The following is a 144,179-nucleotide window of genomic DNA, read 5'->3' as shown; positions in this document are numbered from 1 at the left end:
GAGCCGCTCTTATTTGTACTTTTTTTATGTCATCCGTCAGTCCCACCTGATGTGGATCCCACACCACACAGCAATACTCCAGAATAGGGTGGACAAGCGTGGTGTAAGCAGTCTCTTTAGTAAACCTGTTGCATCTTCTAAGTGTTCTGCCAATGAATCGCTGTCTACCCACAATATTATCTATGTGATCGTTCCAATTTAGGTTATTTATAATTGTAATCCCCAAGTATTTGGTTGAAATGACAGCCCTCAGATTTGTGTGACTTATCGCTTAATCTAAATTTAGTGGATTTCTTTTAGTAGCCATGTGCGTAACTCCACACTTTTCTTTATTCAGGGTCAATTGCCACTTTTCTCACCACACAGATATCTTATCTAAAACATTTTGCAATTCGCTTTGGTCATCTGATGACTTTACAAGCTGGAAAATGACAGCATCATCTGCAAACAATCTGAGACAGCTACTAAGATTTGTCATGTCCAGAGAGGGAGTTAGATCGACACTATTCTCGAAGAGTGGGAGGTGCAGGCAGCTTCTGCAGCTCCAACCTCTTGAAGGAGTAAGCTATTGCTAAAGAGAACGATACATAACTCAGTAAGGAGTGGTTACTTATTCAGGGCAGAATTCATAAAATTCCTATAGCTTGACAACTGAAAAGCAGTACTGGCAATGCCTTGCAATAATTTTATCAGTTGAACCCTTTTATCTGGAATCGATCTCCCTGAATGCTACGGAGCTGAGGCTTGCGATTCGTACAAAGTTCCCACGTCTGTCGTAGAACGACACTGAGCTTGTGTCGTTATACTCAGCAGATCTCGACTGACTACAGGGTCCTCCTGAGCCCCTATTTATAAAGCTTTCGTGTGTCACAGAAAGCTTCTAGAACATATTATATCTACTGCAGAGAGGCTGATCACTTGGTGTATTTCCATCATCATGCGATGTTTGAAAGATACTTGGATCCCTGTTTTGAGTCTGACCACAGCAGTCATTTAGTCACGTAACGTCATCTGTCTCATGGCGCCACTTCATCAGCGCTGGTCAGCATCACCTACAAATACTGTTGCAATGCTTCCTGGAGCGTGAGCCTAGCTGCTTTTCCAGCTGAATAAGTCATAATACATTTAATCTATAATCGCCGCTGATTGAGATTCGCAACACCTCCCTCCCCCAGGGGAAATTTTATTAGCTCTGTTCTGAGAGGCTACAAAATTTCTGAAACATCTGTTTCAGTGCCAGTGGAACATTTCTCTTTTGTTTATTAGCTTTATACATTCTCAGAATATCTTTCCATCAAAATACATGGCGTTCATTAACATTGATTGGACACATGAAAATTCACTCACACATAATTTTACAACATTTAATATTGAATTCTCTTTTCCATTCATCACTTTCCTTTATACGTAATACAGCAATTACCATTTCTTTTTAAATACATATCAACTAAATTTTTCTTTTTACACATTTTTCTTAATACTCTTTCAGTGGACATTTCCTTACACAATACCTTTTATTACTACAATTTACAAGTTTATCTATCATTTATCTGTGCATATTCTTGGCGATCCAACCATGGGGGTGGTTGCTCTTGATGCTATGGACATGTTTGGTGATTTATTTTCCTCTCTCCATGCTCTGCTAACAGGAGTGGTTGAGAAACTTACAGCGTTTAGTTCATCTTCTGCCTCATAGGTTCGGAGGCCTGTGTGTGTGTTTTACCTCACTATTTCCCTTTTTGGCTCCTGCTTACAACATTGTTTGTTACACAGATTTTCGCACAACAACCTCTACTTATTTCACACATGCTTTGTCCACATTTTCGACAACATTTGCAATATACAACAAATAGAAATAATTAATAGTATTGTTACAGACCACGTGTATCCCCACATGGAATATGTACTCATTGACCAGCCTCAGAAGGTGGTCCACTGTTGATATTATATTTCGTTTTGCAGGTCACGTATCTTACGTCCTGCTGCTTTTAATTCATCTAAATGTGGTACTATATGCTCCAGTAGTAACATCACTAGTATTTCTGACACCTTCTGCTTCTCATCTTCCAGTGTACAACAATCAATATCTATACTTAAGGGTGGGACTATATCTTTTACAGTATTATTGGTAAGAATTATCCTCTCTGATTGTAACATTATTGGAGCACCATATCCTTTGCATTCACTCTTAAAACTCAATTTTCCTGTTTCTCTTATTATGAGATCGGAGGGTGGCAAGTCATTAGATAGTATAGTCGATCCTTCCTCTTTTGGGACTATGAATAACCATTTGTTTCCCCATATCTGCGTCCAGATACTTTCGTTCAATATAATATATTTCAGTTTGCAATCTTTCAGTATTGCACTAACTGAAGCATTCCGGCTTCATACCTCTCATGGTCATACGTCGAAATTAATACAAAACTATGTTTACATTTTTGGTGCTTCATAGTTATTGTTTCACACACAAGTTTGTCTCCTGCCATTTGTGTGTATTGCCTCTTTCCATAATCAATTATGAGAAACTCTTTCTCTGGGGTGATATATGTAAATTACCTCAGATTACTATTGTAGTCTGCATGTAAAGACCATATTTTATTTAAAGAGTACTCATTCTATCCACTGATGGTACATTTAATACATTACTTAATGTACTGCTGGCTAAAAATACAACTAAGTCTATTACAAGTAATAGCTGATACCCATAGTCTTCAGTGAGTTCAATCAGAAACTTTTTATCTCTCAATTCATTCTTAATTATCCCCAAATACTTTACCACTGGAATAGGATTTATTAAGTGCAGCTCCAATAATTTTTTGCGTGCATTTACAACTGCCAATATGAACAGATCATATTCTGTTTCTAACTCATTAAATATCATCGTTAGCTGAACTAACTGTTCTGTGACTGCTACTAAGATCAATGTTAGCGGTATTTTCTTATCCGTACTATTTTCGAACTCCTCTATATGTTTGCTCAATTTATGTATTCCATTTTCTATAATTTCCTCATTTTTTAGTTACCGCAATTATATTCTGATTGAACCCCACTGATGATATCCTTACGATTGTTACTTGTTCCTTTGACAGCCTTAACAATTCTCGCTGCTTTTCTTCCAGAACATCTATCTTTACTTCAAAAAATTACGCATCTTCCTCGTATAATGTACTGAATAACACTTTACTTGTTTCCCCTATAAAATTCAAAATGCCTCATTTCGCACGTCCTTGCTGGTATCGGGCTAGTTGATTTATTAACGTCCTCGCTTCCATTATTTTCCCGCTATGCCAGCTGATGGTTTGGTTCGCATTCTCATATTCTACGGTACTTATTTCTCTTATGCAATTTGCCACTGCCCTCGTGGATACCTGATTTGTGCTTTCAAACTTGCCATGCCTGCAAATTAAAATAACTTGCTATTCGCCGCGTTGTGCTGTGTAGCTGTACAATTCCTTGATTATCGTTATATGTACCAGGTGCTGACTGGATTCTCTGCACCTGCACCTCCTGTGGAAGTATCTTGTTTTCTGTTACACTGGCCACTGAGAAGCTTCTAATTATTATTACTCTCCAATCTTTGCTGCCATCATGTGTAATTAAAAGAACTCTTTTAGTCTATTTGGATGCACTATTACGTACTTCTGTCCTTTTATCCTTATTACTACATTTGGCCCCTTTACATCTACAACAGTGAATGATCCTCTCAATTGACTATCTAGTTTCCTCGAAAGCCCTCTTCTTACACTTTCGGATTCTGTGTCTGTCATATTGTTATTTACTTTGTTCTTTGCGTTTCTGCGTCTTAGCCCTAGCCTCTTGATGTAATATCTGCATCCTTTGCCTTCTTTCCGTCACATAATCATTGTAATTATATATTACGTCCTCTGGCTTCTTCTGTAATATTCCCAGAATATTGCGCTTTCTCGCAAAAAATAATTCAAAAGGCGTATAACATGTTGTACTGTGTGGCATCGTGTTGAATTCGAAAGTTGCAAACGGTATCTAACTATCCCAATCGGTCTGATCCTTTGCTATAAAATTTCTTAACATTTCCGTTAGTGTATGTAGTGTGCACTCCAGAGCCCCATTCATTTGTGGATGGAAGCTGGTTGTCTGTATTTTCTCAATCTTTAATAATTTGTACACCCGCTTCATAGTCTCTCTTACAAATTTACTTCCCATACCGCTTAGCAGTGATGTTGGTATTACGAATTTCAGATTAGACTTTCTACTAGTTTTCTTGCAACTGTATGCGCATCTTGCCCTTCTATTGGTTCTGCTATAACAAATTTAGTCAGAGAATCTTGGAACATCAGGATGTATCTGTTTCCTGCATTCGATAGCGTCATAGGACGTACTATGTCAACGGCACAATTCCTAAAAATAAACTCTGGCGTTGGCTTTATCTTCAATGGCTGTTTTGTCTTCGTCTGTGTTATCTTATTCTTTTGGCAACTCTCGCAAGAACGTATAAATTTTTCGATATTTGTCTTCATTCCAGGCCAACTGCAGTACTGCTTTACTCGCTCATATGTCCTCCCCATTTCTTTATGTCCCCCTATCGGTGACTCGTGCATCTGCTTTAAAATATCCATTTTCTCTTCCTGACTCAATGCAATCTCTGAGTCCATCCGTGGCGCCGCTTCTTGCTCTGCCTCTTCTATGCCTTTTTGTTCCTCTTGCACCTCCCTGGTCGCAGTTTCTGTTTCTTCCGGTGCTTCGTCTTCCGTCTTCAGCACTGCCTCTGTTTTTCCTTCTTGCATACTCGTAATCCGTGATAATGTGTCTTTCAGTACACTATTTGATAGTCGTATTCTTCTACCTTCAACAGAAACTTCATTAATCTCGATCATGGATCTGATATACTTCCTAATTACACAAGTGTCTTGTGGTCGGTCACGATTTTAAACTTCACACCAAATACATATGGCCTAAAATATTTCACAGCCCATACAACGGCGAGTAATTCTCGTTCCACCGTACTATAATCTTGTTCCACGTTATTTAATGTTCATGATATGAATTCTATGGCTAAATCCTTTCCCATTTGTCCCTGGCTTAGATAAACTCTGACCACGTGATTGCTGGTGTCCTTGGTTACTATAAATTCTTTTTCAAAATCCGGGTATTGCAATATCGGTGGACTAATCAGTTTTTCCTTCAACTTCTGGAATGCCTCTTCTTGGCTCTATCCCCACTCATACGGAATTCACTTCTTCAATAAATCACGTAGGGGTTTGGCCATTTTGCTAAAATTCCTTATAAAGCGCCTGTATTATCCAATGAGCCCCAGATATGATTTCAATTGCTTTATTGTCTTTGGCGGTGGGTACTTTTTGATGGCCTCTATCTTTGCAGGATCTGGCTGTAGTCCTGATGCAGTTAGGACATGGCCCAGAAAAGTTACCTCTTTTCTTAGAAACTCATATTTATCTACTTGTAATTTCGAGTTTCCTTGTCTTAGCCGTTAGAATACTTTTTCCAGGTGTGCATTATGTTCCTCTAACGTTGCACCCACTTTCACAATATCATCGAGGTAAATAAAAACCCTGTTGCCTTGTACTCCATTGAGTACCGTATTCATTAGTCTTTGGAATGTCGACGGCGCGGTTTTTAGTCCCATGATCATTTTATTGTACTTATAATGTCCTGTGGGAGTGCTAAAAACTGTTTTCTCTCGGTCCTTTTCGTCTATCAACACTTGATAATACCCTTTCGCTAAATCTAGCATGGAAAAATACTTCGTTTTTCCCAGGATGTCCAATATCTCATCGATCCTGGGAAGGGGATAAACTATGTTTAATGAAATGTCGTTTAACTTCCTATAATCCGGTACTATTCGCCATTTTGCCGACCAATGGCATTTAGTTTGTTTGGCAATATCAATATGAGGAAATTCCATGGGCTAGTACTATGGGATATTATGCCATCAGCTAACATCCCTTGTACTTCTTTTGTTGCGATTCTTGCTACGCCTGGGGTATTCTATACGGCCTTTGATCTATTATCACTCCTTTTGCTTATGGTATTAACGGTATACTATGTTTCACTACTGTAGTATGAGTCAATACATTTCCAAGTAAATGAAATATAACATTATATGTGGCACATATCCTCTCGAAAGCCTGAACTTCCTAACTATTTAAATGTTTTGTTCGCCTGTTTTCTCTTTACATGAAGAGCCTTGACGTATTTACGCTCTTCATTCTTGTGGATACTTGTCTAATTTTATAACTACTTGGTGGTGGAGATTCTTCTTCTAACACGTCTGGCATGTCTAATTGTACCTTTTCTTCACGAGTATTTAATATACTAGTAATACAAGTCCCTCCTTGGACTGTTACTATTGCCTCGGAGGTAATCACGTCCCTGTTTCGGAATTATCACTTCTGTGCTGTTCACTTTCGATACTAATACGAATCTTTCCTCCCTGGAACCGATCGTAATTTTGCGCGATGCTAGCCCCTGCTGGCTATATTAATCATACTTAAAATCTTTTACTGGTTGCCCTGCTAGCTACATTTCACTGATTGACCCTTACTGGCCTTAAGTAGCAGTTTCTCTCTTGTGAACCTATGTTCATCTGGCTTCTCGGTACTTTCTTCATTTTAATTATCTGACCTTCAACTGATTTCCTGGGATGAGCTATTTCCCTTCTCAGTTTTTCTATCTGCTTTTTGGCAGCTTCTAATTCACTCTCCACGAAATACACTTTAGCTTTTAAATAACGGTTTTCCTTCCTTATTTAATCGTTTTCTCTTCTTTCCTCTTCATATTTCTTAATTTCCGTATTTACACTCACTTTCAACGCATGGCACTCTCTCTTTATCTGTGAGATTCCCTCTATGTCTCTCCATATGTGTCTATCCGGTCCTCGTGGCCTTCGCCTTGCATACCTTGCTTATCCGCTAACGGTGACGCTCCCGTTCGTCCGTGTTTGGTAACTGCAGCGTAACTGGCCCGTTCTCTGTTTACTACTCGAGATGGCTTCGATAACAGTGCGTCTTCTGTGGCTTCCTTCAACACTAACCATTAAACTCAAAACTTAAAGCTTCTACGTACATAAGCTAACGCTACTCTGTGCTTTTCTAGTAAACCCCTTCTTAGTAACCCTTCGAATGGCAAATACATTTGTGCCCTTACAACTTGGAATTCGTGGTAATATCCTTTACCCCTTTTCGTCTGCAGCTGTATTCTAACCTGTCCTTCAGTTCTAATTTCCTCATTTGCAATACTCCTTATTGTCACTGCCTTTCTGGTGTCTACTATTTTCTGCTTTAAAACCTGAGCTTTAATTATAGTTACGTGTGCTCCGCTGTCCACTAACAGCCCTACCTTGCTCTCTATTGTAAGTAATCATTTTTACTAATGCAGTCTGCTGTACGTACTATTCCTGTCACCACAACGTAATGGAACTGCTGCATTACGTTTGTGGTCCGTTTCCCGGCTTCTCTAGTTGATCCTCTCTAGTTGATGTATGTTGGTCCAACGACTCTCACTACATTCACTAGCATAGTGTCCTGTGCGACGGCATGTGAAAGACGTAACAGGTTTTGCTCTATTGCAAGGAGGGAATGTCCTACTAGGTTACACTTTACACACCTTATTGGCAGAGGACATTCTCCGTGAGCACCATTTCCTCACAGCTCGTCAACATCTATTTCCTTTATGGGTAGCTTAGTTCTCATGAGTTCGGATTGAGCCCCCTTGTTCTGGCTGAACTTATTTGTACTCTGCTTTTCCTTTCTCTCGCTAAATGCCCTATTTTCCCGCAGTTATGGCGCCCCATCTTATTAATTTGCTTTGGATATCATACCTGCCGATATTTTTCTTTTTCAGAGGGGATTGCACTCTCTTCCGTCGATGCTAAATCAATTGCTTCTGACAAAGTGATTCTCTCTCCCTGTGCTCTCACTATCGTCTTTATATTTTCGCTAAATAGTCCCTGTATAAATACAGCTCTCCCTAATTCTCCTATCAATGCGCACCTGCCTGGAATTTCGTCTGCCATCATTGCCTTCCTCATGGCTTCTCTGAAATGAAACTGCAGAGAATCTACTCGGGCTCCCCATTGCACCACACTTTCATCCCTCGTTTTCTGGCTATTAAAGATTTTGCACGTATAGACATCTAATGTCACAATGTTTGCATAATTCTCCGTGAGAATCTCCCTCACTTCTGACCATGTTTCAGTGTAATCTCTAACGATAATTTTACTGCGGGCAGAACCCGTTATTTGACCTATAACATATTTAAGAAACAATCTTTTATACTTTGGTTCTACTAGTTCGTAATCATTATTGCAATTATCCATAAATTCAGAGTGTTGCTCCTATATCGTTAATATAGATCAGGAACAACAGAGGGCCTGTAACACACCCTTGGGGAACGCTGGATATTACTTCTGTTTCACTCGATGACTTTCCATCTATTACTACGAACTGTGATCTTTCTGACAGGAAATCACGAATCCAGTAGCACAAATAAGGCGATATTCCATAGGCATGCAGTTTGGTTAGAAGACACTTGTGAGAAGTGGTGTCGCAAGCCTTCTGGAAATTTAAAAATATGGAATCAATCTGGCATCCCCTGTCGATAGCACTCATTACTTCATGAGTATACAGGCAATTGTGTTTTGCAAGAACGATATTTTCTGAATCCATGCTGACTGTGTGTCAATAAATCGTTTTCTTCGAGATTTTAATACAGTATACGTTCCAAAACCCTATTGCAAATCGACGTTAGTGCTATGAGCTTGTAATTCAGCGGATTACTCCTACTTCCCTTTTTGGGTACTGGTGTGACTTGAGCAATTTTCCAGTCTTTAGGTATAGATCTTTCTGTCAGCGAGTGGTTTTATATAATTGCTGAATATGGAGCTACTGAATCAACACGCATCCTCTGAGAGGAACCTGACTGGTATACAATCTGGACCCTTGCCTTTATTAAGTGATTTAAGCTGCTTTGCGACATTGATGATTCTATGTTTCTCATCTTGGCAGTTTTTATTGATTGGAATTCAGGAATATTCACTTTGTGTTCTTTGGTGAAGGAGTTTCAGAAACCGTGTTTAGTAACTCTGCTTTACGGCCATTGTCATCAGTGACTTCACCGTTGTTATCGCGCAGGGAAGGTATTGATTGCGTCTTACCACTGGTGTGATTTATGTATGACCAGAATCTCTTTGAGTTTTTTGCCATATTATGCGACAGAGTTTCGTTGTGTAAATTATTAAAAGCATCTCGCATTGAAGTTCACACTATATTTCGAACTTCTGTCAAACTTTCCCAGTCTTGGGGATTTTGCGTTCTTTTGAATTAGGAGTGTATTTATGCTGCTTCGGCAGCAGCGATATGACCTGTTTTGTGTACCATGGGGGATCAGTACCATCACTTATTAATTTATATGGTATAGATCTCTCAATTGCTGTTGAAACTATATCTTTGAAATCATTCCACAACTATCCCATGCTTACACGATCAGATCGGAAGGAGTGGAGACTGTCTCTTAAAACGGCGTTCAGAGCATTTTTATCCGATTTTTTAAACAGATATACTCGTATTTTGCTTTTCTTTTTGATAGTTGTACATGTTACAGCATTCAGCCTAGCAGCAACTGTCTTGTGTTCACTAATCGCTGTATCATCACGATACTCACTATTTGTCCAGGATTATTTGTTGCTAAGAGGTCAAGTATCCTTTTGCAAGCATTTACGCTTCGAGTAGGCTCATCAACTAATTGTTTAAAATAATTTTCTGAGAAAGCATTCAGCGCAATTTCGGATGACGCTTTATGCCTACCACCAGCATTAAATGTATAATGTTTCCAGCATATCGAGGGTAGATTGAAGTTACCACCGACTATAACTGTATGAGTAGAGTATCTGTTTGAAACGAGACTTAGTGTCCTTTGAACTATTTAGCAGCTATATCTTCTGAGTTGGGGTCTCGGTAAAATGATCCAATTAATAGTTTTGTCCGATTGTCAAGTGTAACCTTTACCCATACTATTTCGTAGGAACTATCTACTTCAATTTCACTACAAGGTAAACTACTTCTGACAGCAATAAATACTCCCCAACAACTGTATTTAATCTATCTTTTCTGAACACTTTTAGATCGTTTGAAAAATTGCTGCTGAACTTATTTCTGCCTTTAGCTAGCTTCCTCTATCTATAGCCGGCCGGTGTGGCCGTGCGGTTAAAGGCGCTTCAGTCTGGAACCGCGTGACCGCTACGGTCGCAGGTTCGAATCCTGCCTCGGGCATGGATGTGTGTGACGTCCTTCGGTTAGTTAGGTTTAATTAGTTCTAAGTTCTAGCCGACTGATGACCTCAGAAGTTGAGTCGCATAGTGCTCAGAGCCATTTGGACCATTTGAACCTCTATCTATAACTATTTCAGCTTCAGTGCTTTCTATTAGGGCTTGGAGCTCCGGTTCTTTTCCGTCACAGCTACGACCATTTACAACTACAATACCGATCGTTTCTACAACTACCTTACTGTGTTTTACCCGTCCCCTTCTCGACAGACGCCCTTTCTATGGTTCCCTGAGACCTTCTAACCTAAAAAACCGCCCAGACTCTTCCACACAGCCCCCGCTATCCGCGTAGCCGCTTCCTGTATGTAGTGGACTTTTGACGCATTAAGCGGAAACTGGAAACCCAACACCCGATGGTGCAAGTCAAGGAATCTGCAGTCTACACAGTCACGGAACCGCCTGAGCCTCTGATTCAGGCCCTGAACTCGGCTCTGCGCCAACGGACCACAGTTGGTTCTGTCAACGATGCTGCAAATGGTGAGCTCCACCTCAATCCCGCAAGCAAGACTGGCAGTCTTTACCATTTCCACTAGCTGCCCGAAACCAGGGAGAATCTCCTCTGCTCCAAAGAGACACACGTTATTGGTACCGATATTAGCCATGAACTGACATAAGCTTCTTAATAGCCAAAGCTAAATTCATAAGGATGTTCTTTACAACGAATGCACGTTAAATTACTGGGAACTGAATCACTAGAAAACGTGTGGCCTAGACATTTCTGACCATTGACACTAACATTTGCTAAAGAAATTATAAATGTAGAAACATGTCTAACAAAACTGGAATACTATGCAGAGTTTTTTCAACACACACACACACACACACACACACACACACACACACACACACACTCTGTGTTGATTTTTTTCATCTGTGCTGCTACTGAAAAACCTACCACATATTGTGCATTCAGATATCTAGCCAGACTTATGGAAGAACATTCAATAAAAAAAACAACTTGCCATAGAAAGTCTGCAATGTGCCAAGAAAGCACAGTATAATAATAAAATAAGAACTAGGAAGACGCAGATGTACGAAATCCAGTACTGTAACATGAGTGAAGCATTGTGAATGTAGATTGAGTTGTGGTATTAGATGACAACAGCATCTTCATCGTCATCGTCGTCTCCTCCCCCTCCACCGTGCATCAGTGTCAATACTTTCTTCCCAAAAAACCTTGACATTGCTATAGTGTTCCATGCCATTCACACTCTGTGTGAATGCCATCTTGAAATACAATGTGAAATGCTTTTGCTCTTCTGTTCTCTCATGTGTGAGTCGACCTTTATGGCAGTGTGTCTAATGACCATGTAGTGTTTGAGTTATGTGGGACGTTTCTTCAATTTTTACTGTTCCTGACATCACACTTGATTATTTGCAACTTATCATTCTACGTTTTTCAACCTCATTCGATATTACTGTGATCCCCTGAGACACCCTGTAACAACAACAACTGTACATATAATAATTTTTCTTCTGATTTTCGATGAATTAATGTAAGCAATGTTTTGATTTCATTTCTTTTTCTTTTCGTGTCATTATGTTAAAGAAAATGTAAGCAACTTTCGATGTGAATACTAATATTTATGTCAAATTTCAAGAAATGCTATAACAGAATTGAAGTGTAACACATGTTGAATCTATTGTAACATGTTTAAAATTGTAATTGTGCGCCTGGTCCATACGTAGGCAATGTATTAGGATATGTGGAGTGTAAAACCTTTGGTGAATACCCTATCTGTAGGGGAGTGGTAAAGGGTGGATGGCAGGCGAGCGCAGGAAAAAGGACTGAAAAGGAAAGGGTAAATGCCAAAAACCAAAGTGGACAGTATATGAGCCATAATATAAAGGACTGCCAAACACCAATGAGGACAGATAAATAATCAATGGAGAATTGTAAGTGTGATACAGGTGGTGTGGTAAAATGAGGTGAAAAGGACTGCTCAAATCTGAATAATAGGCAGAAAATATGTGCAGTAAATTTTCTGAATATTATTGTGTGTGTTTGTTTTGTTTAGTAAGTAAGGAAATGGACTGCCATTCAATGCAAGCAGCAATAAATTGTCTTATAGTGTATACAGATATTTGCATTTGCTTTTGTAGTTAAATGTTTATGTTCCAGATTTTGAAATTATTTCTTTGAAAATGTTAGTGAAGATGAGTAATTTGCTATTTTAATAATGTTGTGATGGGAAGTTGGACTGTGCAAAGGCACTTAAGTAAATAACAAGTAAATGTTCTTGATATGTTAAAAAGTATAGACCTATATAATGTGAGTGAAAAGAAAGTATGTGGTATAAATTTTTTTTTGGACATTCACATAAAGATTCAGAACCACTGTATAAATGTAAAATTTAGTGCTCCGATTAAATTTATACTTAGTAAAATTTACTGGAAACAGGGGCATGTGTAACAACAACTGTACATATAATAATTTTTCTTCTGATTTTCGATGAATTAATGTAAGCAATGTTTTGATTTCATTTCTTCTTCTTTTCGTGTCATTATGTTAAAGAAAATGTAAGCAACTTTCGATGTGAATATTAATATTTATGTCAAATTTCAAGAAATGCTATAACAGAATTGAAGTGTAACACGTGTTGAATCCATTGTAACATGTTTAAAATTGTAATTGTGCGCCTGGTCCATACGTAGGCAATGTATTAGGATATGTGGAATGTAAAACCTTTGGTGAATACCCTATCTGTAGAGGAGCAGTAAAGGGTGGATGGCAGGCGAGCGGGGGAAAATGCACACGGGCGCGGCACGGCATAACGGGCTCAGCAATACAGTCGGAGTTGGGCATCGGTCTGAGGAACACGTTCCGGATTGAGGAGGCTATCCTGGAAAAAGTGGTTTCATTGAGCCTCGGATGTGCCGTTTCCGACGACTACACAGCATGGCTATCTTCTATAGGCACTGAATAGAAAAGGATTGCGACGCTAAGAAGAAGCAAAGTGCCGATAAACCAAGAGCCATAGCTGTGATTGTATGTGTGCTATGCGCCTCGCCATCTCGCCGCCCGCCAACCGCCGCATCGACACGAACAGGTTGAATCTTTAGAATTGTATTCGTGTGGACCAGTGTTAATTTTATTCCTGACTGTTCAGTAACAACTTAACTTTTACCAGAATTGTCCTATCAATTAATTATCCTTATCACTAACCTAGACAGGGTCCTTTCCACACGTTGTGCAGTCCGAGTGCCCCGAAATGAAGATTTAAAGTTTATGTTAATAAGAATTTTCTGCAGACCTTTTTATGCTAGAATGAATTTTAAGGAGCTTTATTGTTAATGAAAACATAAGCAAAGAAAAAAAGGTCTGACAAAGTTGGAAGTTAATTTTGGAACTGGTTTAGTAATGAAGCTTAATTGAGACAAGAATAATGGTAGTTAAATGAGGAAGTAATAAGACAAAAAGAGTAGTAACTCATATTTTGTAAATCTTTAGTGATTAATGTTTCCAATAGTTAATAGTTGCAACACAGTGATCACAACAGTTTCAGGGCCCCCCCCTGCACTCTTTTCTTTTCTATTCATTTAAATTCTGAAGTATACTTAACTGATTTGAGCTGCAAAGTTAAAGTCAATATAAAACCTAAATTTATCAGTGTTTTACCCTTATTAAAATTGACATTGTTTGTGTGTTTCGAAAGTGCTATTTCTAGGGTAACCTATGACCGATTTCAGTCAGATCAATAGACAAAACGCAGTTTGTAGTAATCATTATAGTGTAATGCTGTGTATTTATAGCTTGTCTAAATTAGTACAGAAAGGGAAAATATTAGTTCAGTAGATTTTTCTGGTTCTAAAATTTTCCATATAATGCAGTATTACTACGTGTTGTTATGCTTGTACGTACATCCACTTGTACAAGGAAAAAACTCACTTAATGCCTAATTAGGCTGGCGACCGTATTATTAACAATTGGTAGCATCTGCTGTGTATGTTTCTTGCCCGTCCTAATGTGTAGTTGCACTTTAGTCTTGCTTGATGTATCATTGTTGTTACTGAGTGGGTGTAAGTCTGATTTTGCCTCCATTCAGGTACACCCGGTCAACATATTTACTAAATCCTTTCTTATAAGATGAAGCCCGTCAACTTATCATAGTACAGGCTTTAAAGAGTTAACGTACACCCGAGCGTAGACGTTACAACCCGCAGAACAGGACAGATAGTTTAACTTGTGGAAAGCGACCAAAATGAGTGGCTGTCAGTTGCAATCGAACATACTACTTCACTCATTTTACAAACATTACAAGAGCAAAGGAAACATTAAAAACAGATCAAGCCAAACATTAATTTTAGAACTTAATTCCCGGCTAAAGCGCCATTCAGTCTCACTCCTCAAGGTCAAAACAACTTTAATTTAAAACTGGCTGAAGGCTATCCACTTAAGACTCAAAAACAAGAATTTGAATTTTAAAAGGCAGAAGGTCTCATCTTAAAACATTTCTCTAAATTAGACTGAAGGCCCGAACAATCTCATGCCTTAAGGGCAAAACAACTTTAATTTAAAATCGACTAGAAGCCATACATAAACAAACAACAAGGTTCAAATGGCTCTGACCACTATGGAACTTAACTGCTGTGGTCATCAGTCCCCTAGAACTTAAAACTACTTAAACCTAACTAACCTAAGGACATCACACACATCCATGCCCGAGGCAAGATTCGAACCTGCGACCTTATCGGTCACGCGGTTCCAGACTGTAACGCCTAGAACCGCACGACCACTCCGGCCGGCCAAACAACAAGGACAAATAAGAAAAGACAGCACATCAAACAGCCCTCAGAAGTTTCCAAAGTTTTGCCTGTAACTCAAACACTAATGCTCGCTTACGTGAGACACAATGTGAACAGTTAGGACTGGCTGGTAGATTAAGTAAAGACTCAACTTTCGTGCCCGCGATCGGTGAACCACGGACTGTATCAATGGGAACAGCCCCTCACACTCTGACTGCATGTGGACTCCGCCAGCTGGCCTGGCGAGACATGCACCACAGAGACTTCCTCGCTGTCCCACGGCAACCAACCAACTGCCAGCATCGCACAGCCAGAAAGTATAAGCACGAGGCCAAAGATACTACAAGGTTGCGAATATCGATACACGCTGCTGCTGCCACTCGCGGAGAGAGAGGATAACAGCATGATCATGATAACTGCAGGAGACTAATCTCAAAATAGCAACCAAGGTTTAATGTAAGGCATAAGGCGAACCAGCCATGGCTCAGTTACATTGAGGCTAAATGCATTTGACAGTAAGTGGGCAAATTCTAAACTAGTATTGCGCACCTGATAATCAGCAGCATGACTGAGTTGAAAATATATAATTTACGCACTGTTTCTTGTCACTCTTACAGCGAGTATTGTGTATTGGGAGGAATGGGATGTGCACTGAAAGTTTTACGTTGATACATATTTTGACGATATTTTAATGCTATCTTACAAATTTATGTTGTCATAAGAATGTTATGACGATGATGACACTGATGAGAATAATAAAAGTTTCTAAAATCTTGACGAATTATGTTACAGACGTTGAGTATAATGAATTTAATGATCATGAGATAAAAGAATATCTTGCACTGGTATCTTACACAAGCCAGTGAAGCCTAACTTCAAATTATTTAATGAAAATTGCTTCATAAATTTTTGTTCGTATTTATGTGCAATTACTCACACTCACTCACACACACACACACACACACACACATCCACACACACTAGAGGTTCTCTCTTTTGTGCTGGTCTTGAAAATCTAACTCATATTGTTCTTGCAAATATCTAGATAGCTGGAAGAAGCAGAAGATGTGCTCTGTTGGTGCTGCACATTTTTGTATATTTCGGCTGATTAACACATGCTGCAGTGTTCTTCTTCAGCATCCAAGGGAAGAAGTTGGCACAGAAACAGCTAGCTTAAAAACTCGTGCAGTTAGCACGTTTATTTATATATAAAAGTCGACTTCGGAATTTTCCTTTGTGTGAGACTGAAAGCCGAGTTGAAATTCTAGATTCGCATACTTTACTGATCACGTCAGTTCCGCATAATGTTTTATTGATTGTATCAATATCCGTTTGTATTGTGGTCTATTGTGAAATTCGAATATTCTAGAGTGTCACAATCAATGCATACTGTTATTGTTAATTGTAGGCTTTAACTCAATTTTGCTCTCATAAATTTTTTTAGAACAGTAGGCCTATCCTTTTGAAAACAATCCTTTTCTAATTGCACTATATAATTAATTGAGAAATACGTTACTTCTGAGAAATTTCAGTCGCTTACAAAACTATATTTTCGCAAGTGTTTTTGGATAACTTATTTCGTAGAAAATCAGTGTTTGTCATTCACTGTTACTGCCAAAGAGTAGATCACCCGTAATTTCTCGGTGTATCGACGCAAATAAACATGCATTATTCAGAATTTTCAGAAGCTGCTTGTCCTGTGCATAATCTAACTTGTTGTCAATCAAAGTTTGTGATTTAGGTACTGTTGCAGACATATAGTTTTTCATTAAAGAACGTACATACTACCCACATTTATCATAAATTAACTCCATTTTAAAGTTTCCTAGTAGCTATAACTAACCCTAAAAATTTTACTCTCTTGTCTTAATAGAAATATCGTTCTCTATGTTTGCTTCAGTTCTTATGGGAATTAGTAGCTTTTTAGCTCAATGGATATAAAAGATAATCAGCAGGGTTAATTTGAAATTATCCGATCACTGTCCTGCAATACATTGCGCCAGCCAAAATTCAGCCCCACAGTGAATGCTATTCTCAGTCATGGGATGAGCTGGTTGACTTTTGTAGGCAGCTGGAAATCGCCTTGACAACTGTCAAAGGACTGTCTGACGCTGCATATAAGTGTGATGAGTTCCCGAGAGTCATATACCTGTGGTTCCAGTATCAATGGTGACTCAAGAACTGTCCCCTTCTGTGGACCCTGTCTCCTCTGCAGAGAGTACAGAATCTCTCATTACTCGTGCACTTGACTGTGAGTGGCGTTTCAGTAGTAGATCCAGGCATCCTCCACAGTGTCAACAGGGACCATTGAGGACTCAGGGTGTTGTACTGATACCCTAAATATCAATTTCGAGGTGCTATCTTTCACTGAAATTGAAACTGAAACTAAGCCAGTGGGACTCACTACACCTGTCTTCGGGAAACCTTTTTTGTCCAGTGTCAGTAGGAAGTGAATGCAAAAAGGTAGAGGTGTTTGACCTGTTGGCAGTTCAATTGTACAGGGAATGGTGGTACCCCTTAGGGAAATGGCGGCAAGGGACAGGAAAGAGGATGAGGCGCACCCAGTGTGTATATCTGGAGGCCTCATTCAACATCTTGAAGAGGCTATTCCAACAGCCATTGAGGGAATGAGATGAAAACAACTGCAGATTGTTGCACATGTTGGAATAAATGAAGCCTGTTGTCTGGGCTCTGCGGTCATACTGGGATCATTTCAGAAACTGATAGAGACAGCTTAGAAGACCAGCCTTGTGCGCAGAGTTTCAGCAGAGCTCACAATTTGCAGCATCATCTCCAGAACTGATTGTAGATCATTGGTTCTGCACTGAGTAGAAGCACTGAACCAGAGACTTCAAATGTTCTGTGACAAGCTAGATTGCTACTTCCTGGAGTTATGCCATTGTGTGGAGAACTGTAGGGTGCCTCTAGATGGGTCAGGTGTGCACTACACATCAGAGGCTGCTATCCAGGTAGCTGACTGTATGTGGGAGCAAACAAAAGTTTTTTTGACTAGGCGACCTTCCATGCAATCCTGTGAACAAGAGTTGCAGTAAATCCAGAAGTAGTATCTGTGTAAGATCGAAACAAATGCCTCTCACAGGTGAGAGTATGAAAATCCTAGTGGTTAACTGCTCAAGCATTCGCAACAAAGTGCCAGAAATCGAAGCACTCCTGAAAAGCAATGAAGCCTCCATAATACAGAAAGCCATTTGAAACCTGAAATTGATAGCAATAAGGTTTTAGGGGAAAGTTTAAGTGTACATCGTAAGGACAGGCTAATGGGAAATGTAAGCAATGTTTTTGTCACAGTACTCAAAAACTGAAATCCACTGAGATAGAAACTCAAGCTGGGTGAGAGACTGATTGGGCAAGACTCAGTATCAGAAATTGAAGCTGGATGAGAGACTGACTGGGCAAGATTCAGTATCAGTGGTTGACATGAAAAGGTAATTGGATCCTCAACTGCCTACCAAACTCATCTGCTGATGTAACCGGAAACTTCAGAGAAAACCTCAGTTCACTTCTATGTAAGTTACCCAGTCATAATGTAATCATTGATGGAGACTTCAGTCATTCAAGAATCTATTGGGAAATTATAGTTTTGTTAGTGGTGGGCATGATAAGTCATCCTGTGAAACAGTACTAAATTTCTTCTCTGGAAACTACCTAGAACAGATAGTTCAGAACCCCACTCATGATGGAAATATATTGTATCTAATGGGAACAAACAGACCTGACATCTTTGAGGATGTCTACATCCAAACTGGTATCAGTGATCATGATGAGATTGTGGCAACAATGATTACCACAGTACAAAGGACAACTAAAACAAACAAAAAGATATGTGTATTCAGTAAACTAGATAAAAAATCGGTAGTGTCATATCTCCATGGGGAACTTGAAACTTCCAGCACAAGGCGTGAGCATGTAGGGGAACTATACCTCAAGTTAACGGAATGGTTAACCATACAGTGGACAGATATGTACGCAGTACAACAGTTCGTAATGGGAGGGATCATCAGTGGTATACAGTCACTGTAACAAAACTTCTAAAGAAACGGAAACTAGTGCATAACAGGTGTATAACAAGGAACAGCACTATAGATAAAGAGATGTTGAATGAAACACATTTCCTTATCAAGAGGGCAATGTCCTCAGTGATTACCTTTGCAGAATATTGTCAAATGATCTTGTACAAAGCCCAACGAGATTCTGGTTGTAAGTAAAGGCTGTTTGTGGCACCAAAGTTAGTGTCCAGTCCCTAGCGAATGAGACAGGAACTCAAACTGAGAGCAGCAAAGCCAAAGCTGAAATGCTTAACTCCGTTTCCAAATGTTCCTTTTCAAGGAAAAGCTAGGAGAACTGCCCCAATTTAACCCTTGTGCAACTGAAAGATAAGTGAAATAATTTTTAGTGTCAGTGGTGTTGAGAAAGAACTGATTTCGTTAAAATTCGTTAAAATTGCACAAACCTCTAGACCCCAATGCAATCCCTGTCCGATTCTACATTGAAATTTCGGATGAGTTCTCCAAGTATTGCTCACATAGGGATCATGAGAACAGGATTAGAACAGTTACAGCATTCACACAGGTGTTCAAACAATCATTCTTCACACGCTCTATATGTGAATGGAACGTGAAGAAACACTGATAACTGGTATAATAGGTCGCACCCTTTGCCATGCACTTCACAGTGGTTTGCTGATATTGATATAGATGTATATGTAGATGATGAATGATGTTTTTAGTTATTACAAAACGTTCCTGTGAAACAGCGGCAAGTAACTACTAAAAGAGATCGGGCATCGCTTCCAAAACACGTATTTCTTAAGTTGCAATTAAAAAAGAATTTAATGGGAGTAATCCATGCCCTTGTTGGGAGAAATATTATTTTGTATATTTTTCTGGACATGGGAGAAATACATCAACGTCTGCATGATTATTCTGCAAGACAAACTTAAGTGCCTGGCCGACGTTTATTCGAACCACCTTCAGACTATTTCTATAGCATTCTGCCCTCTAACAGTGCGTAGTAAAATATTTCTATATGTTCTCTGATTTCTCTTATTTTTCCGATTACCATTTCCACCTCTGTACGTTGGCGACAATAAAATATTTTCACATTCATGGGAGAATATCAGTGCTTGAAATTTCGTGAAATGATCTCGCTACAAAGAAAAGCGCCTTTATTTTAATGACTGTCATACCTACTCGCTTATCATATACATGACTGTCTCTCCACCATTTCGTGTACTACAAAACGAGCTGCCATTCATTGGTGTTCCTCGACGTCCTCCATCATTCCTACCGGATAAGGGTCCCGTAGTGCACATACACTCTCTAAAAGAGGTCGGAGAAATGTGGTGTAGGCAGTCTGTTTAGCAGATCCGTAGCATCTTCAAAGTCTTCTGCCCATAAAATGTGGTCTTTAGGTTGCCTTTCCTTCAACATTATCTACGTCATCATTCCAATTTAAGTTGTTCGTAATTCTAATTCTTAGGTATTTGGTTGAATTGACAGCTCCTAGATTTGAGTAATGTATCATGTAACCAAAATTTAATGGATTTATTTTCGTTCTCATGAGGAGGACCTCACACTTTTCGTATCATGCAGATATTTTGTCTCAATCATTTTCCATTTGGTTTTGATCTTCTAATGACTTTACTCCGCTATAAATAACAGCATCATGTGCAACGATTAAAAGAGCCACCCAGATTATCCTCTAAATATTTTATGTAGATTAACAACGGTACAGGGCCTAGGGGAAAATCACTTTTGTTTGACTTGATGATTTTCCCTTGATTACGACATACTATGAACTTTCTGACAGAAAATCATGAATCTATTCGCATAGCTGAGGCAACTTTCCTTAGGCACACAGTATGATTACAAGTGTCTTCTGAGAAATGGTATCAAAAATTTTCAGGATATCTAGAAATATGGAATCAATTTGAGATCTGTCGAAAGCATTTGCCTCTTCACCTGAATAAAGAGTTAATTATTTTTCAGTGAAATACATAAATTTTTTCTGTTTCAATTTATTAGTCACTCCTCTACTGCTTTGCTCTGTGTTTGTTGGTAAAAAATTTAATTTCGTCTAAGCTCAATGTGTTTTATAACATTCGAAGCCTAATATGTTTACGCCAATGTATCTGTCAACTATTTTTGAATTCGCTGTAGTGTCGGAAATGTAGTTTGTCTTCTTTCTGGCTATCCGTAATAGTCTCCAGATTTGTTGTATTTCTTTCATCAGATACTCTTTGGGAGTGATAAGGACGTGTCAACTTTGCCTTGCAGTCTATTCCTTTTAGAAATCTGCCGTTTATCTGGGAGCAGTCTCGAAGGATGACAATTCTTCGTCTACATGTACATCTACACCAATGCTGTACCATCCATCTTAGGCGTGTAGCAGTTCTCTGAAACAAGTTTGCTTGTCAGAGGAATATCGATGTTTTCCTGCAGGATATCACATTTTCCGCTTGTTGTTACTTTTATTTATGTGGTATGCAAGGTGGACTCAGTATACCTGAACAGTTATTCTATTTCACAAATACGTACTAATGTCTTAGCACGAACTGCACCAGACACTCTGAGAATCTTTGTGAATGCAGTACTCCATTCCTCTGAAATTAAACTCATTATGTTCTATTCTGAGAGATCTTTTCCCATTCTTGTGTCAAAGTATCTCACATAACAAGTGAAAATAATCACATATTTTCAGCTTTATCGTTCAGTGAGGTTTTTGAATGAACGACTGTTTCCCACCAGTGTTGCCAGTGGTGGCTCATGATCATATGTTCTGTGTGTTCACAAATTCATCGACTCAGATATATAGTGAGAGTATGAAATTAATAGTATCTTCTGTATAATCAACATAATTACACAACTGCAGCCTTTGCCAATAATAAGAACAGTAGTAATAATAATAATAACAATAATATGCAAAACTTGCCTGAAAAAAGAATTGTTTTTGGTTGATTTTGTTATTTTGTACCTAATTAAATACAGTTAAGGACAACAACGAAATAATGTGCAAGTTTGGGTTACCCTCCGTTTCGCATTTTTGTGCAAATGGCAGTCTGCATGCTTTTTAATTTTTTCAGAGAAATGTGCAAGATTCCTATCAAATGCATTAGCTAACGAATTAACTGGCAGGCAGAAAATCAGACATTGTTACATTACACCCACACAACTTACGTTTATTACACACTCCTTTGTTCGCTTATAGTCACGCTTATTTGATTTCATCACTTTCTCAGGCAATGGAGGTGATCTGGGAAGCCCTAATTACTTTGCAGCCAACTTTTTCTACTAATTTTCTTTACTGTTAGAACTTAAAACATATTCGACAGACTTCATGTTGACACTAAACACGAAAGCAGATTCTAGCACACTAAACAACCAACTCCTAACACAAACTACCGTTTATGGAAATGATTATATTCATGTAGTATTGTCTACCAACACTATCAATTGACAACAATAGAAATGAGGCGCTGAGTACCATACAGACCAAAAGCACACTATTATTGATCCCACATTTAACTAAACATCAAAGAAACCAGTGAGAGAGCTTTTCGTGATTGTTCATATTTACAATGTGGGCCTACAGCACAGATAAACCTGACCCACCATAACGTCAACAGCTATCTGAAGCATGAAATCATGCTACAGTGTCACAATTGACAATGATATACTTCATGGTTCTCAGTGCTTCAAACGGAATACTGTATGATAAAATACATTACTTAATATATTATATTTTACTCATAATACTACAAAATATATTTTTCTGTCAGCGTAAGAATAACATCTATTGATATCCGATCCAATTTTACTATATAGTGAGTGAATTGGAGTGTCTGAGGAGTGTGCAACGGTGTAATGGGATTTATGAGAAGCGAATGGCGAAAAGAGTCTGCTGCAGTCTGCTACCACTTGGGGCCACTGAAAAGAACTTTTAGTTGAATAGAAAGGGCTAGCTGTGCATACCATGAACCGTGCACGTTGTTTATCAAATTCGTACGTATCTGGCCCATAAGTCAATTGCGTCACGCCAGTTGTGCATGAGCAAAAGCTCCTTAAATCGCGCACAACTGAAGGTGTGCTCTCGACCGTCAAACAAAGTTTCATACACTTTATAGGAGTAGCAATGTAGTGCAGCGCGGTAGATTTAGCGCCGTATGTTTCAGATTATCACTTCTACATTACTTTTACCAAAATTCAAAGAAACATCACCAAAAACTCCCAAAGGTGTCAAAAGTTAGGGTGTTCGCATGCTCTCGTGCTATTACACAACAGCTACCACTGAATGTTTCTTTGTAAATACCACAACAATGTTACCCTCCCAACGTCTGTGGTCAGAGAAATTCACGTCGACTCTTGCACTGCCCACTTGAGCTTGGGGGCATTATTTTACCTGGAATTCCTTTCAATCTATTCTGTAACACTCCTTAGCACTTCCCCACATCGAAACATTTGTCGTTTTGGTACGTTTCTAATGTGATTTCTATACAGGTAACGAATACTGAAGATAGTGCGCATCGTCTTTTGAGCCTCTTGTTCAGTGTGACTTCACGCAAAAAGTATCTCAGAATGTTGTCTCATTTATGTCACATGCAGTTGCAAATCGTTGTAAAGTTAGTGGTTGTCATATGGCAGACAGGTCTGCAAGTGGAATCGGGTATCAATGTAAGTTATTTTTGTCCTGTGAGAAATCCGATATTTTCTTCTGTTTTAATTATTAGCCTTATGGCTACCTGATTGCACAATGCAGTTGCACCAAGGCCTTGCCTGGAGGCACGCACAGAGCCTGTGACCAGCTCAATAGGCAATGTCACAGCAGGGGTGATGCAGGGAGTCTCGGCAACCACAATGAACGAGTTTTCTTGGAAAAGAAGCCGTAATCAGGGGGGTGATGACATTGCCCTAGCCTTCTGAAAGAAGTTACTACACCATTAAAGCACAGTCAATGGTGTGAAGTTGCTGATATGACAGGCAAGATGGAGCAGTGATGTCACGATTGCTCTGTGGTCAGTCTGCAGATCAGGAGCGCTACCATTTCCAAACCACAGTACATCAGCTTATACACATACCGCCAAATTTCGACAGGTACTATGAGTCCTCAGCAGACACTAGTTAAGAGGGGAGGTCCACGTCAGTCCACTAAATGTTAGAAAGCTGCCACTGTCAGACTCTGCTTCCGCCAAGTGTGGGCCTGCTACCTGTACTGCATCTGAATGCTGCTGACTTCGCACCCACTAGCAAACCACTGACCACTACTTGTCACCTAACCTGGTGTTCTGTGTTCCAGAGCCAAGGCGCACTCGACTGAGCACGTTAACACTGTTGTCGATTATCTTCTCATGTGGGCAAACACAGTAGTTGTTTCCCATTGTCTGTGTTGGTACTCATCATCGCTGTGAATCACCGCCATCCACACTGAGTCTACAGTCTCATTCTGCACATTCTGGCGTACCTCAGTCCAAGCTGTGTAACTGTGCCAAGTCTGTCTGACCTTTGTTGCTGGCTGCCACTCGCTGTCTAAATCGGCATCTGTGCTGCTGTGCTGACCACATCGCTTCACCTGACTCTACATACTGCCCAATATAACAGGCCATTGCTGAGGCAAGCGTGCTGACACTGTCGCAGTCTGTCCTGTGACTTGAGGATGTTGCCCTCCTTCCAGGAGCGTCACGAGTGTTGTAGTTTCTTATGGATTAAATGGAATTTTCAGCTATGCTTTTTCATCACGAAATGCTAAGACAACAATCTGGTATCAACGCACCATGTCATTGCAACATCGCCTACAGTAACGTACTGCAGGTCTCCTGACCATCCATTCTCACGTGATTCATTTTTCTTTCACAGAAGTTCACAATAAAAGTCGTGTAAATCTTTGCTCTTGAAAAACATTTAAACAAGCTACCCCATTATAATTCTTTAAGGTTATTTTTGGAAACAGAAAAACAACACACTATTTCTTTTATAATGTGTGGTAATGAGTAATTACAATTTCGTCTATGTCTGCTGCTCTTGTTGCTGCCATTTGCTTCACATCTTTATTGGGTTAAATTATCTGTTATTTATCTAACTCTGATGCTGCAGCCTGTCCAGATAGCCACACACGTTTATGTACCACATACAAGATTTGGGGAGGCGAACCAACACTAGTTTGAATTAGCCTCATGGAGGACTGATGAACCGGGGTATGATTTTTAGGCGATTTCCCAGAATCTATTATGTAAATATAGGCTGGTTAGTGTTGTCGTACCTCAGATACTCACTACACAAAAATTTAAAAGAAAATGTTCTCCGTTTTTCACTTGAAATTTACTCTAGATGCAGACAGAGAGGATATACAGACTCAATAGTGGGGGAATAGTGGCATCAGGAAGGGCACACAGTCACCCACAGTCACTAACATTACCACAACCCAATAAAAAATGTCAACCCCCATCGTAAAATGGGACAAGGCAAGCAAGAATTAGAGAAAAACATGTAGTTGTGACTATGGGAGATAGAATGTTCATAGTATCTAATACAAGCATTTGTAAGTTTTTCGTGCTTGTTAACAGTTAGGGCTACAGTTGTCTTTTACATAAATGCTCTGCTATCTTTCTCTCAACCTAGTTTCATAGGAATATTAGGTTTTATTGTAATAGGTTTTAAAATGAGCACACTTCATATGCCACCATCACAGTGTAGACACTCTTTTGCTCCAATATGGTAGTCTTATGCTGCCATCATCTGATCTTCTGTAACTTGCTATAAAATTGCCATGCTACATTACATGAAGTCAAAGCATAAAAGGCACTCCGCATGTATAAATTTCATGATAAAAATCTGGTTGATGAAATACATGCAGTTGGTAAAATGCACGCAAATGGTAAAAAAGCACACAGCCAAAATCCTCATATTGTCCATGCAAGTGGTGGTGAATATTATCATATAAAACTGCCTGCACTCTGATCTCAGCTTATGAAGTGCGTTTATTTTCAGCCATACTGGTCGCTCCACAGCGCAGCATGTGTGCCTCACGCAATTTATTTTGACACAGCATATCTCTGTTTTTCGTTTTTGTGGGATAATTTTATGCTGCTGTATACTGGGTGTTAAAAAAGTACTCCACTTTGTTAGATGTGGTAGTATGAATCAAAACAAGACAAAAATGTGCCGTCAATATGGACTTCAAAATGCATACTGTAAGAACTATGAGAACTTGTTCATCTTCTTCACTGTGAAACACATCAGCTCTTATAGTGTAACCTTTATACTACCAAGCGCTAGCAAACATGTTCATTGGTATGCGGTATCATTAATTCCAAACAATTGACTTGTCTGCACTGCTAGACAATATAGCATTCCACCAACGAATGAAGATGGAGCGTCAGCCCAATTTCTGCTGAATGTATGAGAACACCACCTGGACAATGGATTTTATGAGGTGACCCAGTACTTTGGCCAGCTCAATCCCCCAACTGTCATCCCTTGAATTTTTGTTTGTGGGGACACTTGGAATATTTGGTGTATGGACGCGCCATTAACAATGTTCAGACACTACAGAAATACACTCCTGGAAATGGAAAAAAGAACACATTGACACCGGTGTGTCAGACCCACCATACTTGCTCCGGACACTGCGAGAGGGCTGTACAAGCAATGATCACACGCACGGCACAGCGGACACACCAGGAACCGCGGTGTTGGCCGTCGAATGGCGCTAGCTGCGCAGCATTTGTGCACCGCCGCCGTCAGTGTCAGCCAGTTTGCCGTGGCATACGGAGCTCCATCGCAGTCTTTAACACTGGTAGCATGCCGCGACAGCGTGGACGTGAACCGTATGTGCAGTTGACGGACTTTGAGCGAGGGCGTATAGTGGGCATGCGGGAGGCCGGGTGGACGTACCGCCGAATTGCTCAACACGTGGGGCGTGAGGTCTCCACAGTACATCGATGTTGTCGCCAGTGGTCGGCGGAAGGTGCACGTGCCCGTCGACCTGGGACCGGACCGCAGCGACGCACGGATGCACGCCAAGACCGTAGGATCCTACGCAGTGCCGTAGGGGACCGCACAGCCACTTCCCAGCAAATTAGGGACACTGTTGCTCCTGGGGTATCGGCGAGGACCATTCGCAACCGTCTCCATGAAACTGGGCTACGGTCCCGCACACCGTTAGGCCGTCTTCCGCTCACGCCCCAGTGGCGTCGCGACAGGCGTGAATGGAGGGACGAATGGAGACGTGTCGTCTTCAGCGATGAGAGTCACTTCTGCCTTGGTGCCAATGATTGTCGTATGCGTGTTTGGCGCCGTGCAGGTGAGCGCCACAATCAGGACTGCATACGACCGAGTCACACAGGGCCAACACCCGGCATCATGGTGTGGGGAGCGATCTCCTACATTGGCCGTACACCACTGGTGATCGTCGAGGGGACACTGAATAGTGCACGGTACATCCAAACCGTCATCGAACCCATCGTTCTACCATTCCTAGACTGGCAAGGGAACTTGCTGTTCCAACAGGACAATGCACGTCCGCATGTATCCCGTGCCACCCAACGTGCTCTAGAAGGTGTACGTCAACTACGCTGGCCAGCAAGATCTCCGGATCTGTCCCCCATTGAGAATGTTTGGGACTGGATGAAGCGTCGTCTCACGCGGTCTGCACGTCCAGCACGAACGCTGGTCCAACTGAAGCGCCAGGTGGAAATGGCATGGAAATCCGTTCCACAGGACTACATCCAGCATCTCTATGATCGTCTCCATGGGAGAATAGCAGCCTGTATTGCTGCGAAAGGTGGATATACACTGCACTAGTGCCGACATTGTGCATGCTCTGTTGCCTGTGTCTATGCGCCTGTGGTTCTGTCGGTGTGATCATGTGATGTATCTGACCCCAGGAATGTGTCAATAAAGTTTCCCCTTCCTGGGACAATGAATTCACGGTGTTCTTATTTCAATTTCCAGGAGTGTACATCATCAACATCCGCCGACACATCTGTCACACATGAGAGTTTCTCCACAGGATGTGGTTACCCAAGATGGCCTAAGACATAGATAGAAGATTGCGTAATGGACATTATAATGGACACCTCCTTCAGGGATGGCTCACAAATGCTGGCTGTATACATTAGCAGATGCATTGGAAGCTCTACTGTCCCACAATAAGAGAATACAGTCGTCTTATTTGTTGCAATCTACTGATTTGTTTACTACCTTCTATAGGCTGTTCAATTTGTTTGGTAGCTTTTGGGAAAAAAGAGCTTGCAGGAGAAGAGATGTTTCACAGTACGAAAATCAACAAGTACTCTTATCTCTTGCGGTGGGATGTAGTGGGTTTCGGTCAAACAAATCGATTTTTTAAAAAACATTTTCTTGATCTACAGAGTTTAATCTATGTTTTGTGTGAATTTTACCGTGATAGCAACTTCAGAAAGGCATTTAAATTGTTAAACTGATTAACTCTGCACTGGCAGCCACTCCCACCTTTTCCCACATTTGGGAAACTGCTTGCTTCAGCGGAATTTTTATCAGTGTGAAGGCTATATTCTTTCGATATCTTCGGCTGACATCTATACCTCTGCCTGAAAACTTTCTTGCATGTGGTTTATTTACGTTTTGACCATACTAACACATATTAGTAGGTGTGGGTTGAATCCGCAAACCTTTACGTGGAAATAAAGATTTATGCATAATGGGTGGTGGAAAAACAGTGTTTAGGAAACGGAGGTTTCTTGGAGATCGGTTTACCAACAAAAAAGAGGAAGCTACTCGAATTGAAGAACATAAGCTCTCAGCTTCTGGATAATTGTACAAGTTAATGATGTTGATATGGATTCCACTGGATTCAGACTTATTAATTTAGAGCTTCTCTGCCAGGCTGTAAAGTTTTCATGTTCATGTTTCTTGCAAACCCTGATTTATTGAGGAAGTGTCTTCAAGCAAAGACACAATATGCAATGAAAGTCTCAAGAATTTAATTTGGATTAAATGCTCAAAACGAACATTCTGTGGACTTGAAGTACTCAAAATAGGTGTCTATGATGCAGTTTCATGTTACAACAACGGAAATAATGGCAGAACTGAAGTGATGGATAGAGCTGGTGTAGATCCTGGTGTGTTTAAAACAAAATCATTTTACACCATCGATGAGGGCTGGGTCAAGAAAGCTAACAGATCAGTGTCTGACCTGTAAAAAAAGGGACAGGGAGAGTCGAAAAGATAAAAAATCTGGAGGATGTAACAGTATGGACAATTTTAAAACTGAGGTAAGCTTATTACATCTAGAAGTATGATAAGAAAATTTTTGAACCTCATGTCTATGTTTTACATTTCTCACGTTATTAGAAGCATTTTCTCAGAAAGTATATGCGCTAATGCTATGAAATTTTCAAGAACTGCATGCTATTAAATTCAAATTTTTAGATATGTAGATATTTTTAGATATGTAGAAGAAAGTTTATTTTGGATATGTAAAATCAGAAACTCTGTTAATAATACAATTTGTACCACAAATTAATAACTGTAGTTTAGCGGTATTATAGCCTTCTCAGAACACTGAAATAGAATTTGAGTTGAGGTTTTTCATAAAAAAAGACAATACAAAATAAAAAATTCAAATTTCTGGCAAAATATTATTCCTGCATATTTTATTATATTTTTCTGTTAAAACACAGCTCTTTTGGTTTACACATGTAAAATTTTATATTTGTACATTAATAAATATGGCCGTAATGATTTTTTAAATAAATGTTTGCATTTTCCATTATATCCCCCTTAACGTAAAGTAAGTATTTTAGAGCTTATGTCTCCTACACAGTTTTTCTTGTTATGATATATACTACTGCCTCTCAAAATATGGAATACTAGTTTCTAAAACAACGTACACACTTGTTTTTGAATTTGTCCCTTTTACTGTATTTTCTTCTTTCTTTTAATTCTGTTGTGGACTGGGTAGTAAATTTTCAAATTTCTACCATTTTTGAACATATTGTAAGTTTTGCACAGTATCATTCTATTCATAGTAAATGTATTGGCACTTTGCCGACTGTGGTGGTCTAGTGGCTCTAGGTGCTCAGTCCAGAACCACGCGACTATTACAGTCGCCAGTTCGAATCCTGCCTCAGGCATGGATTTGTGTGATGTCCTTAGGTTAGTTAGGTTTAAGTAGTTCTAAGTTCTAGGTGACTGATGACCACAGATGTTAAGTCCCATAGTGCTCAGAGCCATTTTTTTGTATTGGCACTTTCTACTTCTAATTAATTTTGATTCCCACAGTTAAAATTATTATTGCTTACTACATTTATCCTCAGTATCAACACAGCCTTTTTATTTATGTTGTTACTACTACTTCACTATTTCTGAAGACTCCTTCCATTATGACTGTCCAAGTGTTTCAAATATTTTCTTTTCCTGAGTATGTCACTTCAACAGTTCTGCCACATCTGGAATACCCCAACAACTACCCTGGGTCATCTAATGGCCAGCAAACCTTTTATTATGGACAGATATTTTTTTTATTTTGTTACTGTAATATAAACCAAACTCAGATCTGAACACACACTGTTGCCCTGTAATTTTTTGCTCCTAACAATGTCCTTTCTCCTACATCCGTGGGCTATTCGAAAGGGTGAAAAGTTAAGAATGTACAACTCTGTGTGCCAGTCCCAACAAGGATCCATAGATATTAATAATTTTTGTCTTTTCTTTGTCGTTATGGTTCCACTTTCTGTGCTCAATCATAGCTAGGTGCACATGCTGGTACAGGGGGGTTGATTTAGTCCGATATGCTTGTGAGTCTTTCTTTATTTACTTGTGCCAAATCAAACATGGTTTGTGCCATCTACAACAGCCTCAATTGTGTTTTATCTCTGCTACAGAGCAGCTGACCCATCCCTGTTTCTATCGAGACTGGCAACTTCATCTTTCCTGGAGGGCCCAATAGAAACTAGCACTGCAATAACTGCAGACTTCCCTGACTACATTTATGACTCTTAATTGGCCCTCACACAATCACGCAACCATCGACTCTACCTTGCCCACAATCCACATGGTGTTCTGGACTGCAGCAGCTCCTATATTCCCACTAATGATGCTGATACTATTTCATGCTAGGATTTCACTCGTTTTTCTTTTTGTTCAGGTACAACTCTTCTAGCTGCTGCTATCCATCATCCTTTTAGTGTTTGCTGATTTTCATACACAGAGTACTAATATTTTCCACGATATCGTTACTGTCTCTGTTCTTGTCAGAAGGAATATCAAGTTGTGTTTCTATTAAGTAGGTTGTGCATCTTCGTACTTGCAAAATGATGAGAGTTAATGCTATGATTGTGGCATTCAGTCTAGTTAACCACAAAAAGGATGCTGTATTAGGTTCATTTCGTTGCTAGTATCACTGTACCAAAAGCCATCTTGTCATATCTCCTCCACTAACATATGAATAATCTTTTTTTCACTGGACATTAAAACCAAATGATATAGTTTTTTCTTGAAGTTACTATTATTAGATTATTTATTTGTCATGTCAAAAGAACAGAAGTGTCAAAAATATATATACAAATGATATCCAAAATTGGCCACGTCAAGTGCATTTGGTGTAGCTCTCAACAGGTCTTGCATGGTGCAGGTGGTTGGTGATGAGGAACACTGAGGGGAAATGGCTGTTAGTCTGCTCAAAGCCACACTGGCAAAGAACTGAGTCTACAGAGAAACCTTAAGTCTGCAGACTGGTCTTGCGCATTGTGTTTGATCATAATCTACTGAGAGACTCCATATTGACCACTTCTCTGAATATCAATGAGGGAGTTCTTTCTTTGGAGCGATCCATTCTCCCACATACCGACATTTCTCCCCCCATCACAAGTTCCTTGCCACATGTGGATTCTCAATGAGAACCTCAATAGTTGTCAAGAAGCTCTTTCTTGATTTCAGCCAGTGGTTGGGCTTCCTTCGTTGTGGCCTTACTTTTCTCATATTTCGCAGCTACCTAACATCTCGTTTCAGGAGGAGCTATGCCAGTGAGGCAATGGAGTTTGTCCACAGGAATAGGTCTTAAGCAACCCATGATAATCTGGCAAGGCTCATTTAGAGCCTCATCTACGTTCCTGGCATGATTGGACTTGTACCATGCATATTCAGCAGTGGAACAACACAGAAAAACGCGCTTAGCGCACAGTGCATGGTTTAGCACCCCTTGATGTGCCTGTCAATTTTCGCACTGTTATTATTTCTGTTTGGTGTTTAGTCAACACTTTTTATATGTTAGCGTGCAATCCAGTATTACTCTAGGATTTTTGCGAGTAGGTTCATGCTCGAGTACGATGTCTCCCCAGGTTATATTTAACGATCTATTTGCCTGTTTATTCTTCAGGTGGAAAGCGCAGATCTGGGTCTTGGCAGGATTAGGTTTCAAGTAATTCCCATAATAGTAAACAGTGAATTTTTCCAGAGATTTTGATAGCATATCTTCTACAGACTCAGAACAGTAAGCCTGAGTAGTGATAGTGCAGTCATCAGCATAAATAAAGCTTAGGGTCACTTCAGGGATGGGTTGATCGTTGGTATAGATGTTGAATAATAGCAGTGCAAGCACACTGCCTTGTGGCAGCCCATTTTTCTGAGTTCTCCACCTACTTTTCTTTCCCTGAAATCCCACAATAAATAAATAAATCTGTAATTCTGGAGAAGGTTTCTAATATTGCACATGCATGTGAAGTCTTTAGCTATGTCATAAACTTTATTCAGAACGAGCCGATGGTTGATCGTATCATAAGCTGTGGATAGATGGATAAATACAGCACCTGTAATGAGCCATTTCTCATATCCATCTTCGATATGTTGTGTTAAGTTTAATAGTTAAGATGTGTGGCTCTTCCCTTCTCTGAAGCTGCTTGATGTGGTATTAGAAGATGCTCCGCCTTTCTAATCATTCTCTGAAGAATGAGCCTCTCCAGTATTTTGTGGAGGTGACAGAATAAAGAGATTGGTCTATAATTTTTGGGATCTTTCCTATCCTTTCCGTGTTTCGGTATGGCAATTACTGTTGATTTTTCGCCATACTTTAGCGATCTTGCACTCTCGAATACAGTTGCCCATAAATTGCAGTAACCAAAGAATTTTAGCGGAACCAAAATTCTTGATTTGTTCAGCTCTATGTCATCCAGTCCTACTGCTCTTCCCTATTTACATTTATTCAGGACTGAATTCAATTCTTCAAGAGATAAAGATGGAGATAAGATACTATTCTCTTGATCCGTTTGCCTGAATAATTGTTTCCTCTCTATATTTGTGGGTTTAGTTAATCTGCCATTAATCAGGAGTTGGTAAGCAATTTGGTCTGGTTTAATGTTAACATACGTGTTGACCTGAGTGTTGTCATTACTCAGGCGATGTAATAGCCTCCAGGCTATTTGACTACTTTTACTCATGTCACAGTCTGTCATTAATTGTAACCATTCTTCTCTCTTAGCCTCAGATATTAAAGAGAGGACATTCTGTGCAAGGCTCGATGTGGCTTCACTGAAAGGATCTTCTTCCAACTCTCTGTAGTACTCTTTAAGAAGAGTGATCGTTTCATGTGTTATATACCCTTGATATAGTTCATTCTGCATCCCCTTAGAATTGATGCTAAGGCAGAGGCATTAACGATGTTAACAAAATTCTCATATTGATCTATCACAGGACCTATAGTTAAATTTTCTCATCTAAAAATTTTGAAAATTTCAACCAATCAGCTGTTTTGAAGTTGTACCTTCGTCTGAAAGGGAGTTCTTGAGGTCTTACTTGTGGGAGAACTTGACACATAATTGGTCGACGTTGTGTATTCGGTATGGGCTTACAGACGAATTTAGTGCAGGTATTAAAAATACTTTCACTAACGAAAATCAGATACGGATTATGGCCAGCATTCACTGTAGAAGGAATGAGGTAGTCTGCTGTCATGAAGGAGTGAGAGATGGAAAGTTTCAGTCCACATGAGGACAGCCTCACCATTCTGGTCCTCTTGAGTGTACCCCCAAGCAAGGCTGTGACTGTTGAAATCAGATATCACAATAGAATCTTTCTCTGTAATAAAATTTTCAGGTGGGGTGAAGGAAAAATCTGTTGCTAGAGGTATATATGCTGATGTGACTCTACAGTTACTTAACAGTAATAATTTAATTATTGTTATCTGACTGACGAATACTACAGACTTCAAGGTCAGGTCTTATAAGCATGGCGGTTCCATACTGTACATCATGTCAGCAACCAGTTTCATTCCAGGAAGAGAAGGACATCTCTGCCGGGTATCTATGTATTTCTTCAACACAAGATATCACAGTCCTTAGTGTGGCACATGTCTTGCAAGAGTTGTTGCTTGCAGGAAGGTATTCCTTCAATATTCATGTATATTATAGTCAACACTGGCCCAAAAACGACTTCTGGTGTGAAAGGATCAGCTGCCAGGTTATTCTGACATTTCCCAGGGTACACCTGATTGCAATTCATATCTCTGTATTTATCATCAAACATTGCAATCTTCAGGGAGGCTCCTTTCGTGTACCCCATTATTAGATGAGGCCTTAACTCTGGAGAGATCATAATTATTTGTAGTAATGCAAATGCTTAAAAATGTCCCATAGCATGCTTTACGGCAATATTTGTTGAAAATCAACCAACCTGAGTATAATCAAATAGACTTAGCTAATGGAACATCCACAGGGGGATACTGGTGTATCTCAATCTGTTCTTTATGAGACAATGTATGAATTGCATAGATCTATCTCATGTGTCATGCACTGTAACCAAAGATATGAAACTATGTCGATGTGCAACTGCCTAGCTCCAACTTGTACAAATTTATGGGCATAAATGTATGAGTGAGTTACACCTGCAGTCCTATGTGGCACACTAGTTAACTTACCCTTAGTAAACGTAGCCACATTAAACATAAACAATAAAAAATTTAAATAGCAGGAATACGTAATGCAGAATCCAAATATGTAGCATGAATCAGCAAACTATTTTCACAATTTTATATTTTAGTGAAAAGCAGCTTTTCTAGCTTTAAATGAAACCTGTATCATCTTCCAACAAACTCCATTCACTCAAGTAATTTCAAACAAAAAGTACTCCAATTCTCTTTACAACAATATTTAAAATCATACTTTCTTGATTTATGATTCAGTTTGGACTCAAGTTAACACTAACATTAGTCTTTCGACAGATGTCTAACAATACAGGTTTCAAAAAGATCCATTTTGGACAGGAGTGCAAGGCAACAATTATCGTGTCTAAATGATGTTCCTAAGAACTTTTTGGTTATAAAATGCCACCCATATACGCTTGAAGTGCTGTGGTGATAATGTGAGGACATTCATTACAGCCTTTATGGAATTTGCCACATATATTTCAGCGGAAAACATCTAAAAGTGGTCAGGGATATCATATGATGATGGCAACAATAACCAGTTACTAATAATGACATTTGTTTCAGTCTTATTATATAAATACCACATTACAACAATTAATAGCACTTTATTTTGACAAAGTACAATTGTCAATATTTCCCATTGCTTCTGTCACTTGAACTCCTAATTTAATATATCACTGTGGGTTACTTAATTTCTGTTCAGAATCTTTAGAATCATCACAAGCGTATTTTCAGTGATGAGACTACTAAAATAGAAGAGTTTCAAGCCAGAATTTAAGCTTCATGTGAGTATAGTATTGTAAGTTTGTGAATTCAAGGCTCTGTTCTTACCTGAATAATAATAGTAATGATGTTTGTCTCAGCAAGCATTACTGAGAGAACAAAATATTTTTCTGATTTGATTAAAATAGACCAACCACAAAAAGCACAGTACCAACAGGGACTGAAGTAGAAATATGCAACTAAGTAGCTGGACAGAATAGTGTAACAACATTACTATAAGGAGAATGACAATTTAAAATCCATGCAATTTCTTTCCAAGTCACAACCAAAATTTCTAATGAAATGTGTATGAGGATGGGAGCCCACAAACTATAAATAGATAAACATTTCCTAAATATTTAAAAGCCACAGCAGTATTGCAGCCTAGATAGCAGCATACTATTATGTTGCAAGAACCATCATGAGAGATACATTCTCATTACAGTAAAAAGCCACATAGCTGAAAGTGTCGCAAACTTCAGAAATGCCTATCACTTAATAAAAATAGTCTCAAGTTATTGAAAGTATGACAAAACTTAATAAACGAACTACCTCACACCAATAAAAAATTGGTGAGAAGTCGAAAACACCGACCAAAAACAAACATTATGAAATTTGAGACAAAGCATTAGTAAAGATTTCTGAAAAACTCAGATTTACTCAGAGATATTATGGAAAATACACACTATGCAATCATGTTTAAAGCAGATAAAAGACAACCAAAAAAATCAGATTAAAACAAAGTAATTAGAAAGAAAGCACATTTAATAAATTAACTTATTACAATAAAAAATTATGCATTTGGATTAAATTCATATTCTAGTAATCACACTGAGCTCTTTTAACTGTCCTCGTGTTTATACAAACAATTGGAATTATAATCTGACACTACATGATGACAGTTTTGCCACTGATGTTTGTACAGTAGTTACATGATATTTAAAAACAGACAAATAATTGAAAGATTTAATGCATAAAATTAATCTTCATTTAATCAGAATTATGTACAGGGATTTTTAATACAAATATTTTTCACAAGAAATATGGCACTTAAACTGACAATAGTGTATTGGCATAAAATTTAACGAAGCATGAAAATTTGAATTACTACACAATGTACCATAAGATCCTTTTGTGTCAAGATACACGGTTGATCCAAATCATTATACCCACTTCCCTAGGAGGAGTGTATGCTACCCAGTGGCATTCTGGTTATGTCACGTAGTAACGAAACTATATAACCAGCAATGAATGGGTAATCATTCTAGTTACAGTTTGTGTAAAGAACTGGCATAAATAACTTTGCCAAAGATCAGATGGTTTTGCCTGGTGCCTGGGTAAGTGCATCTAAAAAACAGTGAATATGGTTGGCTGCTCAGATGCTTCTATCATTAGCCTCTATAGAACATCGTTGAAAGATGGGATATCCACAAGTTGACAAAAGGTTGTAGGATTACCATGCATTACCTAGAACAAGGAGATCAGAACCTAGCTGCTTTGTAAAGTGGGATTGATGGCAATCTGTGGAGACAGAAGAAAATGCTTGTCAGTTACTATAGTAATACGAATTGGATAATTGAGATTGGACTGCATACCAATAAAGATGTGTCACCTGTTGGGATAGGTGACATTTCTTGTGGACCAGGTTAATGGTTGTGCCCAGATGTGCCATCATCCAGATGAACAGTCGTTCAACACATGCACAACACAACAGGTGCAGAAAGATGGTGGCAATGTCATGCTATGGGGGATATTCATATGAGACGCCAAGAAGCAGCTGCTCATAATTGGAAGCACCATGACAGATGTGAAGAACATGAACATTATTGCAACCTCTGTGTCACTTAATGCTCGATGTATTTCCTGAGAGTGACAACATCTTACAGCAGGATAACTGTTCAAATCACAAGGTCAGAATCACACTGCAATGGTTTGAGCATCATGATAGCTCTCACTGTTGTCTTTCCCACCTCATTAGGTCATTATGAAACGAATTTGGGATGCTATTGCATACTAACTACAAAGCAACAAACTGATAGCCTGCAGTTAATGGGAACTGTGTGAGACGTGTGTAGACATATAGTCCAATTTACTAGTGGAAAACTAACAGCGAACTAATGAGTCCACACCATACAGAAGCACTGTTGTATTGCAGTCTGAAGGTGAATCAAAATGCTACTAGGCAGATGATTACAATTTTTGCCTGATCTCTGCATACTTGCCACCATCAGTTATTTCCTAATGTAGAAGTAGCACAGATAGTTCACATGTGTGCAAATTTTGATCACACAAATAGCATTACTATTAAGGAGGCATACCCCAGTAACATGTTTGCATAATAATGATATTTTTGTATCTTTCTCCATCGTTGAGAAAAATAGCCTGAGTGATGGATGTGTAATAAACACATTTATGCTGTCGACTGGGTACTGCCTACAGCTTCATGAATATTGAAATGGCAGTTTCTTTCAAATAACTAGCAACATACTGGTAAATTCTCTTGAAGAATATGGAGTCCTGATTACTGCATAGGACTTCTACTCAAACGAGAAACAGATATCTTTCAATGCCCCAGTTTCTTGTAGACAGATCGTTATAGCATGGAGCATTTACAACAAAAAATTGCAATTGTGTGCTTCATATATTGTATTTAGTATGCAACTTCTTTGAACATGAAGCTGTGAAAACGGATTTGTCCTTTTTTTGTGACCTTTCTGTAGTACATGCGATCAATATTCATAACACACTTGTGGTCTCCTTTGAACATGTGGAAGTCTACAGACCTCAACAATACTTTGAGTGGTCTCTACGTAATATGTATTATTGCATGCTTCTAAAGATGATAGACTAGAGTAAAAGATTCCCAGCAAATATCACATCTGTGTAGCCTTTTTTCAGTGTGTAGTGATAGCTGTTTCTTGAGGTTACTCGAGTTTTTATACAATTTGCCATAAATACTACATTTGTGTTGTCATTTACCGGTGTGTACTAATGATTTCCTGGAGATTACCAGAGGAAGAAAAATATTTGCCGCAAGTATATTTGTGGGGGCTCATTCCTGCGTGTATTAATTTCTGTGTTTGTAGATGACCCAGTTCTGAAAACGATTTGCCACCAACATTGACTTTGTGTGGTCCCTGCTCAGTGTGTATTAATTCATGTTTCTCGAGACTGCCCCATTGAGGAAACGATTTACCACAAACATTATATTTGTAGGGTCTCTTTCCCATGTGTGTCAACAAATGCCTCTTGACATGGCCCGACTGAGTAAACGATTTTCCACAAACATCGCATTCGTGGGGTCTCTTTCCTGTATGTATTAATTCATGTGTCCTGAGACTGCTCGACTGAGTAAACGATTTTCCACAAACACGGCATTTGTGGGGTCTCTTTCCCGTGTGTATTAATTCATGTGCCTTGAAATTCCCCAAACCAATAAACGATTTGCCACAAACAGTACATTCGTAGGGTCTCTTTCCTGTATGTATTAATTCATGTATCTTGAGACTGCTCGACTGCGTAAACCATTTTCCACAAACACGGCATTTGTGGGGTCTCTTTCCCGTGTGTATTAATTCATGTGCCTTGAAATTCCACAAACCATTAAACGATTTGCCACAAACAGTACATTTGTAGGGTCTCTCTCCTGTATGTATTAATTCATGTGTCTTGAGATTGCCCGACTGAGTAAACGATTTTCCACAAACACTGCATTCATGGGGTCTCTTTCCTGTATGTATTAATTCGTGTGTCTTGAGAGTGCTCCACTGAGTAAACGATTTTCCACAAACACGGCATTTGTGGGGTCTCTTTCCCGTGTGTATTAATTCATGTGCCTTGAGATTCCCCGAACTAATAAACGATTTGCCACAAACAGTACATTTGTAGGGTCTCTCTCCTGTATGTATTAATTCGTGTGTCTTGAGATTGCCCGACTGAGTAAACGATTTTCCACAAACACGGCATTTGTGGGGTCTCTTCCCCGTGTGTATTAATTCGTGTACCTTGATACTGCCCGAACGAGTAAACAATTTACCACAAACATCACATTTGTGATGTCTCTTCGCACTTAGCATAGTGTGGACATTAACATGATCACCTGTACACATGATTCCATAGTCATCACATCTGAGTTTCTCTGCAACTTGTGTCACAGTATGTGTATTGCATATGTCACTGAAGGATTTCCTTAAAGTTTTCCTGGTTTCCTTGGATGAAGATTGCTTCTCAGTCTGTTCCACAATTTCTTCTCTTACACTTTCTAAGGAGATGTTGTTTTCATGGTCATCACTGCATTCAAGTTTCTCACTGTTGGCAGCTGGTAATGCTTGGTCACCCTCACTCATTCTCAAATGTTCTTTCAAGCTGTCATCAGTGGGCAATACCTCACCACATGACTTACACACATATGCAGGTGCCTGCACACCATCAATGTGGATGAAGATATGCATTATGAGTCTGTATTTTGAAGGGAAGCTCTGTAGGCAGAAACTACAGTTAAACTTATGGAATTCCTTTTCCCTGATGCTACAACTTAATCTTGTGCCACATAAGCTGTCTTGTTGTGACGTCTGTAACTTGCTATAGTTATGAGACATACTGAAATCTGTTGACATCTCTGTATCTATCTCCTGATCGTCATCGACTAGTCCTTGATGTAATGCTTCTTGATACGAAACGTTACAGCTGTCACCAGCACTTTGAATGAAACTGAGGAAGGAGAAAAGAGGTGTGAAATTACACAATACAAAAAACAGTATTTCACCATCCACAAAATCAGGGACTTTAAACCGAAAGATAAAAATGTATGGGTGTCACAAATAACTTATCCAGTACATGTAAGTGATTTAAAATTATCATGACATTCTGCCAGAGCAATAGAATTTTTATGAGGCAAATCATCACAGGAAATTCAATAACGACCAGTCTCATTCGGTGCTGACTGGGTTTCCTAATTTTTTAGTAGGTACTGTTATTTAAGAGTCTTGTAATATTTTTAAAATACTGTTCAACAATCTTTTAGACCAAATTATTACTATTATTAGATATAATATCCTCCAGTTTTTGACATAACAGTTTCCACACAAAGATAAAGGAAAAGAAAAGAGAAATCAATGATTTTAAAATTAAAATAAATCACTCTTTCCAAGTGGATTTTTCTTTTTTTGGAGAACACTTTGAGCTTAGAGTATAAATTCTTAAAAGCACTCATGATAAATTTATTTCACAAAGCAATGAAGCATGGCATTTTATTTGATTCCAAATGAATCCCCAACTACCACAAACATCACATTTATTATTGGCTAGGTAGTATGGCCATGAACCAGGTGGACAACACCTGTACAGGAACACATACATAAATTTCCAGACTGATGAACAAATGTGAATGACACACACAAATTATTCCAACATTAGAGTGTGTTGTTAGCAGCACAGCTTATGTGTAGCTCTTTCTAATTGACATATTGTCTGTCAAGGAGGATGCCAATGCAGTTACAGCCTCCCATTCTAAAGTATCTTCACAACTCCTGGTCCCCTGGAGTTCCAAAACATCCTCAACTGAATCACACACCCCTATCAATGGTGACATCAACACAAATCATGTACAGTCCATCCTACCATAGTCTTCTGCGAGCAAGTGATGGCAGTAGGTGAATTGTCTACCTGTGTGATATCTGGGTCCAATCATTCCACCTGCAGCTACCCCATTCCATCACAATGGAACTGGACATCTTTGAGCTTCCCAATGAGGTTATTTGAGTGTGGATATGGCTGTGGGTGTGTAGGAGCATGCAATTACTTGCATGCTATTATTCTATCCTGATTGCTGCTTTTGACTGTTTTGCTTTTTGATGGATATGTGGTTTCAAGTAACCAATGACAGTGAAACATTACAGTTTGCTTTCATCAAAAACTGAAGTTTTGCTGCAGTAGATGGCTATGCAAAGAAACATATTAAGAAATATTTCTGTCTTGAGTTGGCTCATAGAGGTTAGCCTTAAAAGCTCTGAACAAAATAATCATGATCTCAGTTGTGCTGCAGATTGTTAATCTCTTGTTTTCTTGGATATACTGCAACTCATACAATTGTGGTAAGGTTAGGGCATGAGTTTAAATTCAAGGCTACAAAAGGCTGTCTAAAATCATCAGACGATAAGTTAATGTAGAATATTATATCCCACTGACTACAGTACTGTATGTTGAATTTAAAAAGAACATGCCTTTTGGGTATGCCCTATGTAGGTATATTTCTTCTACAGTTGCTTCCACATCTGCCAGATGATAAGAGTAGATGCCTGGTGTGCCCATAATCAAAGTGGCTGAAAACACCTCCCACTTTCAAAGCTTACAGGTGGCATAGATGGCAGGCACTGACTTTCCCCAAACACTCCTTTGTACACATATACAAGGGCACAGCCACAATTACACACATTTCCAACATATTATCAGATTAGGGAAAGGCAGTGTATTCCAGCCATTCACATTCTCAGGGTGGAGCAATATCCTTCAAATGTACACTGGATGTGAGTGCGTAGTTGCTTGGATTCTACAGACCAGGTATGCCACATTCTGATCGAATCTTTCTTGTCATTTGGCTTACAGTTGGTGAGGGCCGCTTTACAGTAATTATTGTGCAATGTATCATATTCCCCTGGGTTCAGTAGAACAGGCAAGATTGCTTTCTCACATAAAGCTGAAATTTTCCTACTAGTTCAGCTGTTATGTAGCACTGCTTGAAAATAAAAAGTCATATCTAAGTTTCTTGTGGCATTACATCCACCCTCTCTGAGCTATCTCCTTTTCTCCCCTCTGGTTTTTGGATTTGTTCCTGACTGATACAGCAGTTTTATGGGCTATCACAACAATAATAAATCCTCCTCGACATTACTCATATTTTTTTTGAGCCAGCTGACAAAAGAAATGATGTAGACAGCTGTTCTGGGCTAAATATTCACTGTAGATGAACAACACTGGAACTATCACCAAGCTTTGCAAGAGGTGAATACTGTAGGTTGACACTTACTTCCACAACAGGACAAGTGCACCAACAGTGTGGTGAATATACCTTGCAATAATCATAGTCTGGCAAGATGTAAGCAATTTTGAATATCACCAGATGATAAAACAATCCTCTGTTTGCTCTATGTGGTACCCACCTCAGTGACCTTTTGACATGCCTATGTGTGTAGGTTACAACTATGATTAAGCAGGATTAGAGATCAGTTGTGAGAAAATAAATAACTGTGCTGAAGTAAATTCTAACACTTGTATTCAGAAGACATGGCTTATCTCACAACCCACCAGGAGATGCTGGCATTACACCTGCATATTACTGACAATATCTCCTACAAATGAAATGGCTGGCAAAATTTTAGGACAATATTAGCAATGCTTCTTCCAAACAGAATCTTGGCTAATCAAAACAAAATCTATTGTTATCATTGAGTAACTGCCCTAAGAATTCATACAGCTAGTGTCTGATCTCAATCCTCACTTATCCCTCACACAGAGAAAATAATACAGGTTGCCCATCCAGCTGTCCTTACCCCCAGTGGCAACCAGTCAGATACTGTGCCCTGACAGCATGGGAGTATTGAAACATTTACAAAGTGACTCATGTGAAATACAGTGATCTTCTACAAATAAAAAGTTTCATTTACTCCACATGTGCTATCAAAACATGAATGTTCCATTGCAGTATAATAGATATTAAACCAATGATAAGCTTTTGTGTTATTACTACAAGGCATTAGGGAGATGACAATTTGAAGATTTTCACTGTGGAACTTTGTGGTTCCATCACAAAACCATAAATGTTTGCATCACATGTGATTCATGGGATATATGGTATTTGTACCTGATGTTCTAAAAGTGCCAAGTCTCATTATTTGGACAGTTATTATCTTGTATGTTTTTTCTCCAGTATGGTGGTGGTTTAGGTTTCAAGTATTTTCTATCTTATTCTTTTGGGATAGAGTAGAACATCAAGTAACACCCCCATCAGTTGCCACAACCCTAAAGCCATCATCATATGTGTTCTTGATGACATTGCTAGTGAAAGTTCCAACACTGAATATACCAAGATGTCCCATTGGAACAACCTTCCCATAACAAAAGTAAATGACACAGCTAATATCCTAGTCAATTACTGGACAGTCATGGTTGAAGCTGGTAGAATTGTTGCAACACATATGTTCCTGATTCATATGCAGCTTTCTGATATTTCTCATAGAGTTCTTGTCCTTTAAATGACACAATGAAATCCCACAACAAAGCTTGTGATATTTGGGACTTATGGCATCATGTCAAGAGCTGTTAACACTTATGAACTTCAGTTTAATATTATATCTCTTAACTGCATCTTACCATTTTAGTTATTCATAATTTTCCTCAAGAATGTGTTGCCTCATTTCTACCCGCCCTTCTTAATTGCTGTGTAACGTCTGAAAAATAACTTATGATAAACAAAAACTTACTATAGTGTTGTGAGAATATATGATACTTAGTGTAAAATTAAAAAGTCTATCAGCATCTCCACAGCACAATGTCATGATTTCCTAATTTTGTGACTTTTCGGTAATAGCTAAGTTATTTGACATGTTTCAGTTGTGTGGCACCCACTTACCATATGAAACATTTATCTTGCCAAAGTGAAGTGACATGCCTGCCTTAATGAAACTGGGAGACATACAGTATATAAAACTGCAATGGAAGGATATCTAGGGAGAGTCCACACGCTAACATGTGGTTAATGAAGATGGATGGCCGGTCTTTTTAGTAGTAAAGGTACCAGCCACCACCATACCATATGCTAGGGAAATTATTTTGCAATACCTGAGGACATGCTGCTCTGCTGTATAGTTTAATGATAATGACATCCAATTGGGTAAAATATTCCAGTAGCAATATAGCCTCCCAATAATATCTCTGGGAGGGGGCTACTCTGGTGGATATCATCAGGGGAAAGAAACAATATCACTACAAGTGAGAGTGTGGAATGTTAAGTCCCTTGATTGATTAGGTGAGTCAGAGAACATGAAATCAGAAATGGATAAGTTGAAGTTTGATATGGTGGGAATTAGTGTGGTGCATGGGAGGAAGAACAACATTTCTGGTTAGGTGAGTGCAGAGTTATCAACACAAAATGAAATTGGAGTAATGCATGAGTAGAAGTAATTATAAATTATAATACAGAAGTGTAGGTAAACTATTATGAACAGTACTGTTGACTCAGTTCCATAGACAACACAGATAAAAAGGCAAAACTATTCATAATTGTACAGGCACATATAATTACTAGCTCTGTCAATTATGAAGAACTTAAAAGAATATATAAGCTTGTACTTAGGTAAAATTTTGAAGTGGAGGAAGCCTTCAACCATTAGAATTAAAAATAGTGAGTTTCACAAGAAGGAGAAACATAGTGCCCTATCACTACACTCATAAATTCTTGAGTGTAGCAATATGTGAAGATACCAATGGAATCATCACACTGGTTCAGTTGTAGGTACAGCAGTCAGTCTATTGCTGGGATACCACAGAAATCTAATGCTTTCAAAACAACAGTGTGACTCACCTCAGAACATTGCTAAAGGGTGTGTGACACATATCAAATAGGTCTAACCAGGGATATTAATCTTTTACTTCACATTGCTTTGCAAGGAACAGATGTAGATCTAGGCATAGCGGTCACACTCATCTGTGAGCATTTACTAGGTGAAAAATGGTAAATGTTTACCATGGATATACACAGTAAATGCAGAATTGAATTATTTCCAGGTGCAAAGGTGATTTCACAGTGTTATGCATAAAGATGCTGAACATTTACTTTTACAATGGTTCAAGCTATATGTGCACTTCCAATGTATCTTTAAGTGGAACTATAATTCAATCAACAACAAATGAGACTGCAGAAAAAAATTGAGACATTCAAAACAGACATCAGGTGTTTTGCTTGTTGACTGTGTAAGTTCCAAAATAGAAGCCTAATTTCATGCTCAGTGATTGGCAATGAAATGAATAAAGTTGATGAAGGGGCAAGCATTGGTTGCATGAATTTGACAAAGTGAGAGAAAAGTTTGCTATATATTACGCCAGCAATGCAGGCAAAACTAGGATTTCTTTACAACTTCTGCCAAGTCAAACCCACAAAATAACAGTGACATGTGGCATGGTGGGGCCAGCAGTAAACAATGTTTTTAACTTTTGTACTTGTCTGTAATTCATACAACATAGATGAACAACAATCTTGGGTGATCAGTAAAACTGAGAAACTGATATGTCTTAAGAACATGAAATTACTGCTTTACCTTGCATCTACTCTCATTATTGGAAAGCTTGGATTGACAGTTAATGATACAGGGTGTTTAAAAATGACCGGTATATTTGAAATGACAATAAAAACTAAACGGGCAGCGATAGAAATACACCGTTTGTTGCAATATGCTTGGGACAAGAGTACATTTTCAGGCGGACAAACTTTCGAAACTACAGTAGTTACAATTTTCAACAACAGATGGCGCTGTAAGTGATGTGAAAGATATAGAAGACAACGCAGTCTGTGGGTGGGCCATTCTGTACGTCATCTTTCTGCTGTAAGCGTGTGCTGTTCACAACGTGCAAGTGTGCTGTGGACAAGATGGTTTATTCCTTAGAACAGAGGATTTTTCTGGTGTTGGAATTCCACCGCCGAGAACACAGTGTTGCTGCAACTAGACGAAGTTTTCAACGGAGGTTTAATGTAACCAAAGGACCAAAAAGTGATACAATAAAGGATCTGTTTGAAAAATTTCAACGGACTGGGAACGTGACGGATGAACGTGCTGGAAAGGTAGGGCGACCGCGTACGGCAACCACAGAGGGCAATGCGCAGCTTGTGCAGCAGGTGATCCAAAAGCTGCCTCGGGTTTCCATTCGCTGTGTTGCAGCTGCGGTCCAAATGACGCCAACGTCCACGTATCGTCTTATGCGCCAGAGTTTACACCTCTATCCATACAAAGTTCAAACGCGCCAACCCCTCAGCGCCGCTACCATTGCTGCATGAGAGACATTCGCTAACGATATAGTGCACAGCATTGATGACGGCGATATGCATGTGGGCAGCATTTGGTTTACTGACGAAGCTTATTTTTACCTGGACGGCTTCGTCAATAAACAGAACTGGCGCATATGGGGAACCGAAAAGCCCCATGTTGCAGTCCCATCGTCCCTTCATCCTCAAAAAGTACTGGTCTGGGCCGCCATTTCTTCCAAAGGAATCATTGGCCCATTTTTCAGATCCGAAACGATTACTGCATCTCGCTATCTGGACATTCTTCGTGAATTTGTGGCGGTACAAACTGCCTTAGACGACACTGCGAACACCTCGTGGTTTATGCAAGATAGTGCCTGGCCACATCGCACGGCCGACGTCTTTAATTTCCTGAATGAATATTTCGATGATCATGTGATTGCTTTGGGCTATCCGAAACATACAGGAGGTGGCATGGATTGGCCTCCCTATTTGCCAGACACGAACCCCTGTGACTTCTTTCTGTGGGGACACGTGAAAGACCAGGTGTACCGCCAGAATCCAGAAACAATTGAACAGCTGAAGCAGTACATCTCATCTGCATGTGAAGCCATTCCGCCAGACACGTTGTCAAAGGTTTCGGGTAATTTCATTCAGAGACTATGCCATATTATTTCTACGCATGGTGGATATGTGGAAAATATTGTACTATAGAGTTTCCCAGACCGCAGCGCCATGTGTTGTTGACAATTGTAACTACTGTAATTTCGAAAGTTTGTCTGCCTGAAAATGTACTGTTGTCCCAAGCATATTGCAACAAACGGTGTATTTCTATCGCTGTTCCTTCAGTTTGAATTGCCGTTTCAAATATACCGGTCATTTTTGAAACACCCTGTAAATGGTTTTTTTGTTTTAATATTAACTAAAGTAAATGTTCACTTTTTACTACCAAATATTTTAAGTTGCCTCCTGCCTTTGAGTCAAGGCATTACTGCTGCTATGAAGACATTGTATCACAAGCCATTTGTGCTATCCTTATTGCTGAAAACGAGATGGAAGCATTGGATGCAATACAAGCTGGGGATCAGTTCCATCAGTTTCCTCATGACACTTACAGAACTGTTTTAGCAATGCCTGGACACATTATGTTGGCAAGTTAGATGGTGACAACAATATCACGTCACCTGACAATGGAAAATTTTGCAAGACATTTAAAATCCTGAACCTGGTGTACAAACATTTCTGTCTGAGGTGCAAAACGCATCAGAAGAATGTGAGGAGGACAAGACCATTTTGCCTACCCACCATGAAGTGTTAAATGCCTTGGACACTTTAGAAAGTTTTGCTGCAACATCTGAACAGATCATTAGTTTTACAGACGTTCTTACAGCTGGCCATCTAGTTAGGAAGCATTTTTGTTTCTTTCTGTGGCACCACAATGTGTTGAATGTTTGCCATTAGAATATTATCTGCAAGTGCAATTTTTCAGGCATTTTTCTTCCTCTCTGTGACAGTACAATATACTAGATTTAGAACATTATTTGAGTGTATAATTTTTCAGGTTACAGTACAGTATTTAATGTAAGGGCTTTAGAGTCCATTTTTGCTGTTTGTGCTGTTATTGCAAACCAATGTTATAAATGGGACTAATGTATGTTGTAATATCGTAAAGCTCCTTTTTAATCTTCTGCAATAATAGAATAGTGGATATAGTAGTGTTTTCTCTGATAATATGCATAACATTGCTGTAGTCTGTATATACTGTACGTATATAGTGCAAATGGTTAATACATAGAAAAAATAGAACTCCAAAAACAGAACTTTTTAAAAATAACTTCTGGTATTTTGGTCCCTAGGGGTTATTATTTTTCTTTCACATGGAGTAACTAAAACTTTATACTGCTCAAAATATTCTGCAGTGAATAATAGAAAACGTACCTTAAACTATCAGATGCATTTCTTATTGAGGCTGCCACCTGAAACAATACAAAGAATTACTGGTGATTTAAAATTGATGAAACGGCAAATAAATAAAATTGTATTAGCACCCACTAACATCTGATTGTTCCAAACAATAGTTGGAAATATTATTATCAAAGGGACACAACACAACTGTAGCAGTTATTGAAGAAAATTATAAGTAAAAATTAACACTTCATTTCAGCACTTTGCTTTTAGCTTTGTAAATAATTATAAAGACACAGATTTATTTGAAAACAAATTTCCTATTTGATACTTCAAAATTAAAAGCGTGAAACATCATTCACCTGCCATGCACATACAGTAAGGTGAAGTACCAGAGAAAAATGTAAAAAATCGTCCAATTTTTATTGATGAAACAGGTAAAACGAAGAACTGAACTGAAAAAAAGTTCTATCTGAACTGCTATTGAACGCATTTCTTTCACATCTGTAGCATTGAATATTATGCCATACTCTCGAGATAGCTCACTGCATGGAACATCAAAGTCGTTAAATGTCACATCAGTTTCATCCACAGAGGAAATTATGGAGTACAGCATGACATGAAAGTTATATGAATTATTACATTAAGTGCTGTTATTTTATAGGCATATAAATGACAAAGATTCGTGTATTATCATAAATAGGAAATAAACAACATGGTTAACATGAGGACAGTGTCCTCTTCAAATGTTTGAATGTGCTTTCATACATACAATGAATACATATGAAGGATCAATGAGCATGTGGACAACTACAATAGCAGTAAAATAAGTGTTACTCGAGTCTAGCAGAAGACCATTAAGATCAAGGATAATCTAAAGATTCAGTCATCAAACCCAGAGATGATCACCTAATGAGAAACATGTCAGATGAAACAAACTATTTCACATTAACAGCAAAGACTGAGTCATCTCTGAAAGCAAGTTGAATTAAGGTAACAAAATCAGTTTTTTCAAAAATAACAACTGCCCTGAAAATTAGTAATAACAAAGATAAAGGTACTGACAGTCAGATACCTCTAATCTCCTCACACTGATAATTACGGGAGATGTTTCCAGATTGCATTGTCATCATCCCATACATTAACTTATAAGAGATAGTGTCTGATGTGTTGGTAAATGTGCCAACACCTTGTAGATATAGGAGGCCTAAATGCACGCTATCTAACGCAGACGGGCGTGAATTCTGGAACAGGGTAAGTAGTGAATTCTCATAAGAAAAGTATGCAGCTCCTCGAATACTTATCTTTTATTCTTTGATGTGAATTACAACATTCTTGATGAGACATTTCATACGGTAACTATCAAACTATGCAAGGCTAATGGCGCCTTGCTAGGTCGTAGCCATGGACTTAGCTGAAGGCTATTCTAACTGTCTCTCAGCAAATGAGAGAAGGCTTCGTCAGTGTAGTCGCTAGCAAAGTCGTCGTACAACTGGGGCGAGTGCTATATCATATGTCCAGACCTGCCTTGTGGTGGCGCTCGGTCTGCGATCACACAGTGCGACATGCGGGTCCGACATGTACTAAATGGACCGCGGCCGATTTAAGCTACCACCTAGCAAGTGTAGTGTCTGGCGGTGACACCACAGTGTCTAAATTTAAAATTTTCTTCTTACTCCTAGATCCTTCCCGATTTCTTTACATACACAAAATGATCAAAAGTATCCAAACACCCCCAAAAACATAGGTTTTTCATGTTAGGTGCATTGTGCTGCTACCTACTGCCAGGTACTCCATATCAGCAAACTCAGTAGTCATTAGACAGCATGGGAGATCAGAATGGGGCACTCCGCAGAACCCATGCGCTTCGAATTTGGTCAGGTGATAGGGTATCACTTGTGTTGTATGTCTCTATGCCAGATTTCCACATTCCTAAACGTACCTAGGTCCACTGTTTCTGATGTGATAGTGAAATGGAAACGTGAAGGGACACATACAGCACAGAAGCGTACAGGGCTACCTCGTTTGTTGACTAACAGAAACTGCTCACACTTGAAGAGGTTCGTAATGTATAACAAGCAGACATCTATACAGATCATCACACAGGAATTCCAGACTTCATAATTATTCACTGCAGGTATTACGACTGTTAGGTGGGAGGTGCGAAAACCTATACTTCACCGTCGAGCACCTGCTCATAAGCCACACATTACGCCGGTAAATTCCAAATGATGCCTCGCTTGATGTAAGGAGCGAAAACATTGGACAATTGAACAGTGCAAAATCGTTGTGTGGAGTGAAGAATCAAGGTACACAATGTGGTGACCTGATGGGTGTGTGTGTGTGTGTGTATGGCAAATACCTGGTGAACATCATCTGCCAGTGTGTGTAGTGCCAACAGTAAAATTCGGAGGTGGTTCTGGTGTTATGGTGTCATAATGTTTTTCATGGAGGGGGCTTGCATCCCTTGTTTTGCATGGCGCAATCACAGCACAGGCCTACATTGATGTTTTAAGTACCTTCTTGCTTCCCACTGTTTAAGAGCAATTTGGGGATGGCAATTGCAGCTTTCAACATGATCGGACACACGTGTTCATATTGCATGGCCTGTGGTGGAGTGGCTACATGACTATAACAAACCTGTAATGGACTGGCCTGCATAGAGACATGACGTGAATCCTTTAGAATACCTTTGGGATGTTTTGGAATGCTGACTTCATACCAGGCATCACCGACCGACATCGATTCCTCTCCTCAGTGCAAACACCTGTTAAGAATGGGTTGCCATTCCCCAAGAAACATTCCAGCACCTGATGGAACATATGTCTGCAAGAGTGGAAGCTGTCACCAAGGATAAGGGTGGGCCAATACCATATTCAATTCCAGCATTACGGGTGGAGGGCGCCACGAACTTTCAAGCCTTTTTCAGCCAGGTGCCCGGATACTTTTGACCACATAGTGTATGTCCTCTGTGGTCTTCTAAATATTTATATCCATTTCTGTTTTCCATGTGTCGCTGTTTAAGTATGTTTCATGGTCTTTCTAGACTATTTTTCGATTTATTATGTTATCTCGTGAGAGTCCAACTTCTTCTGTACCTATGATCCATTTTGAACTGTTTTTGCTAGTGCTTGCTACCTCAAAGATCTGCCTTGTGAGCCTGTAGTCAGTCATCCTGTGATGTGTCCACAGCATTTTATCCCTTTTTATCTGTAGGTGTCCGTTATTGTTTCTGTCTATCTACAGATCTCTCTAAAGGGCCTCTTTATCCAAATTCGTTCACAGAAAACTGGTACAAATATTTTCCTGAGAATTTTTCTTTCCTGCTTCTCAGTCAGTCATTTTTGTTTGACCATGAATCACAGTATTTTCTACAGTAAAGAGTTATTCCAGCAGTAGTTTTACATTGACTAAAATAGATTTTTTGTTACGACAATTCCACATCAGTTGACAAGCTTTTGAGCAAGAAACTCCTGAAGTTTGACAATAAGGGAGGATCTCACTTTTGAAAGACTGAAGATTTTGAACAGTGTGATCTCAAGATTTCAGCTGCAAAACTTGTGGACAAATGATGGCAGGATGATGGTGAAGACCTAAAATAGCAATGATCAGTCTGCAATGCAGACAGGACGTTTGAAGCTAAAAAAAATTTCAACTCTTGTTGCCTCTAATTTTGTGTGTTTACTTTCATGTCTATTTTGCAAAGAAACACTTTGTTTTACTAATATTATACTTAAAACAGTTTCCCCTCTTATTATTCTCTGTTTGTCTATGATTACTTTTAGTACTAATTTTCTGCTCAATTCTCATACCTCCAAGACCAATACTATCCATTAATTCACTATTACTATTCTATGTTCACAAGGCTCTGATTCAGATGATAAAAATTACAGTCTTATTTCTACTTTAATAATTTATCATCATATTACTGTGGTTACTCATCATAAGCACCAATAGCAAGACAGACTGCTTTCATTCCATTTATCTTGCTTTCGATATTGTTGTGCAGAGACTGTTCTAGCTCTGTTCAGGAACTTTCTCCTCCTGTCTTCAGCTGACCATTCACTGACCAGTGCAAAGCCTGCTGCTGGCCTCGGCCGCAAAACCTCCCTCCTCCTGGAAATATCTCCCACTTTCACGTCAAGGAACCTTGCTCCCCTACCACAATGTACTTTGGTATTCTTTGTTCTCCTAACCTCACCAGCCTAAAGTCGCTACTATCTAGCATCATCATGAGCCTTGTAGCCAAATGCACTGAACATCACACTGCACTCGCAAATGTTCGATCTCTGCCACCTTATCATAACAAAGTGTCACATATTTCAAGGCATGGACATACATCAGATACTTCTATCAGAGATGTGGCTCAAACCAAGTATGTCCACAAGTTCTGTAAATTGAGAAGACTACATCTTTTCAAGATGCAACAGGTGTAACTGACAACTGGGTGGACTAGCGGCATACACATACTCTTGATTTATCACATAATGTGCTACACACATCCAACAATCATGAAGATAAACAAGAGGAATATGTTCATGTAGATTACATCCATTAACAGAAAGTCACCCATGTGTGTGCTCTACAAACGTCCTGAAGTAGCCACGTTTGGCTGCTTTTAAATTGCTCTTTGAACTGACATGTGAGCACATAATGATGCTCCTCCCAAATCTTCCTCTTTTCCCAGAATTCTTAGCTGGTGAGGCTTTTTCAATTTCCTTTCCACGGGACTCACTATATCTGAAAACTATCTTGTACATTTATAAATCCTTTTTATACCTGCCACTATTATTGTTGTCTTTACTACTGTTACCACCACCACCATTTGTGGCAGCAGTTGTAATTCTACTAGTAATGTCATTATTAACTTTATTAGTTCATAGTATTACTTACTCACATTGCCACTTAGGATACTCAAATCATTTTAATACTATTTGTCATATTAAAACTGTTGTTTCTTAGGTAACTATAATGTATGTGTGAAACCCTGGTCCAATGCAGAAGAGAACCTGATGGCCCTCGTCAGACTAGCATAAATAAATAAATGCTGATTGGATTATCTCTCCTGGATATTTAATGTATATATCTTGTGACACTTCCTCATACCAAGTTATAGCGGAGAGATTATCTGCAGGCTTCCTGTCAATTACTGAGTTCCCTCACAGATGATTTGTAGACCAGTTTTCTGTGACATTTTATGAAGTTTCTCCAGGGCAAGTTTGGATTTTCTAGTTTCTTAGAACTGTGAGTATCTATAAGAGCCATACAACTCATGCTGGTTCTCTGCTCTTTTTTAATTTCAATTTGGATTCCCTCATCTCCTTCCCTATGTTTTCATAACTTTTTTCAGAATTATTTTAAATTGGAGGGGATTGTGGATCTCTGGCTGCACACTGTTGTGCATTTCAAATGCTTCTGAAATTTCTCCAATCAATTTAACGTTTGAGGTTGTACCCATTAATGTCTGTTGGATAGCTGCCACTGTTTTCCTGTCAATTTTGAATTCATTTGAAGTACTGAATCAAGATTTTCTTCTATCAAATCATAAGCCTTTCTGACACTTGTCATAAATTGTCACAGTATTTACACATCACCATCTTTGCAAAATTGACTTTGGTTCCCATATCTGTTCTCTACACGATTACCCTTTGCAAAATCGTGCCTTATACTCGACTATTAATGGGCCTACATGTTCATCAAGTTGACTTCACAGGACTTTTTGAAGAATTTTGGACATAACAGGATGCAGTGAAATTCTCTGCAATTATTCAGACTGGTTTTATGTCATTTTATGAAGAGGAACAATTAATGCACATTTCCACTCTTCAGTAATTTTTTCAATTTTACAAATGTTTAACATAATTCTGTCAGTTGCTCAGTATCCATATCTTCATACTTCTGCTATGAGTTTCTGTTTCCGCTGATGACTTGTCATTTTCAAAAGTACTGATTTCCTTCAGTTCCTCAACAGATGATTTTTAATCTGAATTGTTTCGCCTCCAAAATCTAGTTGTTCTTTCAGAGGCACACAGTCAAGAACTGAGTGGAAGTCCTAGACTAAAATTGTTATTTTTATGTTGGTTTCAAGTGACCAGTTTACATTCTTTTATATAGCCTTGAACATTATTTCCTATACTTTCAAGAATTCCTGCCATTTTCTAGGGTTTGTTACTATTTAAAATTTTCAATACTTGTTCCCTCACATCTACTAGACCGTGATCATAGACAATGTTCCACTACCTGTGTTTTCTCCTCTTCTGTGGTTAGCATAATCTCATAATGGTTTTTAGTATGTCTGCAAGTTTCTTACAACTTATGGTATATCAATGAATAATTTGTTGAAAAATTTCTTACTCATAATACGAGTGTTAATAGATTAAAGATGACTGATTTATTCATATGTGTTTCTTTTCCGACAGGTTGAAATCTAATCTTTATATGCAGGAGACGTTGAAATGACTAAAAAATTCCTTTCTTGTTCTTACACTGCGTATTTTTTTATCCTTATTGGCTATAACATCAGAGTCTATCTGAAACACACACAGAGCGGAGTTCAGAAAATTCCATTTTTGTAGCTTCTTCGCAGGTTTAAATTATGTGGTAGTGATTTCGACCTCATTTTCCCAGCTTTATATCACGATTTTTATATATTCTCTTTTGAACTCCTGTTTTCCAAAATTTTTTTGTTGGAACATATGCATGCTTGACAATGTGACATCCCACCAGTCAGAAACTGAAGCAATTCAGTGGCATGCTTTTAGATTTGCTACTGTTAGCTTTCATTAGCACACAAATGTTATGGATATGGTTCAGCAACTCAGACAGGAATCCTTGGAGGGAAGATGATGTTCTTTCTGAGAATCAATGTTGAGAAAATTTATGGAACTGGCATTTGAGGCTCACTGCTGATGTAACTGTTGATCAGCGTGTATTGTAAGGAACCATAATAAAACTTTGTTAGTCTAATTTGCATATTAATATTTGCCTATAATATAATGCATCACACATTGTGTATCCTCCATAACTGTCAGAGACATAATGAGTTTTATTTTTCTATGTATACTGTTTTTTCATCTAATGTCTTTTGTTAATTTTGAAATCACCTGTTTGTGTATACTGAAATAGAAAACGTTTAATAGGATTTAGTGATGGTAATATTCCAGAAGACAGAGTTTAGGTGTGTACCAATAAATAGTGAGTTTTGTCATAACAATGGGAGGAAATCAATTGTGTAAGGTTGCTGTTGGGCAGTATAGGGTCATGGATCATGAACTTGTAAACATAGACTAATACTTTCTTCTGGTACGCTGTGGATTGTAAAGATAGTGGACAAAATGGAACTAAAATTTATGCATTCCAGATTGATTTTCCACACAATAGCATGAAGGCAGCAACTTGGAAATGATGCAGAGGCACATTTACTAATGGAAAATTTTATGAAGCACAATGCCAACAACTAAGTTAATAGTCCAAGGTGTTGATCTACCTCTTATTGTGAACTGATGTAATATGGGAAGATATCAGAGCAGTGACAGTAAAGGAAAACTTCTGCTAAATGAACTGATTTCAATATTGAACACATTCTCCAAAGTGAATACCATATGCAAAAACTACTATGCCTGTGCCCCATAGAAAATTGTTGTTACACCATGCATATACAATGGAATGAAGCCTAACAAACAAATGCTTAATTTGGGAAGAGAAAATGTGATGCAGGAACCAGTAATGCCAGGTTCACTCTCTTTTATACTGGGTGTTACAAAAAGGTACGGCCAAACTTTCAGGAAACATTCCTCACACACAGAGAAAGAAAATATGTTATGTGGACATGTGTCCGGAAACACTTACTTTCCATGTTACAGCTCATTTTATTACTTCTCTTCAAATCACATTAATCATGGAATGGAAACACACAGCAACAGAACATACCAGCGTGACTTCAAACACTCTGTTACAGGAAATGTTCAAAATGTCCTCCGTTAGCGAGGATACATGTATCCACCCTCCCTGATGCGCTGATGTAGCCCTGGAGAATGGCGTATTGTATCACAGCCATCCACAATACGAGCATGAAGAGTATCTACATTTGGTACTGGGATTGCGTAGACAAGAGCTTCTAAATGCCCCCATAAATGAAAGTCAAGAGGGTTGAGGTCAGGAGAGTATGGAGGCCATGGAATTGGTCCACCTCTACCAATCCATCAGTCACCAAATCTGTTGTTGAGAAGCGTACGAACACTTCGACAGAAATGTGTAGGAGCTCCATCGTGCATGAACCACATGTGTCGTACTTGTAAAGGCACATGTTCTAGCAGCACAGGTAGAGTATCCCTTATGAAATCATGATAACGTGCTGCATTGAGCGTAGGTGTAAGAACATGGAGCCCAATCAAGACATCACCAACAATGCCTGCCCAAACGTTCACAGAAAATCTGTGATGATGACGTGATTGCACAATTGCGTGCGGATTCTCGTCAGCCCACACATGTTGATTGTGAAAATTTACAATTTGATCGCGTTGGAATGAAGCCTCATCTGTAAAGAGAACATTTGCACTGGAATGAGGACTGACACATTGTTGGATGAACCATTCGGAGAAGTGTACCCGTGGAGGCCAGTCAGCTGCTGATAGTGCATGCACACGTTGTACATGGTATGGAAACAACTGGTTCTCCCGTAACGACACTAAAATGAGCTCTAACATGGAAATTAAGCGTTTCCGGACACATGTCCACGTAACATCTATTCTTTATTTGTGCGTGAGGAATGTTTCCTGAAAGTTTGGCAGTACCTTTTTGTAACATCCTGTATACCAAATCCACTGTCCCTAGCACTTTTCCTTGAGTGGTATGCTTGCACAATCAACAGGCATCAATGTGCATGAGGGTCATTTACAGACAACAAAAGAAGACGAGAAATTAGGGCTTTTATGGAGGCAACAGACAGTTGCTTTTCCCTCACTCTGCTTGCAAGCAAAAAAGAAAAGGAAATGACTAATAGTGGTGGAACATACCCACCGCCATGTACCATACAGTGTCTTGCATAGTTTGTCTTCGGATTTACGTTTCTCAGTTTAAATGGTTCAAATGGCTCTAAGCACTATGCATACATTTTCAGTTCTCTACCTTATATTCCCAAATGTTTCTTAGGTTTTATTCCTGTGAGAAGTTTATGAATCTAACCATCCACTTTCTCTTATGCAATGTGAACAAAATTAATACAACATTTTATTTTACTGGATTAAGTTTTATGCTTCATACAAGGAGACCTTATCAAAGCTGAAAGTTGTGCCAAGAAGATAATTTATTTGGATCTGCTATGACTTCTATGATGAGGTAATACATGGATTTATCTGCATACGTCCAAGAGTTTTTTTGTGACTGAGAAATCTGTGAGTAATTCAACATATACCACTGAGGTAGCCATACTGTAACTATTTTGAGATCACTGTATCAAGGGTGATCTGTCACATAAAAATAGTAGCACACTTTGTACCTTTGGCAACTTTGAAAATTTTTAGTTCAAACTGACAAATATCAATGATTCACTGACAAGATAAACTATGTCCAATGTATTCTGCAATCCGTTAATCATAAGTTACTAGAAGGAGGAATATTTTTCAAATGATCTACACTCTCATGGTTTAAACTTATACGAACTGTTTAACATCCAGAAGGGTCACAGAAAGTATGGTTAAACATATTGTTACAAATTCCGTTTGGATTCTATCCAGAACAATAAGCAAATAACAGTTGCTAATCCACATCAAGTGGAATATCACAAGAGTACTGTAAAGTTATTAATTGCACTTAGGTCAAGAAAACTCACAATCTGTGCCTGTCCCACAGTAATGCATTTCTTACATCAATTACACAAATACATTTTTATCACTCTACATGCAATAAATCAGAGATGGGAGTGCTTACAGTATTCTCAGTTCCACCCACCTCCAAATTTAGTTCAGGATCCTCCTTGATAAAATGATTTGGCCGAGAGATTACCGAATTATCTTCAAGACACTGAAAGAGAGAAAAAGTCTCAGTTAAAACTACTTGTACCCTTCTGTACTTATGACATGGCTCCCAATTTTTCTTTTTTTTATGAATATAGCTGTTATTCTGCAACATGTATCACCATAATTTCACACTGTGCTATATTGCACTAATTTTACACATAGTCAGTCAGTACATAGCGTACTTCATGGTGCTTACTGACCCTTATCCTTCATTTGGGAACCTCGCACTTTGCCCATAGCAAGAAGAAGAGAGAGTGTGCTTACTCCCTGTGCATTAACGTAGTTGGACAGGAAAGGTGGCGAGCCTGAGAACTACAATGAAATGAATACCCCTAGCTGCATACAGGCATTGATATAAATCAATGGCGACAGTTGAAAATAAGTGCCCCAACTGGGACTCGAACCTGGGATCCCCTGCATACATGGCAGATGCTCTATTCATCTGAGCCACTGAGGACACGGAGGATTGTGCAACTGCAGGGACTGATCTACTTATCTCTGGCACGCCTACCGTGAGACCCACATTCCCAACCTATTGTCCTGCACTATACTCATAGTGCCCCTGCCCATTACGCTCATTACTCGCAGCTTTTTGCCGATTCCCGTAAGAGTTCAGGCACTGTTTGTGCATTCGCATAGAAGAAGACGTTCAAATGGCCAGTGAGCCTTGAAGATGGTATCTGTTGTTCTGTAAATGTCCGAAACAACAGGTACCATCTTCATATACGCAAGAACTACGAGTAGCACTATCACTTGAGACTCAAGTTGACATGTAATCGGATGGCGTTTGTTGCTTCTGCCCCAATTTATTCTGAGAGTTTGTTTAGGACTTGTGAGTGAATGGTTAAGAGTTGAAGGCTGTGGTTATAAACAGGTGCTGAGAGTTGTAGTTACTGGTAATTATAGAAGAAAACGAACAAAACATGTCCACGTTTTTCGATCCAGTGAACTGATATGGCTGAAGAGAAACTAAGGGTAAATATTTTGTAGGTCTCCAAAAACTGAAGTATAATTTCAAAATGGTTGACAGCAATTCCCCAGAAAGACATTCTGACTCAAGAGTTGTTTTGTCTGTTATTTTTGTGAGGAACAACAAATCTCTATCATCAGTAAACAAGTTGAAACCGTAAGCCAAGGGTGGTCTTTTAAAACGAGAGCGGCTGAACGGTTCCTCGTGTATTTCCCAGTTTACTGAAATATCTGTCGAAAATATTACACAAAAGAAAATTGTCCGTCAAGCACTTGCTAAAGGGAATCTGTGGAAAGAAGATAGTAAACAAGCTGCAGTTTCGATGTCTGCCAGTGCTGCTTCTGCTGAGGAAAATATAGGGAGCATATCAGTACTGAACGGAGTAGTAATCACATTAAAACGATGTTGATGTACCAGGAACTGGAAACTGTCCGATAAATTAAGGGTAAATTAAGGACAGAAAATGCCGAAATAAATCTCTTCCAAAAGCAAGTCTTAGATGAAAACCATAAAATGGCTCAGTCAAATGTCCTAGATCATTGTAAACTCAGTGAAAACAGAAAATCATATTTGCCACTATGTTAAAGAAATGCCAATTAAAAAAAAAAAGAATGCATTATGAGATGTGACAATTAATTCATTCTGGATACCGGGTTCTTGAACATTAGCAGCTCAAAGAATATAGACATTGCAGCACGCATTGTTGCAACAACCTTCTGAAACATCTCCAAAATTAAATGATTTCAAATGCTCATGTGAAATTAATAAAGAGGCTGTAGAACAATTAAGAACTATTTTCGGAAAGAACGAATAAAAACAAGATACGCTGATTTTTTATGAAGTAAAGCACAAGGAAATTTACATTTCAGTAACACTTTGCTGAAAATTTGTTTCGTCACTTTATGGGTATATACTTCGGACGATTGTAGTAATAACTTTGCCTATCATTGCTCTAGTGTTCATATCTGTTACTCTGATGTGTAACTGTATTCACCCTATTTTAGTGTACCCGAATCACACTGTCACTCCTAGTGATGTCTAGAATATATTGATTCAAGTAATTATCCAGCTAGATCAAGCCAGAATGACACTTGTTACATGCACTTCTTATGGTACAGTACAGACTGAATGAAGTGGTCCAGCAGTGTCTAGGAATTACTGACATAAAAAATAAAGTTCCTTGCTCAATATCAAATGCAGTTGACATGACCAGAAGAATACGGGAATTTTGGTACGCTATCCACGTCATGAATTGAGTAACAAATGGTTGATGTGATAAAACTGATGTACGTTTTAACAATGGCATCATCAACTTCAATTATCGACAAGATAGTTCTCCAGAATCAACGGGGTTATTTATTAGATAGATGAACAACTTAGTCGACACACTTTTATTCTCTTGGTGATGCTTTGTACAAAACGCAAAGGCTCACAAAAAGTTGATGAAATGGGGAAGCGTTCTAGCCAATATAGTAAAAGCTTTGGTTCTGAAAGAACACACTGGCCACTAAGAGTAACCACCAATAGTACCTTAGAAATACCTAAATACTTTTGGAAAAGAGGTTGCATCTCTCTCCCAACAGCAGCATCATTTCGGTATCTCTAGGTCTCTGAGTTGCAATCGTCACTCATCAGTAAGACTAATTCTGCTTGGACAAGTTACAATTTGCTTGCCAGTAGAGTTCCTGTAAAACTTTCATTGTCTGTTGCAGAAGCTGAACATAAACGCGAATTTTCGTTGACGTCATGCATAAGAGAAATGCAGATGTTTGCAACAAAAGAACCAATACAGAGTTTTGGAGCAGAAAACATATTTGAAAAAAAAAAAAGCTTTGTATTCCATATAATACCGAAGATCCACAATGTAAGTCAGTCTGCTGATTTTGCCATTGTAACACATACTTCTGTGGGTCACAAGCAGACCAACTGACATCTCACACAGAACTACTGAACTAAGGCAGTCAGCACATTTCCTCTTCTACTCACTATCGTTTGCCTGCAGTTACAGTGTTGTTTCCTGCATCCACTGAACGACTTTTCCTTAATATTTAATTAAATCCCCTGTCTATTTCATCCTGTTTGCATTTGTAATGTTAACACATTCTCATGCTCACAGCTCTGGTTTGAATATTTTCTGGCATATGACACTGTTCCAACAATGTCATTTCCAACACTGTTTTTTCTTTCTGTCCAGACATCAGAGTCTCAGAATGGACCAAAGATGATAGAGATTTTCTCTCAGTTGTGTTTACAATACTTAAGAACTCTGTTTATAAACCAACCCTGGGGCTGTAACTAATGTAAGCCTAAATTTTAGTATTGCTGGACACACTACATTAAGTAACAATCATTTTCATAGTTTCAGATTTTTGAATGTACTAATGCTGCCTCATTTAATATCCAGCTGTAAGTTTGTGCCCACACATCAAAACTTCTCTAGGGTTGGAAATCAAATTCCCAGTATGCACTGGGTCACTCTGCACCACTCCTGAGGGAAGAGTCAACACATCTGGCTTCTTAGCGTTTTGGACTACAAATCTCACTGTTATTTCATGTGCCCTATCAAGTTGGGATCCTTGCTATTTCCATTAATCCGTCAAATATTATGTTGAGCATTCATGGTGACAAGTAGAATCTTGTCCCAAATCAGTACGCATTTTAAATGTACAGGGCATCTTCTCTCTCATATTTGTACCTTTGCTCTTGTCCCTGTCCGTCTCTTCACTACACCCACAAACATTTTTGGATTTCAACACTCCCTCACATTGTTGTGTAACCTCTGTGTGACCATTGTCCTGTGATGGAAAAATCTATTAACACTGAAGAAATGTGTTAGTCAAATTCCTTGCACTTCTCCCATTGTCTCGTAATATGGAGGCTCATTGAAAAGTAATGCTGCCGAATTTTTTTATTCTGTTCTCAGTATCAATTTAGGTATTACTTATCATGCATATTACGTGGTCGAATTCCCATTTCACTGACAAGTTGCCACATTACTATTATGCAGCTTCTAATTGTAGTGTGTAACATTGCAGTGTGTAATGGAACTATGTTATTGCATGCAAAAGAGTGTGCTCTAATCAAGTTTGTAGCTGCACAAAATGAGCCTTCAATTGAATCAACAGAAGAACGAAACCAGTGCAATGTTTTCACTATATCAACGTCCGTAATGTCAAAACATTCAGTTGTTCATACTCATAATGAAGCAAACGGAACTCCTAACCTCAGCTCAAAGTGGACAGCTGCATAGGCCAACACTTACAGACATCTTTGAAGAATTAAGTCTTATAGTGATAAAGTTGTGCAAGTAGAGGTGAGGCTGTGGCTCCATCAACGAAGTTGAACAGCCTGCAGCGACAGTATCAATGAATCGATCACTCACTGGGAGAAATGTTTTCATTGCCAATGTGGCTTTGTTGCAACACAAACATGTAGAGATGAAGAATAAAGGTGTAGAATGTTTATAAAGTTTTATTCAAAAATCTGTACGAGTTTTCACATAAATTTGGAGGCATTACTTTTCAACATGCCCTCATAAATGTGATTTAAAGTTCACATTGCTGCCTACTGACTTCCAATTGCTTCTACAGTTAAACTGTGAAAGGCAATTTACATTGTGTGTTGGAGTATTAGTGATACCAATACAACTATCTTTTTCCAGTAACCCACAACAGAGGTGATATTGTAGAAACATCTGACATTTGCAAAAACAGTTTTGTAGTTCAGGTGCTTGTGAATGCAGTGCTTGTATCAACAAGTGTCAGGAAGCATATGTTGGTGCTCAAAACTGTAATTTAGACATCACAGTCATGTTGTCCAATACTGGAATAAATATTATGTCACACTGTCCTTACAAAATACTGTGCAGATGGATGTATAGCATATAGTTCTCAAAAAACACATTACCTACCAGTTCTGAGCTGCCTCCTTTGTACTACATGTGTATACACTATGCACCACACAAAATGCACAGATTAATTACACTCCATTTACAGTACCTATTTGACATACATAACATTAAAATTGGTATTCTTTGTCCACGAGAGGGGAGGACACTTCTGACTAGTTTGATGTGGGGTGTCATGGCTTGGGGTCCTGTGCCGGTCTCATCATCTCATAGCAGCAATGGTATCCAACATCTTCAACTACTTGTTTGGTATATTCCAATGTGCATTACCCTATAGTTTTTGCCCTCTACAACTCTGTATAGTATCACACAAGTAATTCTCTGTTGTCTTAATATACACATCCTATTACACTGTCCCTTCCCATCAGTGTTTTCCATAAGTGCCTTTTTAGTAATTCTATGGAGAACCTCATTCCCAATCACCCAGTCATATCAGTTCAATTATTTTGATCAGTCTTATGTAATAACACATTTCAGATGGTTCAGTTATTTTATTTTCTGTATTCCACCTCCATCTAGCCAGTAATGACTAGCTCTTCTTGTTTTACAAAGCTAGATACTATTACTTAAAAACACAAAGATATACAGTGATCAGACAGAACATTATGATCACCTAACTAATAGACAGTATGTCCACTTTCAGCATGGGTAACAGCAGCAAGGCATTGTGGCCTGGAAGCGATGAGGCCTTTGTAGGTATTTTCAGGGAGTTTTTTTTTTTGGGGGGGGGGGGTGGTGACCAATGAGCTCTGAAGCTATGTTCAATCACATCCCACAACTATTCGATTGGGTTCAGATCTTGCGAGTTGGGGGAGAAGGAGCCAGCACATCAACTGGGACTCACCACTGTGTTCCTCTAACCACTCCATACTACTCCATCACACTCCTGGCCTTGTGGCATGGTGCATTGTCTTGTTGAAAAATGTCAGTGCTGTCACGAAACGTTACTTATGAAGTGGCATATGTGGTCTGTAACTAGTGTATGATAGCCCTTTCCAATCACTATGCCCTACCTGAGTTCCATTGGATCCATGGATGGCCACATGAATGATCCCAGATCATAATGGAGCTGCCACCAGTTTGTCTCTAGCTGTAGTACGAATTTCAAGACAAAGAATTGTTCCCATGGAAGACGATAGATCTGCGCCCTCCCACTGGCATGATGAGGGGGTTCATCAGACCATGTAACACACTGCCACTGTGCCAACGTTCAGTGCCAATGGTCACTTGCTCATTTCAGTTGTTGTTGCTGATGATGTGATGTTAACATTGGCATGTTCCAGAGTCGTAGGCTGCAGAGGTCCATCAGCAGTGTTATGTGCACTGTGTGTTCAGACACCCTTTTCTCTGACCAGCATTAAAGTCTGATGTTAGTTCTACCACAGTTTGCTGCCCATCCTCTTACCAGTCTGCCTAGCTTATGACATCTGACATCTGTCACGAGGGGACGCCACCCAGCTCCACAATATCTGGATGTTGTTTCACCTTGGTTTTGTCGCAGCACTCATCGAACACCTGACAAGTCATACATTTTCCGAAATACTCGTGCTGAGCCTCTGCGCTATCACAATCTGCCCTTAGTCAAACTCAGATCACACACCTTCTCCATTCTAGAGGATGCTCACTGATACTACATGTACCATGCATGTGTGACAGTCATCCTTTGCCAGGTGACGCTGTTACCACATGGATGGGTTTATATTGATACTATTGCAGAGGATGGAAAAAAGCAGTTTTAACGGTATAAAGTTAATTTGTAACTTTAAATGAAATGGGTTAAAATCAAATATTACAGGTTTGTACCACATTTATGTGCAATACAGTAATATTAACATATAAATTATGTACCGGGGTGTGTGGGTATGCGAAGAGCGGGATGTGTTTAGTAGAAGCACAATGGAAAGTAAGTTGCAGGATTGCGTTCATACACTTCACTCCTTAATAAGCCTGCAAAATGGTGAGCAGGAAATTTCCCACTCTCTTAACAGCACTGTTACAAAAATTAAGAGTAGGGTATTTCACAAAATAATATGGACCCTTCCACAGTTTGGTTAATGAATTACTGGGGACCCAGTATGAAGATATGCCCATGGCATGGGCAGGGGAAGGTGGAGGGTGGAGGGTAAGCGTGAAGGTGTTTTGTTTCTTTTCAACAACATGCATTAACACTTCACTAATAATGGTAATACAAGTAACATATGGACAAAATCTGTATGAATGTCTATACTGTTTTACACTGCTAGAGGGAGAAATTTTGTGTGTCATCCAGTACTGTAACTAAAATGTTCTTCCAGGGAAAGCAACTTCCCCCACTACAACTGTAGCTCGATTTTCAGTTTACATACAGTCTATACCTCCCAGCATTCCCTGTCCAGTCCTCTTCTGTAAGTAGACAAAATAACTTCACTCAGCTGGCATTTATACATGGTGATTTTTTCCACCGTGTACAAACTCTAGGGATTGACTGATGAGAGGATGCAGAACAAAGAAGGTCTAATGAATTTATGTCCAGAATGCATAGTTTCCTTGCTAGAGACCATTTATCTAATCATATAGAGACTGCCACCTAGACTCTGCTGTACCAAGCTGCCACAGTTGCAATAAGTACTGAAATGGTTTCCATGTGACTCCATGTATGTGAGTATGTGCTGTAACATGTTCTGTCTCAAACTGTTTGGTCAAGCTGCAAGTAAACGGTGGCAAAGCCAGGATGAATACATTGCTCCAATGTCTCCACATCTGTAATGGGCTCTGCATATACAGTACTTCTGAGATAACCAGAAATCGAATGGGTTGAGATCTGGTGAATGAGCAGGTCATGCTACTGGACTTCCTCCTCCCCCCCCCCCTCTCTTCAAATACAGATACATCTACCAGTGGAGACCACTGAGAGGGTTCCAGACATGAACAGTGAAGTGGGCTGGAGCACCATCATATACAGCCACATAATCCTTTGTTCACTGATCCTGATGATTCACTGTCCCATAGATGACTTATGAAAGCTGACAATACCACTCTGCATAAAGGTGACCTCATCTGTGGATAGGATGGATGACAAATCTTAGAACTGTGCTTGTCTGGTGAAGGGAGTAGAAACGAAACTGCTCCTGATGTGGAAAATCTGTCACTAGCAAGCAAGCCCTGTTGTCTTAAGAGTTAATGGTAGCAACAATTGTCATAGAGACTGTTCCACATGGTCATATGGGCAATACTGTACTGGCAGGCCGACTGTCTGGAACTAACACAGCAGTTGCCTTCCACAGCGTTAATTACATTTTCCTTTAAGTCTGGTGTCTGCATATTTTGGGTACACCATGATTTCCTGCTTCCTGAAACAACCCTGTCTCAGAGAAACAGTGAAACACTGTTGCCAACATTGAATGGTGTGGTTATTATTGGCGGGGATAGGTCTCCTGATACAACCCAGCTAGCCATCGTCATTCGCCTTTCCATAAGGAAACATCACGTTTGCAAGCTCTCAATACGAATATGGAACGATTGTGTACAATGCTGTATCACATCCACTACAAGGTGAGTCAATAAGAGAAGTGAATGGGACACATTACCAATTACTATGTTAGGAGAGGATCCTATGGCAAGATGTATGAGAAACAGTATTACTTTCTAGTAGGAAACCATGATATGGTACATATTAGAACACACACTATGTAGCAATATGTGATTTAACAAATGGTCTCTAGCATGGAAATCGTTCATTTTGGACATAGGATCTTTTCTGTATTGTATCCCCTCATCCATCAATCCCTGTAGTTCGTAAATGGCGGAAAAAAACACTATATGGTGGTGTTATTTTCAGATTATTAAATCAATACTCCCTGCATGTATGTGAGGTAATGTGTAAAATACAAGCCTGAAATAGGGCCAAGAAGTACTTAGTTTGTAGATGAGATAGTGTTGGTGGGAAAGGGACTGGATTGGTAAATGTGTCACCTGGTTGCTGTCTACCATTGAAAGCATGTTGTAAAGCTGTGTAACTATGTTGCTGTCACTTGGTGAAACAACAAATCATCAGAAAGGTACTGCAGGTCTCTCACTATTGATTGTGTTAGTGATGGGATGCATAAATTTTTTATGTTTAGGAGTAAGTGGAACTTAATGCACTTGTGAAATGGGCTGCACTGAGTGGACCTACATAACATACATCCATAGTATATCTTCCAAGATGGGCGTGAGTATGTCTGATGGAATGGGACTGACCACATTGCATCTAGAACAGTAGTCTGCTGTAATGCATTGCTTGTCTTATGGTGAAATATCTTACGTTCTATAACAGGTTACCAATCTTTGTTGTAGAGAAATGCAATTTAAGACGCTGGGTCTCTTCATATGTTGGTAAGCAAAAGCTGAAGACGTGCATTTTGAAATCCCTGATGCCATGAAAAATATTCCAGAAAGGCATAGAAAAGACAAAGAAATTGACATTATCACATATATATTGATGGAGTGTTACAGTTCAGACAGGCTCTTCAGTGTGGGGGACACTCACAGCTCCTCTGTTGAGATTTTTTTTTACATAATACCTCACCAAACAACTTCAACAAGGTACTTCCTTAACAATCCAAAAATAACTCCACTGTACTCAGTGAAGTTATTTTGTCTACTCACACAGGCGAACTGGACAATAAATGCTGGGGAGGTATAGTCTGTCTAAATTGAAAAGCAAGCAGCACTCATGGTGAAGGAATTTTCACCTCCCACAAGAAGGCTACAACCTCCATAAAGAATGACACAATCAGTTTTCCCTCCAACAGCGTAGAACAGTCTGGAAAGATTTTCAGAGACTCTGTCTGTATGTGTTTCTTGTGTTAATGTCATTAGTAACCAATATCAGCTTTCCATTAAGTCTTGATGCATTCTGTGGAAAATAAATGGCCTCCAGGCATGACTGCAGACTGTGGTAGTGAGCTCTTCATTGGCACATTGTGGAAAGTTGTAATAACTTTGTGAGACACCGTTTGGTTGCTTCTTGTGACATAGTGGGGTAGATCGAATGGGGAATCACCACCTTTATCTTCAGTTTGCAGACCTGTGAGGGAAGGAAGAGCATGAACATAATCTGGCAACCTATCTTTCCTTTGCTTCTACTCCCCATACCTCCCCATCACCCTGTTGCACTCCCAGAACATGATTTGTACTGTAATATGGCTATACTACACTTACACATGGTACACACATTTGTTTTTGAACCCCTCCATGTAAAGATAATTTCGTATAGTTAAAGCAATATTTTTAATAATTGGTTTTTCTATTCCCTGAAATGCAGAAGCATAGATGCAAAAGGAATATTTTTAGCAAATTTCATGTAGTTTGATTCTGTGTGGGGAAACATTTTCAGTCGAAACTGCAGTTTTTGAGTTACTCGAAATAAAACGTAAAAAGTGATCTCTAAACATCACTGCCCCATCCCAAGACTCTCATCCTACCACTCTGGAGTTTTAGCATACACTCCCTCTTGACACTAGGCAAAAATTAGTGGCTACACGATATTTTTCCCGTAATCGAACATCTTTGGGCTTCACAGACTGGGCTATAAAAAGAGAGTTCAGTGGTCACTGGACAAATGCACACAGCATTCCTTAACTTATCACCATAATTTACAGAATTCCATACTGTTCTCACAATTTATCGCTCTGTCACCACACCTGTTCAGTCCACGTATTGCATCCTCTATACCTTTTAAAGTTTTCTGTGAAATATTGTCATTACTGGCAATCTATAGCTTACAGCACTGGATATGAATGAGACCATTATTTGATGTTATTTCTTGTAACATTATCACTATTTTTATGGTGTTACACACACGTAATATTTATATTGTTTTCTCTCATTTTTCCTTTTCCAACTTTTATATGGGACTTATCTGCTATTCCTATGAAAACTGACCATCTTTATTACAGATAATAGTGATGCAGATGGTGGTTTCCATTCATTATACCAATGGTGATAATGCATACATGAGAGGCAAACAATTATGAAGAAAGTATCTGGTTGATCTGCAACCAGTGCCCAGTGACTGAAGTTTCTCACTTCCAGGAGATCACCTGAGATTTTTGTAAGAACTGAGAAAGTTTTCCAATATTAAATATTTCTTATGCCATTCCTAACACATCCCATTGTTCTTCCCCTCATTAGCGTGGTGATAAAATATTTTTTCAAATAACCAAGTGTTTCTTCCTCTCACATTGTTTAATGGTCTCACTGTGTTAAAAATCCACACCAGATTCATGTGCATATAAAAAAAAAAAAATCAGCATTTTCCTATCTCATAAGGAATCAAATACATTCATCTGTAGTTCTCTCATGCTCATATTATGCAGTGTTAAGGCAGAAGAGTCAGCTGTACTGGATAGTGATGGCACAATTTAATTATTGTACAAAAGCAAGGATTACGAATTTGTTGCTTGTAGGTCATTTGTAATGCTGTTTATATTTTGTCACCCTATACTGGGAAAAGCTGCATGAATGGTCAGTTACATCATCTGGATAAGAGTTCAAAGTGGTGCAGAGATTGTCAACTTCCTGTAAATGATCAGAAAAGTGACCAAACTGCTGAGATCATCAGTCTGTTCAGAAATGTAAAACTGCACTTATATAGCACACTTTGGTTCACTGGTAAAATGCAACTAGTCCACAAAGGAGATTGCTTATAAAACTGTTGTACAATTCATACTGCAAGCCTGCTCAGGTGTGTGGCACCTGCACCACATATGACTATCACATCTGAGCACCACAAATGTTCACAAGTTTGTTTGACCTATGTGACAGTGTCATGCAGATGCTAAGAAACGAGACACACCGATGTCTTTAAGATAGATGCCAACTATCCTGTGAAAGCCTAGTTACAGAGATTTAAGAACCAGCTGTAAGTGATGAATCTAGAAATGTACTACATCCTATTATGTATCACTTCCCCAGGGAACGTAAAGACAAGACTTGACTAATTACAGCATGCACAGAGTCAAATGGCTCTGAGCACTATGGGACTTAACATCTGAGGTCATCAGTCCCCTAGAACTTAGAACTACTTGAACTTAACTAAGGGCATCACACACATCCATGCCCGAGGCAGGATTCGAACCCACGACCGCAGCGGTCGCGCGGTTCCAGACTGTAGCACCTAGAACCGCTCGGCCACCCAGGCCGGCTGCACAGTCATTTTCATGGCCATTTTCCTGCACTCAGTTTGTGAATGGAATGGAAGCAGCCCTACTTACTGGTACAGTAGGAATTCCTATCTGCCGTATAACTCTCAGCAGATTCCAGAGTATGGATTTTTATGAGGACATGGATGTAAATGCTCTTCACTCATTTTCCATTTTTCCTTCCATTCACCTATAATAATACAACACAAAATCTCCACTGGGTTAGACTCTACACTTCGAGTGCACTGAAAGGATGTTTGCTGTACTTGCAATCGGTAGACTACCCACCCCCCACCCCCCTAACCCCTCTAGACTCAACCTATGCTAGTCCATATCCTCTACCTGTACCCCCTTCCTTGCTCTCACCTCAACACGCACACACACACGCACACAGTTCCTGTCCCTTCAGAGTAGTGGCATGTGAAGAACTGCACTGCTAGTCGTCACTAACCGTTAGGAGATACAGATAAAAGTCTAATTCTGCCCTCTTGAGACTACTTGCGTGTGTATGGATGGACAGAGACTAATCTAGCAGTGCTGAGATTAACAATTCCCTTTGTGTATGCCCTGATTCTTATTTTATCATGATTTCTCCTGATGTAGATGTGTCGAAGCATATTTTGGCATTCGGAGGAAAAAAAAGTCGGTGATTGAAATTTTGAGGAAAGAACTCAATACAAAGAGAAACGCCTTTCTTCTGTTTGCCACTTCATCTCATAACGTACACATTACACTTTCCCCTCTATTTTGCAATAATACAAAACAAGCTGTCCTCCTTTGAACTTTTTCGGTCCCCTCCATTAATCCTATCTACTAAGGATCCCATACTGTTCAGCAGTACTCCAGAAGATATCAGACAAGCATAGTGCAGGTAGTCTACTTGATTTGTTGCACCTTCTACATGGACTGCCGATTAAACACTTCCGTTCACCTTCCCCACAACATTTTTTATGTTAAGTTAAGGTTTTTGTAATTTTAGTCCCTGGGTGTTTTGTGGAATCTACAATCATTAAATCTGTATGATTTATCATGTAAACCAAAATTCAGTGGCGTTCTACAGTTCTGGTGTGGGGGACCTCACACGTTCTATTGTTCAGTTCAACTACCATTTCCCACAGCCTTCATGGCAACAATTAGCACAGAGCTGTTTACAGCCAATTGAATTGAGTGATTACAAATTCCTTGCCAGGTCCTTTTATTCCAAATATGATTGTATACATCACTACCATTAATTTATATATCGAGGAAACAACATAGGATAGAAACAAAGTATTCCATGATCTAGGGTTGTTAGAGAAATCAGTGAACATATTTCGTAACAAGTATGAAGAATTGACATTACATACGTTAGAATCAATAGGTTTTCGGTGGAAATATAATAGTAAAAATAATAAATGTAAGTCCTTGGAGAATCAATATAAAGCAAAGTATGAAACGTTTGCTGAGCTACTGCACTTGTACTTTGGGTCATGAAGTAACAAAACTGCTATGCACTGTTCTGTTCATGCATTGGATTTGGAGGCTACCAGACTGAAGCACAGAAAATTATTTTGTTTGAAGAAATTGACTGATTGAAATGGTATCCTTATCTATTCATTTCAAAATATACTGTTGAGGTATGAACAGTTACTGTATGTATTGAAAACTGACTAGGATTTAGTGTAATCCATACAGGCATGGTTATATTTCATATGAATGAGTTTATAACTGTCACTGAAGTTATGGTAACTATGTTACATATTGTTAAAGCAGAATGCTACGTACCAGTCTACTACAAAATGGCAATATACATGAAAGGGAGAAAATAAAGCAATATTTTGATATGGGAATGAAGAATGTGCCAAGACCGCTATACAACCATACAGACACCAATGAAAGTTAAACACCTCTTTTGGAACGAAGTGTAGCAATGTAATGTAAAGTAATTAGCAATAATGCCGATCAATAATGTTAGTTTAAGCAGTGATAAATAACACGAGATATAAACAAATCACACTGAACAGATTCAGAAGGATGTAGGTTGCAGTAGGTACTGGGAGATGAAGATTGCACAGGATAGAGTAGCATGGAGAGCTGCATCACACCTGCCTCTGCACTGAAGACCACAACAACAACAATAATAAACAAATCCTTTTGTGATCCACAAGGATTGTTAGTATTAAATGCCATCATAGAGTTCTCTAAGTATGAAGAATGTTTATTACATAGGTTTGAATCGACAGGTACTTGTGGGCACTTCATGGTAAAAATAATGAACTGGTACTTACAGTATTATATAAATTGGAGAGGTCTGTCTACATTCATTCACATCTTAATTCTGCAAACCACTGTGATGTGCATGGCAGAGGTAACATCCCACTGGCTTTTTCCCCATTCTATTCACACATGGAGCGCAGGAAGAATGACTGTTTAAATGTGTTCATGAAATCTGTAATAAATATAATTTTGACGCGACACATATGGGAGCTATACACATGGGACCTCAGCACCAGGTGCTTGTAATTAAAGAGCAGCTACTTGCACAGGTTCAGTATGGAATTTGATCATCATACCAAAGCAAAAATTGGTAGCTGCATTAATTGGGGAACTGGATGACACTGGGAAAAGCCAGTTCCGACTTTGGACACCCCAGTGCAAAATTTGACACTGTACAATGTTTGTCTGACACTATGACATACAGGCTGTCATTTGACAATCCATAACATGAGTGAGCAGTGTGGCTATCAAGTGAGACCATGGGCTGTTAGTGAAACAGTTTTCTGTTAAGAGCAGGAATTACAGTGCTGCACTGACACAATAAGGTCTGCGGAGAGGACCAATGTCATTAAATGGTTTAAAGGAGATGACAATGAAATTATAAAACATAAGTGAGCTTGTTGCAGCATATGGAAGAGGGAGGCACCCTATCTGGATGGAGTTGTTGATTGCTATAACTGACCATGTGGCCATGTCCCAGATAGGGCTAGCATTCGTATTGTCATGAGAACTGTTTATTCCACAGTGTGGCGTGGAGTATCTGACTGACACTTTTATTGATCCCTGTATCATAATGTCATTTTTTTTTTGCTTTGCTTTGATTGGGTCAGTTTGGCTAGACCACCAGAGTGCCTATCTTATGTGCTGCTGCAGATAAGGTGAGTACACCATTTGTTTGCAAATTTTATTTACAAGCAACAAACAGCAGCGACTTATTTTCAGTTATCTGCGTGGATGCAGTTTACTTCCTAATTTCTTGCGTGTCTGAATACTTACCAGGCATAGTCTAGCATCCTAATAACTGGGTAGTGTACAGTTTTTCCATCTTCGGTATGAATAGGGACTGACTGCTCTGTTCAGATTTGAGCCTAGTTGGTGACTTAGCGAACAGCTGCAGGTGGTGTTGGCTTCAGCCACACAGCTTCAGGCTGTTGCCAACAGGCATCACTATAGAAGACTAGACATCTACTGTGTCCCACACATCTCCCAATTGGTGAACTACTGTGGCCCTCCTCGGACCTGCCTGCACTGGAGCTGACCCCTCACCTTCAGTCGAGTCATAAGTAGCTCCAACAAAATAATTTCTGAGGTGCTGATCAGAGTTCCACCCCAGATAGTATGACAAACAAGTTCTGGGAGCTATTTGTAGCTGACGAAATTCCTGAGCCAGATGCAGGCATTCCTCTTTTCCAGAACAAGCTTCTCAGTCCACAAGGTCTGGGCATTCACATGGGGGGGGGGGGGTTTACTGGTAGTTGGGAGTTCAAACATTAGGGGATATAGCTGCTGAGGAGGGGAAAGAATCCACTGTGCACATATAAGGAGGAATTTTGGAAAGCATTATCCTAGATGGGGAATTGGTGCTTCCAGATACCATGAAAAACAAAGTGTGCTGCCAAGTGCAGGTAGTGGCTCATGTTGGAACTAAAAAGATGTCTTGCATTGGATTGGAAGAGATTCTCTATGGTTTTGAGTGGCTAGTTGAAGTAGTGAAGACCAAGTCTTGGTTGTGAGATGAAGGCAGAGCTGCTATCTGTAGCATCATATGCATAATCAACTGTGGTCCTTCGGTACAGAGGCCAGTGGATGGCTCGAATCAAGGGTCCACATGGTTCTGCAACCATGTGGACCGAAGATTCCTTGACTTGCACCATAGGGTGGTGGGTTTCTGGGTTCCACTTAAGTCAGGAGTCCACTATACACAGGAAGTGGCATCTGTGTGAAGGGAACTGGGCAGCATTTTTAGGTTCCTGTGGAAGGAACGTGTTCTTACAAGAAGGCTTAAGAAGACAGGATAAAAAAATGAGGGCTCCTATGGAAGCATATAGCCAGTCAATTCTCCATCATTCCAGTTGCAAGTGGGACACAATGTTAATGATCATTGGTGGCCTAAGGTATCATCCATCATGCACTGCATGTCGGCTGAAGAAATATATATTTAGTTGTAGATAAATGTGAAGACTTGGGGGCTCTACCAAATAGTGACTAAAAGCATCATATATTGGCTAGCAGGATTGAAGCTAGGTTGGGTTGTAACCCTCTAAAAACTCACAAACTCACTCTAGGGGTCTGCACCTGGGATTATTCAAAAGGAAATCACTTTTGACATGAGTTAGCATTGACCCACTCAAGAGTCACCACACATGGTGCAACCAGTTAGGTTACTGTTAATAACTTGCCTAATGAATGAAAAACATAATAAATTTAGACAGCATTGTCTATGGAGTGCAGCAACCTGATGCTAACTTTGGTCCAAACAACTGTCAATATCATATTAACATTTGTTTATTGTTATCTGTTTCAGCTTTTGTTAAAACCATCTTCAGACTTAACGCCCCCTATGGCTGGTGCTGGCAACTGATCAGTTCTTCACAATACCATGATCGTGCACAGCACCAGCCATAGGGGTTCAAAAAATTTGAGGATGGCTTTGACATAATCTGAAACTGGTAATAATAAACTAATGTTATGGCAATCTCGACTGCTGTTTTAATCAATGAAAAACATTATCCCATTTACTATATTTTTATTAAAAACGGCCAGTTTTGGTTTGAATGGCAGGTCATATCCAGATCTAGGTTGGTGTATGGAAGAATGACGTGCTACAATACATAAAATTATTTGAGTTCCACTATAATGCTGACGCTTACAATGGTACAGCAAATGACATTAAAACATGAAATTATTTGTACTTGTTTCAGCCAGGTGTAGTTTGTCACTGGTGCTAAAAATGTAACATAAAACAGTGTTACACAAAGTAAAACTACACAAGGTACACATTTGTCAACAACCATAAAATCAGAAGTACTGACAATAGCAACAAGATGATTATACGTAGCTGGAAAGAGGGGTATCTTGATTGCTTGAAGAGCAGCAAATTTATACTTCCAAAAGAAAAGAGTATTAATGAACAGAACATATTTTCCTACACCACTTATTTATATTTATGACAATGTTCTCCAGTAAACATACGATATCCAGTGGCTCACTACTCCCATCAACGTGGATTTTTTTCATGTCTGCCAGCCATGGAAAGATGGTGGTTGGTGCAGACTGGCCTGCATAAACATACAGGTGTGATTTGTCACACTAACTGCTGTGGCATGTGGTACACCTCTGTGGCCATTCTATTTCCCCTCACTATTATCTTGCAACTGTCTCAATACGTACTGTAATTATTTTCTAAAACACAGCTGTTTTTATAACCAGATTCTGTTTCCTACTTAAATCAGATTTACAAGTAATAATCCTTTATTCTATAAATGGTAAGTTCTTCCAGTTGTGTTTTAAGAAATGAAGTATCAGAACAATACACATCTGATGTGCGTTTTAAAAGTACAATTCCTATCTCAGAAAATATATAAACATACACAAAAACATACACTTTACAGTAAGATTGTTTCTCACATGTGTGGTTTCACTTTTATCATGGGAGACACATTGTTTCAAATTTCAGGATCTTATCAATATCATTGCAAGATTTTCATTTTATGCCACAACCATGACACTGAAAGTGAGTTACCTGTTCCAGTATTACATTATTTATAACAATTTTTGATGTGATATATGAATTTTCCCTTGACTACCTTAACACTTGTTTTCTTAATGGAGATTTTCATGTGACATTCAGAAGCCAACAAATCAAGATGATAAACAGCTCTCTGAAGACTCTCTTCATTTTCTTAAATTATTATGAATCATATGGATATGAGCAGGGAACATAGTTCCAGAAATGAAGAAATTAGGAATGAATTTCAAGTTGATTTAATGCACACGAAATGGAAATAGATGGTGGGAACATGTAGATAGAATGCCTGAAAGCAACTTCCTAAACTAATTCTTGATTACAAACCACAAGGTACAAGAAAGAGGTGAAGATAACAGAAGGGATTGCTGGAACATGTTGACGAGCAGAGGTGAAATCACCTAACACATGATGGGAGAAGAACAAAAGGAAGGATTATGTAGTGCATTGTACACAATCAAATTTATTAGATCAACATAATTTCTCTTTACAGATAATAAACTTGAGAATGCGATCGGCTGAGGGCATGTCATCTGCTAAAATGGAAGATGTATCAGGCGACAGCTGTAGATGGGCGCGTAACAGAGTAAAATAGAGGCACTCAAGTGAAAGGTGTCTCACTGTCCACAGTTCAGAGCTATGGGGGCAAAGTGGGGGAGGATCGCCACTTAAAAGATGTCGATGTCAAAAGACAGTGCCCTGTCCGGAGTTTAGTTAAAATTACCTCCTCCTGACAACAAGTTCGGGAGGAAGAGGTCCAAGCACAAGGAAGAGCTGTCACGTCCCTCGATTTATTATTGGGGAGTGTAGACCAATGTGCTTGCCATAAAAGAGCAACACGACGACATAAAACACTCTGTAGGTCGGCGAAGGGAACCATGCGAACAGTAGGCTGAATAAGAGAGACTGCAGCCTTGGTCGCTATATTGGCCGCCTCATTTCCACGGATATGAACGCGTCCTGGGATCCAGAGGAACGCCACAGAAGAACTCGAAATCTCAGCAAAGTGTTGACCCAATGAGTCAAAAATTGCGACGAGGTCCACCAAGGTATCATGCACGACAATGAGCTCAGAGATCAGGGAGAGACTAGGTGCGCCAGACAACCGTCGAATTAAACTTCAAATTTCAGAGGAGGTAGTGAAGGTGTTAAAAGAGCGAGTAAAAAAGTCCCAGCTTGCCTTCTTGCTATCGCGGACGGTATCGCGCACGTAACTGCTTATAGTGGATACACTTGGCCAAAGTAGGATGGTGGCGGAAAACGCTAAGAGCGCGTCGCCGCTCACGTATTGCGTCACGGCATGCGTCGTTCCACCACGGAAGTAGGGGGCCTGAGGGCAAATCGGAGGTGCAAGGTATTGAATGATATGTGGCTGTAAGAATAACTTCTGTAATATGAGTGACCTGTTGGTTGACGCTGGGAAAGTGAAGGTCATCGGATGTTGCTAGAGACGAAGAAAGTGTCCAATCGGCTTGGGCAAACTTCCAGCGTCTCGGGCACATAGATGGCAGTTGTGGCTGCAGTTTAAGGACACATGGAAAATGGTCACTCGAGTGTGTATCAGCAAGAGCGAACCATTCCAAGCGCAGAGCTAGCTGAACAGTACCGCCCAAAAGGTCCAAATGAGAGAGATTTGTCGTGGAGGCCGACAAAAACGTAGGATCCCCAGTGTTGAGGCAAACTAGATCCGCTTGGTGGAAGACATCAATCAATAGGGAGCCTTGCTGACAAAGACGCGGAGATCCCCGAATCGGGTGGTGGGTATTGAAGTCCCCAACCCGCAAATAGGGGGGTGGGGGGGGGGGAGCGGGAGCTGACCAAGGATATGAAGATCACCTCTTGCCATCGGTGTGGACGATGGAATGTATCAGTACAAAGAGAGAGGATGTATCCCGAAAGGGAAAGACGGACAGCAACAGCTTGGAAGGAACTGTTTAAGGGGATTGGGTGATAATGGACAGTATAATAGAGAAGAACCGTGGTTCCTCCATGTGCTGGAGTGCCATCAACAGAGGGGAGATGAAACTGGACTGACTGGAAATGAGGGGAAAGAAGTTATCATGGGAATGCAGCTTCGTTTCCTGAAGACAGAAGTGACCGGTGAGTAGGATCGTAAGAGGATCGACAATTCATCCCAATTGGCTCTAAATCACGGTGGCTCTCAACGACTGCTGAGGGTCGGCGGCCGACAGCGTGGAACGGCATTCAGCCAAAGGCAGAAGATCCTAATCCATAGGTTGTTTGGGAGCAGCTCCTGCCACCAGCTATCGGCCAGTTGATCGGCCGCCAGCAGTGCGCTTTGGCGACACGGAAGATGGCCGAGGGCGGTTACCGCCAGGTGGCGCTGTAGATGAGACACGCCGTGGCAGAGGAGGAGAGGAACTGGGTTTCTTATGAGCCTTCTTGGAAACAGGACGTTGAGATGAGGGAGGAATCGACGGTTGTGAAGTCAGGTACATAAAAAATCTTCACGAGTAGGCTCCTTTTTGAATGTCGGATGTCTGATTTTGGGGCTCGCGATTCAGCAGAGGATCAAGGGCGAGTCGTAGAGTGAGCAGGTGATAGTGGGGAGGTCGAATGGACGACCTTTGCGCTGGCCGATCTGACGATCGTGGCACTAAAGGTGAGATCACAAGTCTGCACCTACATCTACATGATTACTCTGCAATTCACATTTAAGTGCTTGGCAGAGGGTTCATCGAACCACAATTATACTATCTCTCTACCATTCCACTCCTGAAAAGCGCGCGGGGAAAACGAACACCTAAACCTTTCTGATCGAGCTCTGATTTCTCTTCTTTTATTTTGATGATCATTCCTACCTATGTAGGTTGGGCTCAACAAAATATTTTCGCATTCAGAAGAGAAAGTTGGTGACTGAAATTTCGTAAAAAGATCTCACAGCGACGAAAAACGTCTTTGCTTTAATGACTTCCATCCCAACTCGCTTATCATATCTGCCACACACTCTCCCTTATTGCGTGATAATACAAAACAAGCTGCCCATTTCTGCACCCTTTCGATGTCCTCTGTCAATCCCACCTGGTAAGGATCCCACACTGTGCAGCAATATTCTATTCTATTGTATTCTATTCTGGGGAACACCTGATATCACTTCAGTTTTACTCGATGCTTTGCGGTCTATTACTACGAACTGCGACCTTCCTGACAGGAAATCACGAATCCAGTCGCACAACTGAGACGATACCCCATAGGCCCGCAGCTTAATTAGAAGTCGCTTGTGAGGAACGGTGTCAAAAGCTTTCCAGAAATCTGGAAGTACGGAATCAACTTGAGATCCCCTGACGATAGTGGCCTTTACTTCGTGCGAATAAAGAGCTAGTTGCGTTGCACAAGAACAATGATTTCTGAAACCATGCTGATTATGTATCAACAGATCGTTCCCCTGGAGGTGATTCATCATGTTTGAATACAGTACATGCTCCAAAACCCTACTGCAAACCGACTGCAATGATATAGGTCTGTAGTTCGATGGATTACTCCTACTACCCTTCTTCAACACTGGTGCGACTTGCGCAATTTTCCAGTCTGTGGGTACAGATTTATCGGTGAGCAAGCGGTTGTATATGATTGCTAAGTAGGGAGCTATTGCATCAGCGTAATCTGAAAGGAACCTAATCGGTATACAATCTGGACCTGAAGACTTGCCCGTGTCAAGCGATTTGAGTTGCTTCACAACCACTAAGGTATCTACCTCTAAGAAACTCATGCTAGCAGCTGTTCGTGTTTAAAATTCTGGAATATTCCATTCGTCTTCCCTGGTGAAGGAATTTCGGAAAACTGCGTCCAATAACTCCGCTTTAGCGGCCAGTCGTCGGTAACAGCACCATCGGCACTGCACAGCGAAGGTATTGACTGCGTCTTGCCGCTTGTGTACTTTACATACGACCAGAATTTCTTCGGATTTTCTGCCAAATTTCGAGACAATGTTTCGTTGTGGAACCTATTAAAGACATCTCGCATTGAAGTCCGTGCCAAATTTAGCGCGTCTGTAAATTTTAGCCAATCTTCGGGATTTCGCGTTCTTCTGAACTTCGCATGCTTTTTCCATTGCATCTGCAATAGCATTCGGACCTGTTTTGTGTACCATGGGGGATCAGTTCCATCTCTAACCAATTTATGAGTTATGAATCTCTCAATTGCTGTTGCTACTGTATCTTTGAATTTGAGCCACATCTCGTCTACATTTGCATAGTCAGTTCGGAAGGAATGGGTATTGTCTCTTAGGAAGGCTTCCTGTGACACTTTATCCGCCTTTTTAAATAAAATTATTTTGCGTTTGTTTCTGGTGGATTTGGAAGAAACGGTATTGAGCCTAGCTACAACGACCTTGTGATCACTAATCCCTGTATCAGTCATGATGCTCTCTATTAGCTCTGGATTGTTTGTGGCTAAGAGGTCAAGTGTGTTTTCGCAACCATTTACAATTCGCGCGGGTTCGTGGACTAAGTGCTCGAAATAATTTTCGGAGAAAGCATTTAGGACAATCTCTGAAGATATTTTCTGCCTACCACCGGTTTTGAACAAGTATTTTTGCCAACATATCGGGGAAAGGTTGAAGTCCCCACCAACTATAACCGTATGAGTGGGGTATTTATTTGTTACGAGACTCAAATTTTCTCTGAACTTTTCAGCAACTATATCATCGGAGTCTGGGGGTCGGTAGAAGGAGCCAATTATTAACTTAGTTCGGCTGTTAAGTATAACCTGCACCCCTACCAATTCGCACAGAGTATCTACTTCGACTTCACTACAAGATAAACCACTACTGACAGACACAGAAACTTCACCACCAATTCTGCCTAATCTATCTTTCCTGAATACTGCCTGAGATTTCATAAAAATTTCTGCAGAACTTATTTCAGGCTATACCCAGCTTCCTGTACCTATAACGATTTCAGCTTCTGTGCTTTCTATTAGCGCTTGAAGCTCAGGGACTTTCCCAGCACAACTACAACAATTTACAACTACAACAATTTACAACTACAACAATTTACAACTAAAACAATTTACAACTACAACAATTTACAACTACAACAATTTACAACTACAACAATTTACAACTACAACAATTTACAACTACAACAATTTACAACTACAACAATTTACAACTACAACAATTTACAACTACAACAATTTACAACCACAACAATTTACAACTACAACAATTTACAACTACAACAATTTACAACTACAACAATTTACAACTACAACAATTTACAACTACAACAATTTACAACTACAACAATTTACAACTACAACAATTTACAACTACAACAATTTACAACTACAACAATTTACAACTACAACAATTTACAACTACAACAATTTACAACTACAACAATTTACAACTACAACAATTTACAACTACAACAATTTACAACTACAACAATTTACAACTACAACAATTTACAACTACAACAATTTACAACTACAACAATTTACAACTACAACAATTTACAACTACAACAATTTACAACTACAACAATTTACAACTACAACAATTTACAACTACAACAATTTACAACTACAACAATTTACAACTACAACAATTTACAACTACAACAATTTACAACTACAACAATTTACAACTACAACAATTTACAACTACAACAATTTACAACTACAACAATTTACAACTACAATTCCGACTGTTCCTTGATCCAAGCACGTCCTGTATTTGCCATGCACCCTTTGAGATTGCAGCCCACCCCGTACTTTCCCGAGGCCTTCTAACCTAAAAAACCGCCCAGTCCACGCCACACAGCCCCCGCTACCCGTGTAGCCGCCAGCTGAGTGTAGTGAACTCCTGACCTATTCAGCAGAACTCGAAACCCCACCACCCTATGGCGCAAGTCAAGGAATCTGCGGCCAACACGGTCGCAAAACCGCCTGAGCCTCTGATTCAGACCACCTGGCTCTGCACCAAAGGTCCGCAGTTGGTTCTGTCAATGATGCTGCAGTGGTGAACTCTGCCTTCATCTCTTAAGCAAGCCTGGCAGCCTTCACCAAATCAGATAGCCGCTGAAATCCAGAGAGAATTTCCTCAGATCCAAAGCGCCACACGTCATTATTGCCGACATGTGCCACCAGCTGCAGCTGCCTGCACCCTGTGCTCTTCATGGCATCCGGAAGGACCCTTTCACATCAGGAATGACTCCACCTGGAGTGCACACGGAGTGCACACGGAGTGCACACGGAGTGCACACGGAGTGCACACGGAGTGCACACGGAGTGCACACGGAGTGCACACGGAGTGCACACGGAGTGCACACGGAGTGCACACGGAGTGCACACGGAGTGCACACGGAGTGCACACGGAGTGCACACGGAGTGCACACGGAGTGCACACGGAGTGCACACGGAGTGCACACGGAGTGCACACGGAGTGCACACGGAGTGCACACGGAGTGCACACGGAGTGCACACGGAGTGCACACGGAGTGCACACGGAGTGCACACGGAGTGCACACGGAGTGCACACGGAGTGCACACGGAGTGCACACGGAGTGCACACGGAGTGCACACGGAGTGCACACGGAGTGCACACGGAGTGCACACGGAGTGCACACGGAGTGCACACGGAGTGCACACGGAGTGCACACGGAGTGCACATTGGATTTCTTCCCCTCCTTAGCCGCCATATACCTAAGGGGCTCCATTACAAAACAAATGCCTAACGACTGCGCTACACACTGCCTGAATTTACGATTACAGTAATTAAAACTCTAAATTACACCTCATATACGAAACTCACACGAAATGTAAGTAAGAATCTACGAAGTAAACACAGAAAAGAAGCTATATACGTATCTTTATGAGCTGTCGATGTGCACCAACTGGGAGCCCAGGCCACCTTAGTGGGCCAAGGAGATGCAAGGACAGTGCTATATTTACCTGTGAGAGGCACAGTGGGCTTTTTACTGGCGAATAACTTACGAGCAGCAAATGTCGACACCTTTTCCTTCACCCCTTTGAAAATGGGGCAATCTAGAGGCAGCATTGTGGTCACCCAAACAGTTGATGCAACGAGGGGATGGAGGTGGACAAGCACCCTCATGGGCAGCCTTACCACATGTAATGCGTTTGGCCAGATTAGAACACGACTGGCTGGTATGATTGAACCGCTGACACCGATAGCAACACATAGGGTTGGGGATGTAAGGGCAAACAGAAATTATCTCATAGACCGCTTTTATGTTCGATGGGAGTTGAACTCTGTCAAATGTCAAGAAGATAGTGAGGGTTGGAACCAAGTCCTCGTCAACCCTTTTCAAGACTCGAACAGCCGTTACACCCTCGTCAGACAGGTAGTTTTGAATTTCCTCGTCAGATAATCCGTGGAGGGAGCTGAATTTAGTGTGCAGTGCGCTTCCACCTGGACAGGGAAGTTCGCAGCAATATTTGTGCCAGGAGGGCACTGACTGCTTCTAACTACAAGGTGCTATTTCGTTATCAGGAACAAGACTTTCAGGACCTGCAACTGCGTCGACACCTTTCTGAATGATGAAAAGGTTTACTGTGGAGAAGTCGTGACCTCCGTCCAACCGAGAAACAAGAAGAAACTGTGGCACTGATGGAAGAATTGTCTGTGACCGAGATTCAGTTAACTTTCGCTTGTGAGCAGAAATTGTAGTCGTAGAGGAAACCATTGCGGAAGTATCCCCCATGATTACCTGCGTCTCCGATGGCGCGTTCCTTCCTTGTGGGGGCCCTCTCTTAGGGCTTTCCCGCTTTAGGTGATTGCCCACACCTGCGGTCACACCTCCTGAGAAACGGATGGAGGGACCAATCGGCACGTTCGGAAGGTACCAACTCGGGTAATCACCCCTCCCAAGGCCTAGTCGTTACCAGGGGGTACGTACGTGTCGTACCTGTCTACCCGGGGCGGGGATGCCCCGTCACCGGCTACATGTGGGAATGCATGGGTTGGCCTTCAGACATGCACAGGGAAGAAAAAAGAGAAGGGAGGAACAACGGAAAGGAAAGGAAGAGAGGTCTCAAACACCACAGTGGATAAGAGGGTAAAGAGAAGAGGCAAGGAGAAAAGAAGGACAAAGGAAAGACGGACTTTCCAGCATAGAAAGTGAAGAAGAGAGACTGTCTTACAGTTACGAACGTCCGTCTCCGTACATAGGCACAATCCATACTCCCAGAGGGGTAGAAGGGGAAGGGAAGAGTCAGAGGCAGAGGCGAGGTGAGGGACATGGGGAGGGATGTGGAAAAGGAAGGTATGCAGTCCAGAAAGGAAAGAGAGCCACATCAGCTCGGGGTCCCGTGCTCGCCACGCACATATCCACAAAAGAGTTGTGGACCCCCTGGGGGGGATCCACGTGGTGTTTCCCATACATTATACCAATGGAGGTAATTCTTTCTGGACACATGGTGGCAATTATGAAGTGTAACCAGTCCACCTGCAGGCATTTCCACATGACTTTCCATGCCAGTTGCCAGTGACTGCAGGACTTCCAGGAATCATGTGGGTTTTTTGTAAAGACAAATGAACAAATTTTCAATACTGAATTTTTGTGATTACATTTTAAATGCACATCCATTTACGGTTCTTCCTCTGCTTAAAATGTGGATAAAAGTCCTTTTAGCATAGATTTAGCCACTTTTTTATGAATGGTCTAATTTATAAGCATATTAAAGGTTTCTTTTGTTACATAATAAATATTTTACATTAATCTTGAAGAGACAGGACTTTTCACCCAGTACTCAACTGCTGAATATGAAACCTTCCTCTAATTATTGATCCAGAATAGTGTGCCTTCATTACGTGTGGTTGATTGCCTTAAATCTTGAACTAAGCATAAGCATACAAGATGTTTAGGATTTAATTCACTCATTTTTCTGTGTGTCACTCTAGGAGCAAGCTCATACTCTAGCCCACATGGAAGGAAAAATGGTAGTACTTACAAATTCATTTTGTTCTAATATTAAATCTACACTTGCTGTGGGTATCAAACATTTTCTTATCCCAGAGCAACACAAAGCTGTTCCCATTTAGTTCTCATGTTTATATTATACTGTGTTAAGAAAGAAAGAACTATACCAGAGAAAAATCAGTGTGGCACAATTTAATCATTCAACCAAAAAGCTAGAAATTTAATTTTATCGATATTTTGCAGCTTCAAACGCGTACTCAGTACACTCGAGTTATGAATTAAAAAACGCCTTTAGTCACAATTTGTCGTGTTTTCTTCTGTACACGATGCACTTCGGTCCCTGTGGGTCCATCTCCAGGAGTATTTCGTCTTAATATATGCTTTATTCGTCTTCTTGAATGAGTTTAAATGCATATTCCTGTCATAGAAAGGTGTGACGTTAGGTTAAGAATTTCGAAAGCCACACGCACAAAAATGTGCGAAATAGTAGAAAAGACTGATAGTGTAAACTTACCAAATAATATAAGAAAAGCGTTTTTAACGCTTTAGTAACACCGCAAGTTTTCTGCTCCATCGTTTTCATGCATATCATTTTATTCAAGAGGCACCTCTGTGAACAACGTCTGTGAACACTTTATAGATGTTTTTCTACATGGTGTGGTCCGAGGTGCATTTTTCATAGTGGTGAAGATACATATATTAAACAATTGACATATGCAGGAAAGAACTGACATACGCAGGAAATAACTTGAGAACAGGTATTTAAAATTACAAAGGTAACTGAAACTTCCGAAATTTGTTTGTTCATTTAACACCGACTCTGGTTTTTTGATTCAGTGGAGGTGTATCTCCAATTGTTCTAACACATTTAGGGTCTTACCACTCGCTTCATTACGTAATACTACCAAATTGTTTTCTAGATTGTTAATGACATGTTTCGTTTCCAACATGTGTTGTGCAATGTGTGATTTGTTCAAAGTGGTTGAACTTTAAAGCATGTAAATACATGTTCTTGAAAATGGGTTCTTAAGTTCCTGCTTGTTTTCCTTACGTAGTGGGCAGGGCAACTGGGGCATGATACAGTGTACACCCAACTGTTTTTGTTGTTTGTATGCATATTTCATTTTATGTTATGGATGAGTAAGTTTCCTAATTTATTATTAGTTGAGAATGAAACTGTTGGATTTGCGTTTTTTAAAAAGGTTAGCTATTTTTGTGAGATGGGGGTCCAAGTATGAGAGACTGGCGAATATATTCTCTTCTTTAATAGTGTTGTCATTTGTTGTCTTGCTTTTGTGTAATTGTCTAAATTGTCAATTGATTTGGTTGTGTAGCCATTGCTAATGGTAATGCTCTTTATTGTATCCATCTCATTCTTGAGGGTGTTTCCATCTAGAGCAAGGTAGTGTACTCTGTGTAGCATGGACCTAAATGCAGCTTGTTTATGTGTGGTGGATAACATGATGAGTTGTCCAGTGTAATATACATCTCTCTCTCTCTCTCTCTCTCTCTCTCTCTCTCTCTCTCTCTCTCTCTCTCTCTCTCTCTCTCTGTGTGTGTGTGTGTGTGTGTGTGTGTGTGTGTGTGTGTGTGTGTGTGTGTGTGTGTGTGCTTAACTTATATTTTTGTTGATGGTTCATGATTTTAAGATCCAGGAAATTTATGCTTTTGTTGTCCTCCTGTTCTACTGCGAATTTTGTGTGTTTGTGGAAAGAATTGAATACTGCTAGTAGTTCTTTGAACTTATTTTTTGTTCCATGAAATAGAAGCAAGGTATCATCAACATATCTCCAGTAATATCTTATTTTACTTTTGAATCTATTGTTTTCATTAAACAATTTACTTTCCAGATGATTGAGAAATATGTCTGCAAGAACAATTGATAGGGTACTGCCCATAGCAAGACCTTCATTCTGTTGGTGAACTTTCCCATTGAATGTAAAGTAATTGTGAGACAATATTAGCTGCAACATGTCCTTGACCTCTGATATTTCTGCAGTGGACAGTTTTTTAATGTGATTAAGTTTTCAAAAATTATGTCTATTGTTTCTACAGTTGTTACATTTGTAAATAGGTTAGTTACATCAAAAGAGGCAAACCTGACACCTACAGGAATATTTATGTCTTTAAGGAATTAGGAACTAAAATTAATATTCTTAACTGAGTATGATTTATCAAATATATAGTACTGCTTCAGAATTTTGTTTAGTAATTGGGAGACTTTGACAGGTGTATTCCCAGAATTAACAGTAGACCTCAATATAACTTGGTATTTATGAGTCTTAGGTTGAGCTCAGTCTTTGGTCTGTGGGATTCATTAAAATCCAAGTTTTTGCTTCTTTTCCTGTGAAGGAGAAATTGCATTTATTAACCATTTTTCTGCTTTGTTTAGGAATTTTATAGTTGGATCTTGCTTCAGCTCTAGACATTCATTGGTGAATTTAACACTAACTTGTAATTCCTGTATGAGTATGCTGCTTTCAGTGACCAGCTGGACAAATTCAATTTAATTTTATCCATATTTTGGAGCTTTAAACGTGACTGTACTGAACATGCACGAGGTAAGAATTAAAAAACGCCTTCTGCCACAATTTTTCGTGTTTTTTCAGTACATTATGCATATCTGACCGTGTGGGTCCATCTTCAGGTGTAATTCGTCTTAATACATGCTTTATTTGTTCTCTTGAAAGGGATGAAGTGCATATTCTTGTCATGAAAAGGTTTGATATTAGTATATGAATTTGCAAAGTCAGATGCAGAAAATACGTGCGAAAAATGAAAAAGAAAAATGTAACAGTTTAATTCTCAACTAATAATAAATTAGGAAACAAGCACAAACTTCAAAACCAGTTCTCAGGAACATGTAAATGCTTTCAGGCTCAATCACTCTAAAAAATCAGTCATTTCACAACATATGTTGGAAACAAAGCATGTCGTCAATCTGGTAGTACTGCATAATGTAGCCAATGGTAACACCTGAAATCTGTTTAAAGAACTGGAGATACACCTCCAGAAAATCAAATACCAGAGGTGATGTTAAATGAACGAACAGATTTCGCAAGCCACAGTTGCTTTTGTAATTCTGATGATACGTTATGAAGTTATTTCCTGTGTACGTTAATTGTTCAATAATTATATCTTTAGCACTATGAAAAACGCACCTTTGACCACTCCATGTACAAAACATCTGTGAAGTGTTCCCAAACATGTGTTCGGAAAGGTGCCTCTTAAATGAAATGGTATGTTTTGGAAACGATGGAGCAGAAAACTTACACTATTACTAAAGGGTTAAAAACGCTTTTCTTGGATTACTTGGATAAGTTTACACTATTCAACTTTTCCACTATTTCGCAGATTTTTCTGCGTGTTGCTTACGCAAATTCGGATCTTAACATCATACATTTCCATGACAGGAATACGCAATTGTTCTCATGCAAGAGGACAAATAAAGTAGGTATTAAGGCGAATTACACCTGAAGATGGCCCCACAGGGTCAGATGTGCATAACGTAATGAAAAAAACACGAAACATTGTGACAGAAGGCGTTTTTTTAATTCATACCTCGAGTGTGTTGACTACAGTCGCGTTTGAAGCTGCAAAATATGAATAAGATTAAATTGAATATGACCAGCCAGGAACTGAAAGCAGTATACTCATACACTAATTACAAAATAAAGTTCATGAAAGCAAGTGCTAGTACTAAGTTCACCAAAGCATGTATACCATGTGGATTTCGCCCTAATTATGTCAAAGTGAAGATCAAAGACAAGTATGTTGCAGCCAGGTTGCCAAAATGAAATGTGAGATAATGTGGAAGAAGTCGGAAGTAAAATCGTAGCATAAGAAGAAAGAAGATATTGTTAAGTCCTTTTGCAACACGTATTTACAATTACCTAATACTCTACACCATTAGAACTAAAAGCTGCTAAGTAGTATGTAGAAAGAATTTAAATAAAATGCAGACTGAAATCACACAGGCACCAAAAAAGAATGTTGTCTGTTATATAATTTTTCTAAGGATATTGTTATTTCTTGATAATTGCTTGAATTGTCAATATTTATAGTTTCAGTATTTATGAAGAAGTCTATAAATATTGTTGTGTCTAGGATAATTAATATTGATATAATAAATACTCATATTGTTAGGGTGATAATTATGGTGATTGATTTAGGTTGAAGTATTTCGTTTGATGCAAATATTGTAATATAAATAAATAGAACTAATAAACCACCAATAAATGTTAAGAATAAAATATATGATAGTCAATAGCTTTCCATTATTGTTCCTGTTACTAATCCAACTAAGAAAGTTTGAATGATAATGGAAAGTATTATTGATATTGGAGGTCTTAATTTAATAAAATTAATATTTATTACATTTGATAGTGTTATAATTATTATTTTAATCATTTCAGGGGTTGGTTTATTTAAAATATCAGTTTTGGGGACCGACGATAGAAGCTGTCCACCTCTGAAGTTTTAAAAGTGGGGGATAGACTTATATCCGGTTTACAAGACCGGTGTGTGTGTTTTTTTTAACTATTAAAACTAATGTTTATATTCTCTGTTTTTACATCTTTGTTGGTATATTTTGCTGGCGTTGATGTATTTTCTTGTAAATGCAAGCATTTATTAATGGTTCTTTTGAGATTGGAGTTTATTGTTCTTTCTTTCTTTATATTATCATTGTTTTTAATATTGAATTTGATTACGATTATTTCTTTCCTGTTATTGTTTTAGTTTTTTCTGTTTGTAAAGGTGCTTTGGGTCTTTCTATTTTTGTTTCAATGATTCGGTCTCATGGTAATGACTTTTTAATTCTTTTGGTTTATCTTCATGTTAAAGTATTTATTTGTAACTATTTTTGGTCCATCTTTGTTTATTAAATGATTTGTTAATGTTTCTGTCAAGTTTTGTTTTTATAATTTGTGTGTATTCATATGCTGATTTAAATATAATTAGATATTATTTTGGTATTGACTTTTTCTTTTAGTTTTGTTCAGTTTTTGAATTTGTTCTTTAATAATTACTGCTAGAGATTCAGTTTGAGTTCTTATCATTCTATTTTTTGCTTTTATCAATTTAATTTTAATTATTATGCTTTATTGCTCATTTTCTAGGTTGCATTTTCTTTGTTTATATATATATATATATATATATATATATATATATATATAATTTTTTTTTTTTTTTGAGGCTATATTAGTTCCTACTTTGCTTTTGATTTTAGGTTGAGGTTATCAGCTCAAAATGGTTGGAATGGCTCTAAGCACTATGGGACTTAACATCTATGGTCATCAGTCCCCTAGAACTCAGAACTACTTAAACTTAACTAACCTAAGGACAGCACACAACACCCAGTCATTACGGGGCAGAGAAAATCCCTGACCCCGCCGGGAATCGAACCTGGGAACCCGGGCGTGGGAAGCGAGAACGCTACCGCACGACCACGAGCTGCGGACTGAGGTTATCAGCCTGAGCGTTTGTAGACTGGTGTTTAATTTTTTATACTTTGGTTGCTAGATTACCTTTGTTGTTGGTTTTATTTAAGGTTTATGATTTTTCTAACTTTTTATTTCCGTTTATTGGTTGATTTTATATTTTATGTATTTCTAATTTTGGATTTTTTAGTTGACACACCAATATTTTTGGTTCATTAAGGTTATTTCTTTTTTGGGTTTAAGGTTTAATTATTTTTGATTATCTGTAGGTTTATCTGGTGGAGTTATTAGATTTATTTGTTTTCGTCAGGTTGATTAGGGGTCTTTAACCTAATATTCTTCTGTTGCTCATTAGAATGGTTATTGGTGGATTGGTAACTATAAATTGATGTGGTTGTATGGGCTCAGTTTCTTTAATGGTTGGTCATGGTTTATATTCTTCTGGATTATTTTGTTTACGGAATATTATTTATGAACATTTAGGTACACAAAGATTATTAACTAACAAGGGTTCAGTTAATTTAATACCTAGAATGGCTTTATGCTGATTCCTTTTAAGATCATCAAATATGGCTGATCCTCCATCACTGAATTTGGTAGGTGAACTTAGATTATTAAACAGAATTACGTCTTTATCTTCTTTTAGATTTTTTGCTTTAACCTTTATCTTTTTTGGAGCTGTTTATACTTTCTATATACATTCTTATTCTCAGCATGGAAATTATTATTCTGGGGTTTATACTTGTTCTCTTGGCTATTTTCGTGAATTTCATCTTTTACTTTTGTATTGATTGCCTTTGAATATTCTTTCTTTAAAGGGTGAGTATATCTTTGTATACATTACTTAATTATTTCAATTTAAAATATTGTTTTGTGGAATCAATGATATGAAGTTTTTCATCTTAGGACATGAATTTATGTTCTATTTGTTCTTTGAGTTTTTCTTTGTTCTTTTCTGGAACTGTAATTTTTATTATAGGTATTTATTATTTTATAATTGATTATAGAGTTTTTGTTGAATGAGCACTTTTTAATTTGAATGGTTCTACAGTTGTTATAACTCTAATTTTGGATTGGGTATCCCTCATTTTTATGTCTTGTTATGTGTATTTCTTCTTTTGTGATTTATTATAGGGAGGATTATATATCAGGAGAAGCAAATATAAATCGTTTTATTATTATTGTTTTAATATTTGTTCTTTGTATACTGTTTTTAATTATTTGATTAGAATTTTTTTAGGATGGGGTGGTTTAGGTTTGGTTTGTTATTGTTTAGTTATTTATTATCAAATGTAAAATCTTGTAGTGGTAGTATATTAACTGCTCTCTAATAGTATTGGTGATGTTGCTATTTAAATTCTATTGCTTGAATATTAAATGCTGGTGGTTGAAATTATGATTTTATTTCTAATTGTTTTGAAATTAAAGTTATTACTATATTAATTGTTTTGGCAGCTATAACTAAATGAGCTCAAATTCCTTTTTCTTCTTGACTTCCTGCTGCTATGTTTGCTCCTACTCCTGTTTCTGCTTCAGTTCATTCTTCTACTCTTGTTACTGCTGGAGTTTATTTATTCAAATGGTTCAAATGGCTCTGAGCACTATGGGACTCAACTGCTGTGGTCATAAGTCCCCTAGAAGTTAGAACTACTTAAACCTAACTAACCTAAGAACATCACACACATCCGCGCCCGAGGCAGGATTCGAACCTGTGACCATAGCGGTCGTGCGGTTCCAGACTGTAGCGCCTTTAACCGCTCGGCCACTCCGGCCGGCGTTTATTTATTGATTCATTTTTGACCAATATTAGATACTTATAATTGTTGTTCGTTTTTACTTTTAATTGGTTGTATAACTATATTTATGGCTGGATTGGGTGCTAATTTTGAATTTGATTTAAAGAAGATTATTGCTCTTTCTACTTTAAGACAACTTGGTTTAATAATGAGAATTTTGGCTATAGGTTATGCAAAGTCAGATTTCTTTCATTTATTGGGTCATGCTTTGTTTAAGGCATTATTATTTGTGTGTGCAGGTTCAATAATTTATAATTTAAAGGATTCTCAAATTAGTCGTTTTATGGGCAAATTGTTTTGAACCTTAAACTTCTGTTTGTTTTAATGTTTCTAGTTTGTATCTGTGTGGTATACCTCTTTCGGCAGGATTTTACTCAAAGGACTTCATTCTTGGAATGGTTTGTTAAGGTTAAATTGTTTAATTTTTTTACGTTTTCTACTGGTTTAACAGCTGCTTATTCTTTCGTTAATATTCAATATCTGGGGATAATTTTTATTCTAGATTTTCTTTGGTGATGAGGGTTATTATATTTCATTTGGTATGATTCGTTTATTATTTATTGCTGTTTTTGGTGGTAGTCTTACCTTGATTGATTTTTCCCTATTCCTCATGTAATTGCATTGCCTTATTATTTAAAGTTTTTGACGATTATTGTTGTTTTAGGTGCTTATTTGGGTTATCTTATTACTAAGTTTGATAGTTCTCATAATTTATTTTCTGCAAGTATGCTTTATTTTGTTGGATTTGCTGGTTCTATACGATTTATACCTTTTCTTTCAACTATGTTTGTTAGATATGTTCCTTTAAAGTTGGGTTATTATTCATCAAAATCATTTTCTATGGCTGGTGTGAGTTGTTTGTTGGCCAAGGTTTATATAGATTATTTATTTAGTTAATTGGTTATATCCAAGGTTGATATGATTCTAACTTTAAGATTTATCTTTTAACTTTAATTTCTTGAATGTTAATTTTAAGAATGTTATATTTCTTATACTTAAATAGCTTATAATTAGAGTGTGACACTGAAGATGTTAAGCAAGTATTTTTACTTTTAGGTATTTACAAATATGAATATTATTTTTACAGTGAAAATGTAATGTTTTAATTTAACTATATAAATTTTAGGAATGTTAACTGAGTTTAACTGCTAATATAAAAAGTTAGCAGCTTTCATATTGGCTTTACATCTCCTTAATTTGAACTTTATAGTTAAATTATATTATTAACAGTAATACACCTGTTTTTGGCTTCAATTAATAAGAATAAGGGTATTTTATTTACCAATGTTTCAGGTCGAAAATGACTGCACTATTTTGCTTCTTATTCTATTTAAGGTCTATTGATTATATCAACACTTTTTGAATGCAACCCAAATGTTATAGTTAACTACAACCCTTTATTCTGCTCATTGTAAGGCTCTTTTATTTCATTCGTGGTATAGTCCGTGTAATAGGACTAGAATAAAAAATACTGTTGATACTGTTCAGATTATAATGTCCGAGGTTTTGAAAATAATTACAATTGGATAATTAATGACATTTATACATCAAAGATTAGAAAAATTACTGCGATTAGGAAGAATCGAATGGAGAACTGTATTCATGCTGAACTTTTTGGATCGAATCCACACTCGATTGGTGATCTGGTACTGCATCAGCAGCAGGACAACCAACCATCCAACAAAACAGTCTTACAAAGGAGTCATTAACCAAACTCATATCACATTTACTGAAAAACAACATTTACTCAGGAAAGCGCTAAAGTACAACATAGAATCCAGATTAAGTACTAACAGCCCTAAAACCACATCACAGACAAAAGAGCAGCTGATTTAGCTGATCTTAATAACACTGACCAGACTGTCCTAGCACACAACATAAATACAATTGTTCAGGAAAGCTTAAGGAACCTTTACGAAACCCCCGAATCAGTGCATCAAGGGAGAAAGCTATTAAACAGCATAATCATGAAACTCAACAGCAATGGCATGATTCTGAAAGTTGATGAAAGCAATTCTGTAGTAATTATGAAAAACAATGAATACATCTCTAAAGTACTTTCTTTTCTGAAAATAACGTAACAGAGATCAAGCAAGATCCAATTATAAATTTCCAAAACAAAATCCGAAAAATGGTTAATAAAAGTAATTTCTTCTTCAGAGAAAAAGAAGCAAAAACATGCATTTTAATTAATCCCACAGCCCAAAGACAGAGCTCAACCTGAGAGACCGAGCAGGGTGGCGCAGTGGTTAGCACACACAACTCGCATTCAGGAGGACAACAGTTCTAACACATCTCCAGCCATCCTGATTTAGATTTCTGTGATTTCCCTAAATCATTTCAGGATAATGCTGGGATGGTTCCTTAGAAACGGCATGGCCGATTTCCATCCACATCCTTCCCTAATCCGAGCTTGAGTTACTTCTCTAATGACCTCATTGTTGACATGACAAACACTACTTTCGTCCTCCTCAACCTAAATCTCAAGTTCCATTGAGGTCTATTGTTAATTCTGGGAATACACCTGTCAAAGTCTCCCAATTACTAAACGAAATTCTGAATCAGTACTATATGTTTGATAAATCATACTCAGTTAAGAACATTAATTTTAGTTTCCAATTCCTTAAATACATTAATATTCCTGCATGTGTCAGGTTTGCCTCTTTTGATGTAACTAACCTACTTACAAATGTACCAACTGAAGAAACAATAGACGTAATTTTTGAAAACTGAATATCATATAAAAATGTTAACTGCAGATATAATAGAAGTCAAAGACAAGTTGTAGCTAATATTGTCTCACAATTACTTTACATTCAATGGGAAAGTTCACCAACAGAATGAAGGTCTTGCCATGGGCAGTACCCAATCAATTGTTCTTGCAGACATATTTCTCAATCATCTGGAAAATAAGTTCTTTAATGAAAACAATAGATTCAGAAGTAAAATAAGGTATTACTGGAGATATGTTGATGGAACAAAAAATGAGTTCAAAGAACTACTAGCAGTATTAAATTCTTTCCACGAACACATAAAATTCACAGTAGAACATGAGGATAACAAAAGCATAAATTTCCTGGACCTTAAAATTACCAACCATCAACAAAAACCTAAGTTTAGCATACACAGAAAACACACATACACAGATATTACACTGGACTACTCATCATGTCATCCACCACACAGAAACAAGCTGCATTTAGATCCATGCTACACAGAGTACACTACCTTGCTCTAGATGGAAACACCCCTCAAGAATGAGATGGATACAATAAAGAGCATTACAATTAGCAATGGCTACACAATGATATCAATTGACAATTTAGACAAATACACAAAAGCACGACAACAAATGAGAACACTATTAAAGAAGAGAATATATTCACCAGTCTTATGTACCTGGACCCCATCTCACAAAAATAGCTGACCTTTAAAAAGAAAGAAATTTAAAAGTTTCATTCTCAACTAATAATAAATTAGGAAACTTAGTCATCCATAACACAAAATCTGATACTGAAACTTTCAGCAGTGGAGTGCATAAAGTATCATGCCCTAGTTGTCCTTCCTACTATGTATGGAAAACAAGCAGAAACTATAAAACCGGTTTCCTAGATCATGTAAATGCTTTCAGGCTCAACCACTTTGAAATATCAGTCACTGCACAACATAAGATGAAGACGAACCATGTCATCAACGATCTACAAAATAATGTTAGTATTACATAATGAAGCCAATGGTAAGACCCTTGATCTGTTAGAACAACTGGAGATACACCTCCACAAAATCAAAAAACCATAATCAATATTAAATGAACAAAGATTTCACAAGCCACAGCTTTTTCTGTAATTTTAAAGATCAGTTCTAAAGTTATTCCTGCATGTGTCAATTGTTTAATTATTAAATCTTTAGCACTATGAAAGATGGATCTTTAACCACACCTTGTACAAAAAGTCTGAAGTGTTTACGAACATCTGTTTGTGAAGGTGTTTCTTGAATGAAATGACGAGCTTGAAAACGATGGAGGAAACAACTTATGCCGTTACTAAATCGTTAAAAACGATTTTCTTGGATTATTTGCAAGTGTACACCATAGTTTACCACTATTTCGCACATATTTTTCGCATCTGACTTACGAAATTCGTAATCTAACATCAAACCTTTTCTTCACAGGAATATGCACTTCATCACATTCAAGAGAACAAATAAAACGTGGATTATACGAATTACACCTGAAGATGGACCACAGGATCCGAAACGCAGCGTGTACTGAATAAAACACAACAAATTATGACTAAAGGCGTTTTTTATTCATACCTCGAGTGTAGGAATTTCTAATTTCTTTGTTGCTTGAGGGTTCTCATCTACTACAAGTAGAACATTGTCTATATTTTGCCTATCTATACAAGGAAAGTTCTGCAGAAGTAGTCACACCTTGATCGGATTTCGTAGTGCCAAGATGGGTAACTTGCAGTAAGTGTTCAGAATGTAAAATTTTACACTTCACAAAAAAAGTAGGATCCAACTACTACAGTATCAATGAGCCACAGCTGGAAATGGTCCACTCATACAAATATCTGAATGTAGCAATTTTTAGGAATTTGAAAGTCAACGATTACACAGGCTTAGCTATAGGTAAAGCCAATGGCAGACATCAGTTCAGTGGTAGACTACAGGAAAAACACTATGTGCCTCAAAGGAGATGGCTTACTAACTCTTACGACCCATTCTAGTACAAACCTGAAGCATTCAGCACTTGTATGAAACAGGACTGACATGAGATACTGAACATATACCATGAAGACCAGCTCAAATGGACACTTCTTAATTTGAACCGTGAGACAGCATTATGGACATGCTAACAACTACTCCTTGACCAATGGTGCAGCAGAAAGTAGTATAAGTGCTTCTACATCTAAATCTGCATCTACAAAGCTCTGCAATTCGCACAAGTGTTTGACTAAAGTTCGGAGAACCACTACCAGAATATTTCTCTCCTCTTCTACTCTCAAAAACGATGTGTGGGGAAATATGGGCATTATCTTTCTGTGAAAGCTCCTTACTCTCATGTTGGGGACCACACTTTATAGTTTTCATAAGTTGCTATTTTCCCATCATATAGTTATCTTCTCTAAATTATTTTGGATTTGTCTTCATCTGATGAGTTTACTAGAAAATAAAGATCTATAAACAAAGACAGCTGCTCAGATTGTCTCCTATACCATTTACATAAATTAGAAACGAAAGATGCCCTAAGACATTTCCTTGGGGAACCAACTAATTACTTCAATCCCATTAGAAGACTTCCTGTCACTTCCTATGAACTGCGACCTTACTGACAGAAAATCAGGAATCTAGTGCCATGAGTATGACAATCTGAAGGCACATAACTTGACTGGAAGCCACTTACGACAGATGATGTTAACAGCCTTCTAAAAATCTATAATTATGGTATCAACTTGAGATACGCTATCACTAGCATTTATCACCACATGTGAATGATACCAGTCTTGTTTCGCAAAGACATATTATGAATCTCCGCTGATTATGTGCCAATAGATCATTTTCTTTAAAGTATTTCATAATGAAGGAACTCACCATTTGTTCCAGTAGCTGGGTCCCACATTTCGCATGTAGTGACAAAATGTGGGCTGCAATATGAACATGACCTTATACTTGTGAGGAACTGCCTAAGACATGAAGACTTTTACAGTGACTCCAGCTACATGACATCAAAACAGAAGTAAAGATACATTATGTGATCAGAAGTATCCAGAGACCTGACTGAAAATGTCTTACCAGTTCATGGCGCCCTCCATCAGTAATTCAATATGGTGTTCACCTACCCTTAGCCATGATAACAGCTTCCACTCTCGCAGGCATGTGTTCAGTCAGGTGCTGGGAGATTTCTTGGGGAATGGCAGCTCATTCTGGACTGAGGAGAGGTATCCATGTCGGTTGGTGACGCCTGGTTCGAAGTCTGTGTTCCAAAACAACCTGAATGTTTCCAGAATGAGATTTCCACTCTGCAGCAGATTGTGCGCTGATATGAAACTTCCTGGCAGATTAAAACTGTGTGCTGGACCTAGCCTCGAAGTTGGGACCTTTGCCTTTCACGGGGAAGTGCTCTACGAGCTGAGCTACCCAAGCACGACTCACGCCCTGTCCTCACACCTTTACTTCTGCCAGTACCTCGTCGTCTCCGTCCAGCACACAGTTTTAATCTGCCAGGAAGTTTCATATCAGCGCACACTCCGCTGCAGAGTGGAAATCTCATTCTGGAAACATCCCCCAGGCTGTGGCTAAGCCATGTCTCCGCAATATCCTTTCTTTCAGGAGTGCGAGTTGTGCAGGGTTCGCAGGAGAGCTTCTGTAAAGTTTGGAAGGTAGGAGGTACCGGCAGAAATAAAGCTGTGAGGACGGGGCGTGAATCGTGCTTGGGTAGCGCAGCTGGTAGAGCACTTGCTAGCGAAAGGCAAAGGTCCCGAGTTCGACCCTCGGTCCAGCACACAGTTTTAATCTGCCAGGAAGTTTCAACCCGAATGTTTTCTGTAAAATTCTGGTCAGGACTCTGTGCAGGCCAGACCATTACAGGGATGTCATTGTTGCGTAACCACTCCGCCACAGGCCATGCATAATGGACAGGTGGTAGATCGTGTAGAAAGATGTAATCGCCATTCCTGAATTGCTCTTCAACAGTGGGAAGCAAGAAGGTGCTTAGAACATAAATGTAGACCTGTGCTGTGATAGTGCCACTCAAAACAATGGGTGCAAAACCCCTTCATGAAAAACATGATCACAACGTAACACCACCACCCCCGAATCTTACTGTTGGCACTATAAATGCTGGCATATGACTTTCACTGGGCATCTGCTGTACCCACACCCCGCCATCGGATAGCCACATTGTGTACCCGGTACAATGATTCATCACTCCACACGTTTTTCCACTGTTCAATCGTCCATTGTTTAAGCTCCTTACACCAAGCAAGGCGTCATTTGGCATTCACTGGCTTGATGTGTAACTTATCTACGTCTACGTGATTACTCTGCTATTCACAATTATGTGCCTGGAAGAGGGTTCAATGAACCACCTTCAAGCTGTCTCTCTACCATTCCCCTCCAGAACGGCATGCGGGGAAAAACGAACTACTTAAGTTTTACTGTGGGGGCCCTGATTTGCTTTATTTTATCGTCATGATCATTTCCCCCCCCCCCCCCCCCCCCCATGTAGGTTCGTGCCAACAGAATGTTTTCAAAATCGGAGGAGAAAACTGGTGATTGAAATTTCATGAGAAGATCCCATCGCAACGAAAAACGCTTTTGCTTTAATGATTGCCACTCCAATTCACGTACCATGTCTGTTGCACGATCTCCCCTATTTCGCGATAATACAAAACGAGTTGCCCTTCTTTGTACCTTTTCGATGTCATTCGTCAGTCCCACCTGATGCGGATCCCACACTGCACAGCAATACCCCAGAATGGGGTGGGCAAGCGTGGTGTAGGCCGTCTCTTTAGTAGACCTGTTGCACCGTCTAAGAGTTTTGCCAATGAATTGCAGTCTTTGGTTTGTTCTATCCACAATATTATCTATGTGATCGTTCCAATTTAGGTTATTTGTAATTGTAATCGCTAAATATTTAGTTGAATTTACAGCCTTCACATCTGTGTGACTTATCACATAATCGAAATTCAGCTAGTTTCTTTTAGTAGTTGTGTGAGTAACTTCACACTTTTCCTTATTCAGGGTCAATTGCCAATTTTCGCACCATACAGACATCTTATCTAAATAATTTTGCAAGTCGTTTTGATCATCTGATGACTTTACTAGATGGTAAATGACAGCATCATCTGCCAACAATCTAAGCCAATTACTCAGATTGTCTCTTGTCATTAACATGGATCAGGAACAATAGAGTGCCTACAACACTTCCTTGGGGAACGCCAGATATTAGTTCTGTTTTACTCAATGACTTTCTGTCTATTACTACGAACTGTGACCATTCTGACAGGAAATCATGAATCCAGTCGCACAACTGAGGCGATACTCCGTAGGCACACAGTTAGGTTAGAAAACGCTTGTAAGGAACAGTGTCAAAAGCCTTCAGTAAATCTAAAAATATGACATTTGACATCCCCCGTCAATAGCACTTATTTTATGAGTATAAGGAGCTAGTTGTGTTTCAGAAGAACGATATTTTCTGAAACCGTGCTGACTGTGTCAAAGTTTTCTTCGAGGTACTTCATAATGTCTGAACACAGAATATGTTCAATATAGGCCTGTAATTCAGCGGATTACTCCTACCTCCCATTTTGGGTGTTTTTGTGACTTCAGCAATTTTCCAGTCTTTAGGTACAGATCTTTGTGAGAGAGTGGTTGTATACAATTGCTAAATATGTAGCTATTTTATGAGGATTATCTGAGAGGAATCTGACTGGTTTACAATCTGGACTGGAGGCCTTGCCTTTATTAAGTGATTTAAACTGCTTTATTACTCTGAGGATATCTACTATGTTTCTCATCTTGTTTCTCTTTTTTTTACCCCTTGTGCCTGTTTCTTGCTACTCTCTGTGGTTTTCTTTTCCTGTTTCCTCCATAGTAGTGTTGGTTGTCCGACTTGTTATTTTGGTTCTGCCTTTCTCCTGTCATTTTGGTGTGCGCCTCGTTTTCCTTCTTTCCATTGCCTAATTCTTTTACTGATGACCTTGCAGTTTGGTCCCTTCCCCCTCCCCCTCTTTTATACCAACAAACCATCCCTTTTGGGGTTCTCCCACAAACTGTCAGACAGGTGCCCACTTAGCTGACCTTGACCAACTTAACCACTTCTATCTTAATACAGGAGCACCCACATTCATTTCCCACTCCTTACGCACCTAGTCCTATTTGGACATATACTTCTGCATCACCCAGGTTGCCCATGGTCTCAAGTGGTCCATTACTTCTGACACCTACATGAGCGACCATTTCCTGTGTGCTATCCATATGCTGACTCCTACCACACCTGCATGCACACCCACATAGCAGGTTACTAAGGCTGACTGGAGGCTTTACTCCTCCCTGGTGGCCTTTGACGAAGAAGATTTTACCAGTTGTGATGACCAGGTGGAATATCTCACAAACGTTACACTTACTGCTGCAGAACGTTCCATTCCTCACACTTCCTCTTTACCACGCCATGTCCTCGGGCATGTAGATGTGCTATCTGCATTTTCAACCATCATCCTACGAAGGCAAATTGCATTCATTATACAGCAATGCATGCACAGTGTCGCGTTTTTCGGGACAGCAAAGAAGCTTGCTGGATTTCATTTACAAGTTCTTTTAACAGTTCCACTCCCACTGTCATGTGGGCCAACCTCTGACAGCTCTCTGGGGCCAAGATCCATTCTCCAGTTTCCAGTCTGATGGTAGCACATGATGCTGTTGTGGACTCCACTGTGATCTCGTAACGCCTTGGGCCGCCATTTTGCGGAAATTTCGAACTTTTCTCACTGTCCCTCTCCTTTCCTCCATCGGAAACGAGCAGAGGAGGCTCGGGCAATACCCTTCTCAAAATCGAGTGTGCTACAATGTCGCTGATACTATGAAGGAGCTAGTTCATGCTCTCACTTCATCCCGATCCTCCACCTCAGGGCCAGATCTTTTCACATTCAGATGTTTTAGCTCCTTTGTCTTGCAGGCAAGCACTTTCTGCTTAATATGTACAACCTCACCTGGGCAGAGGGCACGTTTCCCAGGCACTGCTGTGAAGCCAGTCATACCCATACCTAAGCCTGCGAAGGACAATCGCATTCCTTCTAGCTACCACCCCATCTCTCTCACGAGCTGTGTTTGCAAGGTAATGGAACATACGATTCATGGCCAGCTGGTATGGTGGCTAGTCTCTCTCAGTTTGCTTATGACTGCACACTATGGATTTCGAGTGTGCCATTCAGCAGTTAACTATCTTGTCATTTTGCCCACCAATATCATGAATGGTTTTCTGCACAAACCCCAGGGTGTGGCCGTCTCTCTCGATTTGGAGAAAGCCTACGTCGTGTGCTGGAGGACTTATCGTCTGCAGTCTCTACATGTGGGGCTTCCATGGTTACATGCCCAATTTCCGTGAGGAATTTTTATTAGAGACTTATCAAGGTATGTGTGGGTTCTGCCGTGTCGAACGCCTTTATCCAGGAAAATAGTGTGCCTCAGGGTTCTGTCCTGAGCATCGTCCTCTTTGCTATTGCCATTAACCCTATAATGCCCTGTCTCCCTCCTGGTACCTCCAGCTCTCTTTTTGTTGTTTTTTCCATCCATTGCAATTATCCACGGACCTTTCTCATTGAGTAACATCTTCAGCGATGTCTCGATCGTTTCTTCTCATGGAGCATTGATAATGGCTTTCGCTTTTCCACTGACAGAACAGTTTGTATGAATTTCTAGCATGCAGTTGATTCCTTCCACCGTCTCTACATCTTGGCCCTGTTGCTCTTCTCTTCATGGAAACTGAAATATCTAGGTCTCTTGCTCGGTAGGAAAGTTTCTTGGTCCTCCCATGTCTCACCTGCTGCCCACTGTATGCAATCCCTCAATGTTCTACACGTCCTCAATGGTACGTCACCATCCTCAGTTTGTACTGATCTCTTGTCAGTTCTAAATTAGACTACCGGTGCTTTGTTCATGCATCTACACTTACAGCTCTTGCTCCAGCAGCTTAACTTCACACTACCTGCAACTTTCCTTGTAGGTGTGAACCCTTGACAATCTAATATTAATGTGGTGGCCCACGTTCACCTTGGCCTTCATTTGCTTCCTTGGGACACTACTCCAGCCTTGCTCTATTCCATTGTTGCACGACATGCGTACGGAACATCATGATAGTACCTTTGTGTACACTGACATTTCTCAGACTGACAATGGTGTCGGTATGCCTTCATCATTGGCAATGTTTTTCGGTATCGGCTTCCAGCACACTGCTCAGTAGCTACAGCAGAGCTCCGCACCCTGTATCACTACTGGAGTACATCTGGTGACACAGCCTTTTCAATTGTCATCTGCTCACTTTATCAGTGACTTCAAAGCCTCTGTGCACTGTACACCGCCCATCCCATTATGCAATGGGCCCAGGAAACTGTCCCTTTCACACTCTTGATGGAGCCACTGTGACGTTTATGTGGGTTCCTGGTCATGTCGGCATGACAGGAAACATGTCTGCTGATGCTGCTGCCAAGGCTGCATTCCTCATACCTCAGCCCACTAGTTCTTACATTCCCTCTGATGATCTGTGTGTTGCTGTCTGGCAGGAGGTGGTGTCACTTCAGCATTGTCACACGTCCTCCTTTCATGGGACTAAGCTCCAGGTTTTTAAGCATCACCTTGGACAACCTCCTCTCGACCCTCCCGCCGCAAAGAGGTCATTTTAACTATGTTGTGTATTGGTGCTGCCTTTTTGGCCATCAGCATTTGATAAGTGGCGCTCCCTCACCAATTTGTGCACATTGAGCCCAACTTGTAACTGTCTGCCATTTCCTGAGGAATGCCCTTTTTTAATTGTTCATGTACCTGTTTGGATTTGCTGTCTGAGTTTTTGGCCATTTTTTCTTAGTGAATGATGTGTGGGCTGTTGACTGCATTATACTTTTTATCCATCATAGCGATATGGCAAACCCCATTTCATTTTTAGTTATGGACCTCTGTTTCTCTTTAACGTATTTTGTAGACATTTCTCCATGTCCCCGTGTTTAGCTGTCTTCTCTTCAGTCGATTGGGATTAATGTGTGGCAATTGTTATCTCTTCTTTTTCTCCATGTTTCACAGTTTTTACATGGGCGCGTATGATCCTAGTTGTTTTTACAAAAAAATGGCTCTGAGCACTATGGGACTTAACATCTGAGGTCATCAGTCCCCTAGTTGTTTTTACACCCTGACACAAAATACCAGCAAATGTGCCTGTGAACAACCAAAATTTTATTTCACAACTTTATATTTTGAGGTACTGGTTAAATATTGGACTACCCCACACGTACACTATGTGATCGAAAGTATCCCTACACCCCCAAAACATACGTTTTACATATTAGGTGCATTGTGCTGCCAGGTACTCCATAAAAGCGACCTCAGTGGTCATCAGACATTGTGAGGGATCAGAATGGTGCACCCTACGGAACTCATGGACTTTGAACTTCCTCAGAAGATAGGGTGTCACTTGTCATACGTCTTTACACAAGACTTCCACACTCCTAAACATCCCTAGATCCACTGGTCCTCATGTGATAATGAAGTGGAAAGGTGAGTGGACGTGTACAGCACAAAAGCGTAAGGGTCATAATGTATAATAGGCAGACACCTATCTAGACCATCACACAGAAATTCCAAACTGCATCAGGATCCGCTTCATGTACCATGCCAGTTACGTGGGAGTTGAGAATACTTGAATTTCATAGTCAAGTGGCGGGTCATAAGTTCAGTTAGTCAATGAGAGCAGCACCACTAGTTCCTGCTACTAACAATGCAAGTAAACCACTTGCGTCTTACATATTTTTACCAGCTTCAAACAGCAGTGACTGCAGTAATGTATAGAAACTGTGATTGTTGTGTACAGATGTGAGCTGAGTTGGTGACCCTTCACTCACAGCTCCAGGCTGCTTTGGCTTCCTTCACACAGCTTGAGGCTGCTGCCCAGGGGCGTCACTATGGGGGATCAAACACAGGGACGTGAGGGTCGTCGAGCACGTCCCGCATGTCCTCTGATCGGTCCACTGCTGTGGCTGCCCTGCGTACTGCCTGCACTGAGATTGACCCCTCACCTGTGGTCGAGTGGGGGATCATTCTGAAGTCTTGCATGCAGCGTAAAGCTTTCCAAGGGGCCCGATCATAGTGCCTCCCCAGTTTGTTTGATGAACAGGTTTCAGGTGTTATCTGTGGCTGATGTCTCTGACCTGGATGCAGTCATCCACCCTGTTTCAAAGGAAGCTTCTTGGCCCACATGGTCTGGGCATTCACAGAGGGTGGGTTTGCTTGTAGTTGGGAGCTCCAACGTTACGTGTGTAGTGGGGCCCCTTAGGAACATGGCTGCCAAGGAGGGGAAGAGAGCCACTGAGCATTCTGGGGGAGTCATTCCAGATATGTAAAGGGTGCTTCTGGATGCCATGGAGAGTACAGGGTGCAGCCAGCTGCAGATGGTGGCTCATGTCGGTACCAATGACATTTGTCTCTTTGGATTGGAGGAGACTATCTGGTTTCAGGCAGCTAGCGGAAATGGTAAAGACTGCCAGTCTTGCTTCTGAGATTAAGGTGGAGCTCATCGATAGAACCAACTGTGGTCCTTTGGTGCAGAGCCGAGTGGAGGGTCTGAATCAGAGGCTCAGGTGGTTCTGTGACCATGTAGGCTGCAGGTCCCTTGTCTTGTGCCATCGGGTGGTGGTTTTCCAGGTTCTGCTTAATAGGTCAGGAGCCCACTACACACAGGAAGTGGCTGGACAGGTACTCGCAGTTCTGTGGAACGGACTGGGCGGATTTTTAGGTTAGAGGGTCTCAGGGAACCACAGAAGGGACATCCATCTAAAAGTAGGCAGGTAAAACACTAAGGTAGTTGTAGAAAAGATTGGTATTGTAGTTGTAAATTGTCGTAGCTGTGTTCAGATAGAACCAGAGCTCCAAGACCCAACAGAAAGCACTGAAGCTAAAATACTTGTAGGTACAGAGAGGTGGCTAAAGCTAGAAATAAGTTCAGCTGACATTTTTTTGAACGATCTAACAGTGTTCAGAAAGGATAGATTAAATACAGTTGGTGGTGTATTTATTGTTGTCAGAGGTAGTTTGCCTTGTAGCGAAGTTGAAGTAGATAGTTCGTGTGAAATAGTATGGAAAGACCTTATACCTCACAATCGGAGTAGACTATTAATTGGATCTTTTTACCGACCCCCCCCCCCCCCCCCGACTCAGAAGATATAGTAGCTGAACAGTTGAAACAAAACTTTAGTCATTTCAAATAAGTACCCCACTCATGCAATTAGTCGGTGGCGTCTTTAATCTACCCTCAATATGCTGGAAAAATTATACGTTTAAACCTGGTGGCAGCCATAAAATGTCATCAGAAATTGTAATGAATACTTTCTCAGAAAATTATTTTGAATAATTAGATCATGAGCCCACTCTAACCATAAATAGCTGCCGAAGCATACTTAACCTTCTAGTAACAAATAATTATCGACAATTAGTGAGTGTTGTGATGAATACAGGAATTAGTGACCACAAGGCAGCTGCTGCTACGCTGAACACCGTAACACCTACAATCAAGAAGAAACGCGAAGTATATCTATTTAAAAAAGCTGATAATGCTCTTAAACCCTTTTTCAGAGACAGTCTACACTCCTTCCGATCTGATCATGTAAGTGTAGAAAAGTAGTGGAAGAGATAGTATCGACAGCAATTGAGAGATATACACCACATAAATTAGTAAGTGTGGGTACTGATCCCCCATGGTACACAAAACGGGTCAGATTGTTGTTGTAGAAGCAACGAAACAAGCATGTCAAATATAAAAGAGCGCAAAATCCCCAAGATCGGTAAAGTTTAACAAAAGTTTGAAATATGGCGCTTTCTTCAATGCAAGATGATTTTAATAATTTCCACAATGAAATTCAGTCTCGAAATCTGGCAGAAAACCCGAAGAGATTCTGGTCATACATAAAGCACACCAGTGGCTAGACACAATCAATACCTTCACTGCATGATAACGGTGAAGTCACTGATGACAGTGCCACTAAAGCAGAGTTATTAAACACGGTTTTTCGAAACTCCTTCAGCAAAGAAGTAGTAAATATTCCTGAATTCCAATCAAGAACAACTGGCTGCCAGACTACGAGAATAAAAAGGAAAAGCAGCCATTTTGCGACACATTAAAATATCCACCCTAAAAGCACTAGGGTGGAGGACACAGACATGCACTAAAACTCAGATCGAGTGATAATACCCACCCTCATAGATGAAATGTAAAACAGAATCAGCTGATGAGGCATCATCTGCTAAAATCAATGATGAGCCTGGCAACCGAAGATGAAGTCACAGGGTAGCCAAAGAAGGACAAAGCAGAAGAATAGGTCACTGTCAACCAGGTGCTGCACCGACACTAAGGTGGGTCTTCACAGCGCAGGAGGTAGCCGTGGGTCGCCCACGCATGGCTGATGCAGAGCCGGTGGAGAACCACCAAGTCCCTGTGAGAGGCTCTCATCAAGGACTTCCACCCATTCGTGGTCCCCTTAATAGCACTCAGTTTGTTGTGCATACTGAGATTTTGCCATTCCGTCTCCCAAAGCTGAAAAACCTTGTGACATAATAAAGAAAGCAGGTTAGTTGCGGGGATGCTGATCTCCAGAAATGGTTGCCGTGTAGCCTGTTTGGCCAGCCTGTCAGTTCATTTCCTGGTATTCTGGCGTGACCAGGGGTCCAGATAAACACCACTGAACGAATGCACCGTTACAGGGCATAGATGGAATCCTGGATGGATGACGAGGGTAGCACTGGTCGACAGCTTTCAGGCTGCTCAAAGAGCCTGTACATAAAAGAAATGACTCCCCAGGGCACGAAGAGACACACTGAGGTCCACGATAAATGGCCACCAGCTCTGCAGTTAATACATTGCTGCCATCAGGTAAGGAATTCTGTTCACAATATGGCTGCCTTGAACGTAGACAAAGCCAACATGATCACCAGCCATCGAGCCATCGGTGTAAACCACTTCAGAGCCGCAGAACATGTCAATAATCGAGAGGAAGTGAAAGCAGAGAGCTGCAGGGTTAACGGAGTCCTTATGGCCACCTGAAAGGTCCAGACAAAGCTGCGGCCGATGTGTATACCATGGAGGTGTACGTGAATGGACTGCAAGTAGAGGTGGTAAAGAGAAGGATTCCAGTTTGGAGAGAAGGGACCACACACGAACCACAATCATTAGCCCTGACCTGGGCTGCCGATGCAGGAGATGAACCACCATGGGTAGGGAAAGGAGACAGTGATTTGGATCTGCAGGAGAACTATGAGTGTTTGCAATGTAACTGGCCAGCAGTTGCGCATACTTAATCTGAAATGGAGGTACTCTGGCCTCCACAAGGACATTGGTCACTGGACTCGTCCTAAAAGCTCCTGTCGCTAAGTGTAGGCCACAGTGGAGCACCGGGTCGAGTAAACGCAATGCTGAGGGCGCCTCCAAACCATAAACCAGATTACAAAAGTCAGGGTGGGAATGACTGAGGGCTCTGTAGAGCTGCAGCAGCATAGAGCTATCAGCACCCCAGTTGGTGTTACTCAGGCAGTGGAGGGCATTGAAGTGCCGCCAGCACTTTCACTTAAGCTGATGAAGTTGAGGATGAAAAGTCGATCAGGTGTCGAAAACCACTCCTAAGAATCGATATGGCTTCACTACAGTTACTGGATCGTCATGAAGGTAAAGTTCTGGTTGCGGATGAGTGGTACAATGCCGACAGAAGTGCATGTCACATGACTTAGCGGCCGAAAACTGGAAACTGTGGGCTAGATACCATGACTGTATCTTCTGAATTGCTCCCTGTAGGTGCCACTCAGCAACACCCATACTGGTGGAGCAGTACGAAATGCAGAAGTCGTTTGCATACGGAGAAGGTGAGATGGACGACTCAACACCTGCTGCTAGACAATTAATGGTCACCAAAAGCAGAGAAACACTTAATACATCGCCTTGAGGGAGCCCATTCTCCTGGATATGGAGCGAACCATGAGAGACACTAACTCTGACACCGAAAGTGCCAAGTGACAGGAAATTCTGGATAAAAATCGAGAGCATGCCTCGGAGACCCCCCTCGTATAATGTGGCAAGGATATGATGTCGCCAGGTGGTGTTGTATACTTTTCGTAAATCAAAAAAGTCGGCAACCAGGTGTTGGCAGCTGGGAAAGGATTTTCAGATGGTAGGCTCAAGTGACAAGATTATCAGTGGTAGAGCGACCCTAGTGGAAGCCGCCCTGACATGAAGCCAGTAGGCCACTTGACTCCAGGACCCAACCCAACTGCTGACACACCATACATTCCAGCAGCATACAAATAACGTTGGTGAGGCTGATGGGGCGACAGCTATCCACATCAAGTGGGTTTTTACTGGGTTTGAGCACTGGAATGATGGTGCTCTCCCGCCATTGCAATATAAAGATGCCATCGGACCAGGTTCTGTTGAAGACAAGAAGATGACGCTTGTAGTCAGATGAGAGATGTTTAATCATCTGAAAGTGAATCTGATCTGGTCCAGTAGCTGTGTCAGGGTGATGTGCAAGGCACTGAGGATCTCTCACTTCGTAAATGGTGCATTATAGAATTCACTTTGGAGTGTAGTGAACGAGAGGTCTTGTCCTTCCAGCAGCCATTTGAGAATGTGAAACCCTGTTAGGTAGTTCTCTGATGCAGAGGCCTGAGCATAGTGCTCAGCAAAGTGCTTGGCAATCAATTTTGTGTCGGTAGATAACACGCCTTTTATGTTAACACTGGCAACACCTTTTGGAGTCAGGTACCTGAAAACAAGTTTGATTTTGGCCCAGACTTGGGAAGATGATGTACCGCACCCAATCGTCAAAACATACCTCTCGAAACACTCCTGTTTCCGTTGTTTGATAAGTAGGTGAACATAGGCATGGAGCCATTTGAAGACTATGAGGTGCACCAGAGAAGGGTGCCACTTATGCTGCTGCAGAGCTAGCCAACGCTTCTCAATTGCTTCAGTGACTTCCGGCGACCACCAAGGGACTGCCTTTCACTGGGACACCCTGAAGAGCGAAGGATCGTGTTTTCTGCCACAGAAACTGTTGTTGTAATTACCTGCTCAAGCATCACATCGATGTTGCCGTGTGGGGAAGATTCAATGGTGACAGCAGAGGTGAAAGTTTCCCAATCCAGCTTGTTTAAAGCCCATCTGGGCAGGCGTCCATGGGCCTGACGCCAGGGCAGTGGCAGGAAGATGGGGAAGCGGTCACTACCGCACAGGTCATCATGTGCTCTCCAGAAGATACATGCAAGAAGTCCTGGGCTGCCAATTGATAAATCACTGGCCGAATAACTACCATGAGCCACACTGAAATGTGTGGCGGCCCCGGTATTTAAGAGGCAGAGGTCGCACTGAGACGATAAAGTTTCAACGTCTCTGCCTCAGCCAGTAAGCATGGTGCCTTTGGATTTCTCTCACTGGGTTCCCTGGCTGGGAGAACTTCACTGATTCAGTCTCCGGGACTGAGGATGAGCGTGAAGCCCTGTGACCAACTGCTTTTGGGCTCTTCAGCCAATGATGAGTATCATCTTTCCCACTAGCAGAAACCTGGGAAAGCAGAGAGCCAAGTGACCCCTTCCTAGCAAGAGGATCCAAAGAAGACTTACGTTTCTCCAGCTCAGAAGTGGGTACCGATATCCAGAAAAGTTGTGTGTTGTGTGTGCGCGCATGTGTGTGTGCGCGCATGTGTGTGTGCGTGCGTGTGTGGCAGGGGGGGGGGGGGGGGGTTGCTCCCATAGTAGGTGGTGTGGGACCAACAGGGAGGGAAGTGACCAGCACCATCAAGGGGGCAGGTGTAGCCATCTGGTTCCGAGAGGCGACAACTGTTCTCATAGTGGCTGTGTAAGAGGTCACAGCTAAAGGATGTAGGTGCTCAAATTTCCTCTTAGCCTCAGTCGGTCCAGGGTCTTATATTCCACGAATTTCCTCTCTTCTTGTAAAATCCTAGTGATCAAGGTGAATAATGCTCTACACAGTTGACACAGATGGGAGGCAGGGCACATGGAGTATTGGGATGTGATGGACATTCACAATATTGACATGTGACACTGGAAGTACAGCAGGCAGACATATGGCCACTTCCAGCACTTAAAGCACTTCATCGGGGGATGTATATACGGCTTGACGTCAAAGCAGTAGACCATCACCTTCACCTTCTGAGGCAATGTAGCACCCTCGAAGGCCAAGATGAAGGCACCAGTGGCAAACTGATCATTCCTCGGACCCCGATGGATGCAGCAGATGAAATGAACACATCGCCGCTCTAAACTGGCATGCAGCTCGTTGTCAGACTGCCAAACACGGTCTACATCTACATTTATACTCCACAAGCCACCCAACGGTGTGTGGCGGAGGGTACTTTACATGCCACTGTCATTACCTCCCTTTTCTGTTCCAGTCCCTGTGGAATGTAATACCCTGGACCAGATTTAAGATGTTATGTAGTGTGATGGAAACACAAACATCCCCCAATTTGTCACACACGAGTTATACCTGTGATTGGGAAGAGGATGCTGTTTTTATAAGGACTGACCCAGAGCGTATTTTGGACAAACCCTCCACCTTCCTGAACTCGTCATCCAAATGCTCCACAAAAAATTGAGGTTTCATGGACATCAAAGATTCCCCATGAACTCTTGTACATACGAGGTACTGGGGCGAATAAGTTTCACTGCCATCTTTAGCCTGGCGTTCCTGCCATGATGTGGCCAGGGAGGGGGACGATTTGGGCTCATATTTCTTAGCATTGGCGTTAGACTTTTCCCACTGAAAGACTGCTGGCAGCGAACGACCAGCATGAGATGACATACTACACATCATGGTGTGTCATCTGCCCTGATGCTACCAACCCAATGCCACACACTCCGAACAGGGGCCCTCCCCACAGGTGCCACCCAGCCTCAGCAAGGATCACCTGGCAGGATGGCCATTGCTGGGAGTCCCGATGCCCTAGGGAGATGGCCATCATGGCGTATGTGGGGAGATAATGGCGCAGACATCAGCAGAGTGATCCCTGTGTTGTCGGGGGATGCTGCAACCAACAGGGTACACACACACTGGACTAGATACCGTGCTGGATATGAGGTGCAAAGAAGTCCATGGTCACCATAGGCACAGAAAGTGACACTGCATAGTGCATGGTGGAAACGCACACAGGAGGGTGTCACCGAAGATATGCAGAATGGGCAGGACTGCAATGCAATGACGAAAAAGTGTTAAAGATCTCAATGCATGATGGACACGATGCACCATGTAAGGCACCCTTCCCCACTTGGCTCGCTCTTCAGGAAGGTTTAGAAAGATGGTCAAACCAGACAGGGGACTATCACAAAGACTAAGACATATGAGACTCCTTTTAGTCACCTCTTACGACAGGCCGGAATACCTCTGGCATATTCTAACCACCAGACTTGCAGAGTTGGGGGGGGGGGGGCAGAAGGGATGGTGTGCTTTAGTCACTGAGCAGCAGAAGTGGGAGAGGAAGTTGCCAAACAAGCTGCGAGAGTCTTCCCTGGTGACATTGAATGATGGAAGGATGTAAGTGGTGCAAAGGGAGGTCAAATGAGGAAGGAAAAGGCGAACTGGAACAGCTTGAAGACGGGGAGTCAGGGAGATGGCTTTACTATGAACATCATCCGGTATGAGCAGCTTGACTCCCCAGTAGATGAGCTTGAGGAAAGTCAAATCAGACCAGGAAGAAATGCAAAATCTCAATGCAGTTATGAGGACACAATTTTGTTTCCTGAGAGCAGAATACAAGTGGATGCTGCAATTCTAAAAGCAGCCCTAAATCCTCTTTGTTGGATTGAAGGCCACGAACATCCATTCAGGGAGTCATGATAAGGAAACAATGAATGGATGTCACCTCAGAGGATGCCGATTGCCATCCTGTCAAGATTCACTGCTACAGGGCACAGACCCTTGACAATTGTGTTCCATTTAGTCTACAGATGTGTCGGCTTTGTTGTGCAGACAGCTTGCAGAGTTCAATACAGAGAAATGGTTAGTGGCGCAAACTGGAGACACAAAGGCCAGCCAGGCCAAGGTATCACGTGGCGACACCACCAAAGAGGCTCTTTGAATTGGCGAAGCAGAAGACCATTTGCCTTTCTTGGACTTCTTCGGACCTTTCTGGCTAGCTGATGAAGACTCAGGCTGTGGTTGGCAGGAAAGTCATACGAGTTCTTCACGGAAGTATTCCTGCTGTCCTTCCTGGCCTGCCGGTTGTGTAACTGGTGACTTCACCCTGTGTGGCCAAAGTTGGATGGCTTGTTGCATAACTGGAAGAAGGAATAGCCATGCTACCGTAACACTGGGCAATTTCACAACCTCAGAGTAGAATTTAAGGTCTCAGGTTTCGATGGAGCAAGATTTGGCAAGAACGGTACTCTAAGTACCAGACAGCAGAAGGCAGGGTTTGAGACTAGCCAGTAACTTTCGAGCGACCAGCTAAGGTACTTTTAGCTAGATCTCCTGGACACCCCACTCATCAAGATACATGGGGCTATCTCAAGAGGAACAGCATGGTGGCCATTTCTGTTTACACAGCGGGGAGGAAGAGAACAATTGCCCTTGTGTGCATCCCCACCATAGGTTAAACATTTGGCCAAGTGTCAACAAGACATTCGATTGAAACAATGACACTGGTAGCAGCACATCAGATTCTGAATACATGGTTGGACTGTGATAACTTCATAGCCTGCTTTGATCTTTGACGGAAGTACCAATCTATCAATGGTGAGAGAGAGAGAGAGAGAGAGAGAGAGAGAGAGAGAGAGAGAGAGAGAGAGAGAGAGAGGGTGTGCGTGCATGCACGCTAAGGAGGCACCTACCTTTTTCATCACCAGATTGACGGCAATGGCACCCTGGCCAGAGTGGTATGTTTGGATTTCGGCCTTGATCAGACCATCCAGCAGCCTACTGTAAACACCAACACTGAAAGAGCTCAGAGTTCTATGGGCCTCAACAGAAACAGGATGTCGTCGAGAAGCAAAGCAGCAAGCAGTCGTCATGCTTGAGAATCAGAAGCAGTTTCCAAAAGCAAAGTGCTATTCCGCAAAATGAGAGCAGGACATCACAGGGCTTGCAATTGCATCGACACCTTTCTGAATTAGAAACAAATTTACTGTTGTGAAGGACTGATCGTCTTCAGCAAGTGAAACCACGAAGAGTAGACAACATTCCATTAGAACTACTGATAGCCTGATAGACAGGCGAAATACCCTCAGATTTCAAGAAGAATACAATAATTCCAATCACAAATAAAGCTGGTGTTTGAAAATTGCCAAGCTATCTGTTTAATAAGTCACAGCTGCAAAATATTAATTCCTTACAGATGAATGGAAAAACTGGTAGAAGCTCACCTCAGGGAAGATCAGTTTGGATTCCACACAAATGTTGGAACACGCGAGGCAATACTGAACCTACGACTTATCCAAATCTGCATCACCTGCATCTACATGGATACTCCGCAAATCGCGTGTAAGTGCCTGGCAGAGACTTCATTGAACTTAGAAGATAGATTTATGAAAGGCAAACCAGCATTTGTAGACTTAGAGAAAACTTTTGACAATGTTGACTAACACTGTCTGTCAAATTTTGAAGGTGGCAGGGGTCAAATACAGGGAACAAAAATGTATTTACAATTTGTACAGAAACCAGATGGCAGTTATAAGTCAAGTGGCATGAAAGGGAAGCAATGGTTGGGAAGGGAGTGGGACAGAGTTGTAGCCTATCCGTGATGCTATTCGATCAGCATATTAAGCAAGCAGGAAAGGAAACAAAATAAAAATTAGGAGTAGGCATTAAAATCCATGGATAAGAAACAAAAACTTCGATGTCTGCTCCTCACTAAGGGAACCAATCCACACAGCTAAGTCAGTCATCAGGATAAGCTCGACACAGCTCAACCATTCCTGCTGCTGCCGGAAATGAATTACTCTAGACTAAAGCTTTTCCATAATTTTTCTTTTTTCGTCATAAAGCAGCCTATTGTGATTCGAATATTAAAAAGGGTACCAGCAAGGCTGATATGTACCTGCAAACAAAGCAAAATTTAATTATGTAACCAACTTTTTTAAAGACTGCCACTCATATGTAGCAGAGTACAGATACAGATGTATAAACAGAATGAAGATTAATCATGGGTATGTACATGCACCAGATGGCTGCAACACAAACAATACAGGCAAGGCAAGTATTTTACATTGAACACTAACGAGAACACCTTGTTTTGTTACAAATTTTACCAAATGCATATCTTCATATATGCTGAGTAGCTTAAGAGTCATGGGTAGGCATAGGATGTGGTTAAGTGCCAAGTCTTATGCATTGTAATTGTCTCAGTAAAGTTCTCATAGCAATAGGCCCTGCTGCCTTTAAACTGGTGATCACCTGACTCACAGTAGTATGTTGAACACCCCACATAGCCCTTTTCTAGCTCCCATTTCTTCATCGAACACTTGTGGTCACCTTTACATTTATTTCTTTGTGATAGTGAGTATCTGCCCTAAATGCGATTCATGTCAAAAACCCAAAATCTTGTGTAATCTCCAACAGATGATGACAGTTCTTCCAATAACTAATCTTACATTCAATGTTTGGTCCACTTACTGTGTACTGCCATATTCATTTCTTATTTGTCTGCAGCACATAGCAGAGCACAGCCACAGTTGCACTGCATTTTGGGAATACTGTCACCCTCAGTTCAATGTCGGTCGCCTGGAAACACAATGCCATATTCTGTACCCATTAGTACGCAAGCAACTGTTCAGGTACTGTGTCTACAGCACTAGTACCTTTGAGGAAAGAGATCTAGTTATGTCATAGGCTATTCCACAGTACTGCCACGTTTATGCTTTAGAAACTGAATTGTGTGGACATAACGAAGAAAACTGTGGTATTCGTAAAAAGCAAAGCATGCAACACCCTAGACATCTACATGTCAATCACTGCAAAACACAAATGAAGACAGGCACTGTGGCAATGATCTTTAGACAAGATTGCTCTGGCAGTACCTAATCATACAGCAATATACATAAATCCATGCTTTGTGAAAATAAGCCACTTGCCACTTCAGTAATATGCCTCATATTTTCATAAAAATCTGTTTGATAAGTCGATTTGGAAATTGTGTTGCATTGTTTATGCATGATAACTTCTTCACACAGGTGTAGTGAAGAAAGGAATTTCATTCAGGGAAGAAATTTCCTCAGAAGTGGAGGATGTGCATCATATTGGGGCTGAAGAAGAACAGTGGTAACCTATCTTAAGCTGTCAGCTATCTTACAGTAAAGCTGTTCACACTGTTGAGCTGTTGTACAGCAACTTCATGCATGGTAACCACATGAGACGAAATTACCTACCACCTATTAGAACAGTAAATGCATTAACATTGGTAAGAGTGCTGTAATATCACAATGGGGCTCCACAGCTCGTAGGTTTGATGCTACTTTCAAACTTACTTTTATATTTTTGTTGATGACAGCATGTGTTGGCATATATGACTGAAAATAATGGTTAAGAAAGCTGAATAAATCTTATACTGGTTAATAGCTGTAAAATTAATATAAAAAACAAACGACGCATAGTGTCCCTAGTAAGTTGTTTCTTAAATTTATTGTAAATTAAATGCACCTGTGGCAAGCTGTCCACCTAACGTTCATGGTGCAATGAAAAGTATCTTACTGATTTTCCTTAGAGGAAAAGAGAAGGAAAATTCATTGTGTAGTAGGATCTGAACCACAAACCTCATCTGTTATACTAAATGAGGTGTAATCTTTTAAACAGATTTAAATTTGTCGATACATGTGCAACAAATGCCACCATGAGAAATGGTTTCTGGATGGGATACCCAGCACTTTAAATAACAGCAGCCGCAGTCTGTTTTCCTATCCCCTTGTCGGACTGTTTGCTAGCTCTGCTATCCATTTCTCTTCAACATAAGCTGTTAACCTCTAGCAAAGTTGATACCTTTTTGGATTGTTCATAAGCTCACAGAATTTCTGCCATACAACACATTTATCACATTGACCAGGAATTTATGTTGCGTACATGTTACTGCTTTTCCTTTGGCATAGATATTCCGATTCCACTCATCTCAGTATTATATATTCTTGCCATAGCTTGCATACAGAAAATCAGACATTTAATATTTGTTTTGTGTATTCTTTCACCCTTTGCCTCTGCAATGTCATTGCTTTCTCATCAACAACAAGTTTCCACCATCCCATAGCATTGAGCACAACTTTAACTGGAACATGGCTGTGTCTAGTCGTAAGAAATAGTTCATTCCTACTACTGCTTGGTATGTGCTTCATATTGCTGACTAATACATTTTTTTTCAAGATGGTAGCTGGAATACAATTGCTACATGACACTGTAATTAGACAGGTATGTCATTCTGCCTGCAAAGGAGCTCATAGGTGTACTGCACACCTTGAGGAGAAGTTGAGGGGCAGAGAGAAAGGGCAAGGACGAGACAGGCAGAGAGAGTAGGTGACAAGATGGAAAAATAGTGGGCAAGTGGGAGACAAAAAGAGTGGCAAAGGAGGAGATGGAATGAATGTGGGAGGAGAAGATGGACTAACAGATTGGAATAAATACCTACCCCAGTAATGCCATGAACTCAGCTGGTTACTAATATACTGCTGATCTCTAGAAAACTCACAATCTATGATTATTTCAATTAGCTTTCAACTAGGGGATAACTTTTCTCAATCTACATGCAATATTAGTGATGTAAATGCTTGCAATACTCTCAAGATCATCCCACACCAAATTTAGTCTGGGATCCTCACTGATACAATCACTGTGATGAGATACTCCCAACAGACCTTCAAGAAAATAACAAAGAATATTCGAATTAATACAGCTTGTGCAAATCTGTAATACAAAGATATAATTTCCTGATCAGCTTTTCTAACCCACATTCCCATGATTCCACCTTGTCGTACATTTCACTGTCCTCTTTGCAGAGACACTAACAGCTCTCTGCTACACTGTTACTTCACAGCACTGAACAGCACAGCACTGAACAGCACAGCACTGAACAGCACAGCACTGAACAGCACAGCACTGAACAGCACAGCACTGAACAGCACAGCACTGAACAGCACAGCACTGAACAGCACAGCACTGAACAGCACAGCACTGAACAGCACAGCACTGAACAGCACAGCACTGAACAGCACAGCACTGAACAGCACAGCACTGAACAGCACAGCACTGAACAGCACAGCACTGAACAGCACAGCACTGAACAGCACAGCACTGAACAGCACAGCACTGAACAGCACAGCACTGAACAGCACAGCACTGAACAGCACAGCACTGAACAGCACAGCACTGAACAGCACAGCACTGAACAGCACAGCACTGAACAGCACAGCACTGAACAGCACAGCACTGAACAGCACAGCACTGAACAGCACAGCACTGAACAGCACAGCACTGAACAGCACAGCACTGAACAGCACAGCACTGAACAGCACAGCACTGAACAGCACAGCACTGAACAGCACAGCACTGAACAGCACAGCACTGAACAGCACAGCACTGAACAGCACAGCACTGAACAGCACAGCACTGAACAGCACAGCACTGAACAGCACAGCACTGAACAGCACAGCACTGAACAGCACAGCACTGAACAGCACAGCACTGAACAGCACAGCACTGAACAGCACAGCACTGAACAGCACAGCACTGAACAGCACAGCACTGAACAGCACAGCACTGAACAGCACAGCACTGAACAGCACAGCACTGAACAGCACAGCACTGAACAGCACAGCACTGAACAGCACAGCACTGAACAGCACAGCACTGAACAGCACAGCACTGAACAGCACAGCACTGAACAGCACAGCACTGAACAGCACAGCACTGAACAGCACAGCACTGAACAGCACAGCACTGACTCTGACCATCGTCTGGTGACCCAAGTTTGCCTCACGTTGCAGTGTTGTGCTTTTCCTATCCACACACCTTTTATCACTCGTCTTCAGCCTTCACCCGCCTATTGTTGCCCGCATTTATCAACTTAACTTCTTCTCACACTCACAGCTTTAGTGCAAATGAGTTCAGGCATTTGACACCCATTTCTGGGCAATGTATTATTGTTCTGGTAATCTTTGACTTCTCCTCCTCTCCAATCAACAATAGTGTCTTGCACTGGACCCAAGATAACATCCAAGATTTTCAGCCTGCAAAAATTATTTTGCATTGACTGCCTGTGTGACAATCAATGACCTGGTTCTAGAAAGCAACAGGGTAATTTAATTGAACTCTATTTAGAATTACTTTAGGACTGCCAACTAGAAATGAAATAGTTTGGTGATACGTGCAAAGACTGCAGAGCATACATTCAGTCTATCCCAAGGGATATACCTTCACCACACTGCCAATATATTTCCCAAGTGCAGTACAGTTCAGTTTTAGGCAGCTCGCTGACCTTTGGAAGCATTCACTGCACTATGGTATTTTGTTTGCATTCATTTCATATACTTCTAGTTGCAATGTTACCTGTCATTACTGTTAGCAGTTGTGTACTGTGCAGTGCTTAATGCTAAAAGCCACTTCAGCAAATGTTATTCAGTGGATATATCAATACATTTGTAGCATTTGTAGACTTAGAGAAAGGTTCTGACAATGTTGACTGGAATACTCTCTTTCAAATTCTGAAGGTGGTACAGGGAGCGAAAGGCTATTTACAATTTGTACAGAAAGCAGATGGCAGTTATAAGAGTCGAGGGGTATGATAGGCAAGCAGTGGTTGGGAAGGGAGTGAGACAAGGTTGTAGCCTCTCCTTGATGCTATTCGATCTGTATATTGAGCAAGCAGTAAAGGAAACAAAACAGATGTTCAGAGTAGGTATTAAAATCCATGGAGAAGAAATAAAAACTTTGAGGTTCACCGATAACATTGTAAGCAAAGGACCTGGAAGAGCAGTTGAATGAAATGGACAGTGTCTTGAAAGGAGGGTATAAGATGAACATCAACAAAAGCAAAACAAGGATAATGGAATGGAGTCGAATTAAGTCAGGTGATGCTGAAGGAATTCGATTAGGAAATGAGACACTTAAAGTAGTAAATGAGTTTTGCTATTTGGGGAGCAAAATAACTGATGATGGTCGAAGTAGAGCGGATATAAAATGTAGACTGGCAATAGCAAGGAAAGCGTTTCTGAAGAGAAATTTGTTAACATCGAGTATAGATGTAAGTGTCAGGAAGTCGTTTCTGAAAGTATTTGTATGGAGTGTAGCCATGTATGGAAGTGAAACATGGATGATAAGTAGTTTAGACAAGAAGAGAATAGAAGTTTTCGAAATGTGGTGCTACAGAATAATGCTTAAGATTAGATGGGTAGATCACATAACTAATGAGGAGGTGTTGAATACAATTGGGGAGAAGAGGAGTCTGTGGCACAACTTGGCCAGAAGGAGGGATAGGTTGGTAGAACATGTTCTGAGGCATTAAGGGATCACCAATTTAGTACTGGAGGGCAGCGTGGAGGGTAAAAATCGTAAAGGGAGACCAAGAGATGAATACACTAAGCAGATTCAGAAGGATGTAGGCTGCAGTAGGTACTGGGAGATGATGAAGCTTGCACAGGATAGAGTAGCATGGAGAGCTGCATCAAACCAGTCTCAGGACTGAAGACCTCAACAACAACATATCAATATCACTCTTGTTCAAGGCATTGCAACATAAAATGAGTTGAGAGAAACGGTTTGTGCATAATCTGCCTACATCATCAACTCCTTTTGTTGATAGTGCTCTCAAATGTACTGTTGTTGATGAGAAACTTATGCTAAAATAAAAAGAGGAAATTATTGGCTTCAGCATCCGCAAGTGAAAGTAAGTGAAAAATTTGAAAAGATAGAGCATATAAATCTAGTACCTCTCAATAAACCAGTTGGCCACATACAAAAACTTACAGGTTGACAAAAACATACAGGCATAAAATAATTAGGCTGATAACTTCTCACTGGCACTTCAACCCAACAGAATTGATATGGGCCTAAATTGAAGATTATGTTGCAAACATTGATGAAACAAGTAAAAAAGGTACACTGTCCAGTTGGGGAACTCAGTAATGAAGCTGTTAAGAAAATTACCACAGAATGTGTGGTGTATTTACCTGCAGAGCAGATTGTATTTTCATTACTAAGAAGGCTTTTATTGGCAACTACAATCAAATGAAGTGCACCTCAGGAATTCAGCACTAGTGACACTAACAAAATCTTAATATTTTGAATCATAATTGTTGTAATTAGAAGGTAGTGAATGATGTTATCACTATTCTTCGTACTTTCATACTTAAATTTCCATACTTCTACCAAAATGGGTACCTTTCTTGCTACAAAGATTTGTAATGTTTGATCAGAGAATGTAATGTCATGTTAACCATAAATGCTGTGCTGTGTTTCTCTCAACAAAACAGATGACTGATACCTTATCACATGAGCAGAGCATCACACATAATGTTTAATTTAAATTAATCTTATGTTAGACATCTCTGAAAGAGTTTGGAGCTGTTGAAAATAAGATATATTCTAAGTATTTTGTTAACACAATTTCGTCATTTAAATTCAGTAACAAAGTTTCCCTATGAGTCAAATTTTCAGGAACATTAGATAATGGATTTTCGAAAATATTCTGCATATAAAACTACAAATTAATTGCCACAAACAAATCTAAAATGAGAATGTAGTGCAACTCCTCCAGAACCCACTTCCACCTTTGTACACTGATTAGTATGCAAATTAGAGTGTGTTCAATGAAACGTCAGATCGTACAAACAGTCAAGGAAGAGTGAGGCAACTGCATTTTGCATCTCCATGTGTTCCTTCTCTAGTGTCAATACCAAAGTACTTTTGGGGACAGTATAGATCACAAGCCTCAGTTTTAATTTTACTGTAGATTGTGATTTTACACACGATCATTTTCGTTATTGCAATGTTATTGATCTAATGTTCGAGTGCTTTAAATTCAGCTGTAGCTTGTACCCATGTGTCAACAGTTCTCAACCTGTTTCCTCAGGTAATGCTCTACAGACCAACTTTCATCCATGCTATGGACAACCATTTTAGCTCTGGAATTAGCTATGACAGTGCCAAGCACAGATTTTCCCATTCAATGTATCACTGTTAATTTATCAAGTATTATGTTGAACACACTTTAACAATGATGACGATGTTGTTCAACACCCTCACAGTGCTGTTTAATCATTGTCTGTGAGTACTGTGATCTTTAAGAAATGGGTTCCTTATTCTCTCATAATAAATGTGTGATTAGAGTCCATATCCCTGCCTATTAATATCCAATTCTTTGTACACCTACATTTACACCAGACTAGTCACCCAATGGTGCATGAAAGAGGGTTCAACTGGTACCATTACATCCATTACTTCACTCTTTCCTACTCCATATCAAGGTGGTGGTTGGGGAGAACAATTGCCAGGAAGCATCTATATTAGCTCTAATGCCTCCTATTTTGTTGCCACACTGATTTTGCAAGATATATATTGGAATAAATAGTACATTGTCCAAATCTTGCTGTGTACTGAATTACACTATATCCTCCTCAAAACAGGACTTCTTTACCTACTAGTTTAGAGTTGCAAGTGCGTGATGAGGTTCCATTATTGACTATGTAACTAACATCAAAATTATCTACACTCTACTTAAAGTTCCTATTTGATATGTGTAATAGTAGCATTTTTCCCCAAGTGAGATGGAAACATCTGACTAGTACACTACCTGATGTCTTAACACCTATCCTATCATCCTGTCCCTTCTTTTAGTCAGCATTTTCTGTACATTTCTTTCCTTAACAGTACTACTGAGGACTCCATATTCCTTGTAAGTCGACTTAATTTTCAGTGGCTTTCTCTAATCCAACATCTGAAATGTTTCAGTTCCCTTCTTTTCATTTTCCAATCACGTCTACCCAGTAAAAATTCCAATATTCACCACAATTGATCTTAGTCCACAGAGCTGGATACTGTTACAAAGAACATATATCTAGTAAATGTTACAAATTTTTGTAAACAGCATTAAATTTGACTGTTTGCTTTCCCAGCAAAGACTGTTGAAGGTTTCTTGGGTCTCCAGCCGGGTGGTAGCATTGATATCTTGCGATGTTTTTGGCAAAAAAGGAGATGAATGACATCAGAGCCATGATCAATTTGGCTGGAAAAGAACTGGACGCTGCCACAATCCCAGTCCTCAAGAAAGAACTGAATTTTGCCCCTATCCCCAGAACAAACCTGAAACAAGACGTTATAGTGGTGTGGAAGAAGCAGTAAGGGCTTCCAAAGGAGGAAGCAGAGGAAGTCAGGTGGGAAACTTCCAGAATAATCGACAGATCTCACTTGCCAACAAATAATGTATCTGTGGAAGAACGAGCAGCTCTCTGGTCCCTTAGAGATGACAGTGAAGTAACGATCCTACCAGCAGATAAAGGGAACGCTACAGTGCTATTAAGCACTGCCGAGTACCGGTAGAAAATAAACCCACTGCCACAACACGAGGCCTATAAGAGGCTGAAGAAGGATCCAACCCCGACGATGAATAGAAAGATGATAACTCTGCTGAAGAAATCTGGCTTACCTGAGCCAATGAAGAAGTGGCTGTACTCTGGAGTGCCAGCAATACCACACCTCTATGGACTCCCTAAGATCCATAAGGAAGGGGTACCTCTCGACCGATTGCAGACTCCAACTCTCACAGTTAAGGACTTGCTAAATGGCTAGCAACACTGCTCCAACCCCTTGTGGGACACTGCAGCCACCATGTGAGGTACTCAGCCAAATTCGTAAAAATACTCAGGGACATGCTACTACAAATCGAGGACCTACTCGTGAGCTTCAACATGACGTCGCTTTTCACGAAAGTGTCCTTCAAGACTCCTTGACACTTTTAGCCCAGCACAACCACAAAGTTAGCCTCTTCGAACAAGCACTAACAACCCACTTTCAGCACCACAGGGAATTCATCGAACAGATTGACAATGTGGCCATGGGCTTTCCACTGACTCCTGTGAATTCAAACCTCTATATCGAACATTTCGAGGAGGTGGCCCTTCTAAGGTCCAGATAGAAACCAAAGCACTTCTTCCGCTATGTCGACGACACTTTTGTTATATGCGGACATGGAAAACTGGTGCTAGATGACTTTCAGGAACACCTCAACAGCATCCATCCAAACACCAAATTTATAACGGAAATGGAGGAAAATGGATGCCTCCCCTTCCTTGATATTTTAATTAAGAGGAAGGCAGATGGTTCACTAGGCCATGCAGTACATTGGAAGAAGACATACACAGACCTATACCTTCATGCAACTAGCTGCCACCATCCAGCACAAAGACAAACCGTACTTAAATGGCTCTGAGCACTATGGAACTTAACAGCTGTGGTCATCAGTCCCCTAGAACTTAGAACTACTTAAACATAACTAACCTAAGGACATCACATACATCCATGCCTGAGGCAGGATTCAAACCTGCGACCGTAGCGGTCATGCGGTTCCAGACTGCAGCGCCTAGAACCCTCGGCCACAAAGGCCGGCTAAACAGTACTTACCGCGCTGGTAAATAGGGTGCATGTGATCTGCAACTAAGACAGCCAACCATCCGAGCTGCAACACCTGAGGGAAGTCTTCCTCCAAAATTGCTACAGTGAAACGCAGATCAACAGGGCACTTAAAAGGAAGAAGGAAGCAGTGAGAACCCCAGATTATGATGAAGTAGAAGGAGACAAACGACTCACTTTCCTTCCATACACGGCTACGCTCACAGCCAAAATTGCACTATTTCTGGGCAAATATAATATCAAAACCGTTCTCCAACCACCACCAAAGTCAGGGAGCTCCTAGGTACTGCCAAAGACCTGCCGATCCTTAACACATCAGGAGTATAAAGCATACCATGCAAATGCGTAAAACAATACATTGGGCAAACACAGCACTGTGCATCTAAACGCTGTGAAGAACATATCAGATGTGTGCGACTAGGCCACACAGAACAATCAGCCGAAGGAAAATACAGCATAAATGTAAAACACACCTTCAACTTCGAAAACACAAGGGTACAGTGCCGAGCATCTGGCTTCTGGGAAAGCATTATCAAAGAATCCATAGAAGTAAGGATTCGCAACAATCTGGTCAACAGAGATGAGGGATCTCAACTCGGCGCAGTGTGGAATTCTGCGATAGCGGCAGTCCATCGGGAGCTTACCCGTCAATGTCCTCCGCCATAGACAGAATGCTTACACCGAGAACCAAACATGGCTGCCAAGGGCGACTTATCACCATCACCGTGTGCACGCCACTGGTCCACCACGGCTACCCAAAGTCTAGTGGATGGGGGTGACCGCACATATAAATAACCCCCTCTCCACCAATCTTGACACTTCCCCAGAAGATGGTCAGTATGACAATTCCTAAAACGTTGGGAGATATCAACACTACCATGCAGCTGAAGACCTGAGAAACCTTCATCAGCATTAAATTTAGTACACTATGGTGATAGTTAATTATATGAATATGGAATTTCACATGCTATCACTGTAATGTGCTAAATTTAATACTGTTTACAAGAATTCTTGCTATCACAATGTTTTCTCTTTGCAAGCAGTTTGGGATAAGCAATGTTCCATTACAATGTAAATTTATGTCATGCATACTGGATAAACCCATTGTCTTTACATAGAGCAAACAGAATTCCAGTAATGCAGTATGGTTTTCATTAAATACTTCAGAGAAAAGAAATAGTATGACAAATACCATACTTATCTGATAACATACTGCTTACAGTTCATTGCTTTACCTCTTACATCTTTTCTATTACAGAACTGTGACACAGACAAATTGACAGCTGCTGCAAAGAAGTCTCCTTTGGTACGTTTGTTCCAAGAACGAATGTGAGACATTTAATATTTAGATGTGTTACAGTTAATAAACTTATGTTTCCTACAAGTTTCATTCAAATACCATTACACACAACAGAACAATATACCTACAGTCAACTGAAATACTATAAAAATTCTGGAGAGGTGCTCATATGCTAGCTTTTAATGCTTCATCATTTATGATCACTGGAATTTACTGCACCCAATGCATTTCATGATATTCATACAGTACTTCATGCACAATGCATCACCGATGTGAAAACTTACATCATGCTTAATGCCATCTAAATCCCGTTTCAGTTCTAGGTCTTGCTTTATACGAAGACTAGGCATTACAATCCTTGGTGGATCTTGAAGAAACTGAAAAAAGAAAGAATGGCATATTCAAAGCTTCTGTTCTTGTGCTTGTGTTACACATCTAGTGGGGCTAAAAAGCTATTGGTCACATGTATTCACTTACTGGCATTAGGCAACAAGAATATGTGTCACATTAAATTAGATTTACTTTCATTCCAATTGATTCATACTGAGGTGGTCCTACAGGATGTAGGAAATGTCAGAAAAACATGGCGAACGTATGAAATCAAAGTTTTGGTTTACCTTGGAGGTAGACATCAGATATCAACCCCCTCCCTCCCTCCCCCCCTGCCCCCCACTCTCTCTCTCTCTCTCTCTCTCTCTCTCTCTCTCTCTCTCTCTCTCTCTCCTCTCTCTGAATGTGCCAAGGTGCAGGCTCCAATAAGAACATTTGATTTTATGATGATCTCAGCTCCCTATTTTCTGACCTATGTTATTCAGTGGAAGATGATACGGTACCTATGCAAAGCCAATGAGGGCACTATGGTCAACAAGAAACTAAGCAACTAGCAGGTTATATGCAGAATGCATTTTTTAGGTCAGAAAACCACCTGTAAAGACAATAAGCAGGTAAATGCAGATCTAAGTGTAGGTCACCAAATTTTGGTACTGAGGAAAATACATGTCTAATGTCACAAAAACTAATGCAAACCTGAAGTAAAAGTAAAGCTTTCAACAACCTGGAGTTAGTTATTAACACCTTAGTGCTCTGTTAGACATTGTCTTACTGGGTGTGGTACACCACTGGCTTCCTCCAACTTTTGAACTCACTGACACAGTAAGTTACATGAGGACCTAGAGCTTCACAATGGAATGGAAACTGTCATTTTCCACATAGACAATTTCCATGTGAAAAAGTGACAGATGATGCCTGGGATGGAACCCAGAACACTTGAATTTGTAGCCTCACACCCATTCAATAAGCAATCCTCTTACTCTCAGAAAAGTGTATATGCATTCAAGACAAGATCCAAAGTTTCATTAACTAATAGTGGCACTGTACACAACACTGGAAGAAAAACTAGAAATAATTAGCTACAAAATCAGATATTCCATGCCGAGGACCCACTAGAAAGATGCACCACAGAACACAGGCAGTAATACATTATCATGAAAAATCAGCACTGGACAATAAGATAAATCTGCATTTATCTCATTGAATGTTACTGAAATTTGGAATCTGCATGCAGGTAAGTATCAAATGTGAGGAAAAAATAATTCTGAAGTGTCAAATGTGATGTGGAAAAAGTAACTATTTGAGTTCCAACATCCACCCACCATAGTACATTAATGCTTAAAAAATAGTCTGGTAAATATTGTATACAAATCAAAATCCTCTATCATACTGCAGTGACAGGATATATATACTTGTCAGCTACGTAATTGAAGATGCATGAATTCAAACAGTGAAAAAGATTTGGAGGAAAATTACATCAATAAAGTACAACATGATATGAGGTTGACCAAATATAGACAACATGAGCCATGCTGTCCAACCATTTCATTGAAGAGATTTAGAGAATCCATGGAAAATGTAGATCTAAATTTTGAGAGGACAAACTGAACTCTTTCATCTCAATATGATGTCCTGTGACATTAACACAGCTGTGAAAACAAAAATTCCTGTGAAAATCTATGAAATGTATTTTCCCAAAATTAGCCTGTGTAACTGTTTAGAAAAACCACACAACAGGAAAATATTTATTCTGTTAGTAATAGACATGTCCAAAACAATAAATTCTCTAAATACAGAGATTGGAACATGAGCACTGGACTACTGAAGCATCACAGATTGCTACTGTTACAAACAAACTCTGGAAGACAGGAACATACTTCTGCCTAACAAACCTGATAAAGTGAACAGACATGACTTAACAGCCAATACACCCAGCATGGGGAATGTTGTGGAATACAGTGAGGACCTGCAAATGTTAACAACATTACATAGTTACATGACAGCAGATATCTGTACAGCAAATTCAAATGAAGCTAAATCCCCTGAATCCCCAAGGCCAACCAAAAGTTGAACATATGAGAACCACCAAGACAGCTTATATAAGAAACCTTCCATTAATTTATAAGTAACATCATATCTTGCAAAACATGAAACAAAAAATGAAAACTCAACAACTTATGAACAAAAATGTTAGAAAAGGGATCAAAGACATCTCTACAGTTGATAGTTGACAATGATGCAAATGGTAGCAAAACAGAATACCGTAACAGAAAAGACATAAATACAATACTTTGCCTTAGAAATTTTCTCCACTAAAGAACATAAAAATGCATTTCACATTTCTTACTACAGCACAGATACTAAAATGACAGATACATAATTGACTAAAGTGGGGACAGGAGGGAGAAGGAAAAACCAAACTTTTTCTACACAATTGGCCACTAGACCTGAAGGGGCAGCCATCAGATGAAATAAAACGAGTGAATGTTGCAGGATCACCTCTGGCAATGGAACTGTTATTTTATGGAACAGTGGCGTTTCATGGGAATAGAAAAATGCACAGGTCATTTCAGGTTGTAAGAAGAGGCACAGCAAACATGTTTGGAGCTAAAGACCTAAACAGCAGATAATTTTGTTCTCCTACATGATTTTGAAAAGAGAACAGTTCCTCTGCATGAATAAAAATTAATCCTACAGTCATTCATCAAGTAAAATTGACTACTCTATTCACCCACTGTTCTGCTGAATGCAATCAGCCAATACAATTTTGAATACCGGGTGATTTAAGCTAATCAGAAACATTCACATAGTGATCTAGTGACTGTCTAATATTAGAGATTTGTCTAACAACAGATGTAAAAATTTATTTTGGCTGCACTGGTAAGTTAAACCTGGATTTCTTGCATTTTATGGGCTGCCACCTTAACCATTATGGACACATCCCTGTGACAATAAGAACTTGACCGAAAAGGGTATCTTGCAGATCATCCTCTTCAATTTCCTTCAAACTTACAGTATTTGGAGTTTAGTGCTGCAACATCTATTTCCTAAACCAGCACTAGGCAGTAACCAAACTAAAAAAAAAAAATGACTTTGAAGATCAGAAGACTTCTGAGTGCTGCCTACTACAAAACATTTCCTATTTATTAACACAATTGCTGGTAATTGGAAGAATAGCATAAAAGTGCCTTAATGAAAAAGTTGCTGGTTCGGATCTCTTAGTAGGAACTACTACTTTTTAAAAACTTCCATGTCTACTAACAAACCGCAAATTTAAGAAATACTAAATTGTAATGGTTTGGTAAAAATTACATATTTTTTCATCATTCAACATATTAAAACAAAAATTTTGATACATGCGAGATTTATTTATTTTCAATTTGATGCTCTCCATTTTTGTACCAAAATGTAATTTTTTAACAATACTTGCATTTTTATGTTACTTTTAACTAAAAATAACTGTTAGAAAAGTATGACAGCATGAATTAAAATTACCATTTGCTTTACATATGGAATTTAAATAAAACTAAAAGAACTGGTAGCACTTAGTGTGATCAGAACCACCAATTTTATGATTATTATAATATTACCCTATGCACTCAGCTACAGACAACTATGTAATACATTTTTTACACTTGCCACCACTCACAAATCACCCAATTGCCAAATGCATTTCTTGTTTCTACTTTTATGGAGAACAGTATCATACTGCTTTACCAAATAATTGGCTGGCCACTGACCTTCAAATCCTGAACCTAAGACGAAAATCTATGAGGACACACAAGTGAAATCCCCTTGGCAGCCCTGGAGGCATGCTTGGTTAGGCTAATTGTTTAAGTAACTGATCCTGAAACTAGGAGTTACAGCCTCAAATTTGAGACCTAGCAACAATTTTCATCTGTTGGTTTGTATGTGTACCAATGCAGAGTCTCAGAATTGTTATTGATCTTCATATAGATAATGAAGTAATTCTGCAGATATACATGCTAGAACTATTGCTCCTGCTCAAAGGCAGCACTTTAAACAATGGTTCACCGTCCCCACCCCAAATGAACCATGGACACTGACGAGGCAGGGTTGCTTGCATGTCAACAACATTGAAAACAGTGTTAGGTGCAACCACAAATAAGTATGATCTGAGGAGATATCAAACTTAGACATGGATCCTCAAGAGGGGCAAAATAATTTTCAGCAGTTGCAGGAGCAATGGTCTGGATTATCAACTGACCTGTCCTTGTAGCATTAACCAACTTCCTGTGCCAATAATGCAAATGGCTGAAAGCAAAGCGAAACTGTAGCTCTCTTTGTTTTTCTTCTGAAGAGCATGCAGCTCTACTGCACGAAATTACATTAGGCAAAATATTCAGGAGGTAGAATAGTCCCCCATTCAGATCTCCAGGCAGAGTCTACTCAGGAGGATGTTATCAGGAAAAGCATGCCAGGCAGTCTATATGTCTGAGTGTGGAGTATTACATATCTTAGTAGGGTAAGCGTATATCACTAGGGGTAAGATAGATATTGCCTACAGGAAAGTTAAAGAGACCTTTAGAGAAAAGAGAAGCACTTGGATGAATATCAAGGGCTCAGATGGAAAACCAGTTTTAAGTGAAGAAGAGAGAGCAGAAAGGTGGAAGAATTATATAGAGGGTCTATAGAAGGGTGATATACTGGAGGGCAATATCATGGAAATAGAACAGGATGTAGATGAAGATGAAATGGGAGAAATGATACTGCATGACAAATTTGACAAAGCAGTGAGAGACCTGAGTCGAAACAAGGCCCTGAAATTATACAACATTCCATTACAACAACTGATAGCCTTCGAAAGGCCAGCCCTGACAGACCTCTACCATGTGGTGAGTAGGATGTAGGAGATAAGTGAAATATCCTCAGACATCAAGAAGAATATAATTTCCAATCACAAAGAAAGAAGGTGTTGACAGACGTGAAAATAACCAAACTATTAGTTTGGTAAGTCGTGGGTGCAAAATACTAACACGAATACATTACAGATGAATGGAAAAACTGGTAGAAGCTGACCTTGGGAAAAATCAGTTTGGATTCCATAGAAATATTTGAAAACATGAGGCAATACTAACCCTACAACTTGTCTTACAACACAGATTAAGGGAAGACAAACCTATATTTGTAGCATTTGCAGACTTGAAGAATCCTTTTGACAATGTTAACTTTATTACTCTCTCTCAAATTCTGAATGTTGCAGGGATCAAACACAGGGAACAAAAGGCTATTTACAATTTGTACAGTAACCAGATGGCAGTTATAAAGAGTCGAGGGGTATGAAAGGGAAAGAGCAATTGGGAATGGTGTGAGACAGGGTTGTAGCCTATCCCTGATGGTATTGAATCTGTATACTGAGCAAGCAGTGAGGAAAACAAAAGAAATTTCGGAGCAGAAATTAAAATCCGTGGAGAAGAAATAAGGACTTTGAGGTTTGCCAACGACATTTTAATTATGTCAGAGACAGTGAAGTACCTGGAAGAACAGGTAAACAGAAGGAACAGTGTCTTGAAAGGAGAATGTACGATGAACATCAACAAAAGCAAAATGAAGATAATGGAATGTAGCCGAATAAATCAGTGATGCCGAGAGATTTATATTAGGAAATGAGGAACAAAGTAGTATATGAGTTTTCCTATTTGGGGAGCAAAATAACTGATGATGGTCAATGTACACAGGATATAAAATGTAGGGTGGCAATGGCAAGTAAAGCTTTTCTCGAGAAGACAAATTTGTTAACATTGAGTATAGATTTAACTGTTGGGAATTCTTTTCTGTAAGTATTTGTTTGGAGTGTAGTCTTGTATGGAAGTGGACAACATGGATGACAAACAGTTTAAACAAGAAGAGAATAGAAGCAAACATCAAACAATGGAAAATCCAGGATGGAATGTAACAATACCAGAGAAGGAAAGTCGCTACTCATGATACAGCAGTGGTGATGAGTCACGATAGGCACAATAAAAAGATTCACACAATTAAGGCTTTCGGCCATTAAGGCCTTTGTCAGCAGTAGATACTCACTCGCACGCAGTCTCAGAGAGCTGAGAGCACAGCTTGGCAGCTCCCTGTGCACGCGCGCGCACTTGTGTGTGTGTGTGTGTGTGTGTGTGTGTGTGTGTGTGTGTGTGTGTGTGTGTGTGTGTGTGTTGTGTAAGAGAATAGAAGCTTTTGAAATGTGGTGCTACGGAACAATGGTGAAGATTAGATAGGTAGATCATGTAACTAATGAGGAGGTACTGAATAGAACCGGGGAGATGAGGAATTTGTGGCACAACTTGACTAGAAGAAGGTATCTGTTGGTAGGACATGTTCTGAGGCATCAATGGATCCCCCATTTAGTATAGGAGGGCTGTGTGGAGGGTAAAAGTCAAAGAGAGAGACCAAGAGATGAATACACTAAGCAGATTCAGAAAGATGTAGAGTGTAGTATGCACTTTGAGATGAAGCTTGCAGAGGATAGGGTAGTATGGAGAGCTGCACGAAACCAGTCTCTGAACTGACGACGACGACAACAGCCTAGGGAGGTTAGAGACTTTAAAAAGTAAACATTGATAGGTTGTATTCAGTTGTAGTAAGAGCTGAAGTGCAGTGGCAGAAAGGACCAGACTTCTGATCAGGTTAGTACAGGATTATCTACAAAAAATCAAATAGGAGTCATGCAGGGGAGCCCTAGTAATGAGCAAGAAAATAGGAACATGAGTACGCTATTAACAGCAATGTCGAATTACCATAGCTGAAATACGCATGAAGGAAATACAACAGTGGTAGAAATTTGAATGGCAACCAGACCAGCAGAAGAATGGAATAGGAAAAAGTTTGATGAGTAATTATTCAATAGCTAAAGAAGATGAGAGCCGATTCCAGAAGGTAATGAAATTCAGTAGTAGGAACAGGATGCACAATAGTTACGAGAACATCCAATGGCATAAATGACAAAGGGAGAAGCCGCCTGGTAGAATTTTGCACATTGCATGAATTAGTCACTGCAAATACTTGTTTCAAGTATCATGAAAGAAGCTTGTGTATGTGGAATAACGTGGAGAAACCAAAAGGTTTGAAGCAGATTATGTAATGTCAAAAACAAAGGTTTCAAAACAGGATTGTAAACTACAAAACATTTCCAGTGATAGATGTGGACTCTGGCTAGAGTTGTTTTTATTAACTGCAGAGTAATGCTGTTGAAATGGTAAAAGTAGAATTTAAGTACATGAGATTTGGGTAAGTTGAATGAACCAAAAATCACTGATATTTTGAAAATGAGCATTAGGCAACAAGTTATAAATAGAGGGTAATTATACACTGGGTGATGAATAGGCAGATTTGAAATGAAACAGTGAAGGCAGGAGGAAACATAGGTAAAAAGTAAGGCCTAGTACGAATACGTTAACAATTCATGAGATGCTGAATTTAACTGATGAGAAGAGAAAATACACACATGTGGCTATTAAAACAGACAAAAGGGAATACAGACATTACTGGAATGATGTTAACAGAACATGGAATATGGCTAAACAAGAATGGTTGTAAGGCAAACAGGAACAAACTTGCTCCAGAAAGGGGAAAGGAAGTAGTTGTAGACAAGGCTGGAGATGATATGATATGGCCAGAATTTGATACAACACTGAAAGAGCAAAGTCTTAACAAGGCCATTGTAGTTGATGACATTCCCTCAGAATTATTGGGATACTTGGGAAAGCCATCCATGACAAAATTATTCCACTTTTGTGCAGGAAACGAGATAGCTGACAAAGTTATACATTGACCAGAATGTAATAATTCAAATTCGAAGAAAGGCAGGTGCTAACAGGTGTGAGTACTATCAGACCAGACCATCAGATCAATATATCATGCTTGCAAGAATGGAAAATCTTTTAGAGGGTTAACCTTACATAACATCACTTTGGGTACCAGGAACGTGTAACACAAGGCAAAACTGATACTATGGCTTACCTTAGACGAGTTAAAGAAAGACAAAATTGTGTTTACAGTTTTTGCAGATTTACTGAAATGCTTTTGAGAATGTGGAGTTGACTGCACTCTTTGGAATTTAGACAGCAGCAGAATAAATAGACAGGAAGCCCAAGTTTGTTTGCAACTTTCACAGAAACCAGACTCCAGTTGTAAGAGCTGAAAGACATGAAAGGGAAGCATTGAGTAGGAAATGTGACAGGCTTGTAGCCTACATCTGATATGCACTCTGTACAAGGAAGACATGAAGGAAATCTGGAAGGTAAAAGACACTGTGTGTTTACCAATGACAATGTAATTCTATCAACAAAACCAGCATCTTGAAATTGTCAACGAAGGGATGTGTGGGAGGTAAAAGCTGGAAGAGTAAAATTGTATAGTATTACTAGAAGAGATCGTACGACAAACATCAATAAATGCAATAGAATCTAGCTAAATAGATCAGTCAATGTTGAGTTTCAACTAGAAAATGAGACTCTAAAAGCAGCAGACAACTTTTGCTATTTGGGCACCAAAGTAACTGACAATGGCTGAAGTAAGAAAGAAATAAAGTGAAGACTAGGAATATCAAGGAACATGTGCCTAATAAAGAGGACTGTTCTCATCGAATAAAATTTTAAGTGTTAGGAAGTATTTTCTGAAGATATTTGCAGTGCAGCCCTGTATGGACGTCAAACATAAATGATAGACAATTCAGACAAGATGAGAATGGAAGCATCTGGAATGTGCTACAGAAGAATCCTGAAGATTTGATGGGTAGACGAAACAAATGAGGGAGGAACATAGGGACCAATTTCACTAACACAAGGGACCTGTTAATAACACAAATTCTGAGGCATCTAGGGATAGTCAGTTTGGTAATGGAGGGATATGTGAGGGTAAAAAGTGTAGAGGGAGACTATGGCATGAAGACAAGAAGCAAGTTCGAATGGATGTAGTAGGTGACAGTCATCAGAGATTAAGAGGTTTATAGAGGGTAGACTAACATGGACAAGTGCATCAAGCCAATCTATATTATATTCACCAAAACTGAGCCATAACATAACACTGCTTAATTTCATACAGTCACACAAATTCTAGACTTACCTGTTGGTTCACTTGCTCATCCAATTCTTCTTTTACTTTCATGGTAGATGTGTGTAACTGAACCTGTGGTGAATAGTAAAAAAATATCTGCAAGGAGTTCTTTTAAGAAGACAATTTTAGATATATTACAAAAAAGTATCACATATTGTAAGTCTATGACACTTTTAAAGAGTAAATGACTCATTCTTTTCAGAGAGTGGCCTTCTCAGTGACAGTCAGTAAGGTGCATTTCAATGGTAATGATCGAAAAGTTATATGAATAATCAGTGGCAACATATCTGAAAATTTATTAGCATCTTGCACTTCATTTTCCTATGCTGCTATTTTCAATCGTATTTCCTACTTCCATAATCTTTATTTACTTATCATTAACTATTTTATACGAAATGCGCATCATACAAAAAAACAGTAGTGTAATGAAATCAGTGGGTACAACTAGAATCTTTAATATTAAAATCAACAATACCAATATCATACAGCTAATTGCAACATGCATTTTCTATCAGCCAATCACACAGTATTATTTTGAAATATTAAAATGATGTGGATGAAGCAGGGAGGGAATAAGTAAAATTATTGCGGCCATTCACTTACTGAGAGTTTCCTGTTCTTGCTAGCCTATGACTTGGGATGTGGATTTTTGCATTACTTACAGTATCTAGTTTGTAAACTGCTTTCTGGGAACACATTCTTTAACATTCTCCCTGATGCCAACAACAGAGTCATAGAGATATCAAAAACTATTAGTATTCTAAGCCTGGTAAACAAAATACAGACGGCACTCTATGTTCCACCTAGCATATGACACGGACCTTTTTTATGTTACTGACATCAGGGGAATTAAAACATGTCTGAACCAACCACTCCTCTCAGTTTACACTCGAGGTAGAACAATCTTGAAGACTTTTCTTGCAGATTTGGTTGGTGTCTTTTTCCAGTTCACTTTCCCATTAACATGAAATTTGGCATGTTTACTTTCTATACTGACTTGCAGACAAATACAATGAAACAGTGTTAAAACATTGAGGTTCTGGACAAAGCCCTTCTAAAATAGAAAACACATTCACAGGAAAACAACAAACACACACATGGCCACTGTCTCCAGGAACTGGGAATGACCATCTCCTGATATGAGGAGGCACGGGGTAGCGAGAGAGGGATAGCAGTGTAAAAGTGGGAGGAGAGGTGGGGGGAAGATAATGTGTTCTCTGTGATAGCATGCTAGGATGTGGCAGAGACAGTACGAGTTGCTAAAGGTAGTTTTGGGAAGCTGTACTGTGGGAGGGGAAGGGGAGGAGAGAAATTGAGAAAGGGAAAATAGTAATTGCACTGGGAGGAAAGAAGTGTGTGTGTGTGTGTGTGTGTGTGTGTGTGTGTGTGTGTGTGTGTGTGTGTGGTGAAGTGAGAGCAGGGAAAGGGGATATGGGTAGAGGACATGGACTAGCATAGACTGAGTCTAGAGGGGTTACAGGAAATAATATGTTGTGTTAGAAGATAGAATCCAGTTGGAGCCAGCTGTGAAGCAGTTACTGAAGTGAACCACATCATGCTGGGAGCACTTCCAGCAAGTGGGTGGTCCAGCTTTCTTGGCCACACTTTGGCAGTGGTCACTCCTGCAGACAGAGCAATTTAGTTGTCATGACTATGTAGGATACGGCACAGTGGCTGCAGGCAGGTAGTTGCAAATCACACGGTTGCTTTCACAGGTAGCCCTGCCTTTGTGTTGGAGATGTCTGACAGGGCTGCAGGAAACATGCATGTCTTGCATGTAGCTCTGTTTCAGGATATGAGACATGAGGCAAGAGGTTGGAAGCAGGGCTGGAGTAGCGATGGGCAAGAATATTTCATCAGTTCAATTGGAGACAAAACACAACTGTGGGAAGGGTGAAGAGATTATTCCTCATTTCAATGCATGAGAGGTAGGGTAAATCCCGGCAGAAAATGTGATGCAGTTGCTTCAGTCATGGGTAGTACTGACTTGCAAGGGGAGTGCTACTTTAGGAGTATGTGGGAGATGGGGGTCGAACAAAGCGTCCGATCCCACCCGTTGGCTTCCGTTGGCTTCTACCTGTGACTTAAGGCTATTGTGGTATGTGACATCATGGCGGTGTGGAATTCAGTTTGTGAGAGTGGCGTATTTGTAGGTGGTTTGATGTGATCGGTGGTGCTCTCTGGTAATGTGTTCATGTGTTGAGTGTTCGGTGATGTTTTTGGTTTAGTTTGCATGTGTGGCGTGTTTATAGGTGGTGTATTGTTGCGGTTGGTGGTTCTCTCTGGTGGTGTGTTTATGGGTAGCGTGTTACATGGCGTATGATGTTCATTTGCGTTGTAGCATTGCACGTGTGTGGTATTGGTAGTGACTGTGCTTTCAGCGGAATATTTTTCAGGGAGTTAACAATTTTGGTTTTGTTATGTCAATGTCACTTTTTTTTGATTGGTGTGTGTGAATTTTGGTAAACTGCTTTTTTTATGTCTTTGGTAGGTATGGATGTGACTGGCAGGGTCAACAGTTTTCGGCGATGATGGGGGACAGTGCGTTGTCTCTAATAAAATTTCTTCAACTATTCGGATTTTTGGATGAAGTCTTGAAGTGTTCAGTGTGTTGTGAAGAAATGTGGCTTACTAAACTTCTGGCATCTCTTATCAGGGATGGCTATATGTGGAGGTGTCTTAAGGTAAATGTTAGATTCCAATTTGTGGGATTGGGAGCTGCTGTTGAGCTATGTAGATCAAGCCAAGTGTCCGATTCCACTGTATATTGTGTTTAGTGGCATTTGAGTAGTTTTGTGCCGTCGTTTTTTTGTCGTTTAGTATGGTGGTGTGTCTAAATTTGTTTGTATTTACTTTGTCCCCACCCAAAAAACCCCAATTTCCCACACTTGTCCCGTTAGTTTCCTTAGGTTTATGTGGAACATGTGTGTTGGCTTTTAATTGTATTTTCATGTTAGTGGTCATGCTTATGTAATGACATCATAGGCGCCATATTGGAATCTTAGTGTATGGCCGTTTCCACCATATTTGTGACGTCATGGGTCAAAGCAGATGGGTGGAATCTGATGCTTCTGTATTTGTGACTGGCAAGACAAGGCATGGGAATTCCGTTTCTGGGAAAAGGCTGTAAAGGAAATTTTAGGCTGTGCACACCTCAATGTGACCCTTAGCATTTTCTTCAAACCACATTTTTTCCCAATATTCTTAGTTGGTAGAGTCTCCTTACATTTCCTTTCCCCGTAACACTCTGCATCAGAAAAAGTCTACCTTGCACACCTACAAATTCTTTAATCACCACCACTACCAGAACCACTAGTGGTAGCAACTGCAGTAGTAGTGTAAGTACTGCCAGTATTAACTTTTAGTTCATAGTATTATTCACTGACACTGCTACTTCAGACACTCAAATCATTTAATACTATTTGCCATATTAAAACTTAGTTTCAGAAAAATATGATATAAAAAGGGAAACCATGGTCCAATTTAATAGAGGGTCTGATGGACTTAATCAGATCAAGTTCAATAAACAAATCAATAAGATCACAAAAATGTCATCAACGAATCTTGATCTGGTGAACGGTTTGTGATTCTGGGTGGTTAGTAAGGAATCCTTGAGGTGGCCTATGAATAAATTTGCAGAACATGGTGACATACAGTTGGCCTTTGATGTACTGCAGATTTGTTTGTAGGCAATCCCTTCAATAGAGAAGTAATTGTGTGTGAGAATGTAGTTGGACATGACGACCAGGAATGGGCTGTATGCTAGGAGACAGTCAGACACTGGGGAAGGTACTGTTCAGTGACAAAGTCATGTGTGTTTGGGGATGTGATCATAGAGGGTGATAGCACTTTCCTAAATTGTACAAAATGGAAACTCTTCCTACAACATATCACTCATCCCCATATCCCCCCATAGCGTCAATGTTCACTAGTCTGTATGCTCTGCCCCACCTATTCCCTACCCTGCTCTCATTCTAGCACTGAGCAGTGCACACACCTACCCCACAACTCCCCCCCCCCCCCCACACAGCCTCCCAACACTGCACCTAGAAGCCCTATTCTGTCACCCTATGTCATTGACCAATCCCACAGGCAGCACAGTATCACCTCCTCTCCTACCCTGCTATCCCTAACTTCCCACCCCACAGCACCTCTTTACGCCACCAATCACACCAACAGATTTGTGCTTGGATTAGATGTATTCATGCTCTAGTGTTGTTCTGTACTTCATATGAATGACTTTGTCCAAAAGCTTAAATATTTAGCAGTCAATTGATTCTACCTACCTGCAACCAAAGGCCTCCTCAATGTGTTGAGTACAAATGTATCCCTTGTATACCATTATTCGATCCTGACATTTTCTGTTTGATTTTACTTTCTCTGTTCTTTGGAAAATGTAACTGAGGCACCTGAGTTGTCGGCAACTGAGTTTTGCTTTTCACCGTTGGACCAGTTCAGATACAACCTCACATGAAAAGCTAGAACAGCGACTGCTCAGTCACACAGCTTTGAGCTAATGGAAAAACAGATACATTTACAATAAAGATGTATCACATGATATGAAAGTGCATTGTAGTTGTCACTTCTGTAGTTGTTCCAAAAAGAAGTGATAAGAAGACTGGAACACCAAAGGCATGTGTGCTAAATCTACGATGACTTGCCTTTACCAACTGCTTACATTTTGAGATCAATGCTAGACCCACAGTACCACTAGAAGAATGAACATCCTGAATATGAGCAAGACACTACACACACCAAGTTCATAGAAAGAAAGGTAAGTGAGACATTGAAAGTACGAAGGTTTTCTTCCTTAAGAGGGGGGGTGGGGTGGGGAGGGAGAGGAAGGTCCTACTTGACCCAGACTTTGGCAGTTGACACTAACAAAAACCTGTCAAGGCTACTTTCATAGCCTGACATTGTCTAGCATGGGTATACATTTGTGTTTTCACTGCTTCTAGATAAACTTTCAAGATGAATGATTCAGAGCAAAGACATCTTTACAGGGTCACAAGTGTTTTGATCCAGCTACAAAAACACAAATTAATTACAGCACTTTGATAAAGAAAGAAATGAACAATATATTTTCAAAACAAGTTCAATGAGGAGAGAATTATTCATAGAATGTTGATGGCCACACACTGGAAACTTCAAATCCTGCTGATCTCAGAAATACTGAATCAAGAAGTGAGCTCTAACAGTAGCTTTAGCATGTTTTAATTTGCCAGAAGCTGACAGTGACATTCTGTTATAATTACTTCTTTTATAAGCACCAAATCCATAGGCATATGTTGTGTGTTACAGAAGTGTCATATTTGAGCCCACACAGTTTAACTCTGATTATACTAACATTTAAGTAATTTGTGTGTTACCAAATATTTAGAGTGGTCATGTGAAAATCTACTGGTTAAAGAGCATTGCAAACATTCTGCAGTTATAACTGTAACACTCCTTTACTCTTTTAGTATCAGCATTACCACCATTTCCTTCTTAGGGTTGTAAATTACACTACCAACTACTCTTTCATTTAATAGTATTTAAGCTCCTCAAAGGATTTCAACAACAGCTCTTTGTCACCTACCACTTCCCTATATTTAATAGATTCTGAATACCTACCCCCAAATCAAAAACTGATCAAGAACAGTAATATTGCTAACAAGAACATTGAGTGCATAAAACCAATTAGATGAGCAATAGCAAAAATAATACACCAGGAAAACAATATTGTACGTCATGAGTTTAGATTTCTCCATCAGGCACCATGACAAATAGACTGCCACATATTGTCTTTGCAATAAATCCACATATATATATCCCTATTGTCTGAGAAAGCAACTACGGTCGACTTAAAAACTGACCACAAATAGAGCATCTGATCAATTCATCCAGCAAGCCATATAACTGATCTACAGTAGCAGCTGAATCATCTGCACTCTAGCAAGTAGAGTCCTACTCATATATTACTTTATCATATCCATTAATAATACCTTTCTAAGAAAGGAACAAATGTAGACATTAACAACACACCAAACTAAATCTCAAAGTAGAAAATTAATTTGTAACAAGTGATTGCAAACACCACAATAGTTCAAGAACATGTGACAATTTCCTAGTAGACAACAAAACTGTGATCATTAACTACTGGCACACCAACATCACACTAACAATAAGCTACAGAAATTTTAAAACAAATTAAATATTGGAGAGCAGCATTATATACTACAAGATACCAATCCATTGCAAATATGTTGCACAGCCAAGAGTCACAACTTCATTTGGTCAAGAATCAAAACCAACAGCCAGTACCAAATATTTCATCTGACGAACAACAGGGAAGGTAATCTGCTTGTTTACACACCACATTGCACAAAGAAATTAATGAAACAATGGCAAAAAATACAAGAAGCTATTTACCAAGGAGCCTGGTTCAGCATATACTTCATTCTTCTCTTTTTTCAGCCAACTAGTTCCCTTGGAGTCCATGAGTGCTCTCCCAATCCACTGAAAAACAAGAAAGCAAAAGTTATATTGTTTAAATTGTTACTATTCAACATAGTGCACAGGCAGCATTTTCTGGCTGCAGCAAACGAGTCAATGCATATTACAAATTTAAAACTGGCTGAGGAACAATGAACCTGATAGAAAGAACTGATTTACAACTTGCTGGTTATAAGGACTCTGAAGCCTCACTGTCATTAATGGAAAACAACTCAATTTGACAGAAAACAAAAACTACACACAATGGAAACAAATGACTTACAGTTACTGCTGTTACTTAGTAGCATTTGCTTGTGGTATACAATCCTATTCTGAATATGGTAGCTGACACATCTTCCTTTTTCCACATAAATTTCTAAGTGTCATGTGAAGCAACTAAGATAAAGTGAATTTACCAAACAAATCTATTTACTGTAGACAATTTTATGTATGAAGAATAAAAGATTAAATGAGTCTCGAGCTATATCTAAGCCTGTCAATGTATCCTGCAAATTCCTTAAAATACAGAATAATGTAAGAGGTTTATAATTATGTTCTTAGCAACGTATGCAAGGACAGAAAAGAATTATTTCTCAATCATACTGGCTGCACTTTCAATCAATCTATAAACCCATATATGCTCATGGTATGCAGAAAAGCAGAACATGAAAATCCACCCATACAGACAGAACTTTCTTCTTTTTCAGTCAGTTTAGTATGTATTTTTAACAACTGTTTCCTTATACAGTCATTTATATTGAACATTATCAACTCAATATAGCACAATGCTGCAATCTTTACCCAGTCACTAAAAAACACACACTGCTGCCTGAACATTGCATGGAAAAATAAATGATCGACTGTCAAGATTTAACAACGATTAAATTCCTCTAACAAGACTTGGTGAAATTACTTTCTCATAAGCATACCCATGACAATGTTCTGTGGTTTTGGGATACTTTTGTCGATGGCAATTACACATACCCATTAGGCCTTACAGAGTCAATTACATTTCCCATATCCTTCCATAGATTGAAACGTGCACATTACTACAAACAACAGTTAACACTATTTACTAAACTATGGAGCACATAGGCACATTGAAAATCCATGGAAAACGCAACACAATGAATTCCCTCTACAGCATTCACTTTCATACCAAGATAACCAATCCCTGATACTCTGTATTAACGTGTGCTAACGAATCTGATGTATCGGCAGTGTAACTGTTTGCGCTACAACCCGGGCGAACTACAGATTACAGTGAACTCTTACTGTCCCTGTTCCTTCCTTCACAAATATTGTTACCGAACTTCGCATGCACAACACAAATATAACAATATGAAAGCAGCGGGCGTGTGAACTTCATGAGGGCCTTTTTTCGTCAATCACCAAGTATTTCACATTGACCTGCACTTTCTCTAACCACCACATATAGACACTTTTCCGGTAATTACAGACAACACATCAAAATTTCTGGCGGTTCTTTTGCTAAATCACGGCAAACATTTAGCAATTTTATCGGACAGAACGAAAACAGCAAGCATATTACATACCAACACGTCGATCTGGTATTTTTCGTAAATGCCGAACAGCACAGGTATGTAATGTGCACTAATATGTTAGTCTAACCACTAGTCACCTCCTGCTCGCAATGCGGAAACATAAGCACACTGAAAATAACAAGTGTTTGGTTCTGATACACATAACCTGAAATAATTACTTACGAAATTCTACGGCTATCTCAAACCATAACCAGAGGCGCCAAAGATCATGCAAGAATTAAAT

General features: G+C 39.9%; 1 protein-coding gene across 1 annotated transcript; it reads right to left on the bottom strand.

Moving 5' to 3' along the window:
* Window positions 1–36,711: 36,711 nt before the first annotated feature.
* LOC124554062 (zinc finger protein 70-like) lies at window positions 36,712–142,685 on the bottom strand. The gene is made up of 7 exons (XM_047128103.1): window positions 142,675–142,685; window positions 142,329–142,415; window positions 135,927–135,989; window positions 126,803–126,895; window positions 58,581–58,673; window positions 48,687–48,724; window positions 36,712–40,447 (listed from the first exon to the last, which is right to left on the bottom strand). The coding sequence occupies exons 2-7, from the start codon at window positions 142,395–142,397 to the stop codon at window positions 38,713–38,715; spliced, it is 2,091 nt and encodes a 696-aa protein (XP_046984059.1). The 5' UTR covers window positions 142,398–142,415; window positions 142,675–142,685; the 3' UTR covers window positions 36,712–38,712.
* Between the last annotated feature and the right edge of the window lie 1,494 nt (window positions 142,686–144,179).

This window comes from Schistocerca americana, chromosome 11, assembly GCF_021461395.2.
Source record: "Schistocerca americana isolate TAMUIC-IGC-003095 chromosome 11, iqSchAmer2.1, whole genome shotgun sequence".
NCBI classification, from domain to species: domain Eukaryota; kingdom Metazoa; phylum Arthropoda; class Insecta; order Orthoptera; family Acrididae; genus Schistocerca; species Schistocerca americana.
Note: the sequence above shows the minus strand (reverse complement) of the source record. Positions and strands in the feature narration are given on the sequence as shown.

What these genes read in the sequence shown, in the direction of transcription:
- LOC124554062 (XM_047128103.1), bottom strand. Translation starts at nt 142,397, where the DNA reads ATGGACTCCAAGGGAACTAGTTGGCTGAAAAAAGAGAAGAATGAAGTA. An exon ending in TAGATGGCATTAAGCATGAT is followed by an intron (nt 58,674 to 126,802) that starts GTAAGTTTTCAC and finishes TCTCTCTTTCAG; the next exon opens with TGTCTTGAAGATAATTCGGT. An exon ending in TGGGTGGAACTGAGAATACT is followed by an intron (nt 48,725 to 58,580) that starts GTAAGCACTCCC and finishes GTATTGTTTCAG; the next exon opens with GTGGCAGCCTCAATAAGAAA.